General features: G+C 41.1%; 3 protein-coding genes and 2 long non-coding RNA genes across 10 annotated transcripts; 4 read left to right on the top strand and 1 right to left on the bottom strand.

The window, feature by feature from the left end:
- Positions 1-19761: 19761 nt before the first annotated feature.
- On the bottom strand, positions 19762-64447 carry LOC138982409 (exocyst complex component 4-like). 5 transcript variants are annotated; one of them, XM_070355678.1, is made up of 29 exons: positions 64378-64447; positions 63508-63548; positions 62876-62964; positions 53534-53596; positions 52093-52231; positions 51418-51506; positions 51028-51104; positions 49932-50094; positions 48959-49092; positions 48618-48688; positions 47902-48040; positions 47135-47158; positions 38968-39033; positions 37976-38113; positions 37280-37360; positions 36815-36896; positions 36282-36345; positions 35877-35968; positions 33184-33210; positions 31095-31168; positions 30509-30729; positions 27165-27378; positions 26513-26611; positions 26043-26074; positions 25457-25571; positions 24829-24947; positions 23993-24088; positions 23323-23434; positions 19762-22863 (listed from the first exon to the last, which is right to left on the bottom strand). In XM_070355678.1, exons 1-29 carry the CDS (start codon positions 64420-64422, stop codon positions 22693-22695), a joined length of 2877 nt encoding a protein of 958 aa, XP_070211779.1. In that variant the 5' UTR covers positions 64423-64447; the 3' UTR covers positions 19762-22692. The 5 variants fall into 5 exon arrangements, with proteins under 5 accessions (XP_070211779.1, XP_070211781.1, XP_070211782.1 ...); XM_070355680.1 differs by having other exon boundaries at positions 49935-50094; XM_070355681.1 differs by having other exon boundaries at positions 49938-50094.
- On the top strand, positions 55324-62527 carry LOC138982407 (uncharacterized). Its single transcript, XR_011460863.1, has 3 exons — positions 55324-55736; positions 55898-56689; positions 59174-62527. It is a non-coding gene; the product is annotated as an uncharacterized lncRNA (long non-coding RNA).
- A 7698-nt stretch (positions 64448-72145) lies between the features above and the next one.
- Positions 72146-83042, top strand: LOC138982405 (vitamin D3 receptor-like). Of its 2 annotated transcripts, none has more exons than XM_070355676.1 (5): positions 72146-72182; positions 74794-75063; positions 78922-79039; positions 80558-81252; positions 81660-83042. In XM_070355676.1, exons 1-5 carry the CDS (start codon positions 72159-72161, stop codon positions 81918-81920), a joined length of 1368 nt encoding a protein of 455 aa, XP_070211777.1. In that variant the 5' UTR covers positions 72146-72158; the 3' UTR covers positions 81921-83042. The 2 variants fall into 2 exon arrangements, with proteins under 2 accessions (XP_070211777.1, XP_070211776.1); XM_070355675.1 differs by having other exon boundaries at positions 74794-75069.
- An 8-nt stretch (positions 83043-83050) lies between these two features.
- LOC138982404 (uncharacterized) lies at positions 83051-90031 on the top strand. Its single transcript, XM_070355674.1, has 2 exons — positions 83051-83915; positions 83994-90031. The coding sequence occupies exon 2, from the start codon at positions 87538-87540 to the stop codon at positions 89770-89772; it is 2235 nt and encodes a 744-aa protein (XP_070211775.1). The 5' UTR covers positions 83051-83915; positions 83994-87537; the 3' UTR covers positions 89773-90031.
- A 3974-nt stretch (positions 90032-94005) lies between these two features.
- On the top strand, positions 94006-102929 carry LOC138982406 (uncharacterized). The gene is made up of 2 exons (XR_011460862.1): positions 94006-99750; positions 100329-102929. It is a non-coding gene; the product is annotated as an uncharacterized lncRNA (long non-coding RNA).
- Positions 102930-108914: the final 5985 nt, after the last annotated feature.

Below are 108914 nucleotides of genomic sequence, written 5' to 3'. Positions count from 1 at the left end.
TGAGGGAACTACACGCTTGCTGCGGCACAAGTACATAAGAAAAGCGAGCAGGTGAGGAGTTGCAGTCACCCACTCGCTCACTCAGGTGTTCCTCGAGTTCCGTGTCGCTTCTAAGTTATGCCGTACGAGGATGTAAAGAGGGGCAGGTACTAAGCCTACTATGACGGACCAGAAAGCTTAGGCTAAAGAAGGATCCGCCTTTTATGGAGAGTACAGAAGGGCACAGAGACCTAGGGGCCTTTCATTCACAGAAAACTGCCCTGTAACTGGCATGGACAATGGTACTTCTTCTTCTGCGTTCGTGGGCTAAAACTCCCACGCACACTCGTGTTTTTTGCACGAATGGAATTTTACGTGTATGACCGTTTTTTACCCCGCCATTTAGGCAGCCATACGCCGTTTTCGGAGGAAGACAATGGTACTGATACATGTGACGCGGTGTACTGTGCACTGATGAAGTGCACGTGCACATTGTGGCTTTTCTTTCTTTCTTTCTTTATTTGGTGTTTAACGTCGTTTTCAACCACGAAGGTTATATCGCGACGGGCATTGTGGCCGGCTTCGTGTCCAAGTTAAAAGATACTCATTTCCTTCACACGCACACGATCGTGCACACCACCTCCCACCTACCCAGAATTTTACATTTGAAATCCTTCCAACTTGAATACATGCCAAAAATAAGCAGCATGGCATCCCTCTGTTACAAAGTAGGATTTTTTGCTGAATTATTTTTCCAGTATAGGTGTCAGTTACAAAATTAATTCAGATAAAAAAAAAACTTTGCATAGAAAACAGAAAATTGTATCTATCTATATATATATACGACTTGTGTGTGTGTGTGTGTGTGTGTGTGTGTGTGTGTGTGTGTGTGTGTCTGTGTGTTCGCGATGCACGCCCAAGGTTCTCGATGGATCTGTTTCAAATTTGGTGGCCATATTCAGGTACACCCCGGACACAACCTGCTCGATGAGATATTTCTATATCTCTGTGATTTCAACACGTGCTCTCAGCGCGCAGCGCTGAACCGATTTTAGTTTTTCTCTGGATCCATTCCCAGTAACTCTTCCTTATCTTCTCCAGTGTTTTCAGCGTTTATCTCCCTTCCTTCGTGTGGCGTCAATCCATATTCCCGTTAATACGTTACTATTTTTTAGAATGTCACTGCACTGTCCAGAACGCTTTCCTTGCACCCGTAAGTTGTCCTCACTGTAAAAGTGAAAAGGTCGAATAAATTTATAGCCACGCGAAAAATACACTGTCATCTATCTCTATATATTTATAGATATAGATATACATATATATATACGGCTTCTGTGTGTGTGTGTGTGTGTGTGTGTGTGTGTTTGTGTGTGTGTGTGGGCAACACCTGTGGATTGTAGAGTTCTGTTTGTGATGTGGTCTGGCGGCTTTGGTGTGTCTGTATGTTCAGGCCTTCCTTCGAGAAGCCATAACAGTTATTCTCAATCCCGTTTGAGTGGACTTCGCCTTCAAAGCCGATTGTGGTGTTTCGGCACTCGGTTACATTTGGCGTCGTCGACAGCGATGGGACTCGACATGAAATGTTCAGGCCACTGAATCATTTTCGTGCTGTTCCCATTCCACCTGGGAGGGACCTAAGCTTGGCGGGTCCATGGTTCGGAACTTTGGGGACAAAGTTCATTCAAAGGGGGTCGAGTGTGACAGGGAGACTACCGTCGCCCTTCACAGCAGACTCTGCAGAGTTGTTCGCCTTAGAAATTGTGGGCTTTCCTTGCATGTACCCGTAAGTTGTCCTCACTGTAAAAGTGCAAAGGTCGAATCTATTTATCGAAAAATCCACTGTCATCTATCTCTATATATTTATATATATAGATAGATATATACGGCTTCTGTGTCTGTGTGTGTGTGTGTGTGTGTGTGTGTGTGTGTGTGTGTGTGTGTGGAGGCAACACCTGTGGATTGTAGAGTTCTGTTTGTGATGGGGTCTGGCGGCTTTTGTCTGTCTGTATGTCAGAGCAGAAAACTACCGCACGCGGTGTGACTGGGAGGTCATTTATGAAAGTGCATGCCATGCGCGCTCTTCATTACAAGCTCTGCATCGAAACACATCAAATCGGGCAGAGCTACAAAGAGAAATCCTCTTTATATGTCACCAGTTAATCTCATCCGGCACATCCGTATCATTTCTCTGGGTCCCCTCCAAAGTTTATGGATTGTCAAACATCTTTTATTATTAAAGGCAGAGTAAGCCTCCCGTAAACCATCACAGATACGGTCAGGCTTTTACACACAGTACAAACACCCTTCATTTAAACACTCACCAATTGAGAACATCCTAGGTGCCCTCCGTAAAGAGCGAACAATTTTCAAAGAATTTATTTTTGCGTGGTTTATCTTACCCCTGAGCCATCGTGAACCCGTGTGATCCAGTTTTCCTTTTTCACAATGCAGTCGTCAGTAAGTCATGAATGCGACTCGATGTGAGCTTATCTACAATAGCACGTTTTTGATGCACGAAACAACGGCTGTGGTTCACAAGAACTCTAGGGATGGCTGAAGTGAATGAATCTGCCATGGAATAAGCGATAGCCTGTGTGCCAAAACAGAAGGGACTCTTTACTGTATCTCATTCTTTTTTTGTCTCCAGTGGTGTAATAGTTCACAACGTCAAGAAATAACCGAAAGGCAATATTATCAAGGGGAAAATGTCATTGAATTATCATTTGATGAAAACTAATCCATTCACTTATCAAGCCGTTTTCAGCCAGAATCTGTCCAGCCTTTTCGGCAAGGTTATTCACAAAATAGTTAACCGCACTAGGAGTGTGCTCTTGGGGATGTTTATCGTCATTCTGAGACACTGGCGTAGGCTCTTGAGCCTCTTGATTGCCATTCTGAGATGCTGGAGTAAGCCCAATGGAATTTGGAATTTTATCCACTATTATTTTGTTTTGATCGGTTAAAACTATTTTGCAGCCTTTCTCAGCGCACTCTTTTGGTGAAAAATCGAATGCTTTTGTGCATAGCCTCCGCTTGCCTGTCTCCGTGTTAAGCTGAACAAAACAATACCGAAGCTTATGTGCTTCATGTTTATCAACTGTGTGGGTTATGATTTCTTTGAAGATGGAGAACCCTTCTCCACAATGGTAACATCTATAATCCATGATCTGTAAAATGAGAACATTTAATTAAGATCATTCAGGTCATCAAGCAAAAAACTAGGCAGCGCAGCGAAAAACCAGTCATAAGCGCATCCGATCCGAAAAATCAAGCTATCATAAGCGCACAAGGGGGTATTTCATAAGAGCACCCGACCACAAATCAGCGACCTGCCTTGTGTTTTGGATAGTTATTCAATAGATACGCATTTTTTTGTAAAAAGAGCAACGTGAATAAGTAGCGCTACATTTCGGGTTTTGACAACTGTAATATGGTTGCAGGATAATTAGTATTTTAGGAGTTATTACATTTTTTATGCAGACACACACCTCGTGCCCCGCTCTTCGTATCATACGCTCATCCGCTAAAAAGGGTTATTCTAAGATCACCCAGCATATCATAAGCCCACTCCTGATTGAAGGGCCTGAGACTGCATTTTTTCACAATGACCGTAGTCTAGTCCGCCGCTTGTGCAAAATGGAGTGGAACGTGACGAGCATGTTCAGCGCTGTACATAGTGGTTTCGCTGTGCTTAGCACGCTTTTTATATTTAGTCAAGTTTTGACTAAATATTTTAACATCGAGGGGGAATCGAAACGAGGGTCGTGGTGTATGTGCGTGCGTGTGTGTGTGTGTGTGTGTGTGCGTGTGTGTGTGTGTGTGTGTGTAGAGCGATTCAGACTAAACTACTGGACCGATCTTTATGAAATTTGACATGAGAGTTCCTGGGTATGAAATCCCCGAACGTTTTTTTCATTTTTTTGATAAATGTCTTTGATGACGTCATATCCGGCTTTTCGTGAAAGTTGAGGCGGCACTGTCACGCCCTCATTTTTCAACCAAATTGGTTCAAATTTTGGTCAAGTACTCTTCGACGAAGCCCGGGGTTCGGTATTGCATTTCAGCTTGGTGGCTTAAAAATTAATTAATGACTTTGGTCATTAAAAATCTGAAAATTGTAAAAAAAAATAAAAATTTATAAAACGATCCAAATTTACGTTTATCTTATTCTCCATCATTTGCTGATTCCAAAAACATATAAATATGTTATATTCGGATTAAAAACAAGCTCTGAAAATTAAATATATAAAAATGATTATCAATTTTTTTTTTTCGAAATCAATTTAAAAACACTTTCATCTTATTCCTTGTCGGTTCCTGATTCCAAAAATATATAGATATGATATGTTTGGATTAAAAACACGCTCAGAAAGTTAAAACGAAGAGAGGTACAGAAAAGCGTGCTATGCAGCATAGCGTAACCACTACCCCGCTCTTCTTGTCAATTTCACTGCCTATGCCGTGAGCGGTGGACCACGAGTATACGGTCTTGCTGCGTTGCATTGCGTTCAGTTTCATTCTGTGAGTTCGACAGCTACTTGACTAAATATTGTATTTTCGCCTTACGCGACTTGTCTGTACCTCTCTTCGTTTTAACTTTCTGAGCGTGTTTTTAATCCAAACATATCATATCTATATGTTTTTGGAATCAGACACCGACAAGGAATAAGACAAAATTGTTTTTAAATCGATTTCGGAAAAATTAATTTTGATCATAATTTTTATATTTTTAATTTTCAGAGCTTGTTTTTAATCCAAATATAACATATTTATATGTTTTTGGAATCAGAACATGATGAAAAATAAGATGAACGTAAATTTGGATCGTTTTATAAAAAAAATATTTTTAATTACAAATTTCCGATTTTTAATGACCAAAGTCACTAATTAGTTTTTAAGCCACCAAGCTGAAATGCAATACCGAAGTCCGGCCTTCGTCGAAGATTGCTTTACAAAAATTTAAAAATTTAAAAATGAGGGTGTGACAGTGCCGCCTCAACTTTTACAAAAAGCCGGATATGACGTCATCAAAGGTATTTATCGAAAAAATGAAAAAAATGTCCGGGGATATCATTTCCAGGAACTCTCATGTCAAATTTCATAAAGATCGGTCCAGTAGTTTAGTCTGAATCGCTCTACACACACACACGCACAGACAGACAGACAGACAGACAGACAGACAGACACACACACACACACACACACACACACACACACACACACACACACACACACACACACACACATACACCACGACCCTCGTCTCGATTCCCCCTCTATGTTAAAAAATTTAGTCAAAACTTGACTAAATGTAAAAAAACACACCATAAAGTTAATACTTACAATTCTTGGGCCGATGATGATAAGTGAAACGACCCTTGATCTCCTTCGCTGGTAAGGAACACAGTTAGTGAGTTACTCAGAATCAGTATCAGTCGGTCAACCTGCCCGGAACCCGGATTCACACCTTCGTAAATCAGAAGTTACTTCCAAAAAGTACGGATAAACGATGGATGTTCAGCCACTCAGCCACCATACTATTCCGAAAGTGCTTCTCCGACCTTCTTCCGGTGCCAGAGCCGCCGCGTTTTGTCGAATTCAAGTTCTATGCAGGTCAACCAATGGTAGGTGCCTGAGTCACGGGCTTGCTGAGGGGAAGTCCGCACTGCCGTCAAACTATGTATTCCGGTATCACTCGCGGATGTGTCCAAGGTGGGTTTTTTCACCCTTTTTTTCTGCTTTCTTTTTAATTGTCTAAGCGTTTCGTTTAGGCGAGTGCGGCTGTATATATAATTATTTTTTGTTGGGGGGTGGGGGTGAATTCCAAGTGAAAGGATCCTCTTACCCCGGGCAAGATTGGGAGGAATTTTTCTGCGAGTACGAAGATTTGATTATAATGGCCTCCAGATGCGCAACTGACACTCACACCCTCCATCCAGCAAGTGTCTGGAACTGTTTAGATAAACAGTAGTATGGTGGTACAGTGGTCGCCGCTTATCAGCAGGAATTTTAGTGTCTCGGGAACTGTTTAGATAAGCAGGAGTATGCTCCGATTGCTGGACCGAGCAAAAAAGGGAGGTCACTGTTTCGTTCACGGCTTTCGTGTCTTCGTGGGCCAGAACTCAGTGTATGTGTGTGTGTGTGTGTGTGTTTCAGTGCTTTTGTGTGCGTATTTGTGTGAGTCCATGTATGTTTGTATTTGTGTGTAACAATTGTATGCATTATTTTACACTGTTCTAAAAACTCATATTCCGAGCAGTTATAACTTTTGTCAATGTATCATGTTTTTATCCATTATGCTGCCCAGAAGGAACAGAAGGAAAATGGCTTTAATAAGCGGCGGATTTATTAACCGGCGGTCCAGCATAAAAAATATGGTCTCAATAGCTACTACGATGATAAAAAAAAAAAAATAATTACAATTTTCTGATTTTTAATGACCAAACTCATCAATTAAATTAATTTTTAAAACACCAAGCTGAAATGCAATACCAAACCCCGGCCTTCGTCGAAGATTGCTTGGCCAAAATTTCAATCAATTTGATTGAAAACTGTGGGTGTGACAGTGCCGCCTCAACTTTTACAAAAAGCCGGATATGGCGTCATCAAAGACATTTATCGAAAAAATGAAAAAAACATCCGGGGATATCATACCCAGGAACTCTCATGTCAAATTTCATAAAGATCGGTCCAGTAGTTTGGTCTGAATCGCTCTACACACACACGCGCGCACACACACACACACACACACACACACACACACACACACCACGACCCTCGTCTCGATTCCCCCTCTATGTTAAAACCTTTAGTCAAAACTTGACTAAATGTAACAACTAGTCGCGTATAAAGGCGAAAATACCACATTTAGTCAAGCTCAGTCGAACTCACAGAATGCAACTGAACGCATTGCATTTTTTCCGCAAGACCGTACACTCGTAGCATCGTCTGTCCACCGCTCGTGGCAAAGGCAGTGAAATTAACAATCCAGAAAAGCGCGGTAGCGGTTGTGCTGAGGAGGATAGCACGCTTTTCTATATCTCTATTCTTTTTAACTCTCTGAACGTGTTTTTAATCTATACATATCATATCTATATGTTTTTTGAATCAGGAACGGACAAGGAATAAGATGAAATTGTTTTTAACTCGATTTTGGAAATTTAATTTTAATCATAATTTTTATATTTTTAATTTTCAGAGCTTGTTATTAATCCGAATATAAATGATTTATATGTTTTTGGAATCATAAAATGATGAAGAATACGATAAACGTAATTTTGAATCGTTTTATAATTGTACTACGTTGCAAGCCCCTGGAGCAATTTTTTGATTAGTGCTTTTGTGAACAAGAAACAATTAACAAGTGGCTCTATACCATCTCCCCCCTTTCCCCGTCGCGATATAACCTTGAACGGTTGAAAACGACGTTAAACACCAAATAAAGAAAGAAAGAAAGATCGTTTTATAAATAAATAATTTTAATTACAATTTTCAGATTTTTAATGACCAAAGTCAGTAATTAATTTTTAAGCCTCCAAGCTGAAATGCAATACCAAAGTCCGGCCTTCGTCGAAGATTGCTTGGCCAAAATTTCAATCAATTTGATTGAAAAATGAGGGTGTGACAGTGTCGCCTCAACTTTTACAAAATGCCGGATATGACGTCATCAAAGACATTTATCAAAAAAATGAAAAAAACATCTGGGGATATCATACCCAGGAACTCTCATGAAAAATGTCATAAAGATCGGTTCAGTAGTTTACTCTGAATCGCTCTACACACACACACACACACACATACACACACACACACACCACGACCCTCGTCTCGATTCCCCCCTCTATGTTAAAAAATTTAGTCAAAACTTGACTAAAATTTAATGTAAAAACAGTCGATCAGATGCAATGTGCTAAGCAATGCAAAGAAAAATGTCACTCGGACAAAACAGTTACATTACAAACATTTCAACACTGCTTATGATATTAAACAAACAAACTGTAAACACTTAAAATATACATCAAAATTAATCCTTCTGTACAGTACGGACCACAGACGATCAAAAGCGAATAGCTTATCCAGGAAAACTGAACACGTCCTGCACAAACCATGGGCCATGCGAAGCGCTCGCAGACTGAAATTGGAGACAGCCTGTAAATTAGCCTGTGGGCATAGGGAAGCTGGGTGTTGATAACTAATGACAAGAAATTCAGTTGATCCCAGGAGTGATCTATATGTGGCAGTATGCACCGTCTGCTGTGTGTTGTTTTTGTTGAAGGCAAAGCAAAACAGACATAAAGAGCTAGAGGGTGGGTGGCGTGAGGTGGTGTGGGGGTGGGGGGAGGGTAATGCCAGTGGCAGTGGCATGCAGTGTGTAGTCAGCCGGGCTACCCCCGGCACTGCTGTGTGATCTGTGGACAGAGTGTGTACTGCATAGAACCGGCTTGGTGCTCTTGGCAAAAATGCTTTCGTTTCCCGGCGACGAATGATTTAGCTTGTTCATCATCGTGTGTGTGTGTGTGTGTGTGTGTGCGTGCGTGTGTATCTGTGTTTGTGTGTGTGTGTGTGTGTGCCGGGTGTGTGTGTCTGTGTGTGTGTCAGTGTCAGTATTGCGTGCGCCCAGCCGGTGCCCCTATGCGGCGTGCCTTAGTGTGTGTGTGTACTATGTGTGTGTGCCGGTGTGTGTGTGCAGTGTGCCGGTGTGTGTGTGTGTGTGTGTCAGTGTGAGTATGTGCGTGCGCCGGTTCCCCCACTGTGTGCGTTCGTGTGTGTGTGTGTGTGTGTGTGTGTGTGCCGGTGTGTGTGTCAGTGTGTATGTGTCAGTGTGTGTATGCGTGTGAGTGTCACGTGTGTCCGCGCGTGCGTGTGTGTGCATGTGCGTGCGTATGCATGTGCGTGCATGTATGTCCGTGCGTGCGTGTGTGCGCATGTGCGTGCGTGTTTATGTGTGTGTCTCACAGGCTAGGCTGAGTGACGGTGTGTGTCAGTGTGTTTGTGCACTGTCAGTGTCGCAGTGTCAGTGAGTGTGTGTTGTTTTTGGTGGGGGGGGGGGGGATGGGCGGGTGTCAGTTGTACGTGTTGTGTTGTAACATTAAGGTTGTCATCATAGTGTACATGTATTTGCACAAACATAGCTGTAAATGATCAGTATGGCCAATAACTCGTCCGCTGGTACAGCCGCCACAACCTCGTCTCCTCCCCCATCAGTTCCGGCCCCGCCCTGTTCTTGTCTGCCCGGCTTACTTTTCCTTAGCCCTTCCCCTCTTCTGATCTTTTTGTCCTCACATCCTGAACTCAGGTAAAATGAGCCGGTTCCTTCCCTTCGTTCCTTCGGGTCTCATTTCGAGAGCGTGGCCCGATGATTATCAGAATGAGTTGCTCAGTGATAAACAAACAACAAGTAACTATGTTCGTAAACATTTGTCAGCGGCTCGTTCCCGTCTTCTGACTGCGTTTGTTGCTTTTTTTGAAAGGTCAAAAACGAAATTCAACACTGCGGGTTTTGCTATAAAATAGAACCAACAAACAACAAACTCATCGTCAGAATCAGGCGTGGGTTTCTTCAAGAAAGACTTGAGTTTATTCTGTTCTCGCAGTAGATGCCTGGTCCTTCCTGAATTTACGATCATTTTGTAAACCAACACAGGCTTTTGTGTGAGATTAGAGAAACTTTGACACATACCAAAATAGGGTAATAACATATTATTCTGTACTCTGAAACACTGAAACCTTGAATGCTACCTTCCTTCTCGTATAAACCATCTTTTCAACCACCATAGATTTTTCGAAGTTTTTGGGTAAGAGCATATTTCCACTTAAACACAAACTAACATTTTGTTTTCATTTCTACGGATTTTATTTCGCAGATGGACACAGGTATCAGTTACACAGATTAATTCGCAAAACAATTCCCATTCCGGCTGTACATATTGTAGGCAGGCTCTTGATTTTTTGGTAGCTAGTGTTCAAAGGAAAGAATGCTTAATTGTTTTTTGTTCGTGGTCTCAAAAATTACCCGGCCTCGCCCTTCCCGAAAATGTCATTAGAAAAATTATTCCAAACTAGTCCATGTACAGGGTGACCCAAAAAAAAGAGTACCCAAACAAAACGTCATAAATTGAACAAAAATAAAGCCATCTTCATAAAATTTATTTACACACACAAGTAGCCTCTGCATGATTTGCACAGAAAATTTTAGCGTTCTAGCTTGTCTTTCAGGAAAGTTATGCTCATTCTACAGAACATGCTCCAAATGGCCTCTCCCGGATTTAACTCCCCCAGATTTCTATCTTTGGGGGTTCCTGAAAGACAACGTCTACTACTGTACAGGAACAACCCACAGACAATCACAGAACTCAAGAGAGCCATCACAACAACCATTCGCGGAATCTCGCAACAGGAGTGTGTGCGGGTGATTGATAACTACTTTGCGCGGCGAGTTCAAGTTAACTGCAGTGGCACGGAGGCCACTTGGAGCATGTTCTGTAGAATGAGCATAACTTTCCTGAAAGACAAGCTAGAACGCTAAAATGTTCTGTGCAAATCATGCAGAGGCTACTTGTGTGTGTAAATAAATTTCATGAAGATTGCTTTATTTTTGTTCAATTTATGACGTTTTGTTTGGGTACTCTTTTTTTGGGGTCACCCTGTACATTCAGAATGAAACACAAAAACACGAGCTTTACAAATATCGCGAAGACTGCGCCTACATAAATAGCAGTTCCGGCATAGACAATGGCAGGTATTTGTCCTCATGTCTAAAGCATACGAAAATAATCAAAAAATCGTAAAAGACTGAACAAAATGCAATTGTCATTCGTTTGGATCAACGTGGATGTCACATACAGGCAAAACAGAAGTCATTACACAAAAAAGTTTAAAAAAAATAATAAAAAAAGGATTGTAAGGAGCGTGGCTCCTTTACCACTGCTACTTGTTTCCTCTGACCTAGATTCATCAATGACAGACAAGAAATGGCACGTGAACCACTGTTGGCAATGGATCGCGGGTAGCCAAGAAATGCAGTCATAGCTCAGAACAGGTAGCCTACCAGACATAAAAAAGACACGCACAGAACGTCGGACACACGCTTGTAAAAACGGTTTTGTCTGTTTGTTTAATTTTGCCTGAAGTGAAAACCTGCTGTTGTCCGCATATCCTATCGATTTCTGCTTCCGGAAATGAATTCCTTTTCTGATAAGAGCGAAAGGAGGGGGTGGATTAATCAAAACATGCCAAACCAGCCGTTGGGCCCCCTTATAGTCCTCACAAATTATAACTTGGGCCTACAACAAAACGCAAGGCTAGGCACTTGCCGCATTTAAAAAAATGCAATTAATTAATTAATCTAAATAATTTATTTATTTATTTATGTATTTGTTTATTCATTGCAACACGGTATGCGGGGCTTAGTGGCAAACTGGTACAGACGATACCAATATGTGCAGCATGCAGTACTACTAAAAGTAATCTAGGATCTACGCAGGGCAAACTTCTCGCCTTGAAACGGCAAAACTCTGTTTCTGCTTTGGCCAAAGTATAGACTGAATTGTCCACAGAGAGAAAGAAACAGGCCTCAAAGAGCGATCCAGGCGGTGGCCGTGTGGGCGCGAAAAACCTCTGTGGCAGGCCCACAGGTGATACTTTACCCTCGCTGCACGTGAACTGCACTCCCATATACAGACAAACATATAGGGCCCTGACCTCTTACCCCGTGGCGCGTGCAGGACCACAGCCAATCAGGCGCCTGGGATGTTCTCATGGTAGATCTCGGATATTACTACTCTGCGACTCGCCCCCTGTCAGGTGTGAAAAAGTGCGGTGTGTGGTTAAGTGGGTAAGGTTATACTATTCCCATGTCAGATCTCTATCTATTACTGGTCTGTGATTCGTGGTTCGCCCTCCTGGAGCCAGGTGTGAAAAGGAGTTACATCTCGTTATCAGAACTGGGAATAACTTCTGTAGAGGCAATGTTACGAGATATTTGGATCAGATTGTATGCATGCTCGCAATATCCAGCTGCATGAAATACGATAAAGCAAGACCTGCAATGCATATTAACCGCTATTGTGTTTTCAGCGTAGCAATAATTTTTTTTATAGGGTTCGATATTTAGACGAGACAAGTATAATGCCGACGAGTCGAAGACGAGTCGCATTATACTTGTTCCGAGGCTAAATATCGGACCCTATTGCTACGCTGAAAACACAATAGCGAGTATATAGCTGTTCTGACCTTGATTTGTTGTTCCAGGCTTACAAAATGACAGTTTTTGCGTCGATGCGTTGATCTCAGGTTTTGATAGCAGACGCCGTTTCTTATGCGCATTAGTTTAGCGCAGGCGCCACACTGACTTTGGAAAAAAAACTCGATTTGACAACGTGACACAGCTGTTAAACAGCGTTTTATTAGTTCATTCGTATACAACAAAAAGAAGTTTGAGTTTTTTTAATTTTGAACAAGACTACTTACTAGTGAAGAAGACCAAAACACAACATCAACGGAAAACTAGAAACAACTGAAGAACTAGGATGCAACAAGGGGAGGAGAAGACTAACGAATTTTTCAACCTCAGTTATAAACGACTACATGAATGTTAGTGCCATGGGTTGTACATCAATACTTCAGAGGGGAAGTGGGGTAGTTAGTGTGGAGTTACGAGATAAGAAAGTCGGCCATTTTTGCCAATGTGCTTTTGGATATTGACAAAAATGGCCGACTTCCGTAGCATTATGCTTTGCCATGATGATCGGAAGAGACCATCCAATCACAGCACCCGAATTCCCCCACGTGTCCATCAGAATAGCTATATAATTAGTATTATGTGCATGTGTGCTCAATGCGGCTTATCGATGATTACGTGAAGCAGCTGTCTGACGTTATATCAGAAGACTTAACAATGTATTGCATATTAGCAAACGAACTAGGGGAATGATGCTTTGAGGGAACAGACATCCACTATACATTTAAGAAACATTTAACATAAATAGTAAATATATTATTTTCTCTCTCCCTCTCTGTCTTGTCCATCTCACTTCCCTCCACTCTCAGTCTCTCTTTTAGTCTCTCTATCTCTCTCTCTCTAGGCGGCACGCACGCACGCACGCCGGTGTAACACGAGAAAATGACTCCCACGAGATTTTTACTCCGGAGTAAACATTTCGTACGAAAAAGTTACTACCTTTACGAAAAAAGCACTCCCCCATTTCACGAGAAAATTACTCCCCAAGACAGGTGAGTTCCGAGTAAACATTTCGCACAAAAATGTTACTCCCCTGACGAATAAATAACGAATAAATTACTTCACCCCAACACGAGCAATTTAACTTCCCATGCCAGGTGTACGAAACTTTTACTCCCTTGTCCCCCGTTAGTCTTGGTGGTGGAAGGGGTGGAAGGAGGGTAGCGCGACATTCGTGTGCGCGAAATCACTTATTGGCATTATTCCTTCGCCCGCATCCCATTTTTGCGTACGAGATTTTTACTGGAAGTAAAAAAAATGGAGAGTAAAAATTTCGTGGAGGGAGTAATTTTTTCGTGCCTTGGGGAGTTCTTTTCTCGTACGAAAAGTGTACTCGGAGTAAGAATTTCGTACGAATTTTTTACTCCGGAGTAAATATTTCGTGGAGTAAGAATTTCGTGTTACACCGGCACGGCACGCACGCACTGACATACACACACACACACATGACACACGGCACACTCAGTCACGCGCACACACACACACACACTGGACACCACAAGAAGGAACAGACTTAAGGTTTGCAAAATGTGACACTGACACTGACACACACACACACACACACACAATACACACACACACACACTCACGCACGCACATACACACACCGTGACACACACACACACACCGTGACACACACACACACACCGGACACCACAAGAATGAACAGACTTAAGGTATGTTTAACTTAACTGTTTGCAAATCAGTTCAGTAACTGGCAACTGATGCAGTGAACATCATATCAGTTAAGGTTTTAATCGTATCAGCTTTTTGAAGATGTCTTAGCAAACCTCGCACAGCTTGGTTGAAGACAATGAGTTCAGATTCTACTTTAGGTATAAAGATGTATTGAGACATACGGTATCCTTTCCGCCGGATTTGAAATCCACAGTTGGCATCATTGTAAAAATAAAAGTCCCCCCCCCCCCCCCAACCGGACACAGCACACACTGACACGCGCACATTCACACACACACACTGACACACACACACCGTGCACACACACAATCTCCGAGTCTCTCTCTCTGTCTGTCTCTGTCTCTCTCTCAGGAAGGTCATGAATTGTGACGCCTACTCTGCTTGTCTTTTGCAGTGCATGAACCACTGACGTGCACTAAGTTTGTCATTTTTCGCAGGTAAAAATCCTGGCATTCAAAGACAATCTACAGGCTTACACAAATCTCTGAGATATACCAGACTTACGGAACAGTCAGCAACAGGCCTGATGGTAGAACAATCAGAACACATATGCGTGGGTGATCTGTTACCTGCATTCTTGGCATCTGTCATGGCAACGACAACGCGGCACATATACACCTTGACTGACTTGCCAAAGAACGTTAAAGTGACAAGATTCGTTGAGGTTATAGGGCCTACATTAAAACATCTAAGTTGCGACCTTGAGAATATCCGTCGGTCAATTTCAGCGTGAGAGGCATCCGTGCCCAAACTATGAATTCGGTCGGAAAACGGGATGTGTCGTTCTTGGGGGGGGGGGGGGGGGGGGGGGGGGGGGGGGGGTTGCTGTGTGAGATTTTACTGTATTCTAGTTCAGTGTCCCAATTTCGAGGAACTTATAACAAGTTACCAAACTTGCCAAATCCGGAACGTGGAAGTAACAACAATTAGTTGTGGTACATTAGTATTCAAGTTCAGTGTCCACATGCTCAGTCAGTTATCTCAAAAGTGCGTGTTCTTCTCTCATGTTTTCGGTCATACAAATATCGCCTCAGCCGAAAGGTACTTGAAGTAATGTATAAATCATTCATTATTCCTCACTTTGAATTTGGGATAACTGCTCTGATAAGTTAGCAGTTGAATTAGAAAATGTGCATCTCGATGCCATCCGAGAACCATCATAGGGACAAGTCATCAAAAGTTGTATGACGAGTAGGGGTTCACCACGCTGAGGGAAAGGCGGAAAAGACATACATTAATCTTGTATTTCAAATTAGTGAACGCGCATACTCCGCCTTATTTGTCTAAACTTTTGCCTCCACTTGTATCTTCTGTAAACCCTTATCACAGACGGAAACCATTTCGACAGAGTGATTCCCCGCTTTAGAACCAGTGAATTGTATAAACGATCTTTCTTCCCGTCTACTACCATCCTATGAAACTGATTCTATTGGGTTATTTAAAAAATTCATTGGTTCTAACGACTCTGTTGTTCCGTCGTATATCTACACATCTGATCGCATTTCGGAAATTACTCATTGTAGACTGAGGTTAAACATAAGTAACCTAAATGAAGATTTATTTAACAGACACTTGACTCTTGATCCCTCGTGTGCATGTGGTTTTCATTTTGAACATTCGGACCATTACTTGTTTCAATGTTCAATGTACTGTCAGTTACGACCTGAATAGCCTGTCATCACTTTCTGACTTTGATTCGCTTACCTTGGACGACCTTTTGTATAGCAATAGAGACAAGTCAGTCATCGAAAATAAATTAATGTTTGACCAGTTGTACAGGTTCATTGCATCAAGCAAACGGTTTGGATAATTATTAATTTACCCTATGTACATGTCTAATGACTCTACGTGATATGTTTGTTCAACATTATTATCCGATTCAGAATGCATTTCTAATGCGGACGACATGTGTGTGTGTGTGTGTGTGTGTGTGTGTGTGTGTGTGTGTGTGTGTAGTGTGTAATAATTATGATAGAATATTGATGTATGAATTGAAGAAATGTATAAGAACACAAGAATGCATGAATGACAAAGAACAAATGTTTATTTTTGAATGTTTTATGTATGTTTTATTACGGACACAAAAGCTCAGCAATGCAATTTCTCTTTTAGAGATTAATACAGTTATTGTATTGTATTGTATTGTATTGTGTGTGCGCGCGCGCGCGCATATGTGCGGGCGGCGTCCGTGAGTGTGTGTGTGTGTGTGTGTGTTAAATTGTATGTTGTTAGTCTTCAAGTAAACTGTCTTGATGTTGTTGCTTTTGCATATGTATTTTGCTTGTTGATTTTTTTCTCCTTCGTTTTCCCTTCTACAGTTCCCCGTATCGTCCGCCAAACCAAATATCATATTGCTTTTAAGAGCACGTTTATAAGCTTTGCTTGTTGTGCTCCATTTACTAATTGATTGTGTGCGGCTTTGTTGTATGTAATTTTGCTGAATAAAATTGTTTAAACCAAGTTCAGTGTCCCGTATGCAAGGAAGCTATTACAAGTCACAACACTTGGCAGATTTCTTTAACTTTATTTGGTGTTATATCGCGACGGACTTGGCAGATGGAGAACACCGTAGCAGATTATTGTTGCTGAAGCAAATCAGTTCATGGTAAAAACACACACACACAACACCGTCGATACACTGATTTGAATTAGGAATTCGATTCATTCCGCAAACGAGAATTAGTTAATTTAGTCAGTACTGAAAATATGTTCAAAAGACATAACTATTTGGCGAACTGTTGACTGAGAGATTGTAAAAACTAAAAGCATTAGACCACAAAGATGGACCACTTTGTAAATGTTATGAAGAACTCAAGACAAGAACGGATTGTTCTACTTTGCACGAATGGTCCAAAATGGGGGCTGAGCAGATAAGTCATAACAAATCAAAATCTCAACGGACAGGAAATCAGCAAGGGGATTGTTTGTTTGCTTGTTTGTTTGTTGTTGCTGTGTGTGTTTATGTTTTGCTCATTAAGCTTTGCCTTCATGGGATGGGGGATGAGGTGGGGCCAGGGGGGGGGGGGGGGGCAGGAGGACGCCGATCCGGTGTGAGCGAACGACGAAAAAGAAGTGGAAAAACGCCGATCAGGTTTCAACCCCCGATCTGCCCATACAAGTAACCATCAGCCGATTTCCTGCGATAGAAACTGACCACTGTCCTGAGGCCTGATTTTACGGCCAAGGCCATTGCAAAAATCTGCCTGAAATCACAAACGGGTGGAAAACTTTACAGAGATCGGTGTGCCCAGAACGACTCCGATTTTTAACACCCGACCCACCCAGCCTTCACCTCCTCCCTGAACTGACCACTTTCATGTTCGAGTTTTAAGCGTGTTGTAAACATGAACTGAAATCACAAACTGAACAAGTCGCGAAAGGCGAAATTACTACATTCAGTCAAGCTGTGGAACTCACAGAATGAAACTGAACGCACTGCATTTTTTCACAATGACCGTAGTCCGCCGCTTGTGCACAACGGAGTGAAACTGACGAGCCTGTTCAGCGCGGTAGTGGTTTCGCTGTGCTGCATAGCACGCTTTTCTGTACCTCTGTTCGTTTTAACTTTCTGAGTGTGTTTTTAATCCAAACATATCATATCTATATGTTTTTGGAATCAGGAACCGACAAGGAATAAGATGAAATTGTTTTTAAATCGATTTCGGAAATTTAATTTTGATCATAATTTTTATATTTTTAATTTTCAGAGCTTGTTTTTAATCCAAACATAACATATTTATATTTTTTTGGAATCAGAAAATGATGTAGAATAAGATGAACGTAAATTTGGATCGTTTTATATAAAAAAAATTATTACAATTTTCAGATTTTTAATGACCAAAGTCATTAATTAATTTTTAAGCCACCAAGCTGAAATGCAATACCGAAGTCTGGCCTTCGTCGAAGATTGCTTTACAAAAAGTTCAATCAATTTGATTGAAAAATGAGGGTGTGACAGAGCCGCCTCAACTTTTACAAAAAGCCGGATATGACGTCATCAAAAGTATTTATCGAAAAAAAGAAAAAAAACATCCGGGGATATCATTCCCAGGAACTCTCATGTCAAATTTCATAAAGATCGGTTCAGTAGTTTGGTCTGAATTGCTCTACACACACACACACATACGCACAGACAGAAGACAGACAGACAGACAGACACACACACACATACACCACGACCCTCGTCTCGATTCCCCCTCTATGTTAAAACATTTAGTCAAAACTTGACTAAATGTAACAAAAAACTGTTACTCTCGGTGTTACAAAGAGGCATTTCCAGCACCAGTCAGTGAGAACAAGAGTTGCCCGTGTAATTGCAGTGAAATCGTCATATATTTCACTTTCGCGGACAGTGCCTATTTAAATCATCCACGAACCAGCAGCCAGATCTAGTTAGCAGAGACAGAGGAAAAAAAAAACGGAACCCGGCAGTCAAGTCTTGTACACTTGTCAGTCTGACACTGAGCCTTACACACCGAGTTCCGATTGTATCTCTCTCATCCGATTGCGTCTTCCTGCAACTGCGGTACAGAGAGAGAGAGAGAGAGAGAGAGAGAGAGAGAGGGGTGGCTGGTATTTGTTCGGGGTCAGAGTGTGGCAGAAATGAATACCGCGTGTGCTGACAACGTCAAAACCCTGTACTGTCAGAGGTACACTGAAGATCAAACGCTGTGAGCACGTCAGTGGCAACCGCCGGGTACAGCTGCAAATAATACGGCGTTGTCGAAGTCGGAGAACAAATATGTACCGTTAGCTGACATGTTAATGCAGAATGGCTATAAAAAAGAAGGAAATATGCAGCACTTCAAAAATGAGCCATCTTGCTTATTGCTTCAAAACTGAGTAATTTGTTCACTTATATCTTCCTTTTGAAAAAGACCGTACGGGCCAAAGCCGGAGGTCACGTTCACGAACTGAAAGGAGGAATCCCTCCATAGGGAAGGAAGATTTGCATGCATGTGTTAGATCGATGATGTGGTAGCTGTCTTAAAGAAAAGAAGGAAATATGTTAGAATCTAAGTCTAAGGTCAAGAAGCTGTCAAAGGAAAAGGAAAGGCAGACACTGATATTACTGTTAACTGTTTGAGCAGATGCAGTTTATGCACTATATAAATATGTATAATGGAAATTTTTTATTTAGAGAAAAGAGAAGTAGACATGCTTTGCAATAAAGGTGTTTGAAAGAATAGACAGTAAGATGTGCTATACTGTTGTCGAGAAAGAAGACAGTAGACTTTGCCACAAATATGCTATAAATTCGTCAGAGATAAATGCAATAAGGTTGTCTTCGAGGAGGGCGACAGTAGATATGCAATAATGTTGTCTTCGAGGAGGGAGACAGTAGATATGCAATAATGTTGTCTTGGAGGAGGGAGACAGTAGATATGCAATAATGTTGTCTTGGAGGAGGGAGACAGTAGATATGCAATAATGTTGTCTTGGAGGAGGGAGACAGTAGATATGCAATAATGTTGTCTTGGAGGAGGGAGACAGTAGATATGCAATAATGTTGTCTTGGAGGAGGGAGACAGTAGATATGCAATAATGTTGTCTACGAGGAGGGAGACAGTAGATATGCAATAATGTTGTCTTCGAGGAGGGAGACAGTAGATATGCAATAATGTTGTCTAAGATTAGGAAGGTCTTAAAAGGGGGTTACGGTATCTCTTTACTGAGGAATGGACCTCTCTCTTTCTGTCTCTCCCTCTGTCTGTCTGTCTCCCTGCACAAAAGGCAAACCTTTCACACCTTTTTCACTCTATACATGCACAGTAAAAGTAAAGTGACAGCACAGTTCCAGAAAGAAAATCAAACAAAATCAGCGATTAATGATGACTTTTGACACATTGTTTTCAGTGTTTTTATTGTTTTATTAGCAGTTGATTACAATCATTATCAGCAAAATGTGCAGAGTGGAAGGATAAATAGCTGATTAAACAATTATTTGTGAAACTCCTTCTGTCAAAGACAATTATGAAATATTGCTGATACCCAATCAAAGATGGAACCCAGCTACCAGAATCTCCATCTACGTTCAGTAAAAGATTTGTCCCCTTCCCTTGCCATAGCTCCTAGAGCTCTGTGTTCAAAAAACAAAACAAAAAACACAAGAAGGAAGCCAACTGCAAACAAATAATTTTAAGACCTCAAGTATAATCTTTAACTGTTCACTGAGATATTTTCTCAGTGAATGTTGTATTAGCAGCCAAAACAAGTGTGAAGTACCTATTCCACAAATAAATTAACAAAAAAACTTTTGCTGCAGTTTCAAAATACTTTAAAAAAAAAGTTTGTTTTTCTTTCCTTCACTCTATTCTATAGTTCCAAAGATGGACAATATAATTCCCTGTCATCCGACGAAAGGCTGAAAAGCCCGAGCGTAGCGGAAACACGTCCGTAAAGCCCGTCCTTAATTGAGCCCGTAGTCGACTACACGAAGCTTCGCGAAGTCTTTATACCAAAAACCCGCAGCGGCGGCGAAGTACTTCGTCCACTACATCGCTTCGCAAGTTTTGACATGCGAAGCTTCGCCGTAGCTCGCAACGAAGTTGGTTTTTTTGTAAGAAGAGTGCTCTTTGATTCAAGATGGACGACGAAATCAGACTCAATACCATAGTGAAGAATGCATTTATCGACTTTGGTTGACCCAAAGTACAAGAACTAACCTCCTACCTGTATTATTTCATACTGCGATGCATTGACATGTCGAATGAAACTCGAAATCCCAGCGCTCACGCCAACTGGTCCCGGCCGTGCTCAGTCAACGAAATAGAACACATACAATTAACTTACGTCATCATCAAGTACGTAAAGTACAATTTGTGACGTAAAGTACTCAGAAAGAAGCACACCACGCGCTGGTCGAGACTACGCGCATTTGAGACGCCAAGACATGAAAAGATAACTCTCTTTTCCGCCATAGTGCCTTCCCTTGGACTGCGACGAAGTCTAGTTCCGGTAGCTTCGCGAAGTGAGCTACGCGTAGTCGACTTTGTCCAATTAAGGACGGGCTTTAGACACGGCCGCTGTAGAGAGAATGATACAAGATGGCGGCACAAGTAGGAAGTCAGCCTCGGTCTGGCTTTGTCCTGTTTATGGGTCAGGGTAGTTTTTTAGAATTGCCTCCCTTGTTACCAAGGTGATGCGTAGTTACAGCGTCCTAGCACTAAACTGAAGTAAATTGCTATATGTGAGTTGGGATAAGATATGTAATTTAATCAAAGTTTCATCAATTCAATGGTACACAAATCAAGACATTGGTCATCGCAATACAATTTGCATAAATGGGTGATAAGTAGCTAAGTAGGCCGAATATCAATATTCAACATTTGTTCAGTGTTATTTCACCGACATGGGGCGAAAAACAAAGTATGCCAACATATGACTAAAGCAATCCAAGATAATATTCTTATTCAGTGTATTGCACCTGGCAGCATATCACAATGCAAAATCACGAGAAAAACGTTCTCATCCTAACGCATGTATAAGCACACCTACTAACAAGTGCACACACACATACAAACGAGCACACACACACACACACACACGCACGCACTCATGCACACCCCCACACACTTTCTCAAAGTACTCATCAGTATTTAAAATAACGTAACATACATCACTTCATGATTTTACATGGAATGATCAAACATACAGAAAGTTAGCAATGCCAACATGCAATAAGCAGTGAAACACAAGTATGAACTTGAAAATAAAGCACCAAATAACGTTTGTTTTTACAACATGCAGACTTTTTTACAAGGTAGGTTGATACACAAATGTACACTTAACATTTCACATCTATTTATACTCTAACATGTCAAAACAAAGGAAACCAAAAACTGTTTTGTGTTCCAAGTTTTGTGAAGTGAAAATTAAAGAAAGCGTACATGCACTTTCCACGTTCCCTACAACATGTATTTGTAGACTCATAGAACAAGCTGCACCACGATGAAAAGTCGCAAGAAAAAGTTTGTCCACACACTCTGAACATGGTTAAAGGACCCTGACAATTGTATTCTTTGTCCAAACTCACATGGGCTTGGCCATCCAGTTTTAATGCCTTCGTCTGCTTCTTCCGCTTTCATGTCAACAAATGGAAAAGAAAAATACCCATTTTTTTTTTACCTTTTGACTGTTTCTTAAATTACTTCATACGGACCCATCCACTCTGATCTAGTCTGTGAGAGCACTATCTTAACCTAGCTGCAGCTTCTGGATCTGGCTGCCCACTAGGTGTTGAACCACACTTTTCCATCCATTGTTTAATTGTATGGACAATAAATGATCTTATGTCTTCTGTCTTATGTGTTGGTCGTGGTACACATCACAGGAGCCGATTACATCACAGGAGCCGATTACATCACAGGAGCCGATTTCCTGCGATAGACTGGCCGGCAGTGTCGTCGGTGAGGCTGTTCCATTCTATGATGGCTTTTACAAAGAATGAGTCTATGTATGAGCCTCTTTATCAGCTGATAATGAATACTAATTGTTGAAATGTTCTCAGGCAATAAACCCATGTGGTGAAGCATGCAGGACACACCACTTCATTTTGTGACCCTTTTTTTGTGTCAAAGACAGAAGTACACATTCAAAACTGAAGCAAACTAGAGATGCAATGACAGAACAGTACACTTGATGCAAGACATGATTGTGACAGAATGTCCTTTGACTCTACTTTTCTTTAGACAATATTTAAGTTAGCTCGTCAGCAAAGTGTGGGCGGGTGGATGGGTCAGTAATGATATGCAAGCATCCATGGACATGGCCACCAATCAGACTGTTTCGTTCTGTCCCTTCTCCATGATTTCCGTCAGTCGCCTCATGCGAGCTTCCTGCAGGGTGATAGCGTTGCCAGGGTGACTGCGGTGATACAGCTGAATGAGGTAAGTATACTCTGTGCCCGTGAAGTGTGGGCCCTTCTCTGCTATGCCGTTCAGGACATCCTGAAACGCAGAGGTTTGCATCTTGGATGGTTGTGTGGTGAAGAATGTCATTCGTGTGTTTGAACACAGAACGTACAATGTACTCAGTACTAGGCATGCGCACGTACGTTCAAGTGAAGGTATATGTGTGTGTGTGTGTGTGTGTCTGTGTGTGTGTCTGTGCGTGTGTGTGTTTTGCTTTGTATGTGCCCATACAAGCAAGAACATGTTAGGTTCTATGTGACTACATACAACTGCCGGGACAAGCAATCTGCACTCTTTCAATGAGTACCCTACTTTGAGCACAGTTTGGTAGCAATTAAATAACATCTGTAGCTAAGTTTGACATAACAAAGTTTTCACTGTACAGTAGAAGCGGGAAAAAACTGCAAAGTATTTGGTTAAAGGCTCTCTGGAGAGAATAAAAACTTGCATCTGCAGTAAATGTCTACTATTCACTTCGTGGAGTACAGTACTTACATCAGGACTGAGGTAGAGAAGTTCGTAGAACTGGCGCGCCCTGTCCAGGTCTGTTTCTCTGGTCAGCGTGATGTTGGTCAAGTTCTGCTGGATGGCCAGAATGTTGCGACACCTAACATGACACAAAGAGTCTGGCATGACACACACAGGGTCAGCAAGTTAGTCCTGAACTGCACAGGTCAGGATTAATATTCCGATATTAAAACACTTTATAATTACATCTACCCAAACACCATAGGGTCATTTGAAGTTGAAGAACAAATGTGATTGCATCTGCTGTGAGTATAGTTATGTCATGCGAGTTGACGCATTTCCACTATTCTCAAAGTTCCAGTCACCATTCTTGAGATAACCATGCAGATTTGCACCAGACTGCACGATTCTGTATCTCTTTTTATTTCTCTCTCACAATTTTATTATCTTATGCCTGATTTTTTGTTGCAGGAGGATTTCCCGAGAAGATGTGCAAACAGAAAAAGAGTCAGGGGGTTTAAATGCCTGAATTCAAAATCTTAAAGCAATTAGCATGAAATGCAAAACGCATCATACTTATTTGTTTATTTTTTCACATTTGACTTTAGATTCTCTCCTCTCTTAACATTTACGCGTAATACTGTCTGTGAAGACCAAGAACATCAACAAACAGGGATGAAAGAGATGTTGAACCTACATTTTCTTGATGCCGTTCTCATTGATTTTCTTCAGAAACTGCACACAGCTGATCAGGATGGAAGACACAAGGTAGCCCAGTGTCTCAAATATATACCTGGAGATAGAAAATTTAAAAAAATAAAGTGCTTTCTGACTCACCATAAAACCAAAAGATATAGAGAAAACATGCAGGAATAAGAAGAAGGCAGTACGTTTTACACCTCCAGATAAAAGACAGAAAAAGGTAAGTTTCCATGATAAACAATACCATTCCCTAGACTGTGGCTACAAAACAGTGTCAACAACAATCATCCAATTAAGACCCCCCTATTCAAGACCCCCCTATTCAAGACCCCCCTTTTCATACCCCCCTATTCAAGACCCCCTTTCAAGACCCCCCTATTCAAGACCCCCCTATTCAAGACCCCCTATTCAAACCCCCCCCTATTCAAGACCCCCCTATTCAAGACCCCCCTATTCAAGACCCCCCTATTCAAGACCCCCCTATTCAAGACCCCCCTATTCAAGACCCCCCTATCCAAGACCCCCTATTCAAGACCCCCCCTATTCAAGACCCCCCTATTCAAGACCCCCCCTATTCAAGACCCCCCCTATTCAAGACCCCCCTATTCAAGACCCCCTATTCAAGACCCTCCCCCCTTTTAAGACCCCCCTATTCAAGACCCCCCCCCCCCCTTTAAGACCTTCCTTTTAGAGATTTTCTGTTCAAAACCTCTTTAAATTTACCTCCATTTTAAGACTCAATCCTTTTTAGGACCTGATTTATTTTTGATTTTTGTAGGTCTTAAATTTAAGGTCTTCCACTTTACTTTTCACTGCAAACTGCTTTCTTACTTGAACTTCTTGGGCTGCAGACTCTGAGACAACACCTCCTCCATGCTGCTCAGGTCTTTGTTCAGCTTCAGCACATTGGAGTCGGGGTCAAGGTCGTCTATGGGGCCAGCATAGTTAGACTGTAACCAAACATAGTTGGGATATATTGAACAGTTAAATGTGACGCACCGTCAGTAGATGTAGAGCATGTTGGATGTTAAAGGTACAAACATATAAAGCTAAACGCTAATGTCTGAAAGCAGTTTCATCTAGAGTATTACAACGCCACTCATACTAAACACACATACAGATGGACATTCCCATCTGACAAGGGGAAAAAAAAGAAGATAAAATGCATACTAATGGTACAAAGACCATGAGTAATCTGTGGCCTTGTGGTTGCATTGGGGGGGGGGGGGGGGGGGGTTGGGTTCAAAGTTCACCACTACAATTTCATATAAAAGGTTACAGGTCAGCGTAAATTTCTGAACAGTCAAGCAAAGAAATAAGATGTATCGGTCAGATTTATAAGGGTAAGCAACCAGAGCTGCCACCAATAACAATTCCCCGTTCATTATGTTGCCTCTGTCTGTTGGGACAGGTAAATTCTCATGATCAATGAAATGAAAAAAGCAAGACTTTGAGTTACCTGTTTTGTGACTGGCAGCAGGTAGTAGAAGCAGTGTACTCGCACCTCCAGGTGGAGCAACAGCAGACACACCTCTGCAAGGTCACGGAAATCTTGCACCAGGCTGCGTAGAGATCTGTGACATCACCAATATGTTGTAAAGCAGATACAACTTTTGTTCTGCTTTTTTAAAATGTTTCATTGCCAGTGTATTGTATTCATTAGGAGTGCACTCATGTACAATTGCTTACTGACACAAGGACAATTACAACAGCTTTAATGCTGTATGGTGTATTTAATATTATTCTTCTCTTCTCTTCTTGTTCTTTTGTCCTCACAATATGATCAAAGCCTGACACCAAGATTGGAGCACGTAATCTTATTTAAGGAACGACCTCAGGGCAATGTGGACTTGAGAAATACTCACTAATGAATGCAGTTCGATAAAGGGATGATCAACCATGCATAAATATTTCATCCAATGAGGACATACTTCATTGCCAAGACAATAATAATGCAGTGAAACTGAACCGTTGCTAGATAATTAAAAAGAAAAATTAACAGCAGATCACTGACTCGTTGCTTGATGCTCTTGTTTTCTACTTACTCAAGTGTCTTTGGCGAAACAGGTACCGTGTCCTGCAAAAATACACAGCGTTGTCAGTTCATGGAAGTTGTTTCTAAGGCATACATCAAAAACAAACCTATCGATATTCTTTAAAAGCATAAACTAAAAAGCCGAACTATCAAAATGCACATGGCAGGTAAAAAGCAAAAATTACAGAGGTCCGCCGAATCTGGGTACAGTCAACACAATTTCTACTTTTCAACTGCTTTGTTCTTCAGTACATTTGACCAAGCTTGACAAACTGATGAAACACACATTTCCAGAGCATATTCAGAGCTCTTACTGAAGAAAGGGAGAAAATTCCATTCTAAGAGTGGGACTCAAACACATTTAAATTATTATTTGAAATGGCGTCTTGACACAAATCTGAGCACATAAATAGGTTTCCATTTTTGCAAAAGTGTGAGCCATGGTACAGACAATAAAGTTCCCTCAGGCTGTCAACTTACAGCTGGCAGCTGATCAGCCTCCTTGTTGTCGGAGGGTTGGTTACCACTGCATTCTGCCAGACTGTCCGTCATCTGATCCAGACGACTGGCAAACCACTCCTGCAAAACACGCAACACCACACAAATACTTAGGGACACTACAATTAATTCTGTTAATTTACCTGCAAAACACGCAACACCACACAAATACTTAGGGACACTACAATTAATTCTGTTAATTTACCTGCAAAACACATAACACCCCACAAATACTTACTTACACTACAGTTAATTCTGATAATTTACAAGCTAACAATAAAAATATTATGTTATTATTTGCTGAGCTGCCTTCACAATCCTCTTCTTGCAATGCATCAAGAGGAAAACTACAATAGGGCAAAGGGCAATAACTGCCCCATCACACTTGACAAATTTCTTGCGAATTTGACGAATCTGGAGAATCTTGGGAATCCACTGTACATTAATCTGGATGCAGACGGCACGATTTGTTTGAAAATTAAATCAAAGTGAGTGAAAACATTTTAGGGCGCTGCTTCTCTCAGGTGTTGAAAACAAAAAGTAGCCAAGAAGCCACGCCTGGCAGCAAAATGTTAGCACCATTGTCCCTTCATTATTTGATCATACTACCTTGCAAATTAAAATCTCAACTCACCAGACTCTCATGCACATTGGCTACAGTTCTCATCTGAGTGACGTCAGTGATGATTTCCTGCTGCGGAATGAGGGTTTCGTCCGTAGACAGATTGGTGATGAGAATCACTGCCTCCTTGGAGTTGAGTGCTCGCATCTCCTGCTCTGAGCACACTGTGCCGTCCAGCTCTTTGCCGTCCGCTGTGGGTTGAAGCGTGCGCCAGCTAGGAAGGGACCTGTAACAGGGGAAAAGTATTGGTAAATACATCTTAAGTAGACATAGACATTAAAAATTGAAATATCTCAAATGAGACATGATGGTGTATTCACATATCAGAACATCATAAGACATAAGACATGATTTTATTACAACTACGTGCAGTACACAGGAATATATCTTGGTTTAAGTTCATTCAATGCATAATACATTCAAACACAACAAATACAACCTATGAAATAACTAAGTAACAACATATAACAATACAATTCAGTGTGCACAACTAAGATAATTACTACAGTCATCTGAACTGACTTATCCCCTCATAATAATTCATTTTCAAAAATCCTATCTCTCTCTCTCTGTCCCTCTCTCTCCCCCATTACTCTCTCTCTGTCCCTCTCTCTCCCTCATTACTCTCTCTCTGTCCCTCTCTCTCCCTCATTACTCTCTCTCTGTCCCTCTCTCTCCCTCATTACTCTCTCTCTGTCCCTCTCTCTCCCTCATTACTCTCTGTCCCTCTCTCTCCCCCATTACTCTCTCTCTCTGTCCCTCTCTCTCCCCCATTACTCTCTCTCTCTGTCCCTCTCTCTCCCTCATTACTCTCTCTCTGTCCCTCTCTCTCCCCCATTACTCTCTCTCTGTCCCTCTCTCTCCCCCATTACTCTCTCTCTGTCCCTCTCTCTCTCCCCCATTACTCTCTCTCTCTGTCCCTCTCTCTCCCCCATTACTCTCTCTCTGTCCCTCTCTCTCCCCCATTACTCTCTCTCTGTCCCTCTCTCTCCCCCATTACTCTCTCTCTGTCCCTCTCTCTCCCCCATTACTCTCTCTCTGTCCCTCTCTCTCCTCCATTTCTCTCTCTGTCCCTCTCTCTCCCTCATTACTCTCTCTCTGTCCCTCTCTCTCCCTCATTACTCTCTCTCTGTCCCTCTCTCTCCCCCATTACTCTCTCTCTGTCCCTCTCTCTCCCTCTTTTCTCTCTCTCTGTCCCTCTCTCTCCCCCATTACTCTCTCTCTGTCCCTCTCTCTCCCCCATTACTCTCTCTCTGTCCCTCTCTCTCCCTCATTACTCTCTCTCTGTCCCTCTCTCTCCCCCATTACTCTCTCTCTGTCCCTCTCTCTCCCCCATTACTCTCTCTCTGTCCCTCTCTCTGTCCCCCATTACTCTCTCTCTCTGTCCCTCTCTCTCCCCCATTACTCTCTCTCTGTCCCTCTCTCTCCCCCATTACTCTCTCTCTGTCCCTCTCTCTCCCCCATTACTCTCTCTCTGTCCCTCTCTCTCCCCCATTACTCTCTCTCTCTGTCCCTCTCTCTCCCCCATTACTCTCTCTCTGTCCCTCTCTCCCCCCCATTACTCTCTCTCTGTCCCTCTCTCTCCCCCATTTCTCTCTCTCTGTCCCTCTCTCTCCCCCATTACTCTCTCTCTCTGTCCCTCTCTCTCCCCCATTACTCTCTCTCTGTCCCTCTCTCTCCCCCATTACTCTCTCTCTGTCCCTCTCTCTCCCCCATTACTCTCTCTCTGTCCCTCTCTCTCCCTCATTACTCTCTCTCTGTCCCTCTCTCTCCCTCATTACTCTCTCTCTGTTCCTCTCTCTCCCCCATTACTCTCTCTCTGTCCCTCTCTCTCCCTCATTAATCTCTCTCTGTCCCTCTCTCTCCCTCATTACTCTCTCTCTGTCCCTCTCTCTCCCTCATTACTCTCTCTCTGTCCCTCTCTCTCCCTCATTACTCTCTCTCTGTCCCTCTCTCTCCCCCATTACTCTCTCTCTGTCCCTCTCTCTCCCCCATTACTCTCTCGCTGTCCCTCTCTCTCCCTCATTACTCTCTCTCTGTCCCTCTCTCTCCTCCATTACTCTCTCTCTGTCCCTCTCTCTCCCTCATTACTCTCTCTCTGTCCCTCTCTCTCCCCCATTACTCTCTCTCTGTCCCTCTCTCTCCCCCATTACTCTCTCTCTGTCTCTCTCTCTCCCCCATTACTCTCTCTCTGTCCCTCTCTCTCCCCCATTACTCTCTCTCTGTCCCTCTCTCTCCCCCATTACTCTCTCTCTGTCCCTCTCTCTCCCCCATTACTCTCTCTCTGTCCCTCTCTCTCCCTCATTACTCTCTCTCTGTCCCTCTCTCTCCCCCATTACTCTCTCTCTCTCTGTCCCTCTCTCTCCCCCATTACTCTCTCTCTGTCCCTCTCTCTCCCTCATTACTCTCTCTCTGTCCCTCTCTCTCCTCATTACTCTCTCTCTGTCCCTCTCTCTCCCCCATTACTCTCTCTCTGTCCCTCTCTCTCCCCCATTACTCTCTCTCTGTCCCTCTCTCTCCCTCATTACTCTCTCTCTGTCCCTCTCTCTCCCTCATTACTCTCTCTCTGTCCCTCTCTCTCCCTCATTACTCTCTCTCTGTTCCTCTCTCTCCCCCATTACTCTCTCTCTGTCCCTCTCTCTCCCTCATTACTCTCTCTCTGTCCCTCTCTCTCCCCCATTACTCTCTGTCTTCCTTCACATTCACCTTTCCAGAACAGTATCAGCTTACTTTTTTGCTTCACATGGCCTGCTGCCTGATTTACATCAAGAAAACATGTTACTTTACATTTCCTCATGATACAGGGTGTTACTGCTAATTCGTCATGCTGTCTTCCCTCGTAAATGTGAAAAGCTGTTTCAACTTTAGTCCCAATAAGTCATTCCATTCAATTATGCAAAGGAACTAAACACAAAACTTTAATGCACCTCTCGCTATAGTAAAACAGGACAGGTTGTAAGAAAAGACGTAGCCTTAAACCTGTAGGTATCGATTGAACACTGGATTTCCCTTTTTTGAGCCATGTGACGCCAGAGGCCGACAAAACTTCATATTTAGGCGGCCAGCTGAGACTACAAAACAGTGTAGGTTTGTGTGCGTTCAATCATAAAAACTAAAAAGAATTCTAACCAGAATCGATCGATACATAAATGTTATTTGTATTTTTGACCAAAATATGACATGTTACACAGATCTCGACAGTCATTGTTAACCTTGACCGCTAGTGCGGTCTTGGAGGAACACTGACTGTATCGATCTGTGTAAAATGTCATATTTTGGTCAAAAATACAAATAACGTATAATCCTTGTAAAATAAAGTTCCACTATCATCCTCATCAACACCAATAGGTACGTACCTGAGGAATCGACTGATGTCCTCATCCTTGGCCCACATAGCGGAGATGACTCTCCTGTCATCTGCTCCGTGTTGTACAATGTCGCGGTAGGCGGAGTGACACTTGTCACGGTACTCACGCAGGACGTTGCACACCATTGTCAGGAACTGGTCGGCGTAGTCTGGTAGCGCCATCATCAGCTCCTGCAGCTCTCCGATGCTCTCGTCTACTGTCACTGTGCTCTGTCAGGCAGAGGGAGACGAATGAGGGTTTTGGAAAGAGAGAAGATGATGATAAACACGCTATGGCCGATGCATGTAGACACGTAGGTATGCGCACATGCATGCCCTGTATTCATGGAAAAATAAATGCATGCTTGTCCATTCACGCACGCATGCACACACACAAACACACACACACACACGGCTGAACGCACACAAAAACTCACTCACTCACACACATTAACACACAAAAAACACACACTCACTCTCTCTCACACACATACTCACACACACACACAGTACACACACTCATTCACACAAAGATACGTTTACACACAATGAAAAGCTGATTTCCTCCGTAAGACAAGCAAATCTATGCACAGTACCTGAAGCAGGGGCCTTGGTACACCAAGTTCTCGCCTCACTTTCTCATCTATCACATTGCGTAGTGCGTCAAAACCTGTGGACATGGACAAAATGTTCTGTCAAATATTTTTCTTTTTGCCAAAAATGAACAACAACCCACAACAAACAAACAAACAAACACAGTAATAACAACAAACAGAACAACAACTGCAAAAATAACAACAACAACAACAAAACAAAAATTGCTGAAAATGTCTTTTTTTCGCTGTTATAACTGTGTCAAATTTCTTAAGCTCATAACCACCCTGCTTGTTCTCTGGTGAACATGTCATAAGTTCTAAATGATGGCATATCATCCTCGAATATATTTGTTTTATGTTAGAGTTATTGAATAGCACTCAATTTGTAATGTTCTCTGAGCCGAGTAGGGTACCCTAAAACAAGAGGAAGCAAGGTATTTTATTAACCAAAAAACAACAAGAGTAAACCTTCCTTCACCAAATGGATATAAAAACTACTTGTTCAGCACATATTAATACTGGTCATGAATACATTCATCTCCAGACTGCATAATAAATCTTCTTCAAACAACAACAACAACAAAACAACAGCAACAACAACGGTGTAATAAAATGCTACCAAATTAAAGTTTAAGTTCCATTCAGGGTTACATTGATGGAAAACTATAGTCAGAGCTGAACAACTCACTACACAACGTATCACACACAACACTGCCATTTCCTGGGAAAATCCCCTAAAGACACTGAACAGAATGAGTCCAAATTGTAATGCTCTTCTATTAAAGTACGAGACTAAACACTTGGTTGGTAAATTCTTAAGCTATCTTTTAAGAAAATCATCACAATCATCGCTTCAGTAGTAGGCTTCAGAAGTAGTTTCTTTTATTAATCATACGCAAATATGATGGCAAATGTTACAAAAGTTTCGGTGAATTGTTTATAAAAAGACAAGGCATCTGGAAGACCACAAAAAAACTTTCCTTTTCAAAGACAATGCGTATGCCTCTCTCTGAGAAAATGATGTTCAAGCAAACAGGAATTGATACATGCTCAGCAACACTTGCATTACTCTCATTGTTTGCAGGTAAGGAAATTGTCCTGAATGATTTTCAGACCCAAACAATTTACTTTAAAAATCAAAGAATAAATGTGTGCATTTATATTAACATTCAGCTACACACATCATACATGCTCGGTTGTGCAGCTTCCTTTGGGTGGTTTTCATGCAGACTACAAACTGTTACAAATGGCAAGACCACTCTCATTAGAAAATGGTCAACCTCTAACGAACAAAACACTGCATGACACTCTTTTAATCAAAGGACCCTTGCAATTCAATCATAGTTTAATAGAAGTCAGTTTCTGCACCGTTCAGGCAATATTATCAGGATATATTGTTAAAAAAAACACTCCTTCATTGTCACAGAAAACACTGCTTTTCATAAAGCATGAGGTTAAAAATCAATTTTTGTTGATGAACATTTGATTAGTAATAAGAGGAAAAAAGGCAGAGATAATCAGAGGAAAAAAACCAGCCTGCATTCTGTATTCTCTGTTTCTCTTCTTTCTTAATTATTACTTTGTGCAAACATGACTCCTTCAGTAAAGCATGGAACATACCAATGGACTCTATATCTGAATACAGTTACACAACCATAGAATCTGTACTTACTGAAGACAAAAGTCATATAAAAAGTAATGACAAAAAAGACTGAACAAGAATGAGACAACAGACTCCAGTGGAACAGAAAAGACTGCATAAACATTTTTAACATACCTTCAACTCACAAAATTCCCAACAGCAACAGACACAACATTTCGGCTTAAAAGCGAAAGTAAGTTCTGCTTCTTCCAGTTAAAAAAAAGTCACATTAAGCAACCAAATCGCACAAGTAAATACAATACTGCTATCAAACTGAGGGCACAAAACTGCATTTCAAAAATCAGTAGTTATCAAATCACAGCCACAAAATGGGAAAAAGTTTGTAATAACATTCTGAAAATGAAAACAAACATTTGGTGAGACTGGTTGCTAGGCAGCATTCTCAGCATCACCACGGCAACAGGAACACTTAACACACTGACTTACACTTATGCCCCTCCTCCTCCTCATCCACTGTTTGCCCAACATATAAAACATGCTGCCATTAGTCACTAAACACACTTTGACATTTCATTGTTTAAAGTGGCTTCAAGGTCATCCCAACAAAATAAGGATGACATCTAAACATCTCCAGACCATAGGCATAATGCAAGACAGAGTTCCTACACAGCTGAAACAAGAACCTTTGATGATTGTTGCTTCAAGAATGTAAGAACAACATAAAAAGGCAGACAAAAATGACAGTGGAACCCACGTTACAGACTTTACTTTCCCACATGCTCTGTTCATAACATCTGTAAATTTATCTTCATTTGAAGACTCCCCCCGTTTCAAGACCTCATGTTCTCAGATATTTTTTTGTGTCTTAAAATGGGGGGTGGGGTACCACTGTAACGCAACAAATAATACTTATGAAAGCAATGCTGATGAACATCTAAACAGTTAACATGAGCCTGATTTTTTGCCCAACTTCCCTTTCAGTGCATTTGATAAACAAACAAATTAAGTCCATGCAAACCTAATTAACAGTGAGTTGATCTCGTGATATAGAAAGCAAGAACGTGAGGATTGGTGCCATCAAAAGATTAAATGAGAAGCACAAAAAAGAGGGTAATTGTCAGAGGTAAGTTTAGAATTTACAAACGAGCATGCTTGTTTCTGAAGAATGTTACAGAAAGAATGTTGAATTTAATCAGACACTAGAAAGAAGCAAAGCAGAATTCCTACAATAAAGTCTCCCATACTCAGAAGCTCTGGATTCAGAATCAATATGTAGAAAGATTCACAACAGTCACACAAATCATTGAATTTTGACACCTGACACTAAAGTTGTGTCTGTAATGAGGACTATAGCTAGGTTGGAAAGAGTTAATAACCGTTCAAAGAAAGTGAAATTATTCTAATTCTCATCATCAAAAAATAACTTGTAAGTTAATAACACATACAATGACAAAAACTTGAGTCAAATTAAGATTCAAATACAGTACATACAACATTAAGTGAACCTGTCGTTAAATTTGATTGTGAACAGACACATGCAAAGAAAAAGTTGGTGTATTCGGTTGAGTGACAGAAGAAAATGTTAAAGGCAGAGTAAGCCTCCCGTAAACCATCACAGATACGGTCAGGCTTTTACACACAGTACAAACACCATTTCATTTAAACACTCACCAATTGAGAACATCCTAGGTGCCCTCCGTAAAGAGCGAACAATTTTCAAAGAATTTATTTTTGCGTGGTTTATCTTACCCCTGAGCCATCGTGAACCCGTGTGATCCAGTTTTCCCTTTTCACAATGCAGTCGTCATAGTTAGTCATTTGAATGCGACTCGACGTGAGCTTATCTACAATAGCACGTTTTTTTTATGCACGAAACAACGGCTGTGGTTCACAAGAACTCTAGCGATGGCTTTTGACTGTTGAGAGGAACGGCGATTTGCACTGATAAACCGGCCGTCGTCTGCTAAGACCCTTGCGTGACCCTGCTTCCGGGCTTTTCTTTTTTTAAACTTTCACAACTTCGAATTGTTCTGATCTTGTCTTGATGAAAAACGAATTCTTTTATGATTAAAGAATGTTTGTGTAACAAGCTGTCAATTTATTATTTAGATTTTAAAAGTTAGGTCTAGCGCAAAAACGAGGCGCCGTTGTTGTTAACGGAACAAGTCTACGAAAATAAATTCTTTGAAAATGTCTCACGCTCGACAGAAAGCAGCCAGGATGTTCCCGTTCGGTGAGCGTTCAAATGGAAGTATGCTTGTACTGTATTTAGACGCTCGGGGAGCTCTGTGATGGTTTACGGGAGGCTTACTGTGCCTTTAAGAAAGAAAGACACAGTGTGATTTAACAGAAGAATAAAAAAAAAATGTACCAGCTGAGGTAACCACTGTGGAAACAAAACAAATTGCTGATGTGGGAAATGGCAAAACATGTGCAAATCACTAACAGTTAAAAACTTTGTTTTTTTACAGGAAAAAAAGCTGTTCCTGATTTTCTTTATACATGCCTTAAATGAGAACATTAAAAAAAGAAGAAAAAAAAAAGAAAAAAAAAGAAAAGAGAAATGCAAAAAAAGAAAAATGGCAGCAATTCCAAGAAGCATAAAAGTTAAGACCACACTACTGAGCAAAACAAATAAATAAGCATGAATGTATGCAACATGTACATGATCCGCATACTAATGAGTATCAAGAAGAGCAGACCCAGATCTACTTTAGCCATGAATCTACACAGCAGCAACTGAAATATCAGAGCAGTTAAGAATGTTATTCCACCGCACTAAACTCAGTTGTTCATGCTAAAAGTGATGTGACATTTCCCCCTCTCCCTATAGTAATACAGCTGCTTCAATGAAACAGTGGAGCCTGCGATGCCAGGCTCCTCGAATGACAGACCAATTCCCAATAAAGTACATGTACACCTTCTGTTGTACCTAATTAGTCTATAATCTTTACCAAAATATCAAATTTCCTCCCGTGGCATGGAAGGTCACTCCATCAATTTCAAACTTGAAAAAGGAATATACATCTGCACATTTAGCTGGTTCTAAGGGTATCCTTTCATCGCTTGTACCACTGCAAAATAAGCTGGTCATATTCAGGGCTATTACATGTTTACGTTCCATCATATTATAGAATTCAGAAAAATCCCCCGTGCCCAGCAGGTCTTACAACATTTACCTCGAGTGGCAACATCAATGCTCTCTGACACCCTCTTGTGAACTTGTCCCAAGAATGCATTCTGCACAAAGTCTGTGATGAATTCTTGCAACCTGTTGAAAAACAAAACCCAATGATCATTTTGAACACAACACTAGGTGTGCAAGGGTACATCACTCCACAAAAACAACAACAGAACATAGGTCTTTTAATTCAAAGCACTTTTTTGATTCTTCAGGATATTTTTACAGAAAGCTATTATAACATCACATCCACAACATTACTTGTTGGGGTCTATATATTTACATATTTGTTTTGTATCTGGGATTTCTTTTTCCAAAGATAATAATTGTAATATGGCACTGCATAGATGAAATAGTACAAACTGAAGTGTATAACATTTTAATCTAGACTTTTTTTACTTACGAAGGTGGTGCTTCCATGGCATCTTCTATTTCTTGGATGAACAGCTTCAGTGGTTTGTATATGGCTGTAAATGCAAGAAAGCATATTTTGAATTCTCACAACTTCAAAATTAGCACAACTTCAAAATTAGCACTCAGTTTTACCACTGAATTAGTGTTTCTTTTCGTTAACCTGAATCCTTCACAGGAGCAGTCTCATAGGTTTGTGGAGAAAATAGTCAGGCTTAGCTCAGACACATTCAAATTTAGCCACATAAGCATAAATACAAGCAGTGGTCTACTCCTTTTTCATACCTAAATGTCTTTTTAGCTTCTGCTTCCCCTAAATGTAAACAATAAAACATTAAGTAATCTGAACAAGAAAAGCAAACACGGACAAGGCCTCCAAGAAGAAAGACCCGAATTAAAAGGTCTCTAATCAGAGATTTCAGAACACTTGCTTATAAACAATCCAATTTATGCTTTATACTTAGCAATAGAAATAAAGCATACCAAAGTCGCCTGCCTTTCCCTACAGTTAACGTTTTGTCTTACCTGTGATATTGAAGGCTGAGGGTTTACATATCTTCTGCTGCTTGCTCATCACTGTCAACAGACTCTGTTGCCCCAAGACAGACTGCAAACAAAAACAATTCATATTCATCTTTCTTATATTCAAGAAATGAAATGCACTTTGTATTTTAAAAAATAGAGTACAAAGTTCTTGAGCATTTGAAACATCACAGTACAAAATGTATGTGAATATGTCGCTTTGACAGCTCTAAAAGCAAGAAAAAGACACACAACTACACACACATGGAGATACACACACATTCACACATACACACACACATTCACACACACACACACACACACACACACACACACACACACACACACACACACACACACACACACACACACACACACACAGACAAGATACACCGAAACATAGTAATCTGATCTGCATCAAAGTGTGAAGAACAGAAGTTTGTATGATGACATTTGCATGCAACTCACAGCTTCAAACTGCCTTGTGTCCTCAATGTAACTGTTGGTGCTGAGAGCATGAAGAGAGGCATCAAAGCGGAACAGGGGTATCTGGAATGAAACCATGATGCATGAAAACACTTGAAGATTGTCTTATATCTGTGCTAAAGATTGCAAGCTTAATTGTCTGGGGTTTTTTCATTTTCGTAAAGTAAGAATCCCTTTTTGGTGTGCTCCTGGTATGTCATCTTCTTTTTATCGGAATGCATAATTTGCAAATTTTTTAGTCCACTACATATACTGCTCTCTCAGAATAGACACATGAGCAAACAATACATTTTGCCTCTACCAGAACCCCCCCCCCCCCTTCCCCCCCACACACACACATCCTTCAAACTTTTTTTTATCCTCAGTCATAATCTCCTCTCCACACTTAAACCCCACCTTTATTCATTGAGGCATGGTGTGTCACATTTCCCTTTTCAAAACTATTGTCCGCCTTATCTGTCGTTTGTCTTTTTGTAATTATACAGCCAAAAGTAGATAATGATATACTTTGTTCTACACCCGCAAAGATTTCATTCTCAAACTGATCAGCCTCAGAAGAAGTGCAGTCATTCACCCTTTTTCACCCCTGTCACGTTCTGCAGTCACGTTTCACAAGTTTTTAATTAGGTTTTGGTCCCAGGGGGCTAAGAAACCACAGCATTGATTTTTCCCACCTACCTTTTTTGGTCTTCCTGGGCGCTTTTTGCCAAAGTACACCCCAATGTCCATGCTGGGTTCATCAAAATCACTGGGAGCCTGTTGTCGTGACGACAAGGTGTTGCGGACATCCAGGTATTCGCTCAACAGAACTTGAAGCTGTCATCAGCACAACAAATCTCATTTGTTTAAACCAATAACATGGGCAAAAGCTTGGTTCAGTGCCTTTGAAAATAAATTTAGTGCAGGACTGTTCAAGCTTATGCCATGTACAAAACTAACACACGTTGAGAAAGCTCAATAGATTAATACCTGTAAGAACACTAATGTGATCAAAACCTTATCTGCAATTGCCCTCAGTGTCTGAAACTAAATACATGTACACTCAAGTAAAGGGTCAAATAATATTCTTGAAACTACACACCTTGATATAAGGTAGGTAAGATTTCAGTGTTCATTTTTTAATCAAATTTCTAGTATTTTACCAGCTATTATTAAAAAATACAGGAATAGAAACTGTCAACCAGTCAATCCTGCCAGTTTTCATTGCATATAACAGTTTTTCCACATCAAAATAAATGTATCACCATGTCAATTTGAAGTATACCTTACTTTGACTGGTTACCCTACTACAAAATAACAATTTTTTTGTGAGGTCTTTCCTGCCCTTTCGGCAATACTGGTTTACAAAACACCTCGCCCGATCAATGCAGCTGCTTTCATGTGTCTGACACACAAATGTGCACACATACACACGTGTGCACACATACACAATAGATGAATTCTGGAAATAACTCTTATTATGGGTTGTAAAATAGTGAATACTCTCGCTTTTAGTGAGGCAAGCTTTCTACACATGCTCCTTGCTTCAGACACATCCCTCGCTAGTGACTGGCCTATAATGTCACGCGGGAAAGTTTGACTCACTAAAAGCAAGAGTATTCCCCCTTTTCACAATCCATATAAACCCGACCGAGTTATTTCCAAACATCGTCTATTGCTCTGCTTCTTACCACAGCCTGTATGTTGGACCACACATCCTTCATGTCGTACACCACTTCAGAATGCATACTCGAGGACTGCAGAGACAATTCGCACAGACAAGCCATTAAAAAATGAAATTCCACAATAACATCATGTGCAAATGAACCACCAAATCCCTTATTACTGGAAATGAGAAATGTGCAATTGACCATTAGGCAAAAAAAAAAATATGTCTGTTTACGGTAACCCGACCGACCCTAGTTTTTAGGCCCGACCCTAATCTTTTTTTTGGATCGTCTGAAAAAAACCAAAAAAAACAAACAAACCAAACCCGCATCCAAAATAGAGTTGTTTGCGCTCAAACAGCAGACCACAGAAGGGAGGTAAGCTCAAAGTACTGTTAGGAGTAAAGGGTCGTCACTCGTGTTACTTCCTTTCAAAATTGATGCACGCAGTGGTGTTCGCCACCCGCTAGCTGTAAAGCTTGATAAATGTTGTCATGAAAAGGATGGGGTGAAAATTATCAGTACCTATCCAGCGAGTTTTAGTATCATTAACGTTTTTCAACAGGCAAAAACAGGGATTGATGAGAAGAAATGAACTGTGAAACATCATAGAGAGGGGAGAAAAAAAAAAGAAAAAAAAAATTTGAAAAAAAAAAAGAAAAAAAAAAGCCGACCTACCGACCCTATTTTTTCACCCTATGTTACCGTAAACAGACCTATTTTTTTTTTTTTGGCCTTATACAGTTGAAGGTCCCTTTGAAGACCCCCTGATTTCAGACATCCCTGCCTCCATCTAAGACCTAACTGTCTCATGTTTTCTCTTCATAAACCTTGGTCAAATTGCCTCCCTTTTAAGACTAAACCCTTTTTGAGACCCGATTTTCTCAGGTTTTGGGAGGTCTTAAAAATATGGATTTTAATGTATGCTTTAACTCTTACCAGTTCGCTCCCTTACCCATCGTAAGCAAGCTTACGATGCCCCGCCCCCTGTAGTTTTCCACTGACCAATTATCTAATTATCGAGAACAAAAATTGGTTATTTTACATTAAACTCATATGTTAGACACACTTTATGACAGAAACAAGCTGGGTTTTTGTTATAAGTTAGTTATAGGAATGCATTATTAGGCCCAAAAAAATAAATAGTCTGTTAATGGTAACATAGGCCCAAAAAAATAGGGTCGGTAGGTCGGGATTTTTTTTCTTTTTTTCTTTTTTTCGCCAAAAAACATATTTTTAAGTTATTTTTCCAAAAAACAGACTTTTTTTTTTCTTTTTTTTCCCCCCCTCTCAAAAAAACCATATTCTTGTTATTTTGCCAAAAAAACAAAGACTTTTTTTCTTCTTTTTTTTCTCGCCCCAAATGCCAAAAAAAAGTCTAGGGTCGCGCGAAAAATAGCTAGGGTCGGTTGGGATACCGTAAACAGACTTTTTTTGTTGTTGGCCTTAGGCATGCCTACGTCATGAAACATCCAACTTTGACATTTGGGTGGGGGTAATCAGGTGACAATAACTTTTTTGTTTATCAGCAAAACTCAATAAAACTTTGCTATGTTATGTAAAATGAATGCCAAAACAGACTAGTTAGCAGCATATCTAAAATAAACTGAACACAAAAAAAATTTCTTCTTTGTGTTTGTCACGTGTTCCAAAAAATGGGCGTACAAATTTCAACAAATATCATGTTGTGACCCCCATAACCTTTTTTACCTTTAAAGATAGCACAATTCTCTTTGCAAATATGAAAAGCTTATTCATTTTCCTTTCATTTGATATATAACTTTCTATATTTCATTTAGAATATGACCCCAGATAGCCACTCGGCAAGTAGGCACCAACAGCACTGTAAAATATGCCCTAAAACCCCTGAACTGGTAAGAGTTAAACCTTACAGGATAAAGGTACAACAGCTCACAATGGTAATGGATTGATTTAAGTGCTGATTGCCCTGACATTATAAAATATTAGTTATCTTCTATTATTTGCACTGAACTTCCAACTATTACACATCGCATCATGTTCTTCATTTTCAAAATCCTTTGTTGAACATTTAAAAAAAAAATCAGAATGTAAATATGGATCAGTTTAAATCCAAGCAAAAGCCACTCTTGAAAAGATTGAAACTTATTTTGTTTCTGAGATACCATACACTTTTTATTATATTCTTCATACCGTCGTGCATTTTTTTTTTTTACTGTACATGTATATAGTGTTAAAGGACCCCAACAGGCTCTTTTTAAGGTCAGATAAAGCAGTCGGCGTTGATTTAATGATAGGTACAGGGATCGCGTTTACGCACGATTTTTGCGTATTTGACGCATTTTAAAAGTCGCTGACGCGTTTTTTTCGCCGCGCAGCGTAAGCCATACGCAAAAATATTGTAACTTTTTCTTGTCTTCACGCAGCGCTTTTGCTCTGACTTAATAATCACCCGATCCTGAAACTGACTATAGGGCTCGAGAAGTGACGACACACATGAAATCTGCGCGTCAAAACTAAAGTCCGTTTCTTTTTGCATCGAAGTATCGCAAACGAACGTAACGAGGGTATTACCAGATAATGTCTTGTCGGATAATGAAACAGACATTAGCTGCTCTCCCATCTCGCGCTTCCAAAAGGCGAAAAGTGTGTCTAGTCGTATTAGAGCAGGAAACAAACTCGCAAGGCCCGAAGGTTGGAGACAGCAGGGGTGTTATTCGACAGGCGTGCGCGGAGTTCGACAGGAAAACTCGCCGTATTTAGGTAAGGAGTGTCTTTAAGTCTTTCGTGCGTGTTTTGTTTGTGTCTGTACGTGTTTTCGTAGTACGGAAAAATATTGATCCGTGACGCGTTTTTTTCGTTTCGTTGCGTATGACTTACGCGTTTTTTAAAAAGCTAGCGCGATCCCTGTAGGTAAGCATCTAAAGATGCAAAAACCGAACAGTAAATCACAGGTTTTGTGTTGCATCAGTCTAATTTTACACAAAATGCGGCCAAATTCATCTGCTACGCGAGACTTCAAAATCACCGCGGCGGCAAGCCGTTGGCTGTGACGTCACAAGCAGGAATCGGAAGCGAAAGTAGCGACGCTTGGTCTGCGTCTTTGCTGCAGCCGTGGATGCGCGCGTATTCCCGACATCATGCCGAGAGAGTGTGCTGCTGCCGTATGTTCGGAGTTGCAAAAAAAGGACTCAGGCTTGAGTTTTCATTTGTTTCCATCCGACTCAAGGCTCAAGCAGAAATGGGCTGTGAAAATGAATCGGCTGGACCCAACAACAACAACAACAACAACAACCACAACAACACTATTGTTAACCAAAACTATTGTTGAGAAACCAGCGATACTACATCAATAACAACAACAACAACAACCTCAACAACTACAACCACAACAGCATTGTTGAGAAACCAGCGAAACTGTATCAACAATAACAAAAACAACAACAACACAGTACAACATTGGGCAACAACTACAACAACTACAACAACAACACTGACAACAACTCAAAAACCAAGAACAACTACAATGTCAACAACACCACCAACAACAGCTTTACACTGATAAACAGTAGGTGGAACACGATTGATTTGACACGTAACAACCTTGATTTTATCTACAACGACGACAACAACATCGACTCAAATTCGAGAACATAATACGTCTTCAACAACATAACCAACAACAAATCCGATAGAACTTCAACTACAGTGGAGTCCAGCTATAACGAACCTGGGTATAACGAAATCCCGCTTTTAACGAACTGCCATTGATTTCCCGGCAGACAGCCTTCTATTTCTTACTTGTTACTTTCGGGCTACAACGAACCTTTTGAACTCATTTGCATAACGAACCCCTCTTATAACAAACACGTTTTCATCCCCCCAGAGCAGTTTTGTCTCTAAAAATCACAAGGCTACAACGAACGGTGCAAGGTCTCGGCCAACCAAGACAATGGCATACTCGTAGCAAAGCAGCGGAATGGTACCGTAAACCAAGAATAGTGACGGTCGAAAGTCTTTGACGTCAATGCCTTCCTGTAGTCTTTTTCTCTCGCGCGGTGTGTGTGTGTTCATTAAATGAACATGTGTTAGTGTTACTGTTTGTGTGTGTGTGTGTGTGTGTGTGTGTGTGTGCGCGTGCATGAGTCTGTACTCGTGTGTGTGTGTGTGTGTGTGTGTGGTGTGTGTGTGTGTGTGTGTAAGAAAGAAAGAAAGAGAGAGGGAGGGAGAGAGAGAGTGTGTGTGTGTGTGTGTGTGTGTGAATGTCTGAAGAGTACTCGGGTCCAGCGAGCGTTTTTAATAGACACTGACCTTCTTCCCAGGGGTCAATGACCCAGTTTTAGCTATGAGAGGTGGTTCCCCTGTCATATGAGAGAGGAAACACTTCCTGCAGGGGGTCAGTGACAGTTTAATCTATGGGGCGGTCTCTTTGATGTCTCAGCTGAAACATGCATTATCACAAGTTGTTTGACTGGTACTCAGGCGGTCTCTTTGATTTTTTTCTATTTTGATACACTCAGGAAAAAAAGTCCCGCCTTATGACCCGGAATATACCGTACATGCTTTTACACGACTTTTTAAAATTTACTTCTAAAATTACAGTAAAGTGAACATTTGAACTATGCCTCTCTATGGATTATATTATGAAGCATGCAGAGATTGTACTCTCCAAGGAAAGATCGATGGGACGATCATTTGAAGGTGAGTGGGAAAACTTGTCTTGAGGCCATTTAGGGTTGAAAACTCTACAGCGAATTACTGATATAACGAACTAAAATGTATCTCCCTTGAGATTCGTTGTACCCGGACTCCACTGTATGTGTCCAAGTTGCGGTATGTGTCCAAGATATGGTAATGTGTCCAAGTTGTGGTATGCGTCTAAGATGTGGTCTGTGTCCAAGTGGTCGTCTGCTGCAGCTTCTTCTTCTGTTTCTCATCCACATTCGACTGAAGCGCATGCGCTAGCCACAAATCTCGCCTATTCTCGTTTAGTATCGATTTTGATCACAGCGTTTGTGTGACGAAGCCTCGCGCTGAACGAGATTTCATAAGTGAAACTACGCCGAGTACAGGCGCTTGAAAATACACTCCAGTCATTATATAACTATACTCGAATTTTTTTAATCGGGACACTTTTGCACTATTCGGGAAAATCCGGGACTGGACATAAAATCAGGAATTTCCCGGTTTTCTAGGGAGGGTTGGCAGCTATGGGTATGTGTCCAAGATGTGGTATGTGTCCAAGTTGTGGTATCTGTCCAAGTTGTGGAATGTGATGGGACAATAAAGAAATGAAAAAAAATCTAATAGATTCATTGACTTTGGGGTAGCGCGACTCTGTTGTTGCTAGCTTTCCACTGGGAGGAAGCGACCCGAATTTCCCAGCGATGGGACAATAAAGAAAAGAAGAAAAAAATCCCATAGATCCCTTGACTTTGGGGTAGCGCGACTCTGTTGCTGCTAGCTTTCCACTTGGAGGAAGTGACCCGAATTTCCCAGCGACGGGACAATCTAGTAATGAAAAAAAAAAAAAAATTCTAAACATACAGTCGCGCTACCCCAAAAGTCAAGGGATTTTATTTTTGTGCCTTGACTTTGGAGATGACAAGAAAATATCGAGAGCATTAACGTGATTTGTAAAAAAAATTACTAATCACGAGGCGCGCAGACCCTTGATTTTAACCCCCAGGCTCAAAACTGTAAGGTTCAGCAGCGAAAGTTGCTTCTGCCATTAATACTGCTTGTGACATCATCGGAATTTTACCCAGAATTCACCACTTCCGTACTCTCGCGGACGTTCGCGATACAATGGCCGCCAGATCGGAACGTGAAAATGCTTCGCTTCAGCCACAAATTCGTCGGATTATGGCCCAAAACGATTCCGAAATAAACTAAACCCTGTGAGGGAAGGTGAGAAAACAATTTCCTACGGCATGCATACGCCTGGTTAACCCAAGTCACGCCAAAACGCAAATGAACTCGTTTTGGACACAAAAAAAGCCTGCTGGGGTCCTTTAAAAAAAACATGCATCAATGAAATGACATAAACAGAAAGATGAAGTACTAGCCACAGATGTGTGCCTTTGAATGGCAACTCAAAGACAAAATGCCACGGCAAATGCTTAAACAGAGCCCAAACAACAATCAAAACAGAAATGAGGTGAAAATGTAGACTGAAGCAGAACACAAACATAACAAACAATCCAAAACAAACAAAATTTTAACACTGAACATAATTTGGGATGCCAGCAGAGCTGTTAGAACTAGGGACATCTTTTTCTCCAGTGACAGTAAGTACTTAAAAACATGCAAATCTGCACTATGGCTTTCAAAAATGGGCACTTTCATCATGTCACAGTCTCTTTCCTTTTACAATGCCTGTAAACCAGCAATGAAACTTTCACAACTTGACTTCTGGAATAATACACCACTATGATCCCAGCTCCAACATTAACTGGCAGAAAGGTCAACCATTAAAAAACATTTTTCAAAGCGGAAAATCAAACTCAAAAAGCCAGAGTCATAAACTAGAATCAGAAATTCAAAGGAAATCCATCACAACAAAAGCTTCTGTTGAACTAGAACTCTCACAATTTTTTGCTCATTCTGAACAGTTTTGGGCTTCCCAAAGAGCCTGATTGAAAAGTAATGTCCACTCTTAGCAGGTTTCAAACATAAAGGTGCTTTATGATCCTTGCTTTCTGAAGGAACCTGAAAGAATGATGTTTTCTAGATTTTTCCAACTGGACACAGATTTTGCAAGAGTATACGCACTGTTTATCTGAATTAAAAAAACTTAATTCCTTAACATGATACAAAAAAATAATACTAATGCGTGCAAACTTCTATATGCATGTATGCTGTTTAAAACCCAAAAATTGTCTATGTCTATGATTGAACTGAACAGGAAGATCTACAGTTTTGACATGCTGCAAATACACAGTTAAGACAGACGTTGAAGAATAACTGTTTTAGTTTATGAGTATTACTCTCAAGAATAACATACACTTTTAATGAAGTACTTTTAACAGCACTACAATTTAATCATGCATGGATTCACTTAAAAAGTGTCAGTTTAGAGGAACGATAAATTGTTTTTAAACTGAAGGTGAGGCGATGGTATTTAGGACTGGACAAGGATGGAGAGGAAGGGGGAAGGAATGGAGATAGCGGATGTGGGCGGGACCTAGAAGTAAGGAGGGAGGGGGGAGGGTGTTGTAGGGGAGGTTTTGGCGCCAAACGTTCTGGCAAGTGAGTGCCAGAGGATACACGCTCTTGCATTAGCGGCAAAGCAGCAGCAGCAGCATTGAAGTGCGCGCGTCAGCAAGTGAACATTATTTGTGATCATGTCCGAAATAGAACAATGGTGTAAGGAGTCAAACCTTCCTTCAGCGGTGATCAGCGTCCTCGTCAAAGAGGGGTTTGATTCGTTGGCGGCCCTCAAATGTGTCCAGCCGGAGGATTTGGACTCTCTGAGTGCCAACATAAAAAGGGGGCATCTTGCCCTGCTTCGGGCAGGGATTAAAACCCTGCAAGCAAAAGATGGGGGAGGCCCCATGAGCAACGACACCGCCAGAGGTGCCAGTGGTTTGGCGGAATTGCTGGGGCGACTCAACATGGACGGTTCGCCAGTGACGCCGGCAAGACCAAAAGGTGAGGGATTAAAGATCATCGACTTCGTTTCATCCTCGTTGGCTGTGGAGGAGGAGGTGTCTCTTGGCGGAGGGGTGACAATCAAATTACCCAATACAAAGCCGCACTTCAATGCTGCTGCTGCTGCTGCTGCTTTGCCGCTAATGCAAGAGCGTGTATCCTCTGGCACTCACTGCGTCAAGGAGCGGAAGTTTAAAATGAATTTAAAGACCAAAAGCCACCAGTTATTTTGAGTATCCTGAGACACTCTAAAGCTGACAGAGCCATACCAAAACAACAACAGAAGAACAGCCAATGTAATATAAAACTAAAAGAGACCTCACTACCATGCTAAGAAAAAGATAATGCATCAAGCATTTTGCATGAAGACAGAAACAGAAGTACATCAGCATATAGTCATTCCATTCATTTTAACCAACTCATTCTCTCATTCAGGAAATTAGCACAAGAGGAGACAGACTTTACACACGCAAGCTGTGAGACTCAGAGAATGGTACAACACTTACAACCACTACCATACAAAAGATATTAAACATTCTGTTTTAGGTTTGCACCATACCTCAACATCAATCCCAGGGAATTGCTTCAAAAATGAAAAGAATAATCGATAAAACTTAGCTTCCCACACAATCAGAAACCAGGGAATATGAATGATTTAAAGCTTAAAACTTGCAAGTTGCATGTATTCATATACCACACACAAGAGGCAAAATCGCGTGTCTAACATAAAGACATTTTTTTACACAGCCCTTCTCAGAAGTTATGACCCCATAATTGTTTCCTGTTTTGATGCAACCTTTTCGTAATCTATGGCCTTATCTTTCATCTGTCAAAGTCAAAATGTTTCATCTAACTAACAGAAAAGACATACATTATACATTATAGTGCTATAAATCTTGTTGGATTATGGTAGATCCATGAACAATGTGCTATGTCCACAGACTATTTCTATAATCAGCCTGAGCTACAAAAGACTGCACAAATGAACTCATTACTGCTATACACTGCAGAAAATCCACTAGTAAACATATAAAGCAACAGATAGATAGACAGAATGATCTGACAGATGACTCAGTGACATCAAAGCATAACATTTCTCTCAGGTTAATCAATAAATAGTGAATAAGTAAACAGGGCTCCCACAGGAAAAAAACAAAACAAAAAACCCACTGAAATTCTAGTGGTGCTCTGAAATTGTTTTGAATTTTACATTTAAAACGGTGCAATTAAATGCAAATGTGATCACATTAATCGGGATCTCACTTTTGTATTTCTCGGGAAAAGTGGAAGCCTTAAAAAAAACGTAAAAGAAGACAATCAACTCACGGTGAGCCTGCGCACGTTATTGAGCACAACCTGATGGGTGTTGGCTACACAGCGGAACTGTTGGAAGATAAGCTTCAGTAGATCCAGCAGATGTCTGGGCTCTGATTGGCTGGCCAAACTGTCGCTCTGCTGACCCATACTGTGACCCCAAGGTAAACAGAATCAAGAAACAAGAAAGGTCAGTCCATGAAAAGTTTGATTATGGACAAAACAAAACATTCAAAAGTATATAAACCTAATGGTCTTTTTTTATATATTTTTTGTTATAGTGGACTGACATAAAAGTCATAATAAAAAAATGCAAGCAGAAAAACAGATAGATCAACAGAACATTGAATTTGGCACAGGGATGTTGTTTGGTGTCGACAGTGGGCGCAATGACAAAATTCATTTCAAATTGCTGAAAATTGTGTAACCATTCTGTAAGAATGACCAAACTTTTTCACCCTAGGGGACAGGTGTCACCAACAACTGCCTAAAACTTGAGCCACTTGCTGACACTTTTATGGTCGTTGCAGCAAATTTGCAGAAGAAAACAATCTTAGCAACATCCCTGTTAAATAACAGTCAAAACCTCTCACTCCACAGAAACACTCTTGCACATGTGTCGCACTTCACTCACACACACACACACACACCCACACATGCGCACGCACGCACGCCACAAACAAAAACGTAACAAAATCTGCTAAAATCATTTCACTGGAACAGTTCACCTTTCTGCAACTTGCTGTGTCGCTTTGGCAACTAAAGACAAGAGCTCTGGTTCAATCCTCATTTTCGTGATCTGTTGAAACCAAAACATTACTATGCGTAAGTAACCATAACAATACAAATGTTAAAAATCAAAATTAAAAAAAAAGAACAACAGAAAGAAAAATACAAAATGGGAGGAAAGAATATTCAAATCTTGGTACTTTAAGGGCGACAGTTCTAACAATGACAAAAAGTTCTTTGTGGGAAATCAGCTTGTAGCTTCTTTGGTCAAAAGCTACAATACAATGCAAACACACACACACACACATACGCATGCAGGCACACATAAGCACATACCTACCTCTACTGCCTCAGGTAGTTTGCGCAGTACATAGAGAGATTCTGTGAGGATGGAGATAAAATGGTCCAGGTTCTCTGTTGGATCGCGGTTCAAATCTTCAGTCACCTCTAGCGTGCCCTTGTTGGAGTCAGAGTCTGCAGACAAATAATTCAAAATAACTACAATGTATACAGTAGAACCCCCCTTTTAAGACCTCCAAAAGTCTTAGAAAATCAGGTCTGAAAGAGTCTTAAAAATGGGTAAATTTACAGAGGTTATGAACTAAATGACCAAGAAAACAGGGTTTTAAAAGGGAGGAAGTCTTAAATTGGGGGGTCTTAAAAGGGGATTCCACGGTACAATTAGATTGAGAAGACATCTTTCCAAATCAATGCTGATCAAAAAAAGGCAACCCGCAAAATGCTCCTAGTTCACACTCCCTTTCTCTTTACATCTAGGTGAAATATAGCTTGCAAGTTCAAAACAATTAAAAAGATCAAACAGACTACTGTAATCATTTTTTTTAACTATCTCTTCAGCGTTTGTTTTGTACTAGAATAACGTATGCGTACATGGAATGACATTGCGGGTTACCTGAACATTGACAATGACGAAACAAAGATTGTGTGTGTGTGTGTGTGCGCGTGCGTGTGTGTGTGTGTGTGTGTGTGTGTGCGTGTGTGTGTGCATGCGTGTGTGGGTGTGTGTGACCATGTTTGAATTTATTCGGATTTAGTTCTCTTTCCTTGTTTGTATTATGATTGTGTAAGTGTAAAGCGCTCTGGGCTCGTCACCACGAGGTTTACGCGCTATATAAGTAATCGTTATTATTATTATTATTAAATAACATTTCTCTGTATCAGTTTCATTTCTACCATAAAGCTAGGATTTTGGTGGGGTTAACCAAAAAATAAAAAGATCCTCAAGGGTATATTTTCATGTGTTTTAAGTTTTACAACAATAAACATACATCATGACAAAAAAAACCTCTCACTACCACGTGAAGTCACTGGTGTGTCAGCACCATCCGTCCATCCCCAAACGCTGGCATCACGTCTACTCAGACGATTAGACCCACCCCTTTGCAAGCTAGGTGTTTGTACTGAGCGCACGTAGATCTGACGATTCAGCTCCTCAATCAATTTTTCATGCAAAGTCTGAAACAGAGGTAAAACCATCTATAAACTAATAAACAATGTTAATATTAAAAAGTTATTTCAAAAAGTTACTTTCTTTCACCCCAAGTTTTACATTCATGGCAGTACAATTTTATTCTACGTTAGTACCTGATCTCTCTCTCTCTCTCTCTCTTTCCAGGGCCGGACCAAGTTCATTTGAGGGGGGGTTCCAACTGAAGGCAGGGGTCCAGGGGCCGCCGAGGCCCCGGTGGGGTGCAGGGGCAAAGCCCCGCTGGGGGGTCTGGGGGGCAAAGCCTCCCATAAGCCGAGAAAATGTTGCATTTGTGAGGTCATTTTTTGGTCTTTCCTTGCAACTGGGAATCAAAATTACACATTTTCAACAGTAACAAAATACTTCAGATATTCATTTACCATAGTGGTTCAGTGGAATAATCCCAAATGAGTGAGTTGGAGAAATTGAATTAAATACTGCAGTACTGAAACAACACGTGTTCAATCTGTCTCAAACACACGCGGAAGTGGGAAAGGTATAGGGGCGAGCACTCAATGATCTCACAGAGTACAGTACAGTCCCTTTCCGAAACATCGGTTCCCCGATAGCGCAGATGATATCTTGTTGCAATCGGTTCTCTGATACTATTAATACTAGTGATAGTGTAGCGTGTGACTTGACTTGCGGCCTATGATGATGGACTTATAAGGGGGAGGGCAGGCCGTTGTCGACTTGATGTTGTTCATAATTTTAAATAGCTTTAGAAGACCAAATAAACTAAGGGAGTTGGGGGAAGGGCTTAAAAAGTCCACATATTTTTTCTTCTTTTCTCTGAGAGGTACATCGGATGGCCAGGGGGGGGTTCCGGAACCCAGGAACCCCCCCGCAGATCCGGCCCTGCTCTCTCTCTCTCTCTCTTCTCTCTCTCTCTCTTCTCTCTCTCCAACAAAGCAACCCACCTCTTTTCTTCCCATGAGTTCTGAACGAAGGTCTCTCAAAGCGTCTACTCCAGCCAAAGGTCCCTCCAGCTTGGCCACTGCAAATACAACTTAAGTGTCCTTAATCACTCAAACTAACCTGCGCTGCAAAATTCAAAATTAACAAAGTAACTAGCTCTTTATCTCAGCTGAAAATACAGCAAACTCATCCGAGAACAAAGGGAAGTAAGCGCACTAAATGCATACACCATGTGCCACAACAGTTATTTTCTACAGCAATTTCTTGCATTACATACAAAAAAATGCTTTAATTGTACAGGCTTTCAGTTTTACAATGAACTGTATTTTCTTGTCTTTTACCCAGATGAAATGACTTTCATCAACTGTGACATCAATGTTTCTAAATGTTACCTGCTTGAACAATGAGGTCAGTGGCATGAAGGTAGAATTTCTTGGAAATGTATTCATCCATCTTGTCAGGAACTTCTTTAATTTGCTCTCTGAAATAAAAACAATCAACCTATTTGCTGAAACCTCAGTGGCAAAATGGTCTGAGCCAAACAAAAATAAATAATTTGAAACAAAAGACATGTCTTCCCAAAAGGGGGTGTGGCAGGTTGGTAAGGAAAGGGCTGCAGCATCAAAAGAGATTCAAACCATAACACACTAACAGACATACAGGGATATGAAGAGCTGTGGAAATGGGCAGGCCAGGAGCCGGTTGACAGCCTGACTAAGGAAGAAGTGGGGTTGGATTGAAAACCAACCTTTGGAAACCAACATCCAACATCACCCGCCAGGCTCTCACTTGGAGAAAGAGGGGAAGGTCAAGAAATAGCTGGAGGCTAGACGCGGAGGCAGGGCTAAAGAAGCTGGGTAACAGCTGGACAGTGGTGGAGAGAACAGCCCAGGGCAGAGTGGGAGTGAGAGAATAAACATTGTCAATGGCTCATATTCCGCAAGGAACAAAGGGCCCAAGTTAGTAGGTTAGACATACAGGGATGGATGCAAATACACACTACAAACACACAGAGATGCAGAAAGACAGTCAGACATACATATAATTACACAGACAAACACACTAACATCTGTTCCAGCATACTGAGAACTGCCTTGTGCTCCACCCCATCACGCCAAAGTTTGCGTAGCTCATCACGCTTGAAATGCAGCAGAGTCTTGCACGAAGACAGGTCCTCCTTAATCTTGCGAATCTTGTCACGAGAATCTAAGAATTTACAGAGGAAGCATTTATGAAAAATGACATCCAATGCAAGATGAAACATAGAAAGATGAAACATGGAAATAAGATATCTGTTTATGCAGAACACATGTAACACATAAATCTAACGTCTTCATAATTTTAAGCTAGCATTTCAGTTAGCTAATCAATTCTTTCACATTTGTTTAAAAGCAGATACTAAATGAATGTTACATTAGAGATACTTTGAGGTACGAAAAGAACACAAACATAATTATTATTATTTGTGCAAAGAAAGGTTGATTTTCTATAAGAGTAGACAAGATGTTTGTTTTTAATTTACATTCAAGCATGGTCATACTTAACCCCTTCACTGCCCAGCACGTACTAGGTACGTGGTCATGTTTGGTTTGTCATACGCCCATACTAGTACTTACATCAGCACTTTTCAGGACATTTGTGACCCTCCACGACGGTATGAGTCGCATGTCACCTTTGCATGATTTTTATATTTTTACATGTTCCTGAAGAGTTTTTTATGCTCTATCCAGTGGTGAAAACCGTTTTAGAAAAGAGCGAAAACTGTTTGAGTTATAAGCCTGTGACTAAGGTGACCCTCACACTGTTACCAGACACTCCCCGGACTTGTATTAAGCCTAGCGCAGAACCGCGCGAGGTGACATGCGACTCATTTCGTGGTGGAGGGTCACATTTGTGAAAACTAAATGGGAGGTAACCTCTGTCCAACTTCTTGTAGGGGTTTAAACACAGTTCTTTCCCATTGACCGTTCAGATAAGTTAGTACTACGTGGTAAAAACATTTTTAGAAGTTTTTTCCGATAGATCTATAAAATTCAAAATGGCGGCCGAAAGTCGGACATCAACTCGTAGACCTGTTTTCAAATGATACAGTGTTCTGGAAGCTCTACAAGAAGTGATTTATGGATTACCACACAGAAGAATACTGTTATGGGCTGTAATGTGAGTACCTGATGTTTGACACCAGTTTTAGCAGTGTTTTCTGTGGTTTTACGTGCTGCAGTGTGTGTGTGAAAGTTTGGAAACTGTAATTTTTGACAAAAATGGTCATTATATCGATTTTTACTATAACAATCACAAACAAAGTCCCATGATCATGTTATCACATAATAGCCAAGGGTGTAAGCAAACCACATGCCAAAGATCTAAGAGATATCTCAATAAATGATTGAGCAGTGAACAGATTAGTGAACCTACCGAAGAAAGCGAAATTTGCCCTGGCGCACAGCAATACCAAAATGCTGTTATACTGTGGCAGTGAAGGGGTTAAATGCTTTAGGTCTGGCTTACCATTGATACTCTTGGTCATCTTCCCAAATGACTGCAGAATTTTGTTGACATCTTTGTAGTTTGCTGTTTGAAACCAAAAAAAAGTGACCAGTTACCCTTGGAGTTGACATTAAGGGGAAAAACAATAATACAAATGAAACAAGAAGAGCAAACGCTCGATCGAGTCACTTTCGCAGTTCTGAATATTATATGAGGCATCAGATGGACAGGAAGAAATTGCTATTCACAACACAATGCATACCTGAAGAATTCAAGACATACCTGTGACCTTGAAAAAGGTCAAAGGTCACCAAAGCAAACGTCAAAGTGTAGAGGTCACTGGGAGTCACGTTCACATAAAATTTGAGCCCGGTCACTTTTATAGTTTCCGAGAAAAGCCCAACGTTAAGTTGTGTGTTGCCGAACAGAAAAGGCTAGTTATCTCCCTTGTTTTTCTGATAACGTTCGTAAAAGGCTACAGATGTAAATACTTTGATGTAAAGAATAATCCTACAAAGTTTCAATCACATCCGATGAACTTTGTCAAAGATATAAAATGTCTAATTTTTCCTTTGACGCTGACCTGTGACCTTGAAAAAGGTCAAAGGTCAACGAAACCATCGTTAAAGTGTAGAGGTCATTGGAGGTCACGACTAAACAAAATATGAGCCCGATCGCTTTGATAGTTTCCGAGAAAAGTCCAACGTTAAGGTGGTGTCTACGGACGGCCGGACGGCCGGCCGGCCGGACAGCCGGCCGGCCGGACAGACTAACACTGACCGATTACATAGAGTCACATTTTCTCAAGTGACTCAAAAACACAATGACGAATCAATTGGCCTGACATTTTAGTTTTGAAATTAAATTAATTAAAATAATATAAATTTATGTATAAAAAAACAGATAACAGACTTACATCTTATTTCACAAAGAAACACTCATTTATCCATTCTGCTTTTATCCAGTCAATAGTCAAAATAAGCAAAAGGATAACTCTTCAACGTACTTGAGTTCTAAGGAAGGGTGAGCAATCATTCTCAATAAATCAACAACACAGAAATGATTAATCATTACATCTGTTTTCATCAATGTTATTGTTTGCTTGTTTGTTTATAATTCTATTAAAGTGTAACTAAACAAGCAAAAAGGAAAAAAATCGTTCAGCAACCTTTACACTTTGATATCAAGAAGGGCCTCATATACTGTCGAACTGCGAAAAAAAAAAATTTTTTCTCTCACTCGGACACTGTTTGACGGACATGTGAAGTGCGCGCCAGGAACGACAATCTTCTTAGTTTTCCTGATTAATGCCCTTAATTTTTGGTTCTGGTACTTTCAGTTCCGGCTGTTGTCATCAATCTACCAAAATAAAAGATCAAACGGAGTTTTCGATTTTTATTTCATGGTTCAGAAAAATATTGCTTATTTTCTGAAGTCAACTGTTTTAGCGAATCTTTCTTTGATTCTTAAAAGTCATTTCAGATTTTTGAAAAATAGTTAACGGTTAGTAATTACCAATATATCGTAAACAAACATATCGATAGGTTTTGGTAAGAAGACACAAGTGCGATGAATGTGGTACCAGTATTTTTGTGGTAAGTAAGGATGCATTTCTTTGCTGTAAGCACATTTACAATGCACATTTAATCTGTTTAGCAACATAAACGAAAGCATGGTACAGTGCCGCTTGTTTGTGGTCTATCTTTTCGCGGCAGATGCGTAACAATTAGGGTCTCAGTTGGAAAAAGCTGCTCGGAACCAGAGCAGATTTGGCTTGGGTTCTTTGAGTGTGAATGATCGACGAGTGGCTTGACATTTTTAACGAATCATTACTGTAGCCTACTTGAAACCATCATCTGTTTCTGAATTTGTCATCAGTTATGATTGAGCAGTCTCATAGGAATCGTCCATAAAATGTTAAACCGAAAAAGGGCAGACGATTCTGAATCACACAGGCTGCTGTACAAAATCAGATCTAAAACGATATTTTGAACTGCGACGTCTGCGTAAATGCCCTGTAACAAAATACCTTGTCCTGGTCATGTGTATACACATCAGCTTCTATTGGGAAGATCAGTATTTTATATTAATCACAAATACAAGATTAGAAATAGTTCTGAAGATCGCCTTTGATTTCAGTTTCAGCGGCAAACTAGCAGATCTGTCCAAACCGGCATCGTTTCATGGTTGAAACTTGAATAATCCCAAATAGATCTGAGTGGGGGTAAGTTTTATAGTATTTCAATTTTTTACGGCAGTTTTATTTAAAGATAGTGTAGTGGATGTCTCTGGTGAAGACTACAGTTATATGAATTTTTTGTTGTAATATTAAAATGATTGTTCTTTATTTACACAATTGAATAATTTGTATTTATTTGTTTGCAGATCACGGCATACTGAGTGCTCCAAGAACATACGCCTGCTGGCATTTTGTGTCTTTTCTGAAGACGTCGAGGCAAGCAGAAGTCACGGTCCTGGCCACACACACACACAATGACATGAACAAGAAATGATATTTTTTCATGGGCATATCCAGTATTAAAACTTTATTACCATGCAAACGCAACGATTAGAATTTAGAGAAGGTCATCGGTCACACACACACACTGGGCGGATCCGGAGGGTTCCGGGGTTTCCGGACCACTTAGGAGCCGGCCTTTGTATTCTAAGTGACGATTTTGGAAAGAAGTTGGCTAATTAGTTTGCTCAGGTTGCGCCAGATCGATCAATTGTCCTTGTTGTGATTCAAATTTTTCTTCTTAATATATTTACTTTTTGGGAAGGAGTATTAGGGGATGTTTCTTGGCTCAGATTGATCCATTTTCCTTGTTTTTATCAACATTTGTCGGACCCCCCCAAGGAGGTTGAACGCTTCGCGTCTTCAACTAAACGAAAATTTGGAAACTCCCCCTTAAAAATGATGTGATCCGCCCCTGCACACACACAAACACACACAAATAGAGAAGTAATAAATGGATACAGTTTTTCTTTATTTAAATTACAATCAGATGTGGTCGTAGAACAGGCACTGTGAACAAAACCTAGCATGATATACCACTTGTGTGATGTTTCGGTCAATATCTTTATTTTTCTTTCAGAAATACATTGGCGTTTTGAATGTCAAGGGAAGTGATACAAATGCTGCAGCGGCCTATCAAGAACGCGAAGGCAAACAAGGTAAATACCTACTTCTGACATTAGTTTACTTATTAACTCTTTCTATACTGGCCATTATCTCCCCAGTCTCTCCCCAGAAACTGGCCATTTGCATGGGTTTGCAAAAAAATACTCAAAAATAAACAAAACAAGATGCAGCCTTCAAACTCATAGGTTTTATTGTGAATACATTGCTAAAACATATGCCAAAGTTTGGTTTCATTGTTGTGAAAAAAAATAAAAATATGATGTCCAGAATTTATGGGTATATTTTACGCAATACGAAAAAGGGGGTATGTATTTTGACTTAGAAGCATTTTTTCTTATGAAGGCTCTGTTTGCAACAAAACTGTTTCTGTTTACTTGTATGAAGATTGTGCTTACACAAAAACATAACAAATACCAACTGATTTTCCATTTGGTGGTCATGTGAGCATTGTGAACATGTCCGAAAAATCTGATCACACACCATGTGGTCGATTTGCAGACCTGAACGGCCAGTGTATGGTGGCAGAGTTGGAAAATAGGAAAAGTCTTGATGCCAATCCTTCATCAAAAACCGAAGAAAATCGTCATTGTAATAAGTTTGCTTTATTCTAAATCAAACGACTAGGATAGATGACAGACACAACGACAAACACATTCAATTCTATGTAAAACATACACAATGCTCACGTTAACAAGCTGGCCATAACAATGTGCCCATCGTGCATGAAGTGTGGCTTTGGTCGGATCAGTAGCCGTGCTTTGTCTGCGATACTAAATATGAAATTTTGTTAAAGCGACGATTTAGCAATGTTGTTGCTGCTGCTGTTGTCTGTTCTTGTCACGACATCTCGTTTTTTCCCTCCTGATTCTGAGAAGAAGCTGTTTAATTGTGATATCAGGCCTAGGAACCCCTGATTTTCACTTGGAGCATTCTCAAAGAAACTTAGCGTATGTTAAGAAAAATGAGTGTACTCCACACTTTGTCTTTTGTTGTTCGTTGTCGTTGCATGTCTACCGTTCCACAGCCACCTACTATAGCTGATGGGGTCTATGTCGACCAAAAGAATGGGATTCACTGTAGGTCGAGTTCCTGTAGGTGGATTCTCTGTATACCTAAGACTTTAAAATTGGCAATCTTGTATACAGGGAATACCACAGGGTGTAGTTCCTGTAGCGTTTTGCTAATATCAATGAAAGTCACGTGATGCTTAGCGACATCGTTAGAATTTGATGTTTTTCGATCTTCTTTTGATATTTCTTAGAAATTCGAGTATGGTTTGCAAGTTTTATTGAAAAACTGCACCCTGTGGGATTCCCTGTATACTAGATATGCCAATTTTAAAGTCTTAGGTATACAGGGAATCCACCTACAGGAACTCGACCTACAGAGAATCCCACTCTTTTGGTCGACATAGACCCCATCAGCCCTACTATAAGTGCAAGTGTTAAATGACGTATTTCCACAAAAGACTGCTTGCAGAGAATCATGTGATGCCAATGACAGGTAAGGACATGTGGTAATACATACTACGTTTTGGAACCAGGGAAAAAGCAGCACAAATTATTTATCAACCAAATTGATTGACTTGTGCACCACGACAAAAGTTTTCTTTGATCCATAAAAGGTCTTTTGCCAGAAAAATTGCTCTGAACATCAAGTACCCTGCAAGTTGTCACACATTTACATTATTGAAATAAAAAGAAAACACACCAGTAACCAGGTTAGGTACGTTAATATCTATAATCAATATCTCGGCACGTTACTGCCTTCTTCGGGATGGTAAGCTGAACATTATTGAACAAAATAATCGGTTTAGATTATATACTTTGATTCCTGAACGAAGAAGCAGAGGTACTGCATACAACTAGGACTGTAATATCAGCTTTTGTCTGAAACACACACACATACACTTATAAAATTAATGCAATGTCATTGTATGAAGCCAGAACATTCACTAACTTACATAGTTGGTCACACAATTACCCATCACTGAACAATAAATCGAAGTCGGGTGGATTCAATGACTAAAGCAGTAAAGGCTTTGAAAAAACCCTCATCACAAAACATCCCCCCCCAACAACAAAAAATAAAATAAATGAAATAAAACAGGTTGTGTATATAGCGCAGTAAACACCATGCAGGTACAAGCAAAGATTTGACAGTGATTATCCTTGTTTTATATAGCACACATTTTCTAGTTTTAATCTCTCTCTCTCTCTCTCTCTCTCTCTCTCTCTCTCTCTCTCTCTCTCTCTCTCTCTCTCTCTCTCTCTCTCTCTCTCTCTCTCTCTCTCTCTGGAAAGTAATTTATTGACCTGTGGGTTATTTGCGTTTGTATACACATTGGTGATTCGTAAACTATGTTGAAAGAGATTGTCAAACATTATTATATGGGGTGTCTTAAAAAAATGTATATCAACAAAATCTGTCATTATTATCAGGCACACGGTTTTAACAAAGCTATGTCACGGAATGCAACATAAGTGGCTTAAAAAGTCGTGTTTTTGTGTGTGCAGGATATTCGCTAGGACAGGACCTCAAGCTGAACCAGCACAACAGCGATGCATTCTTCCATGGCTTCCACAAAAGTCTTTCACCTATAGCGGGCATTGCATACAGATAGTCCAAAGAGGGTTAGGGTTACCCTAACCCTCCTTTTTAAAAATTCTTTAGACCAATTATCCCTCTGTTCCCATGTTAAACATGGAATAATTCTGGACAAATGCGAGGACGTTAGCTTTTTTTTATTTTATTTTTTTTATCATTTTACTTATCATTAAAACTTGTTTAGATTTCGATTCGTAAACCATTTACAGTAATCCTTTGTTTTTTAACTTTGTTCATCTTACCACAGTCACTTCGTTGTTTAGAGTTATCATTAAATTTGTTACCATTATGCAGGAATAATGTAGAATAAAACCAGGAGAGCTTTCGGTAGAAGATATTTCCTGTGTCAAAAGTTAATGTTTATTCTGATTGATGGGTGCTCCAAACTAAGTTATTTTGACTGCCTTATTCGAATTCATTTCCAAGACAGGGCTGAGAAGTGGAGAAGCTTGGGAGAATATCGTAAAAATTGTCTGGGTGTTTATGCAAAACTTTCGAATATGTCAGATTTTACTTTAGAGATTTTAAATACTGTTAACTGACAGAAATGCTATAACTTCTACACCAATTGACTGGATCACTTCATATTCAGCATACTTAAACTTGATTTTATGCATGTGCAGTTCACAAAGTGGCAAATTTGTAGGTTAAATTATCTACCTTTTGCATCACCAATGACACCAACGCTTTCGTGTCTGAGGATTGCCCTGAACCTAGCTGTAACTGCATGCTTTCTTCGGGTCATCGATAGTCTGGGGGTTGAAGGGGATGTTTTTACATACTCAGACATTCAAAATAATCAAAAAGGTAAAAGCCTGAAGGGTTTAAATTAGGTAAAAATGGCTACCGCTCAATGTCAAAACTCGTTCTGTTTAGTCGACCCCCGAATTTGGAGAAAAAAATTAAAATTGCACAAAAGTCAGACCATTCAATTTACAAAATTGCCACTTACTGGAAAGGCAGAACATAAACTGAAGTTAATGAATACCATATATAAAATAATTGGTTCAACAGATGCAGAAGTAATTTGCATGGTTGTGGGTGTCCTTTTTAGGGGGGTCAACCCTGTAGAAGAGACGATTTTCTTTAATTATCAATCCGTAATATATTGTTTGTTATGCATACAAGATTAACATTGACAAATACTTCAAGACTCCTCATTGATCGTAAGAAATGTTGTGGTTTTTTTGTTACTGACTGATTCACTTTCTATTCACTTTACTCTACATAAGTCACGACAAGAAAAGCAAGGGAGGTAATTTCTTCGGAAGAGGTAATTCTCTCCCCTCAGAACGATTGTTGTAGTTTGTTTGATTTTGTTCCCTTCTAATAAGTATGATTTAAAATAGATCTTTACATCTTGATGTGAAAGGCGCAGTACCCCCCTCCCCCCAGGATGTTAAATTCTAGGTTGTGTCCATGTAAAATCCTGATCCTAGTCAAGATCCGAGTTGGTTTTTCATGCAACTGTGCCTCTTTATGCCACTCAATTAGACATACTTTGCAATCCATAATTGCACGAAACTAAGTACAGGAAATACGTTGTTGTCGTGTTTTTAATATTACATAATGAAATAAAAAATGTCACAACTGGTTTCGTGTTGGGCTTTCTCTCTCCGTCTGAATCTCATAATTACTTCCTTCTGAGGCCTGAAATGTGTTGCAGGCATTGTTCAGCTTACATTTATTGTTACAATTTTTGTGGATATGTTATTAAGTGTGTCTGTGTTTCTATCATTCGTTATCAGTGTGGTTAAAAAAAAAAATCACACGTCAAAGTAATTTACCCTTCATCATTATCAAAACATGCAGATACAGGTAATAAATATTTGTGATACTTTAAACAAATACAATGTTTGTTTGTTGCGTTTTTTCTTTTTTTCAGAGCAAACACACATCGTATTTGTTCAAACGTGTATATTCTGCACTTTCTAATACCCTGCATGGATCTCCAAATCAAGAATAATGAAAAGTCGTCAAATAGCCCTGCAGCACTCACACGAACATGATAGAAGCTTGCATGCATGCAGCCAGGCTCGCTGTCTTCGGCTAAAAGAGCTTACCGTTGGATCTTCGCTCAGACAAATGTAGCTGTCTTGTCCACTTGCTCCTGTCGCATAGATCTGCAATGTGCAACATCATCTTTGATTAATAAGTCTGAGGCACAGACAAACACACACGCGCGCACATTTGCGAGAGAATGCACGTCAGTCTATTCAATCAAACAGTATAAAAACATACCACAGACGTGGTGGTGGAAACTGGACATTCGCCGTATAACAAAATCAAGAGATTCATTTGTGTGTGTATGTTTAATCAAAAGTTCATCTTGCGCACATTCAGTCTGTATTGTAACAGGACCCATCCCGTAAAAACTTCGAACAGATCTATTAAATTCTGAAATCCTTGACAAGTTTTTTTTCCAATCATCTGTATCTGACCGAAGTAAAAAAATATAAAAAATCAGCCAGTAGTCTACACGCATCTACCCCCTTACACGACAATACATATGTGGCGAAAAAAGGAATCGAGAGGGGGGGAACAAGGAATAAATTAGATCCAGAAATAATTCCACTTCATCATTCCAAAATTCAAGTGTGAAGTGATCAGATACTGTGGTAAAGATACGTGCTTAGTGTCACAACTAAAAATACAAGCCCTAGGGTTTTAAATAAAGGAAACAATTAAAGTTAAGGAAAGATCAACAGAAATGTCGAGAACATGTAAAATATTGTACTTACAATCCGTTTCAGCATGCTCTTCGAATAATAATCTCCCAGTCAGCCTCGTGCTTACGACTTCGACAGGATGTTGCCTCTCACGCTGAGCCAGTACATTTGGAGTGAATTCAAAGGCCAGAGATGCAGTACAAGCACATTAGTTAGATCCAATTCATTTACATTGCTACCTTGCTCAATTTATGGCTATTTCTGTTGGTAACATCACACATGTGGCAAGCAGTGCTTGTTGCCGACTCTGCTGGGACAGGCAGCAGACGATTTTATTTAGGAACCAAATTTTGATTGGTTAAAACATAAAACCGGAACTCAAAGTACCACTTGTTCTTTGGAAGTATCAAATCAAGAACAGATAAGCAGGTAAATCTGAAATGGGTTCAACACTTTTAAAAAATCGTAGTAAATCAGAAAACACAGTAAACGTTGGAAAAATCGTCCAGTATCGCTTCTACAGGTCTATACTTGGACAAAACATAAAGCAATTCAGTAAAGCTGACACTTCAAAATGTCTGTTTAGTTACACTTTAACGACCACAAGTAAATTATTTATCAACAAGTGTAAAGGTGGACCTACAAACAGAAAAAAAATGTTGCTCTCTTCATAAACTAGGTAAGCATGGGGAGACAGAACTGTGCAGAAGAGTAAGCTGTGTGTGAGTGCATGCATGCATACATGTATGTGTGTGTGTGTGTGTGTGTGTGTGTGTGGGTGTGTGTGTGTGTGTGTGTGTGTGTGTGTGTGTGTGTGTGTGTGTGTGTGTGTGTGTGTGCATGCACATGCATACATACGTATGTGTGCACATGTGTGTGTGTGTGTATGAATTTGCCTTTTTGCTAGTGTTGCATGAAACTCAATGTATCTCATAGTCATACCTGTGACAAGTTCACCAAGCCGTTTATCACTTTCACGGAAGGCCTTCTCTATCCTAGTTTTCTCTTGTTCACGTTGTTCAAAATCAGCACTGCAATAAATCAAAGCTTCCGAGTGGAATAACAAAATACTATATGTATGATGATATTGCCATGTATGAATTGAATAACACATTTCATTTAAACTAGGTTACCGGTACATTATATTTTTAAGTGCATCTTTTTTTCAAAGCTGAAACCTTACTTATGGAATCCAAGGAATCTACCGTAAGCATCTTCATGCACTGACCTTGTGTAGTTTTAGTTTAACAAATTAACATAATAAAATGTAAAAACGACTGCATGATTGTATACTTGTTCACATGTTTGTAATGCATGCCCATGAAGAAGAAAGATTATGAAGAGATTATGAAATAGTTATCAAAAAAACAATATTGTAATACACAATTTATTGGTATTCATAGATCTATACACGTAGAAACATTTTTAAAGCAAACAAGTTAGATTCGAAGCGATTAGTGAATGGCCTGGGTTGTAATTGTATTTTCTAAATCATAACATTAACAAGTCCTCCTGAAGTCTAAGTTCTAATCTAACACACAGCCAACAGAAGCAAACATTAAAGTGGTTCATACCTTGAGGATAATGTTCTCACAATGGACATCAAATAGGCCGACTGGAAAAGGAAAACAAAACAATGTGGAGTAATATACTAATAATTTAAGTTCAAGTATTGTTCTCGTGTACAGGTCACCTAGGATGCTGCTGTATTAACAGCTTTATAAATAAGGGTTTTATATACTAGTTAGCCTACTACTCACTGTTTTGACTTTTTGACAATTTTAAGTTTTAATGTGGAAACCTGGCTTTTGTTAATTTGATTGGAGGGGGGGGGGGGGGGTCAGTGTTGTACTTGTAAGTTAGCTATCCAGACACGCGATCACTGCCTGTTGTGAAATGAATCTGTTTGCTGAATATGGTTGGGGAATGGATGTCCTTGACAGTCACATAACTGGTTTTACAATTAACGGTTTCATCACAAAGATCTGCACTTAAATGTTTCATCACAAAGATCTGCACTTACACGTATCTGCCTAGTTTGTATATGGGTGTTATAGCTCAATATTAGTTTACACTCTTAGTCTTACAGTTACACTTACAGCATCAAAACACAACACAGGGGAAACTTACAATTACATTAAGTGATTAACCGGCCAGTTTGACAATAAAAGTCATTCATTATTTTCCTAACAACATCTTAAAGATGTGACTACCACTTGCGTTGTATTGCATCTAACTTAAATTGAAAATAAACATTCTAAGACTCCTATATTTAGAGATTCAATCGTCTGCTCAAGATTGAATGGTGTGATTCACTGATTGCATAAATTATGAAGTGGTGATTCCCAATTTTCTCCACGTTCAACTTGTGAACCGTAATCCAAGACAATAAAAGCTTAATCTTGCCTCCCTTTTCCCCACTACAACAAGTAGCATGTCATTACCGAGCCTTTGCCTGAGGAAGGCGTTTTGGCCTCCTCTCTCGCCATTTTGTTAGCCTGGGCTTACTCAACTTCTTTCCAAAAGAGCAATCGCTTGCCTCCCTTGCTGCCTCAGCCTTGACACTGTTATAAGTCATTTTTTTCTTTCATAATAAAAATGTTGAAAAAAGACAGAAAGAAAGTAAGAAACAAAAGTTAGCTGAGGAAGAATGTGTTTTAACTGAACTTCGCCTTCATGGAGTTCCCTTGCTGCACCAACCAAGGCCGCTGTCAAAAACACACATTAGTAAACTCTGCCGTGTATTGGCAGAAGGCAGTAAGTCCAAATTTGGTAAAAATGAGATTTTCATATCATAATGCAGAGGGGAAAAAGGCGCATCTTGTGTCAAAATTTCTAAGATGTGCGATCAATATTCATTGACTTTTTGAAGAAGTAAGTCCACTAAAAAAATTTAATCGAAGGATAAAAATCGGCAAATGGAAGCAAGTCCAGAGACTTTTGGTTTTCAGGTTTGCACTGGACTTACTTCCTTGCAAGCCTCAAAATAGTCCTTACGGCAGGGCAATAACCCCTTGAAAAATACCTCGGAAAATGTTTTAATGGTTTTGGGTAGTTTAACTCCTGAAGTTTACAAATCCGCAGGATGACATCTTTAAATCCTTGGGCAAATTGAGACAAAATTAATTGTAGGAAAATTAGCAAATGTTGATTTTTTTGTTTAGACACAAAAGGCATTCCATAGAAAAAGGGCTAGAATGGCGTCATAACTTTATGACGTCGGGAAAACGTAATGAGTAATATGACGACACGTACAGTATGGCCTGTAGTGCTGTCCGTGTCCGTACTTGAGCTCCTCTTCCAAGACAAAAAACAAAGGCATTTGACGTGTTTCATTCTGCTAAATGGAAACAATTTGCACATGAGTGTGTATGGAATTACATCCAGGCTGAGAAGATGTGAAACCTGTGTTATTCGTGGACTTGCGATTAGTGCGTAGTGGTGTTCCAAAGCACAGGTTTCACTGTCGAAGATAAAACTTGTAAATTGATCTTACAAAATGGCGGGCGATGATCAAAGAACATCGTGAGAGACTAGTTTTCTCCGATTTGATTGTTTACCAGACGATAGAGCTATTTTAGAGGGAAGCGTATGCCATCTGGTGACAGCTGTTCATTAACCAGTGTGTTCGTAGGAGTGCTTGATTTCTCTGCAGAAGATCCATGCGTGAAAATCGGTGAAGTCTTTCAGCAAATGTCGCAGTTTGTAAGCGAGTGCTACAGGTGCAAAATCTCAAACAACATACCACGTGAGAGATATGAAACCTGGCTAGCTAGAACCTCCAAGCACCAGTCCACATAAATCAAAAACTACCGCCCACATCAGCCCATTGCTGAACGTCCAACTGAAAAGGGCTGTATTGCAATTCTACGGGGATCTTCCAAATCTTGATCCACTGAGTTGACTTGGGGGGGTGGTTGTAGGATGGGCAGAAAACCGCCTGGAGTAGAACCTACACCAACTGAAGTCATGCTAATTTTGAAGTGTGGCTGTAGAGAAATTTACCATGTGCAACAGCATGCTGTGGTTGCGCAGTCGGTCAATGTGCGTGTGCCATCTTATGTCGATGTCTACTCCTTGGAAATTGCACAAATCCGCACTGGTCATCCATCGTAGTCATCCGCACTGGGCATGTGCAACAGTCACCTTCACCGGTCACCCGCACTGGTCATCTGGATCGGTCATCCACACTGGTCATCCTTTGCGGTCATCCGCACTGGTCATCCTTTTGTGATCATCCGCATCGGTCATCCGCACTATTCATCCTTCATGATCATCTGCACTGGTCATCCGCACAGGTCATCCTTCATGATCATCTGCACTGGTCATCTGCACTAGTCATCGTTCATGATAATCTGCACAGGTCATCCGCACTAATCATCCGCACTCGTCATCCACACTGGTCATTTTTCATGATCATCTGCACTGGACATCCGCACCGGTAATCCGCACTGGTCATCTGCACTGGTCATCCTTCATGATCATCTGCACAGGTCATCCACACTGGTCATCCGCACTGGCAATTCTCACCGGTCACCCGTATTGGTAATCTACATGACATCCTGCGTAATCATCGGGCGTTGTCATTTATTGGTCATCAAGCATAGTCATCCACTACCATTTCGGCAATTGAAAAAAGGATCGATGGTGGCTGCCCTCAAACTGGAAACTCACTGCATGACCATGTCATCTTGTGTGGTAAACCAGCGTGGTCATCCCGCCTGGTCATCTGGAGTGGTAAACTACACATCATGGTTGAAAACGACGTTAAACACCAAATAAAGAAAGAAAGAAACTACACATCATCTTGTGTGGTCATCGGCGAGGTAAAGTGCATACTAACCAGTGTCCCTGGTTCGTCGCCATGACCTTTACGTTATGAGATAGAGGTCTTTTGTATGTGAGACATGGTACATCAGGTTTAGCCTCTTGACATGACGCCTAATACACCTCCTCGGGGCGTCACTTACTGACACAACACTGTGTATATGGTGTCAAAAGGCGGGATTCCATATGACGAATCGCTTGGCGCTGTGACACCTTACAAGGCCTTTCGTCTGATGTATACATTCCTCACCTGACTAGATCTTCTTAAAAAAAGAGCACAAGATAACTTTTAAGTTATTGTGGGTATTACAGCCACTTTTCCAGGATCAAGTTGTTATCTGCTTGCTCACCGACCAAGTCACTCATTGATTCTGGAACCCACCAGGATGGTAGGGCCACTTCAACGACGAGCGCTTCATAAGCTGTCTCCACCTCTAGCGGCTGTGAGCAATTTTTGGGAAGTTGCAAAACATTTCCCAATCCACTCTGTAATGATATCTGTCCCTCTGTTCATTTGTCTTCTCTATCTTCTCTTGAGCCCGCCTGTTCTTGTTACATGGCCATACCAATCTCAGCTTCGTCTTCTTGACAGTGATCTTTGTAGTCACGCACGTGCTAAGTGATGGTTTTGCAGACATTAAAATATATGACCTTGAAATTGTTTGACCTTGAAAACGTGTGACCTTCAGTGTTGGTGAACGTTTTTATTCATGGCAAGTTTTAAGAAGATGAACACATTTCGTCATTTTATCTTCAAAAATAGTATAATCCTTTATCATTTGAATGAACATTTGACATTCATATGACCTTGAAATGCGATGAAGGTCAAGCAAAGTGCAACAGTAATCAAAGCCCTCAACACATATAAGCTTAAACCATTAGCTGTAACTGAAAAAATATATTGCTAAAACTAACTATATCATCCTGCTCCGTTAACCAGTTTTAACGGTCCCTCAACAGACCAGACATTCGGGTTATAGTGTCTGCTAATCATGTAACTGTTGTTATGCATATTAACTCCCGTTTTATCTCTCGGAAAACATAAATAAATACAGTTCTGCTAGTTTATAGCATGCAGTTTTGACTATTTTGCAGTCTGGAATCCATCTTGTCCGCCATCTTGAATACATCAAAATGCCCAAGGATGACAGAGTGTCATCCGTCGGATCTGTAATCTACAGACATCACAGAGTTCAAAACAGTCAAAACATTCTCCGAGGTATTTTTTGAGGGGTTAAGGTCAAAATTGAGAAATGACGACCTGACTAAAACAAGAGGCGAAGCCATCAAGGCTCACGTAAGAAATCGACAAACAGTAACACAAACTCAATCACTCCGTCACACACACACACACAGAAAGAGCATAGGTGAAACTGTGCAAGAAAGCGAGACACTAGATCTAGATCTGTCTGTCTGCATGTAGCCTACTTCCAAGGACACGACTGCCAACTAGTCTCGGCGCGCTCAAAATAATAATGACCGAGACTGTCAGTACTTCCTTCGCGTGACGTCTAACCCTCTTACGTCATAATGTGACGTCAATGTAATGTGACGTCTTCAAATGTTAGAGTTTCTACCACAGACATACACACGCACAGACGCACGCACGCACGCACGCACGCACAGACAGACAAAGTTACGATCGCATAGGCTACACTTACGTGAGCCAACGAGTTTGCATGGTTTAGCGCTCTATGTCCATTAGCCAATCGCGTTCACCCTTTTGTAATCCTGACTGCGGTTAACCAATCAGAACTAAGCTTATTGTATCATTATTTCCCTGGCCTTTGTCGGGGAAAATGGCAATGAGAGCTGCTGCCGATGTGTTCAACTATCCGAAGCAACAGTAAGTTGGTTTGTTTGTTTAATTTTTGTTGTTGGCAGTTTTGCGTTCCGGTCTGAAATGACTCTCTCTCAATAGGTGTATGGGAATTTACAACGACAACACTGATTTTCTGACTGATTTGGGTATTCCAATGTGCACTTGCATTACGGAGCTAGCAAGTAAAATGCCATAGTTCAAATGCCCATTTATTATAGCTTTGTTGTTGTACGCTACTTCTACCGTGACTTCTTGACTATTCACTTCTGCTATTTTCATCATGATATTTATGGATGCATTTAGCATGTTTCTAATACAAAGAGATAGTTGTTTTGATCTAGAATGAGTGACTTGTGGTCTTGAGCACTGACAGCGTGTTAGATCTGGAACAGTATGACATTTACTGGAGGATTGTTCTCCGGTCTCTTTGTGCTTCCAACCATCGGAATAAGTATGATGTCCTATTGTATTTGACAGAAATGTGATTCGAAGTGAGGAAAGCGACGACAGCTGCAGCACACAGTCTGAGGGATACTCGCCACCACTGCCCCTTTATGTTCAAGGGCCCAAAACAAGGTATGTTTCACTAACACAGCCAAAAATAGCGTGCAACATTTTTTCATTCCTTTCTTTTCTCGGGCTGAAGAGGTATATTTTAAAACGAGCAACATCTTTACATCATTTCCGTTGCAGTAGTATTAGTACATCAGCAGCAGCAGTAATCGTTTGTCATTATAGTAGCCCGGAGGGGTGGGGGGGGGTGGGAGGGGGGGGGGGGGGGGGGGGTAGGTGATGTGCGCGGGAGAGGAAGAGGATGATGTGAAGGAGGGTGGGGAGGAGATTTGTCAATAAAATGTCTCACTTTTGCTGCCTTTTTCATTTGACAGATGTGTAAGCGTTGCTGGCAGGTTGCAACTGCGAGATACAACCACCTCGGCTTGCAGGAGAAGAGGCCACAATATGATCTTGCCCAAATGAAAATGCCAGCAACATACGACGGTTATGGGCCAAAGAAGAGGAAGAGGAGTAATACTGACAACTTTCAGTTTGACAATAACAGATGCTGAGCGCAGAGATGCAGAACGTGGGGACGAGGAGGGGGGGGAGGTGGGGGGATTGTATGTTGTTTGTTAGTTATCCAAACAGGCTCATGGAAAAAAATCTACATCCAGTTAATCGCTGTAGTTGATAATTGTCATCAGTCGGATGGCAGAATGTCAGTGAATAGTTTTAGAAGGGATGTAGACTGTAACTGGGGTAGATGGGTTCATAGTTTGCAGGTTTGTGGTTTTGCTAGTTGAACACTCAACTACAATGTTTGTGGACAGTGTGTGAATTACTATGTAATTCTACTAGCAAATGTAGCGCGCATGGTGTACAACTACAAATGGTTATATAGTTCATCACACAGTTTTCAAGACTAATTAAACAAATTTTGTTCAAAAGTGGAACACTTCAGCTGAAAGTCAACACTGCACGATAATATTGTTAACTCGGGTATAATGGCGGTTTGTCAAACCATTTCTTTTTGTCACGCTGTTGCTTTAATTTTGTGTCCTTTGGAAATCAAGACTGCACGATTATCTATTGTTAATTCTGGTATAATGGCGGCTTGTCAAACCAGTTCTTTTTGTCATGCTGTTGCTTTAATTTTGTGTACTTTGGAAATCAAGACTGCACGATGACCTATTCTTAATTCTGGTATAATGGCGGCTTGACATACTAGTTATTTTTGTCATGTTGTTGCTTTAATGTTGTGTCCTTTGGAAATCATTAGTCAAACTCAATAAATAAAACGTCTTATTGTCAGATCCTGGATTCTAATTCTTATTAGCAAACGAAAGCGAGAAAGACAGTGAGAAGGAAAGTAAAAGTGTGTGTGTGTGTGGGTGTGGGTGGGGGTGTGTGTGTGTGTGTGTGTGTGTGTGTGTGTGTGTTACAGACAAGCAGCAAGATAAATAAAAAAAAGCGTGTGTGTGTAAACGTTTTCTTAGACTTTTATTTTAATGTTAAAAGACTTGCGTTCAAGTCAATATTTGTCTTGTGAATATCAAAAGAGAGTATCAAGACTTGTATTAAAAATAATGGTCTTTTTAAACGATATCAATGACACACGAACGGATTAACAATAAAGTTAATCATGAGTGAGCGACCACAGAATGATAAGCAAAACGAAGGCAAGACAAAGACTAACTTGAGCATGTGTTGACATTTAAGAAAACGGGAACATTTGTCTCAGTTAATCACAAAAGAAAATACAAATTGTTCACCAAGGAAGTTGTTTGTGCATTCAGAAATTCACGAAATCACTGGACGTAAAGTCACATTTGAAAAAAAGTTCCAAAAGCAGTGTTGCGTGTATTTTCTTTTACTTTCAATTTTCGGAGATAATAAATGAGCAGAAAGCAGTAAGTCCACTTGCTGCTCTATGCCCTTTTCTCAGCCAGATATATCGACCAGGATATAATATGGCAGAAAGCAGTAAGTCCAATGCTGCTTTTTGCCATTTATTAAAAATAAGATTTAAGTCGGGATATAATTTGGCAGAAAGCAGTATGTCCTCTTACTGCCTTTTACCATTATTTTTGAGTGAATGAGTTTGGGGAATTAATTCAGCAAAAGGCAGTAAGTCCACAAAAATCATTATTTCTAAGTGATAAATCAAAAGAGGGTTTCAATATTCATAGCAGAAACGCACAATAATGCCCTAAATGTTATCAGCAAACAAAAAAATCATTTAAAGCTTTTCATTCCAAAACATTGATGCAAACAGAAAATGTCGATTTTCTCGAAACTATGTTTCATGGACTTGCTTCCTTCTGCCTTTACACGGCAGAACTCTTTCAAAACTCGGCAAGACGAATTTTTTACAATTTACACAAAGGAAATTTGAATTTGATGATTGAATGAAATTTGAAAGCATGTCCCGAATAAGTTTAAAAGCAGACCAAAAGCAAGATGTTATAAGAAATACTATTGGAATGACGATATGGACCTCGCAGCCTACTGCATTTTCCTCAACAAACTAAATAAAACTAAACAAAAGTAGGATCATAAGACCTTTTCAGTTGCTAATTTATTTGTTTGTTTGCTTGTTTTTTCTTTTTACAGTCATTCTCATTTTTTTTAGTAATTTTCCCGGGAAAATTAGTAATAAACACGTAAAAATGGTAATTATCAAGGGAAAATAACTAATTTTCCCTTGATAATTACAATTATGAGGTTTTGGCACTAGTAAGCCGTCATAGATTTTGATCATACATTAAACAGACCCAACAACAAATCTGTCTGTGATAATAGGTTGAAAAACCACTTCTGGCATTTGATCAACGGAAGGTTATGCCGCAAAAATGAATCGGTTAGTAGACACTGTGATTTTCTACACTCCCACATTACCCTTTTCGATCTCTCACTCGCAGATTCTGTTGTTGTTTTTGTAAACGGGATTGATTTTAACTATCAGCGGGTGCCTGTGGCTGCGCGACCCTGTTTTCGGGTCACTGCGGGTCATAACCTTTGTGCCACTTATCTACTTTGCCGGTGCAATGTCAAGGCCGTAGCTCTTTGCGTCAAAACATGGCCGACAGCTCCCACATCAAGGTAATGACAACTGGCGTTGAAACTTTCTTGTTTTTAGATTGAAGGCATGTCGTTTTTGTCTCTGGATTTCACCATTTTATGAACATTGCGATTCGGTAGTATGTCATAGCTATGTCTTTTCCGCGATAAGGATCGTTGTTTGTTGATATGGCCTGAGAAATCTTGTGACCAGCTGCAGTTTATTTTCGGCCTCTATCATGATTCATGTATTGCAATGTATCGCGGAACTAAGGTTTGAGGGATACGTAGATCATGAGATGTGGTTTGATGGTTTTAATCCTTATGATTTGTCGAAGGGGATACTGTATGAGCTGATCATGATACTTGTAAACTGTGATCTCTGTAGACTGATCACAGGCGGAAGGTATCGTTCACTGCCACTGGACCACTACTTACATAGAAAGTAGTATCGTTCATAGTGTAGGGTGAGCCATTTTGTTAGGAAACCACGATTTGGAGGACGCTTTTCATTCTCTGGCTCAGCAGATCTCGATTCGCGGTGACTGTCGTCTGCTATTTTGTCTGCTTTGATCGACTCGACAACACTACTACCACTCACACTGACCCACATTCGCGATGTTGCTGTAATTGTTTTGCGGAATCACCTACCTTGGGTAGCAAACCTTGGCCATTGATCAATTTAGTTTTTTTTCTTTTTTGGTTGCGACATGATGTTCAAATCATAATCGAAAACACTGACTGACTGATAAACTATCGGTAGTCGACGGACGCAAACGCTGAGAGTGTGGTTTCCTTTGTCCAAGGGAAACTGGCAGCTATAATTTTCGTCAATGGCTTCCGTTCAAAACATTGATGTTTCGTTTTTGGTATTCGCGAAGAAAATAAACGCCAGTCAGTTGACTAAGTACATCGGCAGCAGTGTTAGCAATCAAAGCCTGACCGATAAAAAAAAGAAAAAGACAAACCTTGGCCGACTCAGACGAATACTCTTCGGACATTTGGCCGATAAGGACATGAAAGTTTCGGCCAAAGTAAAAAAAAAATCGGCAATTGGCCGAAGGGCCGATCCAAACAACACCCCTGCTTATGTATATTTTTTTTAAGTCATGTTGACAAATTAACTCACAAAAGGGGTTATTTTGAAAACAATTGGTGGGAAAATTCTTATCATAATAATGAACTTGTACAGAACTGTGATTAATTCAGATACACTTAATTCAAATAAACAGTAAACCTGGCATCCAGAAAGAAGAATAGATTTGTACATTTTCCCTTCGTCAGAAAAAAGTTATGCATAGTTATTGCTTTTCTAACTTCTAAGGCTTAGCTGTGTATTTTGAAACTTTTTATGATACAGATACAGTCGAACCTGCCTCTAATGACCATCACCGGCACGGTTGGCCTAGTGGTAAGGCGTCCGCCCTGTGATCGGGAGGTCGTGGGTTCGAACCCCGGCCGGGTCATACCTAAGACTTTAAAATTGGCAATCTAGTGGCTGCTCCGCCTGGCGTCTGGCATTATGGGGTTAGTGCTAGGACTGGTTGGTCCGGTGTCAGAATAATGTGACTGGGTGAGACATGAAGCCTGTGCTGCGACTTCTGTCTTGTGTGTGGCGCACGTTATATGTCAAAGCAGCACCGCCCTGATATGGCCCTTCGTGGTCGGCTGGGCGTTAAGCAAACAAACAAACAAATAATGACCACCCAAGGGACTGACCAAAAGTGGTTATTATAGACAGGTGGTCACCAAGGAAAGGTGAATGATGTAGCAAAAAGACTTATGGAGGATCCTTTCGGTGGTCATAATGCTATTAGACAGGTGGTCATCGAGAGGTGGTCGCAAGGGCAGGTTCGACTGTTCTTGTATCCAAACAATTTAAGTTCCTAATGGTTAGAAGATATGTTGAAATCGCCTTTTTATCATCATAAAGGCTGAACACTTTTAATGTGTGTTTTTATATTGCCCAGGCAAAAGTTGACATATATATTTATACCTCTTCACTTGGCTGCTTTTATGTGATTTGTCGCACTAAGAGGTGTAATAGTAAAACATCTCATCTTATGGATGTTGAATACTTGATAGGTTTTGTGAAGTATTAGTAAGTATTTGTGTTAATTGTAGCCTGTAAATTGTAAGTGTAAGGTACCCCAAGATTTTTTTTTAACTTTGGAGGTGAAGTGATTGTAATTTCTTTTTACTTCAATGACCTATTAACAAAAAAGAAGTTAGATCACAGCTACAAATTACAATGTGGTAATTTAAGAAGAACTTTAACTTACAAATAATAATTTGACAACCTTCCTGAATATGATAATTTCTATACGCTGAAAGATACTTGACTTTGCTGTCTGGTAGTGGTACCCTTTATGGATTGAAAATGACCGCCACAAAAACCTATGGTTCTAATTAAAAAAATTAAGAGAAACAGCAGGCAAAATACAGCAACTATTGCATACAGTCAGAAAGGCCTATCTTTCCAGAACAGATTATTTATAAAGGTTATTTTGCATTTCAAAAAATTGTTAGGTTGTAAAAGCAGAATATAATTAAAAAATTTACTCAAATAGATTTGTCTGTTTTACTTCAAAAACAATTTTTTGTGTATACTATTTTATCCCGCTGAGTCAGGTTTTGTTGTGATTGTCTCCAGGAGAGTGAAGTTGTTCCACTGCACGAAGATTCTGAAGAACTGTCGCCCGCTACGCTTCATCTGGTGAATATGGCTGGCAGCTCAGACGACACAGAGAACTTTGTGTTTAGCGAGGAAGGGGATGACTCCATGCGCAAACGTCCAAAGTCCAAAATGAAGCACAGCAAAACGTGTGGAGTGTGTGGGGATCGAGCCTTGGGCTACAACTTCAATGCTGTCACCTGTGAATCCTGCAAAGCCTTTTTCCGCAGAAATGCATTCAAGGACACTGTGAGTGTGAGCATTACCTTTTGTACTCTGTAGCTGTTTCCTTTTTCTTTCATATATATTAAGGTACAGTGGAACACCCTTTTTCAGACTTCAAAATATTTGAGAAAATCCACCCTTGGAAGGGATAGAGTCTTAACATGAACAAAAATGCTAAAAAAAGCACCGTCTTCAAAAGTGGGTTTCACTGTAGTATTCCTAATCAACGTTCTTGTGAATTGTATGTGCTGTATAATTATTATGTACGTACATATATATTATTTAAAGTGAATGTTTCGAAGTTTTTTCCCCACATATATGTATTAATTAGTAGCAGTAGTAGTATAACATGTATTGTAATGATATTTTGTGTAATTTACTCATTCAAAACAGTAAACAGAAGTTTTAATTGATAATGTCCAACAAGAAAACTGTCTCTCATCGCCCCAAGAGCTATACAGTTTAGGTTGGGGGTTGTAATTATGTGACCACACACAAGGAATAGTCCTAATAATAAACGTTTCAGCGCTGAGTTACTCAAATTGAAACTGGCTGTGTTTAGAGTGGGAATCCCAGAATGTAATTCTCATTGTGACACCTTTTTGCGCCAGTCGTAATTTTTGTCCTACCTTTCGACCCTGAGTATTTCATGCGCTATTCCTAGAGGTACAGATTTGAAAGTGAGCGGAGAGCTACAGGGCTTGTTTTAGGAGTTGAATAGGTGACAACACACACGAGGCAGGTCTTAGAATTAGTGTTTGAGCGTTCTATATTTCAAATCTGATGCTGTGTTTGGTAGTAATTTCAGACTGTGGTATTCTCCAACGGACGTTGTGTTTGTTTCTGTTATTATTATTATTATTATTATTGTGATCATTTTTATGCGCCTAATCTAGATATAGCCTTAGGCGCTTACATATTAATTTCTGCCGTTATGCAAAGCGTTTTGGCCCTGTATGCGTAAGCTAGACAGTATGTTTGGCTTTCTCAATCCAACGGTCTTATTCTGCTTTGACTAATGGGTATTTATGAGAACTAAATAAAATATGATGACGGACAGAAGTTCGGACTCCTGACACAGGATAGCTGGGGAAGCAAACCGCTTGTTGATTAAACTTCATTTAATTATTTGAAATAGTTTCGGAGCAGTTTTGAGCAAATCATTACATGTGTTTTTAAATTACAGTACATGTAAATGATGTACAGCAAATGTCCCTTGTACTTTTAAGGTCCAAATTGTCAGACATTTGTCCAAAATGGCGCCTTACGTGTACAATCTTTCTTAATAATGTAACAAAAAGAGAATGGAATCATGTAACATGTAAAAGCTGATGTCTCATCAAAGCTATTTATTGAAACTATAAAACGGACAGATGATGAATGATGTATTGTATGACATTTTTGACTCACTGCGAAGCAAAAGTGAGTCTATGTACTCACCCGAGTCGTCCGTCCGTCCGTCCGTCCGTCCGGAAAACTTTAACGTTGGATATTTCTTGGACACTATTCAGTCTATCAGTACCAAATTTGGCCCAAAAAACATACATAGCATCTTGACCTTGCTTCAAGGTCACGGTCGCAGGGGCCATAAATGTTGTCTAAAAAACACATTTTTCCCATTTTCTCTGAAGTTTTTGAGATTGAATACCTCACCTATATATGATATATAGGGCAAAGTAAGCCCCATCTTTTGATACCAGTTTGGTTTACCTTGCTTCAAGGTCAAGGTCACAGGAGCTCTTCAAAGTTGGATTGTATACATATTTTGAAGTGACCTTGACCCTGAACTATGGAAGATAACTGTTTCAAACTTAAAAATTATGTGGGGCACATGTTATGCTTTCATCATGAGACACATTTGGTCACATATGATCAAGGTCAAGGTCACTTTGACCCTTATGAAATGTGACCAAAATAAGGTAGTGAACCACTAAAAGTGACCATATCTCATGGTAGAAAGAGCCAATAAGCACCATTGTACTTCCTATGTCTTGAATTAACAGCTTTGTGTTGCATGACCTTGGATGACCTTGACCTTGGTCACATGTATTTTGGTAGGAAAAATGTGTAAAGCAGTTCTTAGTGTATGATGTCATTGCTAGGTTTAGTTATTTGACCTTGACCTCAAGGTCATGTAAAGGTCAAGGTCAAGCATGTGAGTCGTATGGGCTTTGCCCTTCTTGTTATTCCTGTTTTTTGTGTCATAGGGAGCAACTGTGTTTGTTATGTTTGTGTTAGACATAGACACCTTATTATTATCTTGAGTGAAAAATTTGATTTGTGGTGCATTATACTGCTTTACATGGGATAAAACCATCCCTCCACTTGGGCACATACCAAAAATGAACAGCCTTGGTGCTCTCTGTGATCCCCCCGCGGGTTAGGGGAAAGAATTGACCCGATGCTCCCCAGCATGTCGTAAGAGGCGACTAACGGATTCTGTTTCTCCTTTTACCCTTGTTAAGTGTTTCTTGTATAGAATATAGTCAATGTTTGTAAAGATTTTAGTCAAGCAGTATGTAAGAAATGTTAAGTCCTTTGTACTGGAAACTTGCATTCTCCCAGTGAGGTAATATATTGTACTACGTTGCAAGCCCCTGGAGCAAATTTTTGATTAGTGCTTTTGTGAACAAGAGATTGACGGGCGCTGTGGCGGGGTGGTAAGACGTCGGCCTCTTAATCGGAAGGTCGAGGGTTCGAATCCCTGCCGCGGCCACCTGGTGGGTTAAGTGTGGAGATTTTTCCGATCTCCCAGGTCAACTTATGTGCAGACCTGCTAGTGGCTTATCCCCCTTCGTGTGTACACGCAAGCACAAGACCAAGTGCGCACGGAAAAGATCCTGTAATCCATGTCAGAGTTCGGTGGGTTATAGAAACACAAAAATATCCAGCATGCTTCCTCCGAAAATGGCGTATGGCTGCCTAAATGGCGGGGTAAAAACGGTCATACACGTAAAATTCCACTCGTGCAAAAACACGAGTGTACGTGGGAGTCTAAGCCCATGAGCGAAGAAGAAGAAGTGAACAAGAAACAATGGACAAGTGGCTCTATCCCATCTCCCCCCATTCCCCATCGCGATATAACCTTCGTGGTTGAAAACGATGTTAAACACCAAATAAAGAAAGGTGCTCTCTGTGCACAGTGGCAGTTTTGTAAAAGAATTAGTTTTGTAAAAGACACTGGTGCCTTTTTCAATTAATTCATAAAAAAAATTCTAACTCACAACAACAAGCAGTCAGGGTTTTGATTTTTGGTATGTAACCAAGTGGAGGGGTTATCTTATCCCATGGAAAAGCTTGGCCCTTCTGAGACAGTGTGGCAAACAATATTTTGGCAGAGTGGGCCTTTAAATCACATTTTTGTAACATGTTGGTTACATGTGCTGCATGTTTTCCTGCCATCGTCATACATTTTACCTTATAGATGGAACTTCTCTTATAATTAATAAGGCAGATGTAAGATTATGGCATAGATAGTAGCCAGCAGCTCAGAAGTATTGAGAAATCTTTGTCCTTATGTGTCCTGTACATCAAACGTACAATCATCAGTTTCATTACTTTTGAGAACTTAATTTCAATATTTCCTCTCTGTACACTTAAATCAAATGCATTATAATGCTTCCCATGTCGAATGTTAGGCTCATCATCTCATATCTTGCCAGGCCTTTACATGGGATAGGGCCATCCCTAGGCTTGAACATATACATATACCAATATTCTGTAGTCGAACTGCTTTCCCTGCAGAGTTTATATTTATGGACAATAAATAATCTAATGTCTAGAGTTGGATTTTTTAAAGTAATTAATTTCTTTAAAAGCCATTTGTTCTTTAGTTGTAGAAAGAAAACAAATTCTTCATGTGCCTCTGCCTTTATGTTGCAGCAAATCAAGTGTCTTTTCAAAGGGAACTGCGTGATAGACTTACGTACACGGCGATTCTGCCCTGCCTGCCGCATCAAGAAGTGTTTTGAGATAGGGATGAAGAGAGATATGATCTTGGGTAAGTGTGGTAAGTTGACTTTCAGAGCCTTAGTTACAAATCTATGCAGAAAGCACTAATTAACAACACTGTGTCGCTGTCCAGTGTTGTGAATATGACCCTCTTTATGAATAGTCAAAAGCATTAGATTGGTTGGTATATATATATTTATTTTGCATGTAAAAAAATAATTGATAATGCATGTGTAAGTAACAGTACATGGAAAAAGGGTAAAGTATATAACTTGTGTACTGATGGTGACAGTAAACTTTTAAAAATTGCATTTGGTTGTACAGTACCTGGTGAAAGAACCCTTTTTAAGACCGTCTAAGTGATTTATATTAATTTTTCCTATTATGTTACGCTTTGGCGAATAATTCTAACTAAATGATCATGTTGAGAAATAAATTCCCTCCACCACTGTCTTTACCTGGTTGAAAAATATGCATTTTTACGATTTTTGTAGCATGTCAAAGTGACACGTTTGCCTGCAACCACAACTCGCTTGACCCCTACCCTGTATAACACAGTTTATGAAAAGGTAAAAAAAGAAAACGATTAAATAATATCACTAATCGTACAGCCAGTAAAATATCCTCCACGAATCTCTCTTCCTTTTTGATGTACCTTAGGCCAAAAAAAAAAATTGTCTGTTTCTGGTCACCCGACCGACCCTAAATTTCGGCGCCGACCCTAAACTTTTTTTTTCCAAACTCAAAAATTTTTGTTTTTGTTTTTGGTGGTAAAGGACAGGGTGAGAAAATGAACAACAAAAACGTGTGAAAACGAAAGTCCGCTGACGATTTGTAAATGTGTTGAGTGTCTTGTCTCTATGTATAGTGAATCCAGTCTCTTTGCGCGATTTTTAAAGTTAGTTTTATTGGTCTACATTTGGGGTAAAAAAAACAAAAAAATAAATTAAAAAAAAATTTAAAAAATCCCGACCTACCGACCCTATTTTTTTTAGCCATGTTACCAGAAACAGACAATTTTTTTTTTTTGGCCTTATTTGGTTCATATTTTACGACAATTTGAAAATGACGAAAAATCACTTGCAACAGTGGGCGCGAATGAGTTGCATTTCTTTCGCCCGGTACTGTACACCGGAACGTGTCTGTAATAAAACGCAAAGGGACCAACCAGAAGTAGATCTTTTAGATAGATGATCGCTATGGAAAGGTGTTTTATTTTGGAAAAAAACCCAACTGGTCAGGGGTCCTTTAGGGTGGTCTAAATGGCCAGGTTGTCATTATCAAGAGGTAGTTGCGAAGGCAGCTTTGACCGTATTTGCTTCCCGTCAGCATGAAAGAATCTTTATTTATTGATGAATTTGTGAAAATCCTAATCAAATGAGACAGAGTGCTGTCAAAGGATCTGCGAAACAAAGGGATGTAAGCAATCTAAACATGTGCAACCTGTGCAACAAGACTAAGAGCCAGTTGCGCGAAACCAGTCGCCTGCACCTGGGAGAATAAACATTGAATTGAATAAGTGATAAAATGATGAGTTTTAATTTTAATTATCCCTTTGGATAAACAGATGATGGAGAACGAAAAGCCAGGATGGCCAAGGTGCTTCACAACCGCGCCAAGAAAGGCCAAAACCCAATCACCACGACCGGCATCAAGGAAGAGCCCATAGACCATGACGAGTTCCGCGTGGAATCATCCAACATCAGCTCCCCCTCCTGCAGCGAATCTGTACAGTCCCCATCAGCCACCAGCAGCACCGCAAATTGCTCCGATAAACTTTTCCAGCAGATTTTGCAGGACCGCTTTCCGACCGACCCCGGCATGTATAGGCAGCTGACAGAGCCGGATCGACTCTTGTTAAACGACATCGCAGTGTGTTACGAAACGACGGTGGCTGCCCTGCCAGATATGGACTTTTGCCAGCCTGAGAACTATCAGAATGCCAACGATCTGGTCAACAACTCTGAGATGTGCGTGCGTCAGCTGATCAAGTTTGTCAAACGGCTTGACGATTTCCGCAGCCTGTGTCAGGAGGATCAGATTGCGGCCTTGAAGAGCGCGATTATGAAGTCGCTTCTGTTGCGATCGGTGGCGTTCTACATCATGGAAAAAGATGCCTGGCTGACGCAGAAGGGAGAAATCCCCACCAGCATCCTGCGAGAGGCCACAGGGTTCAACTTCTTGCACGACTTGCATGTAGGGTACTGCCGTACGCTCAAGTCCATCATCCTCAACAACTTCACGTTGTATGCCTTGCTGCAGGTATGTGCAAAGGGGAGCAAGCAAGAGAGAGAGAGAGAGTGAGGAAGGAGGAGAGAGATATTGTGTTGGTGTGTTTGTGTATGAGTGTGTTGTTGTGCACAAGTGGGAGAGATGATTCATTGTTTACAGCGTACCTTCAACAGTAAGACTGAATGGGGATGCATGATAGCAGGGACTGGATTGTTTCCCTCTGAAATGAATGGGGGGGGGGGGGGGGGGTTGCAGTGAGATGGTATCAGGTAAAGGAAAATGTGTGTGTATGTCTATGAGTGAAAGAGAGAGAGAGAAAGAAAGAGAGAGTGCATGCATGTGTGTGTGTGAGTTTACAGACACATGCAGTGCTAGTGACAGTCTGTGACTGTGGCAATTATGACACTTGTTCACCACTCATGAATGTCGCCCAACAGGTGTTGATGATCTTCCATCCGGACGGCAACAACCTGCTGGACAGGGAGCTCATGTCCAACCTTCAGGACAAGTACATCAACCTCCTCAAGCACTACCTGGAGTCTGAGTACTCCTTCGAGTTCGCCCAGGAGTACTTCGTGGCCATCCTGGGCAAAATGTCTGAGCTGAAAACGCTCAGCGATCATCACTCGCGCATCCTTCTTCAGGTGAATCCCAATCAGATCGAGCCTCTCATGCTGGAGGTGCTCAACCTGAAGTGAGAGTTCGTGGGAGTTTGTGACAATAGTATCCGTGACAGGGAAGAATGGATGGAGAAAGATGTCGTTGACAGTGACACATAGAGAAAGAAAGATTGTGTTAACAGAAGAAGAAGAAAATGGATGGAGAAAGGTGTTGTTAACAGTGATAATTTGATGGAAAAAGGTGTTCTTGACAGAGAAAAATGGATGTGAGAGGTGGTGGTATGTGTTGTGTTCTGTTTGGTTAAAACAGTCCTACGAAATGCTCAGTTGCTGGATAATGTGTTGGCGTGTGTGACTATTGCCCCAGAGAAGAAGTGAACTAGGAATTTCAGGAATAGCTAGTGAAATACCCCCCGCGGTTTAGGGGGAAGAATTTACCCGATGCTCCCCAGCATGTCGTAAGAGGCGACTAACGGATTCTGTTTCTCCTTTTACCCTTGTTAAGTGTTTCTTGTATAGAATATAGTCAATGTTTGTAAAGATTTTAGTCAAGCAGTATGTAAGAAATGTTAAGTCCTTTGTACTGGAAACTTGCATTCTCCCAGTAAGGTCATATATTGTCAGGCATGGGAATTGTCCGCCGAACGGCGGATTTCCGCCGAATTTTTTTTTTGTTCCGCCGAAAATGCAAAAGTGTCCGCCGAAAAAATAAAGGGGGGAGGCACACAAAAAAAGCACCGGTTACTTTGGCCTTTGCACAAAAGCCCGCGAAAACTTTCCGTACTTTGTTCACGCACTGCTACCGTACCGCCCGCCTCAGTTATTGAACTTTTATGTCTTGAAAGTAAACCAGATTGCACAGATTGTGTTACAAGTTACATTTTCCTGTTTGTCTCAAGAAGATCATTTTTTTTACAAATTTAAACCATATAATACATGTATATATTTTTTTTCTTCAAAAAAGCAAAAATTGGTACATTTTTGTACTAAAAAATCTGATTCTAAAAACAGAATTTAATGGCAAACTTGGAGCTCAGATGACACCAGATTGCACCATCTGGGTTCTTTGGAGAAATTTTTTTTCCGGGGGAGCATGCCCCCGGACCCCCCTAGTAAGGCTAGGCGCTTCGCGCCGTCGACTTGACGCTTCGCGTCTTCAGTTATAAATTTTCCGCCTTTTATACAACTTTCAATTCCCATGCCTGATTGTACTACGTTGCAAGCCCCTGGAGCAATTTTTTGATTAGTGCTTTTGTGAACAAGAAACAATTAACAAATGGCTCTATCCCATCCCCCCCCTTTTCCCGTCGCGATATAACCTTGAACGGTTGAAAACGACGTTAAACACCAAATAAAGAAAGAAAGCTAGTGAAATAGCGTCTGCACCTGCCAGTGCATGGTCACTGAAAAATCTGCTGGTAGTCTTTGAGAAGAAGTGAGCAGGTTATTTTCGGAAGACTGTCTTTACTTCAGGAATGTGGCTTCAAAAGAAAAGACCTTTGGTTATGTTGGAGTAGTTTCCACACATGGTGTGAATGCAGTCTTGAAGTGGAAGGGCAATTGACTGGGGAAGAGAAGGTTGCTGTGTTATCCTGTTCTTGACGAAACTGATTGAGGAGGACATGTTGGAAAGAAGTTATCACCATTTTCCTCGGCCTTGAACGAAAAGTGAATTGGAACAGGAGGTCAGTCTCCTATTTTTTTATTATGGGGAGCTTATATAGCGCGAACCACAACTGTGCTCTCCGCGCTTTACATATTAATTTCTGCCGTTTGAAATGGAATTTTTTACAGACAGACAGACAAACAGACAGTGCTCGGGGGGGAAATAAACCGCAGAGGGTGGAAAAATGAACTGTTCTGAAGGTCTCGTTGAGGGATTGGGAGAGAGGAAAGTACCACAATGAACTCCTCTCAGCTAAGAGTACACCCCTACACCTATTGCATCGGCCAGGTTTAGGTTGTACTTATTTTTAACTCAAACTAAGAGTTTTATTTATGGTGTGCTCTCTTTGTTGAGCGAGAGAACACCCTTGCACCTAGCGCAAAATCAAGTTTTATCCTTCAGGGGAGGTTCTTCTTCTTCTTGTCGTTTGCTGTTAGATCGTCAGTCCGGACTGCAGGGCGAAACGTGCTGTCCTCTCAGGGGAGGTTGTACCTACTGTATTTTGGGGACCATTGGGGCATAACTTTTTTCCGGAACTTAAACCCCTGTACCCTTGTGACCGGTAGCGCCATGAATTACTGAAGAAGAGTACACATGTACCCGCACCCCTACACATACAGAACCATAGCACTCCTTCTGTAGCGAGATGCATGTTACTGTCACTATGACCTTGGCAGAGCCTCCTAGGACCATCCTGTCAAACATCAAAGGTGCCAGTCTCAGCTGAAAATGTGAGTAATTGACCTGAGGTCACAAGGGCTAGTGTATGTAAACAAGATCAGGTACCAGGTGTGAATTGCCCGGGTTCACAAGGTCAGTGTCTTTTTAATTTACAAAGACAGGCAGCTGGTATCGTACAGTAGAATTTATCAAGTGGCCTTGATCTTGATGCACTGTTCTGGCAACAAACATATTTCCACTCTGTACTTTCTGAAGTTTGCTTGCACCTCATAGTAATGCATCGGAAGCGCCTAATCTGTGGGTTGTTCTCATTTTGAGTCAAAAGTGGGGTTTGCGCCTTATACAGCTAAGCACATTGTAGTCCTGAAAATATGGTACCTCAACTCAAAGTAAGACTAAGAGTTATAGTGTGCTTACTTAATGGAGTAGAAAGAAAAGGGGGCAGTGCTAATGTTGCTGTGAGCATCTAGCTCAGAGCAAGGGAAGTTCCCGTAGGTTTCCTTTGACTTCAGCAGTCACACACCTTGAATGGTAGGGAATACATGTACTGCCATGTGTGCGTTGTCTATGTAAGTGTTTTTAGTAGGTTTACAAAATATAGTGAAACAAATCAAGTACAGAGAGGTGATGGTGTTCTGTCCTGGATCACACTTTTTTGTCAATATTGTTGAACTGTTGTCCAAAGTTGTTTGTGTGTATATATACCTTTGCCCCGGTTATTCAGATTTCATGTGTATATATATATGTGTAACACATTTGGCTGTACATGTATTTGCCTTTGTTTTGAAACTGGAAAAAGAGTGGAAGCCTAAGTACAATAAGAGTTTACCAGAGATGTAAATAATAAGCTCTTAAAAAAATAAAATTATGATACCCAATGAAATTCCCTGTGACACTGACAATTATAACCACAGGAAATGTTTCTTGAAAAAAGATGTATAGTTGATTAAATTACATATTCTTACTCCAATTCTCATAAATGCATTGACTTCAGTCTCACATGCTAGATGTCGAAAAACCACTCAAATTACCTGCCCCTAGAAGGGTGGTAACCAAGCTAAAAAGAGACGCCATAGCCGTTGCTATGCACTGACCTTGCTCGGTTACCCATAACACCCTGCGCACCACATGAGCGCCAGCATCCGGAATAATCATTCTCGACTTTCGACAGCACACGGTGGACGTGTCGATTTTTGTCACTCACTTTTGGCCTTCGCATGCCGGCTTGTCCGCGAGACTAGCTGTTTCTTGTGGGTCTACCTGTTTTTCGTCGGTTTTAAAATGGCCGACAACAAAGCTAAACTTAGCGCGAGACTGGAAGGAGACAAGGCTCTTAGCCCGGTTAAGAAAGCTAAACCTAAGAGTAAACCTAAGAACGTGGACTTGCCTATCATGCGGGTCCAAGATCCGTCGAATAGCACTTCTTTTGATGTTCCTATCCCTCCAAGGTCCTCCTCAGCTCGCTTCCCCTGATGGGGTTAATCAGCCTGGGCCTTCAGCCTTGGCTCCTTAAAGACTGAATTGTTTGAATTTATTTCGCAGCAGTTCGCGTCCCATTCTGGGGTCCCTCCTCTGCCACCGGCGGTAGGGGATCCTTCCTCCCTAGCTCGGCTGGGGTTGTCGTCGTCTTCGACTTCGACTGATGGTGGGGGTGGCCGCGCGGCCATTCCTTCTTCGCACTGGCCTGGTGCACCTGACCTGTTCATTTCAACCCTCACTGCCTCTGGTAGTGCGGCGGTTGCTCTGGAACACTCTCTCCGTAATGAGAGGGGGTCTGCCCCTTGTCTGTCTCTTCCCGCTCACCTTGCTTTTAGCACAGCTGAGTCGGGCAGTCAGCCATCTTACCGTTTGGGAGAGGGAGAGGGGGGGCATGGTAAGTCACAGCCTGGGCTTGTTCCCACTCTGCCTCATTGGGGGCAGGGGGTTGTGTCTGCGGCCCACCCTTTCCCGCCCTTGGGGCGGGATTGGGTGGGGGCTGGGGTAGCGACCCACTCTTTCCCGCCCTACGAGTAGGATCGGGTGGGCGCTGTCGGACTGGCGTCTCAGTCTGTACCGCTATTGTCCTCTCCAGTTGGGGTGGTGGGGGTGGTGGGGCTACAGGACTACAGCAAGTTGACGGGTGGGGGCGGCCGTTTACGGTCACGTCTCGCACTCCGTCTTACCCCTCTCAGGGGTCGTTTGCTGCAGCGACGGGCCACCTCCCTCCTCACGCGGGGAGCGGGGTAGCTCAAGCTGGCCAGACCGGTTTTGTCGGCTGGGGCCAGGCTCCCGCACAGCAGTCGGGGAACAATGGGCCTGACGCGGCTTTGTTCGGCGCCCCCCTCCTCCCTCCTTCTCGGCAGGGCGCTGTGCCGGCTGTCTACTCTTCTTCCCCTTTGGGGCAAGGGGTGGTGGTGGTTGGCAAGCGGTGTCGGAGCACGCTTTTGATTCCCCTGTCTCCCCTCCTTTGTGTTGTGACACATTGGATGGTGGGGACTCGGATTCTTCTGTGGAAGAAGATTAGTTTGTAGCCTTGCCTATTGGGTTTAGACAGGCTATGAGGAGAGCGGCTTCAGTGGCAGCCAAATATTTCCCGGAGGGGGTGGTGGATTCAGGCCAGGGTGTCTCTTTCCCCCCTTCTGCTGCGGACAATTTTCGGCCCTCGCGGGATGAATCACAATCGTTTCGTTTTGTGGAATCTCCAGCCGTGGCTTATCACATGTCGCAACTTTTGGCTTGGCCGGCTCCTCAGGGGAGCGGTCTTTTGCCTACTCCCTTTCCTTTGTTGCATGCGCATGGTCCAGCGCCTCCTTCTGCTAGCCCATGGCTGGCTTCGACCATACAGGCCACTGCTTTTTCTCCGTTAGTGCAGAAAAAGTTGGACTGGAGTGTGAAGTCTAGGAACTTTGTTCAGACTTTTGCTTTGCCAAGGGCGACATTTCCGATTCCGCCTGAGTTGGTTGCTTTGTTGCCAAAACAACCCTCCGCAAAGGAGGGAGTTTCGTTCTCGGATTCTTCTCTCTCCTCTCTTGAGGAGATGGGTAGGCTTGATCTTGAGTTGGCTTCTATGGCTGAGACTTTGCTCCGGGCTCTCACACGAGCGGTTGCAGCTTCTTTGGAGCCTTTTAGGCTCAGAGAGGATGCCTCAGCCAGTGACATCTCCACACTGCTTGCTGCTCTGGGGATGGTGAACTCTGAGAGGATGAGCATGTCAGCAAGACGTCGGGGAGATTGGGTGACCTCGGTGGATTTAACGGATGCTTACTTTCACATCCTTATGCATCAAGCAGACAGGAAGTGGCTCCGTTTCCGCTGGGGTCATCGGATTTTTCAGTTCAGGGCTCTGCCCTTTGGACTTTCTCTGGCGCCATGGGTGTTTACGATGGTGATCAGACAGTTGTCCACTCTGATCAGGCAGAGAGGAATACGGTTGAGGACATACCTCGACGACTGGTTGATCTTGAATCAGAGTCAATCAGCGTGTCGTTTGCACACACAGGTTGTGTTGGACCAGGCTCTGGTCCTGGGGTTCTCAGTGAATCAAGCAAAGTCGGAGTTAATTCCTTCGCAAAGGTTTGTTTACCTTGGAATGGCGTTCGACACCGTCTCTTGGACGGTTCGTCCTACGCAGGAGAGAATTCAGAGACTTCACGCTCTTATCTCGGCTGTGTTGAGCAGACAGCAGGCGTCTGTGAGGGTGCTTGCCTCGATTCTAGGTCAGATGGAATCGATGGCGACGTTGGTTCCCTTAGGAAGAGTGTACAAGAGGCCTTTTCAGGCTGCTCTCAGGTCTCTTTGGGATCCGGCCTCTCAGGATTGAGACAAGAGTGTCCCCATTCAGGGATGGCTCAGTCACACGACGCGTCGGTGGCTGGATTTGGATTGGATCTCTCAGGGGGTTCCCATTGCGCTGCCCCCTCCGGACTTAGACCTCTTTACAGATGCGTCTATGGCCGGATGGGGAGCTCACATCGGTGGTCACACGGTCTCGGGTCGGTGGCCTCAGTCGCAGCTCCTTTGGCATATCAATCGCCTGGAATTGGAGGCAGTAGCCCTCAGTCTGTGCGCCTTTCTCCCACTGGTGGTGGGCAGGCATGTCAGGTTGCATACCGACAACACCACTGTGGCTGCCTATGTCAACAAACAGGGAGAAGCTCGGTCTTTTTCCCTGTCAGACAGAGCCTGCGAGATTCTGATCTGGTGCCACTCGCACCAGATCATAGTCTCCGCGAAATATCTCCCGGGCAGGCTCAATGCACTGGCGGACTCGCTCAGCAGGTCCTCTCAGGTGCTGCACACGGAGTGGACCATCACACACAGGGCTCTCTAGCGCCTGTGGGCTCAGGTGGAAAAGCGTATGATCGATCTGTTTGCAACCAGGTTCTCCAGGAGGCTTCCGATTTTTGTGTCCCCCTTTCCGGACACGGAGGCTTGGCGAAGCAATGCAATGGAGTTCTCGTGGGTAGGCCTTCAGGCCTACGCGTTCCCCCCCTTTCCTCTGCTCAGCAGAGTGGTGCGGAAAGCCGAGCTGGAACGTCCAGATCTTCTGCTGGTAGCCCCCATGTGGCCTTCACAGCATTGGTTTCCAGATCTGCTGCTTCTGGCCAAAGGTCCTCCGATTCCTCTAAACCTGGTGCGGGGAGAGCTCGTTCAGCCAAGAACAGGCATTCCGCACAACACCCCGCAGGCCCTTTGCCTACATGCCTGGAGGTTGTGAGGACGGAGCTACGTAAATCTGGCGCTTCGGATTTGACGCTGGATTTAGTTCATAAAGCGCATAGGTCTTCCACTTCCTCGGTCTATGCCTCGCATTGGTCTGCCTGGGCCAAGTGGTGTAGAGAATCTGGGGTCAACGCCTTGGCTCCTCGCTCTCTCCAGGTTGCGAATCACCTCTCTTTTTTGTCCGCACAGGGCAGCACGGCCTCTTCTTTGAGAGTCAGGCGTTCAGTGATATCTGCTACTTTGAGGCAGATAGGCGGATCTATTAATGTCAATGGGGTGATCGCTAGTGTGATTAAAGGGGCCGCTCTCCAAGAGGTGAAGAGACGGACCCCTCTCCCTGCTTGGGACTTGTTTCTGGTTTTGGATTTCTTGTGTTCTTCGGCATTTGAGCCTTTACAGGCTGCCAGCTTGCTGAATTTAACGCGCAAGACTTTGTTCCTTCTTCTCCTGGCCACAGCCCGTAGGGGCAGTGAAATTCATGCCCTTTCGGGTTTGCCAGAGGATATCGCGTTTGAGCGTGATGGTTTGGTGTCACTGCATTTTCGGCCTGGCTTCCTGGCTAAAAATCAGAAGCCAGGCCAAGCTCCGCCGGTGATTCAAGTCTCCCCTCTTGCGACTATTCTTGCCCCGGGTGATCCTGATTTACCCAACTGCCCGGTTAGAGCCTTGAGATCCTACCTCTCTCGCACCCAGTTGATTAGAGCTAAAAGTCAGAAACTCATGTTTATATCTCTGAACACAAAGCGTGATAAAGATATTTCAAAATTGACACTCACAAGATGGGTTGCGACTCTCATTCGGCAGGCATATGAGTGGTGGCTCGCTCAAGAATGGGGGGGGGGGGCGCTCAGTCCTTCCTCTGGCCTCGGCTCGGGTCCATGAGTCCAGAGCGTAGGCTTCCTCTATCGCCGTTTTGCGTTCTGGTCGCCTAGGCGAAATTTTGCAAACGGGCTACTGGAGATCAGATGATGTGTTCATCAGTTTTTATCTTCGGGATATCTCCTGCACTCGACTTGACGGCTCCAGTTTGTTGATGGCCTTAGTCTCGAATGATTATTCCGGATGCTGTCGCTCATGTGGTGCGCAGGGTGTTATGGGTAACCGAGCAAGGTCAGTGCATAGCAACGGCTACAGCGTCTCTTTTTAGCTTGGTTACCACCCTTCTAAGGGCAGGTAATTTGAGTGGTTTTTCGACATCTAGCATGTGAGACTGAAGTCAATGCATTTATGAGAATTGGGTAAGTATATTAATCAAATGAAAATTTACTTAGAAATTTTCCATTTGTGTATAAAATATGTTGGTTTTGTCATGTACTGTCTGTTCAAATGCACCCATAACAACTAAAACTATGAAACTGTTGAAAGCAGAGCCTTCATTACAATGATTACATTCATGTATACTGTGTCAGTTCATATTACTGTATATATATATATATTATTAGAGTTTACTGTTCATGGCGTTGAGAGTCTTATGCTTGTTGGTAGTGTTGGTAAATTCGTTCATCACTGCAACTTTATCATTGACGTGCTTGTCCGTGTCGATTGCTAGATGTTCACACCATCCCCCAACCAGCACGAATGTTGCTGTCCTGTGGAGGTCATTGCTTGTACATTTGCTATATTGGTACAGTGGAACCCCACTGTGAAGATTTTTAGAGGTCTAAAAAGGGGGTTCCACTGTAGCTTCTTTGCTCCATTCAATCATACCTCACTTCTGATATGTTTATGATGATTGTTTTCACTAATGCTTGACTTGATAACACAGAAGCTGGCTACCTCTTCTGTGGTTAATAAATTGTTTTACAGTGGAGACTCCAGAGATCCAGATCCTTGACGTGTAGCCAACGCGGGTAGCTGTACATGTACCTGTATTGTGTAGCTATGATGTCACACGTTCTGGAAATTTGGTCTGGATTCTCCACAACTAGAACTGAACACCATGAAGCAGACGATCTAATCTCAAACTCTCACTTTAATGAAAGAAAGCCTGTCCAAGCTTATATCTGACACTTCTCAATGATGTGTTTGGGTATACGCAACACACCTTTTGCCTGATTGCGATGTACAATTACTATTATTTGGAAAATTCGTGTGCGGAAATGCCTCTGCCGTGCGAACAAATCCACACAAATTTACCTTTTATTTTCTGGAAACAGCACATTCAAATCCGCTAATGCTTTTATATCTGTTCAGGTCAGTTTACTATGCTGAAGAGAAGATTCAGAATCAAACACATTCCTCTTCAGCACAACCACTTACCAGAATCCATTTTACACATCATGTTGGCTAGCGCAACATGGAAAACACGTGACGTGAAAGCTTGATTTTATTACGTTATACGTACAAGGAACGTCATTGCTACAGGTACAGGTTCCCGTCTTGGCTACAGGTCATGGATCTAGAACTCTGGACTGACTAATTTTGCACTTATTACATTATTTTCCCATCGCTGGGAAATTCGGGTCACTTCCTCCCAGTGGAAAGCTAGCAGCAACAGAGTCATGCTACCCAGGTGTTAGTGTGTGTTAAGGTGTAATCAGCCACCTTGTCTTTTACTTGCCACAGTGGTGACACAGGGATGGTACATTGATACGGTCTCTGTGTCTGCACATAAAGATGACCGGCGAGTCCATTCCTGTCTGGGTTAGAACCCGTGACCCGCGGAGTACAAGTCCAGAGCTTTTGTTTGTTTGTTTGCTTAACGCCCAGCCGACCACGAAGAGCCATATCAGGGCGGTGCTGCTTTGACATATAACGTGCGCCACACACAAGACAGAAGTCGCAGCACAGGCTTCATGTCTCACCCAGTCACATTATTCTGACACCGGACCAACCAGTCCTAGCACTAACCCCATAATGCCAGACGCCAGGCGGAGCAGCCACTAGATTGCCAATGTTAAAGTCTTAGGTATGACCCGGCCGGGGTTCGAACCCACGACCTCCCGATCACGGGGCGGACGCCTTACCACTAGGCCAACCGTGCCGGTAGTCCAGAGCTCTTCCAATTGATAGAGGTAGAGAGAGTAAGTGACAAACAGAAAGACATGCAGTGACTGTGAGGACAATCTAAATCAAAAGTAACTTCCTGATGGTAAAGCACTTGCTTATGTCAAGTTATGAACTACAGAAGATCCATGAAAAATCACATGGACAAGGGTTTTCCTCTAACTTTATTGACTTTGAAAAGTTTTCAAAACTTTAAAAATAAATCACTCAACCATTTTTCATTCATTACTGCTATGTTGTGGAGAGGGCTGCATACATGTACATATTCTTGTGTTGCTTCTAATCTGATCTTTCTTTCTTTCTTTATTTGGTGTTTAACGTCGTTTTCAACCATTCAAGGTTATATCGCGACGGCTTCTAATCTGATCTCAACACTTATTTAACTGTTCAAACACTACTGTTGTTGTACAAGTGTATGTGTACATTCATGATGGTGTAATCTGGTCTAGAGCTATATCTACTGTTATTGTGAGAGCTGTTGTACTAAAACATTTGTGTTCTGCATGTGTCATAACTTTCCATGTATGTTTAGTGTTTTTCCAAAATTCTTACCAAGATTACTTATTTATTACCTCTTTAGTTGCAATCTTGTAATCTGAGCAATGTTTGTGTTTGTTTGATCTTCTTCTTTATTTGAATCCTTTGGTCAGAAGTATACATAGTTTGATATGCAAAATTGTGCTAAAGCCAGTAGTTTTGATGAAGATAATGTATTGTAACTGACACAAAACTAGACTATGCAGGGATTTTTGTTTGATTTCATTTTGTTCTTTTATGCATAAATGTTGTTTTGTAACTTTCTGTTTCTGTTTTGTTTTAAACATCAGTGTTGGAGCAGGTGTATCATCAGTCACGAACTTATCATTCAAAAACCTAAAAGTACATCAGAATCATCAAAAGGTGCAGTCCTCATGAAAGTGATCATGAGCAATACATTGCACTACAGATTTGGGTTAGGGGGAAGAATTTACCCGATGCTCCCCAGCATGTTGTAAGAGGCGACTAACGGATTCTGTTTCTCCTTTTACCCTTGTTAAGTGTTTCTTGTATAGAATATAGTCAATGTTTGTAAAGATTTTAGTCAAGCAGTATGTAACTTGTAAGAAATGTTAAGTCCTTTGTACTGGAAACTTGCATTCTCCCAGTAAGGTCATATATTGTACTACGTTGCAAGCCCCTGGAGCAAATTTTTGATTACCGTAAAAGTCGACCTATAAGACGCACCTGGGTATAAGCCGCACCCCCCGATTTTTAAAAGAAAATCAGAAAAATCCATACACAAGCCGCTCCGGCATACAAGCCGCGCCTAGAAGCAAAGTTCAAGTCAAGAAACATCGAAAGTCAACGAAAAAAACCCACACACACACAAAAACGAACCGGCTAACTTGTCAGTTTTGCACTTTACTTTCAGCATCAGATGTTGAGTGATTGACAGAACTCTGGACTATCAAACTGTCCTCTCGTCCTGCACACAGCACCCGTAGTTAGTTCTGTAAATCACTCAACATCTGATGCTGAAAATCCGCTGAAGTCGGACTCCTCAGTGTCGGAGATGAACAAGTTCAGAATGGCTTCTGGCACAGAGTCACCGGAAGTGTCACTCTCGGCCCCACTGTCAGTGGCTGTCGTGTTGTCTGCTCCAGTGATGATAAACGTTTCAGAATTTCTGTTAGTTCTGTTAATGTTTCAACCTCTAAAGGCACACAGTCTTTCTGGGTGCATGGGCACTCCTTGGATTTTCACAGAATTCAGTCACGGAATGCTTTGTTTTAGGAGATGTGCGTGTTGCTGTTCTCTGTAGTAGTAATGCGAAGTGATCGATCAAAACCGGTGTATGGCAACGTGCAACCCATTACTGTGTGAGTGTAAGTTATTGTCATGCTTCAAACTTCCGGAAAGAAGGTGAGTGAGTGAATTGAGGTAAACACAGCTGATTCAAGGCCATTACACAGCGGCGATCCAACTTCCGGAAACTAGGTCACTGAGCGAAGTCGGATACACGCCACTGATTCAGAAAAAGTCATTCATAAGCCGCACCGCCTTATAAGCCGCAGAGGTCCATTTAGGGAAAAAAAGTCGCGGCTTATAGGTCGACTTTTACGGTAGTGCTTTTGTGAACAAGAAACAATTGACAAGTGGCTCTATTCCATCTCCCCCCCCCTTTCCCCGTCGCGATATAACCTTCGTGGTTGAAAACGACGTTAAACACCAAATAAAGAAAGAACAGATTTGTCCAGGTTTCATGTGAGAAGAGCATCCTTTGACTTGGATACAAAAATGTACAGCCTAGTTGCTTATCCTTTGAATAGTTGGAATCTTTTGTTGAATAAATTCATTAACAAAATTCTCCCAGTAAGGTAATATATATTGTACTACGTTGCAAGCCCCTGGAGCAATTTTTTGATTAGTGCTTTTGTGAACAAGAAACAATTAACAAGTGGCTCTATCCCATCCCCCCCCTTTCCCCGTCGCGATATAACCTTGAACGGTTGAAAACGACGTTAAACACCAAATAAAGAAAAGAAAGATCATTAACAAAAATTCTCATTCTGCACAGAAAGCAGCCAAGCTGTAGATTGTGTGTTATGTGTCCAAGTTGAAGGCTTATGTTAAATAATCCCATGTAAAAGCCTGGGAGGCTTATGTTAATAATCCCATATAAAAGCCTGGGCAGACAGATCTGTGGTGGTGCACATGATCACTTACACCAGAAGGAGTGTGCCTCTGAATTGTGAAATATCTTTATGTCTGCATACTTTAAGTGGGTGAATGTCTGGTGCCTTGCTGAATGCTCTAAAGAGGAAACATCATGCCACTTCTCTGATGCACCTGTTTTAGTGTGTTATCAATCATAAATACTGAAACTGTGCCACATTTAGGACCAGGATTATTTTTATTCTGCTTTTCCTTGGTTTTCTTGATCACAATCTGGGCACTCTTCTTGTTTCGAACAGGTTTAAGACATATTTTGCACTTTTAGTTGGGCCGAGTTTTACTTTGAAGTTATATGGTTTGTTTACTATTTCCCTTGAACCCTTCATCTCTAATTTTGTACATGTGCATACGGTGTGTGTGTGTGTGTGTGTGTGTGTGTGTGTGTGTGTGTGTGTAAAAGAGAGGGAGAGAGATAAGATCAATTTCACATCCAGCCCTTGCCAAATGAGGGACTATGAGAGAGAGAGAGAGAGAGAGAGAGAGAGAGAGAGAGAGAGAGAGAGAGAGAGAGAGAGAGAGAGAGAGAGAGAGAGAGAGAGAGAGAGAGAGAGAGAGAGAAAGAAAGAGTATAAATGAGTGTGTGTGCACTATAATATGAATGTGTAATCAGATTTATCTTTTTTGTGCTCCTAGTTCCACATCAGATTGGTGATAAAAGAAGAAGAAAAGAGTGAGAAGGAAATAGTTCATTTTCATTTAACCGCTCAACTTTTTTTTAAACAAATTGCGTGTACTGTATGTATAATACTCAAGGTTTTGAGGGAGAGGGGTAAGGAGCCTTGAAGTGACCCATTTCTTTATGCGCTGAAAGCATCAGAGATAAAAGTATGGTAGTCTGTTGTGACTTAACTGTGCATACATGTAACAACTGTCCTCTTTATCTCCAGTTCAAGTCTGTGATTGTTTTATCAAAGGTTAATATTTGTGGTGTCATTTTCTCTTGTTTTATCAAACGTTAATACGTTTGGTATCATTTTCTGGGCTCTGTTGTTGGTATTTTTATTTTATTTTATGTTTTTCTTTATGAAAGTCTGTTCTCATTATCTCCACAAATGACTATTTATGCTTGCATTTTTTAAGCACAACGTCTGACCTTCTGAACTTGGGATAATGCTTTATGCTGCTTTCACAGAAGTCTTTATATATTATATTGATTTGTTCTGCTCTCGCAATTTTTGTGTGTGGCTGTCATTAATGCTTATGGGCTGATTATGACATTCATTTTGGCAACTTTTGTTTTTAAAAGGCCTATCAAAATCTTACATGATAATTTTGAAAGGCTGGGATGGTAATTTTTGTTTTCACATTGTTTAATCTAATTTTGTAATTTTAAAATGCTATACATGCCTCAGGATGCTTCATGCTTAATGCTTAATAATTTATTAATGCACACAGTGTCATGAGATTGAGATGGATTTGCTAGGTTACTGACTATGGCTGTACCTGTGCTATCCTGTGAAACGCTCTCTTATGAAGAGCAGTACAATTAGTATTTTAGGCTCTTCTGTCCTTTTACTTCAATTGCCGGATAGTTTTTAGACCATGATCACAATTACTCTATTCCACTCACACTAAATGCTGTATATTACGATGTATCAAGAATATGCTTGAGACCATTTGACCTTATCATATTAAACTCATTGGACTTTCACGCTCATGTACATTATGATACATCCTATTTTCAACTTATTGTACATCAGATTGTTATGCCATGTTAAAACAAGTGCCATATTGATTGTTTACACTCATCTGTAAGTTACATGAACATATAGATGTGGACATCATTTTTAAACACTGACAGTTACTGATGCAGGGGTGGTCACATTTGATGCAAATTGGGCGTACTCCTGTTGCAGGGGTGGTCAAATTTGATGCAAATTAGGCGTACTCCTGATGCAGGGGTGGTCAAATTTGATGCAAATTGGGCGTACTCCTGATGCAGGGGTGGTCAAATTTGATGCAAATTGGGCATACTCCTAAAGCAGGGGTGGTGAAATTTGATTCAAATTGGGCGTACTCCTGATGCAGGGGTGGTCAAATTTGATGCAAATTGGGCGTACTCCTGATGCAGGAGTTGTCAAATTTGATGCAAATTGGGCATACTCCTGATGCAGGGGTGGTCAAATTTGATTCAAATTGGGCGTACAGTGAAACCCTCCCTTTTAAGACCTCCAAAAATCGGAGAAAATCAAATCTTAAAAAGGAAGTACAGTAGTCTTAAAATGGGTGTACATTTCAATCAATCAATCAATGAGTCTTATATCGCGCATATTCCGTGGGTACAGTTCTAGGCGCTCTGCAGTGATGCCGTGTGAGATGAAATTTTATACGGCCAGTTTTACAGAGGTTACGAACAGAAACTCAGAAACAGGGTCTTAATTAAATTAAAAGGCAGGGAGTCTTAAAAGATGGGATCCACTGTGCTTCCTGGAGGTGTTTTATCTGGTATACCTGCAGGCACTTTTCCTGGTGTTAAGAGATCACACTCAAGCCTGTGCCTGGCGCAAGACTGCTGTGAATTACCGAGTTTGGTTTCACTATTGTAAGATTGAAGTCATTTTATACCAACATGATCAAAGGAAAGCTTTTCCTGCTGCCAGAAAAAACGCCTCCAGAAAATACACCTGCTTTGTATCGAATTAGACCCTGTCTGCCTTACTGTTAGGAAGACTTTGTGTATTTCTATTATTGCTGGTACTAGACATATTCTGTTTTGTCAGCAAGCTGCATCACCCAGTTTTATTCAGCTGTTGTGCGTGAAGTACAATTCAAGGGTTAAAGATTTGAAAGCCTTACCTTAAGTTTATGGCTTTTCTGATTTTCAGCCTTATCTCAAGTTACATGTAATGGCTTCCAGAAAAAAATATCAAAAATGACCTAAACTGGGAACCTCTGAATAAAATAATTGAACAAGAAGGTGCTCTTGATTTCATATGCTATTGAGTCCATTTTTAAATTCTACAGCTTGCATAGGTTGAGTTGACCTGGTAGACAGAGGCAGGATCGTTACTGTTTGACGTTGGCTGTCTGTAAAACGCTGAAACGTATTTCAAATCGCTGAAATCTGTACCATTATTTCAGCAGAATGTCAACAAAAACCTGTCCCTTTGTGTAAAAATCCTACATCAAAACCATTTCATGAATGTCCAAGAACAGATGTCTTGCTTCTCAGAACTTTAAAGATGCCATCCTTCTTGTATAGAAAGCATTCGGACTGTACATGCATTTTTGGGGTAAGTTTAAAGATGCTCTTGTCCCATGTAAAAGCCTGGCCAAGATGAATGGCGGTGAAATTGTGATGCATGGTACCTTTAAAACCCGGGCTGGTTTACAAAGATGGAACAGGTTAGTTCTGTGTTCAGGGAAAATCTTTATCTTCTGTTTCAATTCCTCTGTGGTATTGTTTTAGACGAACCGGTGATTGCACTTTTTCCCTGAAAATATTGTCGTTTGTATTTTTGATGACCCTTCATTAATTGCGCAGCGTGAGTGTTATGTTAATGGTGTCTGCTGTACCTGTATGTGTATACCGGTGTGTACTTTAGTGTTATGTGTTTAAGGTACATTTCTCTGGTGTAACCCGTCATGTTCACCACAACAGATCTGTTTACTCATTTACATGGGAATATAAGAGCAAAAATTACTTCAGTTCATGCACATGTCAGAAGTCAATAGCCTGGCTGTTTCCTATACAGAGTGGGAATTTCACATTGATAGGCTTCCATTTGAAACTTTAATGTTATCATGGTTGAAGCCCAACAGAGCAAAGTGACAAGGGGCTTCAATTAGGCTTTGGGAGTGCTCCATAATATGGACCTTGATAATCGAAAAGTTTTAAGTGGAAGCCTGTCAATGTTATTGTAATTATATCTGTCACCAAACTTGTTTTTGCTTTCATGCGATTGCAACAAGGCCAGAATGATTTCGTTCTGTTCACATACTCCTTTCAGTTCACTGAACTGCAAGGGTCAAGTCCCAGAAATGTGTTTCCGTATTACCATCCCATCAGTCTACTTCCGCTTAATTCTTTCACATATGGTTTTTTTCTTCTTTTTAGTTATCGAATGAAAGCAAAAATTGTCTCTCCTCTCAAAAGTAATGTTAGGAATTGACTCACACTGCCCAGGAGAATACATCAATTTATGTCAAGCCGTCGACGTAGATTCTTCACATGAATCATACCCCCCGCGGGTTAGGGGGAAGAATTTACCCGATGCTCCCCAGCATGTCGTAAGAGGCGACTAACGGATTCTGTTTCTCCTTTTACCCTTGTTAAGTGTTTCTTGTATAGAATATAGTCAATGTTTGTAAAGATTTTAGTCAAGCAGTATGTAAGAAATGTTAAGTCCTTTGTACTGGAAACTTGCATTCTCCCAGTAAGGTAATATATTGTACTACGTTGCAAGCCCCTGGAGCAATTTTTTGATTAGTGCTTTTGTGAACAAGAAACAATTAACAAGTGGCTCTATCCCATCTCCCCCCCTCCCCCCCCCCCCCCCCCCCCTTTCCCCGTCGCGATATAACCTTTGTGGTTGAAAACGACGTTAAACACCAAATAAAGAAAGAAAGAACACATGAATCATGGTCTCAGTGTTTTGCAGCCTTTCTGTCTTTGCTACTTGTAAACGACCCTCACGGCTAACAGAGACTAGTTGAGCGTGTATCAATGCATCTCACCGGCAGGTGTTCAATGAGCCGAGTTCTGGTGTTCATCAGAATGAACACCAGTGTTCTGACCAATCACAGAACCTGTTACATTCTAAACCCAGCTTGATTGAATTTCAACATTGTGTAGAATTCTTTTTACAGATGACATACATGTCAATTTGATCAATTAATTCAGGGAAACAAAATGTAGCCACACCTTCATTTTGTTTTAATGTGTCCAAGTGCAAGTGTTTTCTTTTTCCATGTGAAAGCCAGGACAGGTCTGTGGAGTTGCATACAGTGGAACCCCCCTATTAAGACCTCCAAAAATCTGAGAAAACAAGGTCTTAAAAAGGACTCCCTCTTAAAATGGGGGTAAATTTACACAGGTCATGAACAGAAAGTCTGAGAAAACAAGGTCTTAAAAAGGACTCCCTCTTAAAATGGGAGTAAATTTACACAGGTTATGAACAGAAAGTCTGAGAAAACAAGGTCTTAACAAGAGGCGAAGCCTTCAAGGCTCACGTAAGAAATCGACAAACAGTAACACAAACTCAATCACTCCGTCGCACACACACACACACAGTACACACACACACACACACACACGCACACGCACACACACACACACACACACACACACACACACACACACAGAAAGAGCATAGGTGAAACTGTGCAAGAAAGCGAGACACTAGATCTAGATCTGTCTGTCTGCATGTAGCCTACTTACATGGACACGACTGCCAAATAGTCTCGGCCCGCTCAAAATAACAATCACCGAGACTTTCAGTAATTCCATCGCGTGACGTCCAACCCTCGTACGTCATAATGTGACGTCAATGTAATATGACGTCTTCAAATGTTAAAGTTTCTACCACAGACATACATACATACATACATACATACATACATACATACATACATACATACATACATACATACGCACGCACGCACAGACAGACAAAAGTTAGCATCGCATAGGCTACACTTCGTGAGCCAAAAAGGACTCCCTCTTAAAATGGGGGTAAATTTACAGAGGTTATGAACAGAAAGTCTGAGAAAACAAGGTCTTAAAAAGGACTCCCTCTTAAAATGGGGGTAAATTTACAGAGTTTATGAACAGAAAATCTGAGAAAACAAGGTCTTAAAAAGGACTCCCTCTTAAAATGGGGGTAAATTTACAGAGTTTATGAACAGAAAGTCTGAGAAAACAAGGTCTTAAAAAGGACTCCCTCTTAAAATGGGGGTAAATTTACAGAGTTTATGAACAGAAAGTCTGAGAAAACAAGGTCTTAAAAGGGAGGGAGTCTTAGATCGGGGGGTCTTAAAAGGGGGGTTCCACTGTATGTTTGCCAGAAGGACAATACATTCAAGATGAAATATAATACTGTAATAATGAGGTGAAAAAACACCTGTTATCACTCAATCGCCGATGGTGTCTGTTCAAAGAAAACATGCTGCTTTGTTGCGCTTTTGTTTTTTGTTTTGTTGATTTGTGTTTGTGTTAGATTGGAAAAAATAAGTCTTCTTTAGCATGTACATTATTTGTGTGTAGCAGCAGATGTTCGTTCATTTTAATAAAATGCAAGAGGAACGTGCATGTTAACAGCGTTTGGGTTGGTTTTAGTTTTGTTTGAATAGTTTTGGGTTGTGAGTTCTTCTTGGGTTATTTCATTGATAGTCCGTTTTAAAGGTGATTGATTGTATAAAAACAAAGCAAAGAACCCGTATGCGGTGATCACTTCAGCACCCAGAAAAAGACATAAACACCTGTTAAGAAAACGTAAAACTACTGTTTATATAGTGCCACAAATATTAACTTACACTTCTGAAAGGGAAAATATGAATACATGTACCTTGATAAAGGCACACCAGCCATGAGTAACTCAAGTATGCTTCATTATACATGTAGGATATTAAGCTACTTAACTCAATAAAGAAAATGTCAGTAAATGTGGTAGATCAGGATCAACTTTCTAGTGTCTGGAGTTATGCTTCAACATTTTTATCATTCTTTTATGGGGCGAAGGAGCCTCCAAGTGCTCAGTTCAACAATATTTGGGTTTTCTGCAGTGTCTTATTCTGCTATTCCAACCCAAAACTATATATTGTATGTTGAGTGCATTTAAAGACCCCGGTGACAGGAACAATGCTTTGAAGTATCAGAGGCTACTGTGGTCTGAAAGCCAATTTTCTATGAATACATTCATTGTATGTTGAATACATTTATTTCTAGGGTAATGAATACTGGTGTTAAACAGGAAAATCATTTGTTGCATGAATATTCAGTGACCCATTTTTGCAGAACATTTTGACAGTGTTGACAGTCTACATGTCAAACACACTTAGGATGCAATTTTAGGTGCAACACTACCCCCCGCGGGTTAGGGGGAGTCCCATATTGGTTGAGACGAGAAAGAATTTACCCGATGCTCCCCAGCATGTCATAAGAGGCGACTAACGGATTCTGTTTCTCCTTTTACCCTTGTTAAGTGTTTCTTGTATAGAATATAGTCAATTTTTGTAAAGATTTTTGTCAAGCAGTATGTAAGAAATGTTAAGTCCTTTGTACTGGAAACTTGCATTCTCCCAGTAAGGTAATATATTGTACTACGTTGCAAGCCCCTGGAGCAAATTTTTGATTAGTGCAGAAATTGTTTAGGTTTCCAAGGGGTCTTAAAAGGTGGTACCTTCTGTATGGCAGATGATACCAAGAGATAACTAGACAGATGTGTGAATGTTGGTTGGAGGTACAGGCTAATTATATTCCTTGTGTTTTACGACACTTCGCGAAATGAAATCTTGTGATCTTAAATGTTGCACGGAAATGAAGTCCCCTTTATGTAGATATGTACTGACTTTGTCACTTGTGCCAGTCATGGCCCTAGCTGTGTGTCAAGAGTGTGAATTTATGTGCAGTTACATGACACTAACTGCACATAAATTCACACTATTGACAGTACTTTGCCATCCTTTGCAGAGTGGTTGGATCAGTTTGATTAAAAGAAAATATGAGTTATATCACATGAGCATTGGTTTTCTTTAATTAAACAATGAAATATGTTCTGCATCTATTCATCCATGGATTTTTCATGTACATGTGTTTTATCTTTGTTATTGAACGTTAGCTGCCTCCGAGTTTTGGATTTGTTATTGTGAGATAAAACGTACAGGAGGTATTGTTTTGCTGGAATGTGTGTAAAAAAACCCAGTTGAAGTAGTGTACTGCTCATGCGTGAATATCATTTTGTGTTATTGATACCGGTGTGTACAACCAGAAAGGCACGACTTTTTGTTGAAAGCATCTGACGTTGTTCCTGGCGTCAGATTTTACAATAAATACCAGACATTCAGAATTTTAATCAGAAACGCTTTCTTTCCCCTAGTGTGTGTGTACACTAACAACCCTCTGCATAATTTTTATGATTAAAACAAAAAACTTTTTTTTTATATGTTCTGTTAATGTCACGCCATAACAAGTGCACTTTACTGCTTTTCCTGAAAAGGTAAGGGTTGGCTCGCACCAACTAACCTTTAATCAAACATGCGTTTTGTCTCTGCTTTCATGTGATCATGTGTAGAAGTTCGTTTTTATTGTGATGACATTTTCATTCCTGCTTGTGAGCGAATGTGATTCGAAATATACAAATTAAATGTAATGTATAGTGCATTTTGTGTCTGCTTTTGAAAGAGAAAGACTGGGGAGAGACACGGGGGGGTGGGGGGGGGGTGGGAGGGGGGGAAGAGGAGAGAGACAGAAGGGGGTGGGTGGGGGGAGGAAGAAAGAGGAAGAGAGACCATGGGTGTACAGTGAGTATTTTGTACACGCTATTAATTAATAGACATGTTGATAGACGTATAATTGTAAACATACTGACAGCGGGAAAACAAACCTGTACATATTTTGACATGATATGTTCCTGAACTGTAACTTTTCATGAGTTTTTTTTTAAAGTTAACAAGAAGCAACCCCCCGCGGGTTAGGGGGAAGAATTTACCCATGCTCCCCAGCATGTCGTAAGAGGCGACTAACGGATTCTGTTTCTCCTTTTACCCTTGTTAAGTGTTTCTTGTATAGAATATAGTCAATGTTTGTAAAGATTTTAGTCAAGCAGTATGTAAGAAATGTTAAGTCCTTTGTACTGGAAACTTGCATTCTCCCAGTAAGGTCATATATTGTACTACGTTACAAGCCCCTGGAGCAATTTTTTGATTAGTGCTTTTGTGAACAAGAAACAATTAACTAGTGGCTCTATCCCATCTTCCCCCCTTTCCCCGTCGCGATATAACCTTTGTGGTTGAAAACGACGTTAAACACCAAATAAAGAAAGAAAGAACAAGAAGCAAATCACAAAAAGATATTTTCATTTGCAGTAGCTATAATCTTAATTATGTTGGTGAATTAAACTTAGCAAAAAACATTATTGCGACAAAATGTGCACCCCAATTAAAGCATTAATTCCTGTGTCATTTCATTCAAATGTTCTATGCCATTTAATTCAGTTTACTTGACTATCTGGCACACCTTTCGGATTAAAGAGTTCTTTAATTTGGATCACGTGACAGCCTCTCAAATACCAAAAAAATCGACCTGGCAAAAACAGAAGGGTCCAATTCAAAATCGACCAAAAAGCATAATGGACTAAACTCTGCAACTTTTATATATACGCAATACATTTAGCTAAGTTTAGTTTCAGCGAGGTACAGGTATATTCATATTTTACAAGAATATCCAGCAGAGCAAACAGATTGTACAATAGCAATTTAAAAACAATATATTGAATGACATATAAGTTGTTATAAATCAGATTAATTGACTCATTTACAAAAAAAGGTTTCGTTTTCTGACAAGAGTCATTGGACCATAAAATGTTCTGAAAATACATGTGCACGCAAAGAAACTTCTGAATAGGATAGTTGCAGTTGAAATCGACATGACCCGGAAGTGCGCCAGTGGGACAAAGCAGTGCCCCATTATTTCAACCAACCTTGCTAAGACAGAGTGTGCGGGACGAGGTTTGACATAAACGGGTCACCAGGTATGTGGCAAAGAACAGGCGCTTGAAATCTACTCTGTGGTTGTTTGGGTGGTCTCTTTCTTGTTGTTCTACTGCTTTTGGTGTTAGTGTGCGCGTGTGTGTGCACTTCCAGGAAGTGTTCTACACACACACACACACACACACACAGCACACACACCGTCTCGACTTCCAGTCTATCTGAAAGCATTTAGTCAAAGCTTGACTAAATGTGAGAACAGCTTTATCGAGGGTGATATCTATTTTGTCTGAAGGCCTACACGTAAGAAAATGGAGACACACAGTGCAAGAGGCCAAATCTGCGGAACTAACCTACCTCAGAACAAAGAAAAAAGAAGACGAGGAAAAGTATCAGCAGTTAGAAGCACAGCAAGAAGAAGCCCATGCTAGATACACCAGAGCTAGAAACCAAGCCAAGTGGGCATGTAAGCAAGCAATACGCCAAATGGAAAAGCAAGTAGCTGAAAGGGCAAAGGACAACCCAAATTTCTTCTGGTCATACGTGAAGACAAGAACAACTATCAGATCTGGAATCGCTGACTTAAAGCGAAAAGATGGAACTCTGGCCACATCAAATGTGGAGAAAGCTAACACCCTGAATGACTTCTTTCAAAGTGTCTTCACTGAAGAAACAACTGGAGAGATGCCAGAAGCCCCAGATTATGCCTTTGAGAAACCCCTTGAATCAGTTACAGTAAAAACAAGCACAGTGAAGACCCTCCTGGAAAAACTGAACCCAAATAAAGCGCTTGGGCCAGACGGCATCAGCTCTTTCATCCTGAAGCAGCTAGCAGACGTATTAGCTTACCCTATTAGCAAAATCTTCACTCTGTCTATGGATGAAGGGGTGCTACCAGAAGACTGGAGAACAGCGAATGTCTCACCAATCTTTAAGAAAGGGAGCAAGCAACAAGAACCAGGGAACTACAGACCAGTGAGCCTGACGTGCATCCTGTGCAAAGTGATGGAGAAACTTGTGAGAAGTAGCATAACTCAGCACCTTGAGGAAAACGACCTGATCAGCAGAGAGCAACATGGTTTCGTCAAAGGAAGATCTTGTGTCACTCACCTCTTGGAAGTACTGGATGACTGGACCTCAGCTATGGAGGATGGGTCTTGCATTGACGCCATTTTTATGGATTTCAACTGAAAAGCATTTGACACGGTTCCTCACGGGCGTCTGCTATCCAAGCTCAAAGCAATAGGACTACAGGGGAAACTCCTGAACTGGATCCAAGCCTTCCTAAGCAATAGGCACCAGCAAGTTGTTGTTAACGGCTCTCACTCAGCACCAGCAGCAGTTACTAGTGGTATCCCACAAGGCAGCGTACTGGGCCCAGTTTTGTTTGTTATGTACATCAATGACCTACCACGAGTGGTGAACAACAGTGTGAAGCTTTTCGCTGATGACACCAAGCTCTACCCAAGAAGTGACTCAACCGAACTCACAAACTCAATCCAAGATGACTTGGACAGACTCCAGGAATGGTCAGAGACATGGCTCTTGTCCTTCCACCCCCAGAAATGTCACACCATGAAAATAGGTCCAAAGAAATCGGACGCAAAATACCACATGACAAACTCAGCAGATGGAGTACAGCATGATCTATCTGAAACGACGCTAGAGAAAGATCTAGGTGTGCACATTGACGACAAACTGTCTTTCAAGGAACACATTACAACATCAGTGTCAAAGGCAAACAGAGTACTTGGAGTAATTAGAAGGACCTTTCAGAACTTGGACAAGGAAACCTTCGTACAGCTGTACAAAAGCTTGGTCAGGCCCATTCTAGAATATGGTCACTCAGTCTGGAATCCACAGGCTAAGGGCTCTGCAAAGACCTAGAGAATGTCCAGAGAAGGGCAACAAGGATGATTGGAAGTCTGAAGGAACTGTCATACTCAGAAAGGCTTAGGATCCTGGGAATTCCTTGTCTCCAGCATCGTCGGCGCAGGGGTGATATGATTGACACTTTTAAATACCTCAAAGGTATATACATTACCCAGAAACCCAATCTACCCAGACCCCCACCCACTGAAAGGGACATGAGAGGAAACAGTTTTAAACTGTTTAAAAACTTTGCCAAGTCGAAAGTAAGGAGTGCCTTCTTCGCAGACAGAGTTGTCTTAGACTGGAACACCCTGCCCGACAATGTTGTGACAGCTGATAGCGTTAACTGCTTTAAAGCACGACTGGACAGCCACTGGAAAGACACATCAAGTGTCTACACACCAAGCTGCTACTAGCCCCCCCGCGTATGCAGCTTACTTTTGTGGATCGGCGTACAGGTTTTTTTTAACCTAAATCGTCGCACAAGTACAAGTACAAGTACAAGTAAGTATTACAATGTATGAAATGCTTAAGTGCCAAAGCACTCTCGGGGTGGTTTTTTGGGGCGCTTTTTAATCTTGACGATGGCTTCTACAGTCTCCTACTGTTGAGCAAAGGTGTTTATTTAGGACACATTTTCCACACTATTTAAGCTCTTTAGAGTTAATGTTAAATAATGATGTTAACTACTCGCTTGGTTGCTTCCTGTCAATAGCCTATCGGGTACACCTGGTTTCAAAAGTGGCGACCGACTTCCACATACAGTAACCTAGTTGTTTTGTTTCTCACATCAGCCTGGGCCGGACAAGGCTAAGAGGAGGCCCGTCAGTTTAGCAAAGTTGTGAATGCATAAACATCGTCCCACTTACTAGATGTAGGTTGTATGTTTACATGTAATTCTAACAAATAAACTCTGTGTGTGTGTGTGTGTGTGTGTGTGTGCGTGTGTGTTTCTTTAACTCTTTGCATATAATTATTGCTGCCTAAAGGGCTTCTATTAACATTCAATTTTTTTTTTATTGCTTTAAAAAAAAAACACTACAGTATTTATTCATTTTTTCGCCAGCCGCACGCAATCTCTCCGTCGCTTTCTATCTCTCTGCCTCTGTCTGTCTGTCTGTCTGTCTATCTCGCTCGCGCGCAAACACACACACACACACACACACACACACACTCACACACTCACACACACACACACGCACACACACACACACGCACGCACACACGCAGGTATACTCACACACACGGACACCCGCACACACTGACACAAACACACACATACACACACACTCACATTTTCTTTATTTCTTAGCTCATTTTCAGAGTAAAAATAAGTTATCTGTATATTTTTTTCGAATCAGTAATTGATAAGAAATACCATTTTAAATGATCAAGCAAATAAATAAATTAAAGGCAGAGTAAGCCTCCCGTAAACCATCACAGATACGGTCAGGCTTTTACACACAGTACAAACACCATTTCATTTAAACACTCACCAATTGAGAACATCCTAGGTGCCCTCCGTAAAGAGCGAACAATTTTCAAAGAATTTATTTTTGCGTGGTTTATCTTACCCCTGAGCCATCGTGAACCCGTGTGATCCAGTTTTCCCTTTTCACAATGCAGTCGTCATAGTTAGTCATTTGAATGCGACTCGACGTGAGCTTATCTACAATAGCACGTTTTTTTTATGCACGAAACAACGGCTGTGGTTCACAAGAACTCTAGCGATGGCTTTTGACTGTTGAGAGGAACGGCGATTTGCACTGATAAACCGGCCGTCGTCTGCTACGACCCTTGCGTGACCCTGCTTCCGGGCTTTTCTTTTTTTAAACTTTCACAACTTCGAATTGTTCTGATCTTGTCTTGATGAAAAACGAATTCTTTTATGATTAAAGAATGTTTGTGTAACAAGCTGTCAATTTATTATTTAGATTTTAAAAGTTAGGTCTAGCGCAAAAACGAGGCGCCGTTGTTGTTAACGGAACAAGTCTACGAAAATAAATTCTTTGAAAATGTCTCACGCTCGACAGAAAGCAGCCAGGATGTTCCCGTTCGGTGAGCGTTCAAATGGAAGAATGCTTGTACTGTATTTAGACGCTCGGGGAGCTCTGTGATGGTTTACGGGAGGCTTACTGTGCCTTTAATGTTCAAGCTTCCGAGCTGAAATGGGATCCCATTGTCCTGACAAAAGTTTCGATCAATCAAAAAAATGCGATCGCCACAGCGCGGCCTCAACTTTTGCAAAAAAACTGATATGACGTCATCAAAGACATTAATAATTTTAAAAAACCCATCTGGGAATATTATCCTAGACCATCCTGAACTCAGGTCAAAATGAGTTCGGCTCATTCTCTCCCTGACCGGACGCTACAGTCCTACGCGAATCTATCAAAACAAAAATACAGAGTTATCTCCCATATGGTTTTCGCGATCACTGATCTAAATTTGAGATCAGTGTTCGCGAGACGAAAATGATTGCAGATTGGCCGACTTCGACAGTGATCTCCGTTCTGTTCTTCACAGTTATGATAAAGACATCGTTCTAAGGTCAAAACAAGTCGAAATTTTGGGACTGCTGCCGGAAGGAGACCGTAACATATGGTTTCATCACTGTCAACTGGTTACAGAAAAAATCGTCTGCTCCAGTGAGCGCGGAAACCAAACGGTTGATTATCACGTGACACTTTTGCCATATTTAGAGTTGTTTGCACAGTAAATACAGCCGCGAAAAATAGCTCGCTTGAAACTATCTTACATATCAATTCCTTTGTAATTTAAAAATT

The sequence above is a fragment of the Littorina saxatilis genome, linkage group LG12 (assembly GCF_037325665.1).
Source record: "Littorina saxatilis isolate snail1 linkage group LG12, US_GU_Lsax_2.0, whole genome shotgun sequence".
Classification (NCBI taxonomy): domain Eukaryota; kingdom Metazoa; phylum Mollusca; class Gastropoda; order Littorinimorpha; family Littorinidae; genus Littorina; species Littorina saxatilis.
The sequence above is the reverse complement of the archived record's forward strand: the minus strand, read 5'-3'. Positions and strand labels throughout refer to the sequence as shown.

Bases quoted from the DNA above. Each gene is read 5' to 3' on its own strand.
- LOC138982409 (XM_070355678.1), bottom strand. From the start codon at position 64,422: ATGGCGAGAGAGGAGGCCAAAACGCCTTCCTCAGGCAAAGGCTCG. The intron at 26,612-27,164 runs GTGAGTTGAGAT...CGTGTTTTGCAG, and splicing joins CCAATGTGCATGAGAGTCTG to GAGTGGTTTGCCAGTCGTCT. The intron at 22,864-23,322 runs GTAAGTACTGTA...TCTGCGTTTCAG, and splicing joins TTCTCTACCTCAGTCCTGAT to GATGTCCTGAACGGCATAGC.
- LOC138982405 (XM_070355675.1), top strand. From the start codon at position 72,159: ATGGCCGACAGCTCCCACATCAAG. The intron at 72,183-74,793 runs GTAATGACAACT...GATTGTCTCCAG, and splicing joins CCGACAGCTCCCACATCAAG to GAGAGTGAAGTTGTTCCACT. The intron at 79,040-80,557 runs GTAAGTGTGGTA...TTGGATAAACAG, and splicing joins GAAGAGAGATATGATCTTGG to ATGATGGAGAACGAAAAGCC.
- LOC138982404 (XM_070355674.1), top strand. From the start codon at position 87,538: ATGGGTGTTTACGATGGTGATCAGACAGTTGTCCACTCTGATCAGGCA.